General features: G+C 38.8%; 1 protein-coding gene and 1 long non-coding RNA gene across 2 annotated transcripts; both read right to left on the reverse strand.

Moving 5' to 3' along the window:
- Positions 1–20,676: 20,676 nt before the first annotated feature.
- LOC124058176 lies at positions 20,677–21,664 on the reverse strand. The gene is made up of 2 exons (XR_006843238.1): positions 21,580–21,664; positions 20,677–21,137 (listed from the first exon to the last, which is right to left on the reverse strand). It is a non-coding gene; the product is annotated as an uncharacterized LOC124058176 (long non-coding RNA).
- A 32,268-nt stretch (positions 21,665–53,932) lies between these two features.
- tox3 (TOX high mobility group box family member 3) lies at positions 53,933–93,440 on the reverse strand. Its single transcript, XM_046415747.1, has 7 exons — positions 92,145–93,440; positions 70,290–70,355; positions 63,156–63,407; positions 56,713–56,976; positions 56,383–56,613; positions 56,103–56,183; positions 53,933–55,891 (listed from the first exon to the last, which is right to left on the reverse strand). The coding sequence occupies exons 1-7, from the start codon at positions 92,244–92,246 to the stop codon at positions 55,061–55,063; spliced, it is 1,827 nt and encodes a 608-aa protein (XP_046271703.1). The 5' UTR covers positions 92,247–93,440; the 3' UTR covers positions 53,933–55,060.
- Between the last annotated feature and the right edge of the window lie 50,739 nt (positions 93,441–144,179).

Consider the following 144,179-nt stretch of genomic DNA (forward strand, 5'->3'; position numbering starts at 1 on the left):
GCATTCAAAATGTTAAAAAGGATCACAAATAGAAGTTGTAAGACATGCACCCAGTGTCACAGTCAATAACAATACTGGGTTTTGATGGTGTGAGACTTTCGCCTACTCTTACAATAAATTTGCACAGTTGGAAATATACAATATAAATTAACAGAAATTATAATTTTAAAGCTAAAAGAAGAAAAAAAATCCCATCTGCCTCTCTGGTTCTAAGATGAAGCTAGACAGAGTTTGAGGCACATAGAAGTTTAGGGAGAAGAAAAACAGGAAGGACAGTATGAGTGTCTTTTTGGATGCAAATGCTGTGCCAGCATGTTGAAGGATTAACAAATTCAACTGAGTTAACTCTAGGCCAAGAAATTCTCCTTTTCTGTGCGATTTGTTCCAATCCTAATAATCGATTTCTGCTCTGAAACAAGCAGACATGTAGGCTGGGCTCTATGACCAGTACCGAGGCAGATTTCAAAATAGGAGATTGTGAGGTCACCGCGTGAGGTACCCTTACAGAAATCCATGATCTTCATCTACGTCCATCAGTGTGGCTGACTGCAGAGAGAAATTGTCTGAAATTCCTGAAAAATGATCTCAACTTGCCAATTCAATTCAGCAAATCAATCGCTCTCCCACAGACAATCCATTTAGTTTGTATAATATCTACGGATAAGACAAACTGGACGGTGTCTAGTATATCAAAAATAAAATTAATACTAACAATTTAAGTTAGTATACAATATCCATCATCTGTAAATCACACCCTAACACTGCAGTACATCCCACCAATTACTGTAATGCCACCGGCACTACAGAGATGAGCTGCACAATCGTTAGCTTAAATTAGCCAACAGACATTGAGTGGAGGAACCCACAGGGGTAATATGAATCTTTACACATCTTGCAAGCAAAATGAAGACAATTATTTTTCTTGCACTAGGCTATATCTAACTATGTGCAGTCTGCTGTGTAGTGTGTGTCCCTGATCCTTCTAATGGATTACCACAGTGTCCACGGATTCAAGGGTCAGCTCTTGTAGCTCTGGGATATGACCTCAGTGTACTGTGCTTATCCTGCAGTGTTAAAACACTTCCACTTCACTGTGCTTGTTCACACAGAAGTATGTGGACATAGAGAGAGACCTCACCACAGCAGTTTGTCATGTTAACATAATCCAGAGTGATGTCTCGTTAATTTGTTTCCCTATTCTAATAACCTTGCATATAAATAGTTACTACCAGCATGTGTGCATTTCCACCTCTTGAGCCTCAGAGGAAATTAGCATTTGAATTTGTAATCATGTCCCTTTTAAGTTGCATCACATGCGGAGTCTGAAACGAGGAGACAATTAACCTGCACAGCTAAGTGGACAAGAGGATCTGACAAAAATAGCTCAGAGGAAAAATGGAGTCAAGTTACATATTTCATGTGCTGTTCTAATCAGGTTGGCCATGGGTAAAGACTTCATCATCCAATCACAGTGACACAGGTTGCAATATGATGTAACACATAGTTACAGCATATACGTATCTATATAATTGCTGTTTATGTGGCATATCGAATGATTCCCTCCTTCATTGTGTGAGAATAAATAACGCTGTCGTCAGGTAAAAATCTCTAATGTGTGAGTTTATCAGGAAACAGCCTTATTTTAGCTGGCTGACGATACAGTTTGCCATTATCCAAAGTGTTTTTGGATGACTGCATGAGGTTTTGAAAAATTGTCTCAGCCCCCAGAGGAGCGTGTAATCCTTCAGCTTATTTGAAAGCATGAAAATCATCAAAATAAAATGTATGTTTTAATGTTCCCTCCAGTGCTCAACACATGTAGTCAGTTCATGCAGAAAAAGAGCAAAACAATTTAAGTCTGGTTTCAAAATGTTTAATAGGCCATTTTTGAAGTATGCACTGTATACAGTGTGTAATGTATATGTTCGCAAACCATGTTTCTTTGATCATAATCAATATTCTGCCTAGTTTCACATTAAAAAACAGACTGGGCTTGTATAACTCTGTCCTGTTATACAAAGTAAAGCATCAAGAGTAGGGTCTCGGAGAGACAGAAAGACATAGTTATTATTAATAAGTGGAGGAGAAAGAACATTATGCTGGCAAGCTGGCTCATGAGCTAGCAAATTGAGCTTGCAAGTACTAAACCACCGCAGAGATAGGTCATTAAGATACCCAGAACGGAGCTAAGAAACACAGCTCTAACCAAAAGGATTCTGTGTAATTCTGAAAATATGTTTTCTCAGTTTGCACAACAGCAGAACCCTCCTGGTGCTATACAGAAGTATTTGGACAGGGTCTCTACACAGGCAGTGGCTCTATGCAGAAGCATTGCAGTGTTAAGCAATCTTCAGAAAATGTATAATGCTTCAAACCAAGGTCTTCAGCTGCTAACTCCCTCCAAAAGCAAATGTTTAAACCACTTCAACTCCAATCTGTGGGATTTATTTTTGTCTGTTGTCCGCCAGGTTCAGTGTGGAAGCACTAATGGTTTTCCAAATATCAGCAAAGGACCATTGAGAGGTTGAAGGGGCCATTGAAATGGTGAAATTTCTACTGCTAAATTGGTTTCCAGTAAAAGCCACAGCTTGTCAACTACTGCTTAAAATAGCACATGAAATCATTAATGACAGAGCAAAGGATACCATACAAATGATATTTCAAAGGTGAATGACATATTAACAGCACAAGGAAAGCATCTGTGACTTTATCCTTTCCAGATGATGGACATGGTTTCATTCCAAAGCACTTATAAAGATCAGAACTGAAAACTGACGACTGGAACATATTTTCTTGTCATATGTCTGCTGTTCAATTAAATTTTTAGGTGATTTTAATTTCTAAAATAGAGAAACAATCAGTGAACTGGTGTACTGACCCAGTGACCAAGAGGTCACTGACCTGAGTGGTCACCTCTTGTTTCCTGAGCCAAATAACAATGTGTGTGTTGCATTGGTTATTGCATTTTCTGCCATCACATCGTAGGTTTTTATTTTTACATTACCATGAAAATAATGCAAATGTGGATGCTCAAGGTTTAACATAAATGCAAATAACAAGCAGGTGGTTGGCACTGGGGAGTGAAAAGTAAATATGCAGCCTAATAATAGTTTGGATTTAATAAAGGATTACTGCCATTTGAAAGTGTAACTGTGAAAATGAAATGCATGTAACAGCCATGTGTGTATGTTTGAGTTTATATAAGCAGTGTTTTTATCTTTCATAAACCAAAGCATAATCTCCTCTGTTTATGACCCCACAGACATGACAAAAAAACCGTACAAACCATGCATGAATACAAAACAAGTTGTTGGGATTCACCAGTGTTACTTTATTAACACAGCAACACTACTGAAGTACTGTGCCATTAGGGTTGCAACAGAGATAAGAATGTGAAAAAAGCAATTTCCGAAAGCAAGATCTAACTAATCAACAACTCTCTTTTCCAGCCCATCTGATATACAAATTGTGCCTAATGAACCCTGCAAAATCAATTACCTAGGTAACACTTTGCATGCAAGAGAAACCAAACACTGAGTGCATGATGAATACGTAAACAGGCATTACTCACTGCAGATCATTTTGCTCCATTTACATTTGCATTAGCACCAGAGACAGTGCACTGACTGGTGCATATTCCTCAATCATGTTCATTTAATTACAATGCAAGTAGGCCAGATACATATTCCATATATCCACCTAAAGACTGGTTAGAACATTCACTGTAACTTGATTAATGGTACATCATGGAGTGGACAAGCAAATAACAACCCTGTGTGTTGGCAAAGCTAGGGCACAACATAATACAGCATTAAGTATTTAGGTGACTCCTGAATGATGGATGATGGTACTTCTTTCTGCTGATAAAGTTCTTTTTTACATGCCTGTTTAGCACTGACACTTTGGCTTGGAATACTGTATCATGCATGCTGAAGGTTATGTTCTTGATGTATTGTTTGACCATAATGTAGTTCATGTTCAGGGGAAGAACAGAGAGGGCTGCATTTTTGTGGTGCCTTGAGACTTTGATGAGGAGTATATCTAGAATTGATCAGGGTCCCTGTGGGAAACCATTTCCAAATAAATAGGCTTTTGTAAAGTGTCCTGAGGTATACACCTAACAATGAAAAGAGGGACTTACTCTGGATATCTTCCCTGAATGCTTCTTAGTTGCATTTACAGTAACCTGGTTTGTGATCAACAATAGCTTGTGCATGGTTAAAAGCTGTTGACCTGTGCATTAAACTTAAAAAAGCTATTCCACTGCTCTTCTGCAAAGTAAAATAGTGCAGAATTTTCAGTTTCTGGGCAGTAAGACACGAATCTAAATCTGGCATCATGAATTATTAAAGTCCCCTTTATGGAGCTTTCTTCAGAGGAGAATATCCAGCACAGTATAGTACAAGCTTGAGATCAAACAGAGCAGAGTAAAGGAGCCAAATGTAATGCTGAAAGTATTTCCACCAAAGTGTTCAGTGTTGTTCTGCACTTGAATGCAACAGCAACTTGAGTCAGATGAAACAGCTAAGATAAAAAGCTTAATGACTCTGTTACAATGTGACCATGTGATGAGAGACCCATTAGTGTTGGTGACCTCCATGGCAACCATCATATGAGTGCATACACAGAGGAGATAAGAAAAAATTGGCGTATCTTACCAGATGACAAGATGATGACAAGAGAGCAGATTTGCCTCTGCTGAATATCACTAGACAATAAAGAGCTTTGGTTTGGAGGTGAGTGTCAATTGTGGATGAATCACTCCTCTCTGTGTCATCCAGCTCTGCATGCCTTTGTAAAATAGCTTTCCGAGTCTGTGCTGCATTTACAAACATTTTATCTTATCTTAAAGTATTTCTAAACGGCATTTCAGTTGAGTTCCTGCAGGGAAACTCTAAACAAAAGTCTTTTATGGGTTTTCATTCATTTGATTTGGACTGTGGAGAGTTTGGGTCGCTCACTTGTTTCAAAGCGCACACTACGTCAAAGGGAGTCTTGAGTTTCTCACAGCATTTTGGTGGTTGTGTAGACTTAGGACATGGATCATAGCCTAAAACTAAAACTAAAACAGAAACTTATGAGATGGGTGGAATAGAATTCGATATGTTTTCGACCACATTTGCGAATACTCAGTACTTTGTCATACTTCCTTCCCATAAAATGTGCTGTGATTGCTTAGGCCTTTGTACTTCATATGGTATGAATATGAAGAGATCTAAAAGATGGTGGTCAGGATGTTTTTCTTTTAGGCTAAATGAGAGTAACTGGTGATTTATATAATTTTATAATTTATATAATATAATGTGTCATCAGAGATATATCAGATGTAAACTATTGAGACAGATGAAAGAGCCATACTGTCGCACGGGGTCACGTATTGCTTCATTACAGTTAACATGACAACTGTAGTTTATTCCTCTTGTCAAACCAGCAAAGCAGAGACAAAACACAAAGCTGTGTCACCGACAGCACTCAGTGACGTCTGTCAGCTCAAACTGATCGATGAATGTTGTAATGTGCCCTTATATGTGCATCAGTGTGATACAAGACTAAGTAATAATCAGACATCTCCCAATGCAACCAACAAAATATCAGTGTAGCAGAATAAATCTAACCAGACAATTCTGAATTAGTATATATTAATTACCAGTAAAACAGAAAAATAGTCAACATACTCAAAAACGCTTACCGACACTGCATTAAGAAGTAATTTGTTAGAATGCATACATATGTACAACTGAATCTCCACTGGTGAATTACCATCATCACATGCCTTTCGTCGTCTTTGTCCTCGCTCAGAGGTAAATCACCACCTGGTGGTCCGGTTGAATCTCCTGAATACCTGTATGAAGATGTTAAACTCTCCACTGAGCCAAGGAGTACTGCTGAGTCAGATGACAATTAGTCTCTAAAAGTAACCTAATGCTAATGCTAATGCTACCTGGCATGCAGTGTATTCCACAACAAAAGGTCCACCTTTGAAGCACTGTTTGCAGTAGTAGCTGAATTACCACTTAAGTGAAGTATGTTACTGCATTAATGTTATTTTGTCCCCTAATTCCAGAGGAACGCACAACCAAACAGGAATACTTAGCAACACATCAACAACACCTTTTAAAAATAAAATGAAAATACTCTGTACTAAAAAACTGAGAATAATTCCAGGTGCCAGTCACTCTGAAGTCATTCTACACTACTCAGAACTCACAGAATCAATGCCATTTCAAGGTGCTAATTAAACAACATCAGAGAAAACAAACAAAAAAAAAAACAGTATTGTATTCTAAATGTAGTCGCATTCTGTCCTCCTTTCCAAATTACATCATTAATCCTATGCAGTGAATTCAAGTTTTGTTAAATGTACTGTTACCCACATTGTGCACTATTCCACTGATTTTAACCCTTTTCTGTAAACACTGACAGTGTTAATGGGCACATAGTGCATTGTTATTTTAGGTGAATACTTTACTTAAATTTCCCAATGGCACTTATACTGTAAACAGAATATAAACCCTTAATAAATGGCTTATGACACACCGTAATAATGCAGTTGTGAGTGAATATAAGGACGTTGCTTAATGTATTTGTCAGCACTACACCAATGACCCATAATAACCAGTATATGTAATATATATAGCTGTTATCATACATAAGAAATCTCACACATATATAATGACCTTACACAACTGTAATTATCCATCCACCCATCCATCCATTTTCTATACCGCTATATCCGTAGTCAGGATCGGGGGGGTATTGAGCCTATCCCAGCTAACTACGGGCGAGAGGTGGGGTACACCCTGGACTGGTCAGCAGTCAATCACAGGGCTGACACACAAAGACAGACAACCATACACGCACACACTCCCACCTAGGGACAATGTAGAGTAGCCAATTAACCATAATGTGCATGTTTTTGGAGCTTTGACAGGAAGCCGGAGTATCCGGAGAAAATCCACGCAGGTACAGGGAGAACATGCAAACTCCACATAGAAGGGCCCAGACCGGGATTCGAACCTGGAACCTTCTTGCTAACCACTGCACCACCATGTCGATCTGACTCACTTTTGTATACTCACATTATACAGTGATTTGCCTTACCTATCAGAATGTATCAAATCAAATGAAAAAGAACAACAAGTCAGTTACTCATGAAATTTATTTTTTTACAGTACACAATATAATATACTATACTGTAATAATGTAACCTATAACTGAGACATGTATGTATTCAACCCACTACATACTGTACTGTATATACCTCAGTGCCCTTAACATGAGTGAATATCTGATGTCACTAAACTGGAACCGCGGCAAAATATTAGTGAGTGGCAATCTCTGCAACTCTAACTTGTAATAGGAATCAGAGAAGGTGACGCTCTCGCCTCTTCTGACAGATAAACTCAGCTCCCAGAGTTAACAGCTTTCTATGAGGAGAAAATAATTTACCAGTGTTTATAATGTTTAAAACCACTATAAATTAGAAAAAGAAAGAATAGCTGATGTAATTTTGTTTGAGCAGAATCTCTCCACTTGACTGAATGTGTCTATAAAATTCTCAGAGAAAAGTAGGTTGCTAAAATGGACTTAATTTGGCATGATAGATTGAGTCCATGCTTCAGTGACTGTAATTGAATCTGTGACCTATTTCTTCAGAAGAAAATTGTCTCTTGGGTTATTTGTCACCATACATTTTAATGGAATTCGATAGACTGACACTGAATTTATACATTTCTTCCAATTATTTGCATTCTCCTTCCAATCTGCAGGTTGTTTTAAATTTAGTCTCTTAATGTCTCAGCCTTAAGCAAAACAGGCTTTTGCTTGTCATGATGCAGATCTGTCTTTAGATGTCATGACATATATTTATCACTGCTCTCATTTTAAAGAGTGTTTTGGCACTGAATGACAGGACACTGTGCTGATCTGGACTGCTATTTTATTTGTGATATTTCTCACTTCAAATCCCACCAGAGATCAGCTGCTAAGATGGAAAGCACAACACAAGCCAACCATGTCCAGTTGTTCCTGGACTGAATGTCTCTATTAACAGAGATCATTGTTGGTTCCTCTGCCCTGCTATAAATAATATATATCTCAACTTACAGTAAGAACCGTAACTGAACTGGTTTGACATACAGTAAAGCATAAAGAGATTGCTGAAAAGATATGAAAAAGATCAATATTGCATCGTCCAACAATACACCTGTCAGTCAAATAGAGGTGGTACAGTAATTTAAAAACAGGTGTTATTCAAGGCACCATAGCCCTTATCATCAATCTTGCTTGCAATGCCCATCGACATAATATATGTGGCTTATTTCACAACATGAAATGCCAAAAAAGAACTGATGGCAACCTAAATAATGAAATCATTTAAGAATTTAGAGTTTCTTTCTTCAAGTGCCTCATTTCTATGTGACACCGTACATACTGTAACATCATCAGCTTCATCATCTCGTTTGTGGGCTGTTCATCCTCAGAGTAAGATCTGATATAATGATCACCGTTCTCTCAGATATCAAGGTTTGACCTGATGCATTACAGGAATGGCTGCTGCCTTTGACCAAAGATGCCAACCAGCTGAGACAGGTCTTGTCAAACATTCAAATAAGAAAAGTGGAGAGTGAAGTCTCGTTCCTCAGGAGCACCTCAGGCTACAGAAGGTACTCCTCCGCAGCCTCTCCAGGACCAAAACTTGACAGGTTATGTCACAGTCATCTGCAAAATAGGGTCTCACATCATACCAACAGACATTCAGTTTACATTCATTTACATTATGATAATCTGTAGGTATGTAAGTTCTGTTCTCAACTGTTCGACGGCAATGCAAGCAGTTAAATACTCAATATGTTTAAGATGAAAAAGCCATACTTATGCAAATGCACAAACAGAAGCTATACAAATGCATTAATGTATGGAGAGGATTCAGGGTCACAACCATCACCAACGGAGCTTTCATTATTTAGCTCCACTTACCTGCAGAGATTCATGAGTAGAATACAGGATGCACACACGGATGGCAATAATGATTATATATATATATATATATATATATAACCTTGTCTAAACAATTCTTTATATAATTTTTATATAAGTCAGCAGAAAGGAACTTCAGTCATAAAATGTAAATTTATAATTACATGACTTAGTGTAAGTGTGGCCTTCACCGATAAAGTGCCTCTTGTGGTAAGATGCAATTAGTGGGGACACCAATCAGTCTGGCACAGATAAATTTATGTGAAATATAAAGATCAAAAGTGAAAAGACCTAACTGATAAAACGCACTTTACTAATTATGAATTGTGTCAGTGTCCTCTCCTTGTTCAATGAAGTCAAATTTTAGTTTTCGAGTATTTCTTCTGTCATTGTAAACTGCTGTTTATCATTAAAGGTTCAACTGGATGACTCTCGGTGGAAATGTTATCCATATCACACTAATGAGTTCCTAGACATTTTTGTTCTAATTAATGCTTCTAATTCCTGTTAATTAATTGTTGCTGAGGCTTGCTCCATCTGCTGAGTGGAGGAAAGTAAAACTAGGTCATTTCAAAAAATAACTTGGTGATATTGACATATGGGTCTAGTTTTCCTCCCTAATTTGTTAAGCAAAATGCTTCAGCAGTCTGCTAAGTAGCAGATGAAAGCTAATGTTTGCACTGGCAACTATTTTGCATGAAAAAATCATTCTGTTAAGTGGTTTATCATATTCACACATGAGCAAAATGTAAAGCAGTGAAAAATGCCAGTGGCAGTCAAATACACTGCAGAGTATGATACTGCTCAAATGTAATGAGCTAACAAACATGTGACATGTAGAGAGAATTTGATGTGTTAAAAATGATTCAGCTTCATGCAAAGTGACCTACAGCGGAATAGCATTGTATGTGCACACTTCCATTAGCTCTACATTGTATAAGGGATCAGTTTGTGAACATTCATATATTTCTACTACATCTATTCCCATCGATGTCTATGGGAATATGTGTAAATGTTTGAGGCTGAAATTTGTTAGAAAAAAACATATAGCTTTGCCTTGTGTCTCAGCCATTTTGTGTTCTGTTGCTTTTCATGACTAACGAACTCAACACACAGTCACCAGAAACCCCTGTGTAATATAGTGCAAAACAGTGCAATATCCCTGCAATAAATACAACCAATGTGATGCAACAACTCAGTATAATACATTTACATTGTTTTTAAGAGTATGTGGAAAAATCTTAAGTTTATGTCATTTTCACATAGATGTTGGGAAAATAATATTGGCTGGTGTGTCTAGTAACATTCACTGAGAGAAAGATGTTCCCCCGTGACACCAGTCCAGCTTCTGCAAGATAGAAATAAAGCTCTGCACCTAGTGTGACATGGAAAGGATGTTCATTTTAAGATTTCACTGTGTTCTAAAGAAATTTGGAAATTTTGGATGCACAAGGTAGTGATACACAAATTTATTTGCACCCTGGTGGTGTTGTCCCCTCCAACACCCCACAAAATTTTGTGGAGTGCATCTTAATTGCATAGTTGTTGAGCTCTTCCTCAACCCTGGAGGCACACCACATGGTGTCACTTCATATGCAGCGACGCAGAATATTTCTAACACTAATATACTGATATTTATTTCTTATATTTCCCATCAAAATATAGACTGAATAAATGTGAAATGTGACGTGTTGTCTGTGTAGCCTTTTTGGAACTGTTCCTTTGCCAATCGAAAAACAGTTTACAAAAGTATGACGCACTCCGATTCACATGAGAACTTCAAAAATAGGGTTTGAGATTTTAAAGACCTAAAAATGGGGTCACTGACTAAATAAATACAGAGAAACTCTGATGCAGGCAGTTATTATGTCTTGAATACCATTGCAGTTGCTCAGAGAACAATTATCTGTGTTGCACCACTCAAAGATACAGTGTGATCAAAACTGCATTTTCCTGTCTGATGGTATTGTTTAACAAATGTCGGAGCTATTAAAACTGGCACTGTTCTGGAATATTAACTACAGTCCTCTGAGATGTTATTGAGCCAGTAGTCTGTCAATAACAGCAGCTACCAGCCAAAACCAACATAATGTTGTATCTTTCTCCTTCTTTCACTCTCTCTTTCAATTTAGAGGACTGGCCAAGTGGTTCTTCATGTGTGTATTAAGAATTTACAAAAAGTGCAATTTCTACAACCAAACACATACCACTGATGCGTGCCAACAAATAAAGTTAGCTTGTAAAAAAGACTATGAAGGAGTATAATTAACAGCATCTGTGGTATTTTATGTGCTGCTAAACATAGCAAGCATGTTTGCTGTTAAGCCTTTTTACTGGTGAAAGTGTACATGCCACTAACTTGAAAACCAACCTAGCAACAGGGAATGAGGAGCTCATTTTTATTTCTCTCTGCACACGAGCAGAGGCTGTGTATGTGTGTGTGTGTGTCACACTGCAGTATAAAGTCAAAGTGTGCCACAGTACACAGCTTAAAACCTTTGATAAAGTATACAGACATATTTCTTTACATTGCATTAGACATCCATAGCGAAGCTTTTCTGTGTGCTACCCTAAAGTTTTTGTTCCAGGAAACTGGCATGTTAACACTTATATGGAATTTAATATGAATTATGATAGACCCTTACTTTGCACATTTATCACATTGCAGTATTCATCCTGCATGAGGCCACATAGTCTTATGCATCATACCGAGTTTGAAGAACATGATCACTTAAATGCCAACATTATATAGTTTTGTGTCTGCTTCAAGGTCATTTCATACCATTTCCTGTATTACATCTGAGGGAGTTGTAGCAACCAATAATGGCTGAAAATGTAGTAAAATTTGCACTTAACCTCATCAAAAACGCAATAAAATCCAGTAATGTCATAACACTACCAATAATGTAATAAAACATTCTGCCCTGCCCTGATTTTTACAGATATGTAATACTTTTTGGGTGGGTCATAATGGATGTAATAGTTTTGATGAGTAATTTAATAATGTAAAAAAAAGTATGCTTGAAAAGTCTGCAAGAAAACAATATATATGATACTATTTTTCTATGTTTCATGTCAGCATTCTGAAAAACATTTGACACTGACATGATGTTTGGAAATGTAAACTCTAAGCTTTATTTAGATATAGTTTTATATTTGAACTGCACAGCAGATAGCAAGTGGCACATGGTTATCAGGCAAAGGTGCAGTGAAATCCTCATCAACGGGGAATGAACCAGCCCATACCCACGCTGATTAGTGATTGTGTAAGGATCGTACATTAGACCAGAATGGATTTTAGTTTAGACATCATCAATTATCATTACTGTATCGGTAAGGTCATTATTGGTTTTTTATTATTATTATTTTGATAATATGCCTGTTTTAGACATGAATCTGTACCACTGAACAGTTAATCTCTTATTTCTTTTATTGAAATGTTATTTGTATTCTAATGTGTTTTTGTCTCTGTTACAGTGAAGTTCCAAATTGACTCCTTATTCAGCTATGACTGGAGGAAAAGATGGAGCTGCAAGCTTCTTAGCATAGTGGCAGCACTGCCGGAGAACAGTGGTAAATTAGGTAAAAATGACAGTCGGGAAGAAAATGGTTGTCCGTTCTCTCACAGGTTGCCTTAGGCTGCATTTGAAAGAGTAACGTAGCACAAAAATAAAAAAGCGTATTCTCACTGATCCCTTCTGGTTGAAAAGTTTGAAATGGATTGCATGTCTCCCCACACTGGCACAGTGTGGCCACATGTGTGCCATGATGGAGCTATAATCACATCACACAGTGATGTCAGCCACTGCAGCACGATAAGAACTTCAGCAACATTAACACAATTTATCATCAAGGCTTGAATTTTTGGCCACCACTGAACACCATCAGTTTCATAAAAATGAACACTCTACTGTCTAAGCTCAAATAGCAAAAAATCAACTTAGTCCTCCACTTACTTTACAATGACTTTATGCCCCCCCTCTTGATACAAAGCCAAGAGCAATGATGCACCTTGTTGCCTCTATATTAAGAATGGCCTCATAATTACTCATCTCTTTCTGACACAATCCAATCCACAAGGAGTGTGGACTGTGCCCCAGTAAGGTGACCTCTGCATTACTGTGGCAGATCTTTTAAATCACATCCACGTCTAGACCTGCCACAGCACACAAAGACTGCCTTTGTCCAACAAAGCATTGCATCAACTGGAGTGCTGTGGTGTTTTAGAAAGTGTAAAAGTGAATAAAGCCCACACACACACACACAGAGTCATGTTTCCATCACTTTTGGGGACATTACACAGACTTGTATTCAGATTTAACCATAACATAACCATAACAATAAACATTACTTGCCGAATCCTAACCCTTACCTTAACCTAACCCTAACCTCAGCCTAACCTTAAAGCAAGTCTTCACCCTAATATTTAATGATTTATGTTGTGGGGGCTTGTGTTTTGTCCCCATAAGTAAAGCAGGTCCTCACAATGTGATTGTGTAAACTCACATGCCAGTGTAAACACCCACATATACACCCACGTGCGCACACACATACACACACACACTGCACATACAATGCAAGCCTACTATTGAGAGCTATGCAGGAGGCCACACAACAAGAGAGATTTGCACCACAAAACCTGTAGTTTGCTGTGGCTGTTCAGGCCCAAGATATTCATTTGTGTGAAAGCTTTGGGAAAGACAGAACTAATGGGCAGTCATATAATGCTTTTCTCTCAGGTGAACAGACAATGTGTGATTGCATGTTTCATAATCAAAAGAATAGAGGATCATTTTGTGCCTATAATCTCCACATTTGTTGCGGTATCAGCAGGCAATTTAAGGTTATGGAAATAGCTGTTGCTTCACAATAACCTCTGAATATTTCAAGGTGACAGAATAGTCTTCACTTGAGAAATTGATAAATACCTTTCATTTGTGAGATGTCAGTCATTATTATGGTGGACTGCAGACTCCTTATAGAACAAGTAAAAGATAATCAGGAAAATACTGTCACCAGATAGTCTATTCAGTTGATATTTATTGATCTGTGAAGAAAAATCCCTGAATGTTTATTAAAATTCAACTGTGAAAATGTCTGTATGGTTTTCTTAATTAAAAGTGCAAACCATCTATCATAATTGTGGAGCACACTATTGAATGAGATTTGAAACAACATTTGTGGGATTCTGGCAATAAAATTTATACTGGTTTGAATTTGAAGAGTCAGTTAGGACATACTGTACATAGTAATATTTGAAAATACACACACAGCTTATACAGTGAGCACTGTAGTTTAATTAATTCAGTCTGAATCTGCTTTGCTCCTAAATGTGAACATGAAACATCATTTCATTTGCATAGGTTAATTAAAAACAGTGTCTGACTTCTCTTTTTGGTGTTGATCGGAATACTAATTAAAAACCATGAGTAATGTACATGCAACTGATATGTCTACAGCTTTGTCATATGCCTTAGGGGGTAATTTCATTTTATTTTCAAACTAGGTGTCATTTGCAAGGTTGTTGATTGTATTTAATAAATAATAGGTTGTGTTTGTCAGTGTAGTTTGTAAAGAGAGCTGCCAAGACTGCCAAAGCCAAATTCAAGCATATTTATTATTTTTGACTATCTATTTGACAACAAAGATAGCCAGCTTAATCTAGTGATTGAGAGAATTTAAAATACTCATAATTCTCTAGGTTTGCTCACATTTAAGGAGTCACAAGACCCATTTAAAGTGTTTGTGGTGACAAGTATCAAAAACAGTGTTAATTTGTCTATATGGACTTTATTTCTTAGGGTGTGTCTCATGTTGCATGCAAAATGGCCTAAATGATCTTTTGGAAAAATGATACACTTCATCATCACTGCATAATCACTGGATGTTGTAGGAGTGTTTCAATTTGTAAGGATATGCATCATATTTTAGTTTTATTTCTCCAGTTACTCAGTGGCCATTTAAATGACATGTTAATGATTTTGTCAGCAAGTAATGATCAAAGCATGGTACAGTAGACATGATCTATTACAATGACTCACAAGTCCACATGTCTGGACAATAAAGACCTTACCTTCTATCTCAGCCCTCTGAAAGTGCATGCATAATGTTTAAGTCTTGTCTCTGCTGCTAATTAATTGGAGTAGCAATTATATACATGCAGCTGTTCGGCCAGATGCCAGTGAACTCTGCTCTGAAGCCTTGCTGGCAAATTAAACCTGACAAACATGAAGTGTGTAATCAAGAGTTTCCCTGATAACAAGAACTACATCTGGTCTCAGACACACCTGAGACTCCAAAGACTCCATTGAGAAGTAATAACCTGTGAACATATCTGAAATATTTGCTTATTCATCAAGTCTGATTAAAGCAGATAAATAGAGTACTAATATTAAGTGAGGGCAGAATATTAAAGAAGGTTACAGTTTAAGATACTGTTAGATTTCATATGATTTCATATGTAAATGTTGGTGCTAAAACAAACTGTGCATACATTATGGGCACACAGTATGCACAAACACATTTAGATTTTAGGCGAAAGATAAGGTTATATTATATAAATGTTTCTTTTTCTTAGCACTCTGATTTCAGTTTCCCTTTTTAGGATTTAGAATGACATGTTTATTATATGGACCAACACACTGTGCATTAGAAGCATTGCTACATGTAAGCTGGAAATCAAAGCCAGTTCAGAAAGGCTTCAGCAAAGTGTGATTTTGGATCTGTACAGTTAGAATGGTAAAGATTTTTTGCACACGGGCAAACAAAAGAAACACTCGCACATTGAATCAAGCTTGTAATGAATGCAGTACATCTTATTTAAAACACACACACACACAGTCTCAGTCTCCTGGTAATAGTTTCATCATCTCCAGTGAAAACTGCACAGCTCCTAAGTGACCAAACTGTGATGTGCTGCAATGCAGATGGATTTTTCATTGCCCTGCTTGGAGGAGGGCAAAGAGGTAACATTGCCTCCATTCTCACCAGGGTCTCTCCTGTCTCGGCAGCCTCCAGTCAAAACGCATGATCATCATTCCTTCTCTCTTTATCACCACAATGTACCACGTCCTCACTGCCTGACAATTTCATATACGCTGAAATTCATGACCTCATCACAATGTAGAAATTGATTTAGCATGCTGTGATTTCCTTTCGCTTCTGAAGTCTCCTCTGATTTTTATTTTTGATGGCAGTGAGAATATGATGTGCTGAATTTTTGCACTGTTCAATTACATTTGAAGTTGTAAAGTCAAATTTGATGGTGCTCAAAGAGGACAAGCAGCTGGTCCAATGTATGACAATAAACAATGGAATAAAAGAATATTATAGAGCCCACAAAGTGATTACAGATTTCTATTTCCATTCAGAATGTCACAATGAATGTATGTCATGTCTTTCCAAAGTTATAAAGGCACTACAAGGCTCCTCGTCTTTCTGTAAAGTCTCCAGTCCATAAAATTTACATTCATCTGGGAGGAGCCAGAAGATTATGCACTGCAGTGATTTGGAATAGGAATTGAATTAATAACTGGTTCGCTTAATAAAGCGTATGTTGTTGTCAAAGATGACAGGTTGAAAGGATGTATTTGATTGGTAGTGTTTGTAAATCCCACTGAAAGGCATCATTAATCTTCTCATCTGGATGCCGTGGGACATAAAATGAAGGAGTGGGAAATTACTTGTCATCCTCACAGCAGTGCACTGGAACATTTTAAATGGTGTAATTGTTTTCCTGATTAGTTCTGCGTGGGTATGTGTCTATTTATTTACATGTTCTGTTAACAAGGACGGTGTTTGTTGTGACCCACTGCCCACCCTCCTCCCCCAAACCCAATTGAGGATGAAAAATCCCTTTGAGCTCTCCTGCAGCCTCTGCTGGGGAAAGGAACATTATTGTTGTTTAAGTAGACAGTTCAAAGATAGATTTTCATTGGTGAAAAGAATGGATTCTTTTCATTATGAACAAACAGATGAGCACATGAGAAGTTAGTAAAACCCTTTAAGGAGCCTGCTGTGAGACTGCACTAAGGGTAATGCACGATAGCTGGGCTGAACACATAGGATTAGTGTTTTTACAGAGACGTGTATATTTTTCACTTGTTTTTATGAGATTATTTGTCTTGTACACAACTAGCTGCTGTATAAATTGGGTTGTTAGTGTACTGGCTGGATGTATGAAATACACTAGATCACAAAATACTGAAATTAAAGGTAAACAAAACTGAGAGTCTATAGCCACACTGTGAGGCTATAGGCATACTTAGTTAGATTAGCATCTCGAGGCAAATGCTAACGTCATCATGCTTGCAGTGACATTATTTACATGCAGATGTTTAGCAGGTACAGTATTAAGTTAATGGTGCTAACATCTTTACATTTGCTATTTTAACATGTTTGCTATTAGCATAAGATGGCACAGGTCATTTTCACTCCCAACATGTCAAATATGGCAGCCTGTTTAGTGGCCCTAAGTGTGGCCCATTTTTGGAGGCACCTCTCTAGTGCAGGAATACAGAGAGAGAGAAAAGGCTGAGTCAGGACATGGCTGGGGTGGTTGAATGGGTCAAGCACATGACTTAAAACCCAAAGTCTAACTGGATGCTGCATATTTATAATAGTTAACTTGACAACCTGCATGTTCCAAACTGACACAATCAGGGCAAGTGGAGCATCATAGTTTGAAGCTTATGACCACTGACGAAGATGGCGTATTTGATGAATTCGTAGTAAGGACATGTTGGAATGCATGTTGTAATAAACCAAAACCACAAATGTCAACTTCATGGTTGTGCTACAATAAAAATTACTGGATCACCAAAATCATTTCATCCACAGGGAAATTCCAGTCCATCTAGTAGATGTTGAGCTATTTAACTGAAAAGTGAAAACACCCACTGCGACACTGTATGACAACTGAAGGCATCACCAAAGTCCTTTACACTCGTTCTCTGGCCAACAAGAATACCTGTACCACATGATGACGAAATGAAGACAACCCATTGAATAGCTATGGACACATTACAGTACAACCTCCATTTTTTCTGGTTAATGAACACATGATCATTTTGTAATTATTTATTATATTGTTGTTAAGTCTTTGATAAATGAAAAATCTACCCTGCACTGAGCTATGCAAATTATTAGGAGTTGGGGGTGAATCAACATTGCAATATTTCTCTGAGCTCCAGTAACCCACCCACCCACATCCTCCTAGCTCCAACAGTGAGAAATAATACAATGCCACTGTCTTTTTAATGAGTATACAATGATACATTTAGAAGCAGAGAGGTCTGTCCTCTGCAGAAATCTCTCAGCTGTATGGGAAAAAGATATATAGCAAGTGGAAAAAGACGTGTGTTGGCTTTTGTGTATATTTAGTTGAAATTTCCTTTTCAAACCTGTAATTAAACTACCTGCCCTAGTTTTAAAGGTTCAGAAATAACTTCTGAATGAGCAGATGTTTGCATTTTAACAGCAGCTGTCATGGCTGGGTGCTGGCTGACTCATAACATGCATACTTGTTGTAATTGAGAGGTAGCTCTCCTTGTCAAGAGAAAACGTACATCTGTCATAACAAACTGCTGCTGCAACTGGCAGGATTTATTGATAAGGGTTGTAGAACCTGGAAATAATTTGAACTTTGTCACGGAGCCCTGAGCTGTACAGTGCCACTGGGCAGACTAGCCATCCTTCATAACACCGTATCTGAACTCTTCCTTCATGGCCGAGCTCAGGCTTCCATTGCGGATGGATGAAAAGGGGGACAGAAAGGTGGCGGAAAAAAAAAATACCTTGAGAAGAAATATGGATGATTCAATAAATATTTTTATTTTGATTTATTTATAGAGAAGTTACGTCCTTATTAAAATTAAGAAGTTTAAAGATAAAACAGCAGTATTTATGAATATGTAACATTATCATCCAGAGTGTTTGCTGGTATGAAACACCGTATAATATTTACATCATTCGCTGTCTGACAAAGTTGCTCTTTCATTTATTATAACTTTAAAAACATACTTACTGCACAGTAAACTTTGTAACAGTGTGAATGAAATCCAGTCATGTTTTTCTTGTACCCTGGAGCAATGTGTGTTCTGAAGTGTTGGTCACAGATAGACACACTTCAGTCCACGATGCAACTAGATCTGAACACAGAAAGCTGAACCTGATCATTCAGTTCTCCTGAGAATCTGCTGATGTGCCAAAAAGGCTCAAGTTCACAAGCAACAAAAACCCAAGGACGCAAGCCACCTGCTGCTTCTCAAACAAAACAACAGCCACCCACTGCAGGTCACACAGCTACTCCTCAGAAGCGCTGTTGACCAGCCAGCGCAACATTAGCATCGATCCAGACAAAGCCAGCCCCACACGCCATCAATAATTGATGGTGAGTCATAATCACAGGGCTTTTATTAAATGACTAGTTGGTCTTTTCAGGGGTAACCAGCTGTGTTGTAGGACAAAGTCAAGTCAAACCACGGCTTTGTTTGATCTGGTTTTAGGTATTTAGTAATTTGTATTCCAATATAAAAGCAAAAATTAAACATTAAATCAAGATTAGTAATGTTTAAAACATAAAATGTGTTGAAAATTATCTATTCTGTGTATCTACAAAACAAAATTGCAGCCAAACAACTGGGGATAATTTGTTTGGATTATTTCAAATTCATTGTAGCACTCAACTCTCGCAATAGCAGAGTGGGGTTTTGTCGACCAGAGCCCACATTAGTGGTGCTCTCTGCTGTTGCTATAACAGAGCTTTACATAATGTGTGCTATTTCAGTCTGCAGTGATGGGAAACATGATCCTAAATATCAATGCCCCATTCACTGTACAATACGCAGCTGCTCAGAACCCAGCATGATGAAGGTGCACAGGCTTGTATGTGTATGTATGACAGCTGCCATGTGTGAATGAGAAATTGTGGCCATTTTAGGGTGTCCCTGCACACTTAACATATACAGATATCACAGTGTCATACAAATAGCTAAATGGAGATTGACTATGGTGAGGCTTTGTGCAGTTATAACAACTAATTTTATGTTACCCCTGACAATCACACTGTGTTACCTTTATGTTTTGCTTTAATAGTCAGCCTGGCATTGGGTTCATATTAGCCTAATCTGTGTTTGAGCTACTGCAGCTTCAACCAGCTACTGAAGCATGGAAGTTACTATAACGTTGCATTTATTCACCACCATAAAAGAAATATCGACTTAAAACAACCTGAACAACTAAGTCAATTTCTTCCACACGTCACATTTTTTATGGCAGTTTTGCAATATGGCAAATGGGCAGGCTGGTCAACATGCGTGTCCTGAAAGTATTATAATGACATCCCCTTATAGGGTTAGAGTGAGTAATTTGCTCAAAACTTAATTATTTTTTGCTGCCATTTGGTGTGCTAATGTGAAAATTTGCAACATTACACTGCTGTATTCAGGACAGCTTTGTTTGCAAAATTAAGTTCTGTCTTGCTGCACAAACTGATGAAACGCAAGCTGGCACACCGTTGCTTGTATTAGAGCTCATATATTTGTAGTTGGCACAGTGTCAGTTTCACATAGAAGTGAATGAGAGAAGGAAGTTGCACCTGTCCCTTTGTTCTCTTCCCTGAGGGGGATCTTTGTGTTGTTCCCAAAGCACTGTGGAGTACAGTGACAAATTTCAGTCTATAAACCACACAGCCACTGACAATAACCGAAGAGTTCATTCCACATCTCATTCAGATACCATTCACAGTTACAGCTATACGTATGTTAAATGAACAGCAGGTTGAGCTACAGAGAGGCATTCTGACAAAACAATGTGGACTTCTGCTTTTCTCCGGCCTTCTTTTTACCTTTTTAAAAATAAACACACATGCACATACGAGCTTGCAGACACGAAAACAAAAGAGATAAATTAGGCACTCTGCCAAGCCCATTACCATTTTTTTTTCACAAAGCCATCTACTGATTTATAGAGACAAAACTAAAGAAAAAAAAATCAATTAAATTGAATTGGATACAGTATAACAAATAAAGCAGACATGTTGTTAAAATGCAAACAGCATCCCCAATATATATCTTCTCTTCAGCTGCTTTGGCCCCATTCTGAGAGATTGAAGCTGTAGAATAAAGAAGGCATCTGTACTCTTCCAGGTCAGTCATGCACTGTTTGGAAAGGTTGGAATTTGAGATCCAAGGATAAACATCAGCTCCCCAGAGAGGACGGTTACTCATGTTTGAATACTACACAGGGAAAATGAGTCTCTCCACAAGCAAAATAACCTTGAAGAACACTTTCACGGGTTCTTCTGGGAAAGTTAATTCTTAACCTGTGGCTTCAGGCTACGCAAGATTTGTGTTTTGTTCATCCTGAGCCAGTTGTTTAACACACATGAAAAATATATCGTTGTGGAGAAAATGAAGAGAAATGACAATGCAGATAAAAACAGAAAGTGTTGCATTTTCAAATGAAAACTACATTTTGTTTTGCTGACAGGAATCACCAGAGCGCAAGCGATTTCTCTGCAAACATCTAAAATACAATTTTGATGTGCTGCACGCAGCATTTTCTAATCCTGTGCATTTTCTATTCATTTTGATCACTCACCTCTTTTTCCTGGGGAGAGAATAATGTCTCCATTGGCAGAACCAAGAGTAAACAGCTGTGCCTTTGTGTTATGAGTGGTTACAGGTAATCAACAATGCATCCACTTACCCAATACTCTTCACAGAGGGGATTGTTTTCAGCTGCACTCAATGATTAGTGATGAATGACAAATGCTTGGTTTATAGACTTTCACTGTGACCATGAACCACATCGTGATCATCTCAAAAAATATACTGTTTTACTATTTACTTATCTTCCATACTTGATGTGGATTTGAAATTGCACACATACAGGAGGATGTTGTTTATATTATAATTTGGGCCAATACAGTCACAGGCGATGCAATGCAAATGAGAAATGTTTCTAGTGAAATCCGGGTGTGTGCTTGCTCTATCTGAAAAATAGAAACTATTTAGGCTCATGATGGGATTGATCTGGAGGTAAAATGTGGTGTTTATGCACAGTACAACTTTTTCTAGATCATTTTGCTTGAGAGAGATCTCAGTCTTTATCAATCCTCTCCCAACACACAGTAACACCTATTTTCAAAGTCAGTGTTATCAGACCAGAAGCCATCCAACCAGATCACACAGATAAAGCTCAGCTGTTGTGACTCATTGTAATATGGCATTAGATTGCCTGGCAGAGGCTTGAGGGCACTGCTTCTAAGCTTCATAGAAATATGTGGTTGTGTGGTTTTCTGGAGAAAAAAGAATTATGAACAGTGGAAAATAATCCTACATTTTACATATCACCAAATGTTATTTTTACTGCTAATGAGCAATTTGGCATGGAGACAGTGCTTTATTGTTACTGTTGGTCTACTGAGATGCTGCACAATGTTATGTCTGTGGCTCTGTGGTGAGTAGATCAAACAAAAGTGCAGTAAAAAATGAGTTTTAATGAGTGTTTTTTGCCCCTGAATACTAAAAAAATATTTTTTACCAAAAGTCAAGGTTGTCAATCAGATAGTGAATAATAGCAGATGAAGTTTGAGCAATGTTGCTGGTCATCTGCTCTCACGTTTCTCAGCAGTCCCAACTCTGCATATAGTGCAGCGTGTCAAGAACTGAAAAAATAATTGCTCATAAACACGTGTCCAAATGCACAAAGAATAAGCACTGAGTCTCTTGTTCAATCCATGCAGCTATAACATACAGTTATGTTTTATTTTTAGTTGAATTTTCACTAACCGTTGAATCCCTATTTTTGGATATATCACGACTTGACCCACATTCTGTGGACAATTAAAACAAGGGTCTTTGTCTATTTTTTTTAAAATTTATTTGTTTTTCATTTTGCTGTACTATGTTGCAATCTTGTGCGCTTACATGCACAGACACATAAAGAGTAAAAAAATAAATAAGTAAATAAAGAGCTCTGAATCACCACTGCCTATTTGTCTCCAGGGTATGGAGCTCAGTCTTGTAAGCAGCCTCGTCTTGTTTGGCTTCACTGTAAACTGCCATCAAGGCAGCAAAGAAAACAGATTGTGGCAGATAAACACTGACTGAATTCTAATTCCTTTATGGATGAACAATGTATGATGCCTGCTACATAGTTCCAAGGCAAAAAGATTATTGAAAAAAACAGCTATTTTGTCATTCTGCGTGTAAGTTTGGGACTAATTACTGCCTAATAAAGGCTACAAGCAACAGACATGTGCCAAAACAACTAATTTGATTGTAAACAAGTCTATTTAAACCTAATTGCCCAGCTTACCTTGCCTAAATTAAGGCACACAGAGTTTGCAGTGGGTGAACTGATCATGCATAGTTGGGTTTTAGTCAAGGCAAACATTTGTTAACTTAAATGACCTGATTGCTTTTTTTTGTAAAAAAAAAACATATTTATCAGGCTTTTGCTGTTCTGGAGCCAGAACCAGCTCATATAAATGTGTTTTTTTTCACTCCACACAGCACCTAATGGAATCTGTCTTCTGATGTTCTATCTCACACAGGCTCCACCCTCTAACAGATTCTATGCGTAATGCTCTTCCCCGTCACAATCATGAATTAAGCCACTGAAATTTGCATAAATAAAGCCAGACGAAAACGTGGGGACCCCACCACAGACAAGGTTATAAAAATGCTGTCAAGTGTACTTTCTCTCTTTGGAAAGTTTGCCCACTGGTTTAATTTTCTCCAGGGATGGAGTTGCCTTTCCAAGAACGACACTTATGTGCTTCATGCACCAGTCAGGACAGACCTGCAAGTCTACAGCTACTTCTCAACCGAGACCACGTGGAAAGTAGTGTCCAGTGATCACCAGCCTGTGTGGAGCACTGAACGCTGGCTCAGGTTCATTTCCAGCAGTAGCGGACCAACATGAGTCTGCACTGTGATAACACTGAACTGGAGCTTGAGATCAAATATGTTGAGACCCCTGCTGTTTCCACTGCCACTGCTCTTGGTCATTCCCATTGAGACAACGACTTGATGATATCTTCTCAGCTTCATGTGACAACAATATCTGTCCATAAACACTTCCCACTAGTGATAACCATTGAGCTCCTATATTTTGACAAGATATTTCAGCAGGGCAACAGTCTGCACTTTGGATGTTAGGTGTCTTAATAGCTTCCTCTCAGTCACAAGCCCCCCAAGCCATCTCAGGTGGACTTTCTGGACCACAGCTGTGGCTAGTCATGAATGCTAAGAGTGCTGATTGTTGACAGAAACACTTCGCCTTGCCATCATGCCTCAGATCAGCTTACACAATCTGCCTCCCTTGTTTACAGTGAGACGGCAGGCAGTTTTATCAACTCGTAGAGAAGAAATATAACTACCAACCAACTACTACTAACTAACCAATGCAACAACAACGCTCGCTGTGGTTCATTTGCCTTTGACAAGGAAGCTCCTTTATGTCTTTCTACTACTCCATTTCATTCTTTCTCTATTGAGGAGAGTGAAACTGGAGCAGTTATTGGCCATTGTGGTAAATCCAGACTGCAAGTCTGCACCGTGGTACCGTCTGTCCAAACCTAGTTCCTGCGAGGGACAGGTTGAAGTGGACTGGACTGTCCATCATGGTTGTACAGACCATCCAGGTGGTGAGATCAGGATCAGCCACTGCTTGCTACAGTTTGAAATGGTTAGGGTTTCATCAGTGATGTGGGGAAGGGGCAAAGGGTGTAGATCTCTTCTTTCTACATGCTGTTTCATGCATGTCTCATTTTACAGCCTTATATATGGTGGAGTCACCACATATTCAGGAAGGCCTTCCAAACTGGACGACTGATTTGTGTTTATAAGCCCAATTTAAGTCCAAAATGGATCCTTCTTTTAGGTCTGGTCTGCTCTCTGTCTAACTCTTTAGCTCCTTAACATTCCATTATGTTCACCAGCTAGTTATTAACTGCATCTGTTTGCCATCTGGTGCAGGGCAGGTAGAGCAGAATGGGTTTATCAGTGATTTTTTTTTATTTTTTTAACTAAACACAGCTGCCAGTATCTCTTATCTGGAAACAATGCTTATAAGAACCATGAGAGTGTACCAAAACAGTGACGCTGCAGGCCATAAAACCAAAACAATGAGCTGAAAGATGCGTAAAAGCTCTGTAACTAGAAGCTGAAGCTCTATGTTGAATGATAATTCTCTGTGCTTTGATCCCAGAAAATAACATTGCACACAGTCATTTGATCTATTGCTAATATAAAAATATTGTAGCAGTTTTAATATACCTTTTGTTATTTTAAAGAGTTCTTGAGATGGTACTAACTGCACTGATGATGAACAAAATAATAGGAACACAGTCATATTTCCATACGTGGTATTACACAGGTGGTTTAGTTGTGGGGTAAAATAACATAAATTGGCTTAGCTGTGACAGAAATAATAGCAGCATGCAAAATCCAAACAACAACATCATTCCCTTGACATAAACAAAACAACTAGAATCACCATTCAGCTTTTGTGACTCAGCAGGTGTGCCTCTCTTTCCCCCATCTCTCTCAGTAGTTTGTCTGACCAGTCAGCATTGGACAGCCTGCAGCAGTGTGTCCCAGAGCTGGCTCCAGTTGTGATGAGTTACGCTGGATTAGAATCAGAGATGACAGCCAGGACAAGTAGGAGGCAGATGGTTCATAACAAGGCATCAGTTACAGGTCTTACAGGGACAACCCTTCATCCTTTTGTTCGCCCTTTGCTTGGCACTCACAGAGATCACATCATTACAATTCCATTCTTCACAGATGGCATTAGTCAACCGCATTGTCAATGTGACTGTTGGTGTGTTTTGTGGTTGGATTTTTAACAGACCTTATCCTTATATTAGGGTCAAGTGGTTAACACTGGTGTTTTATTTTTTGAACATACTGTTTGTAAAACAAAACATCTGTTCCATCTATCTACCTATTTCTGTAAAAATCCATATCTTTTAGTGTTTTGCTAAACAAAGACTTGACTGAAACTATTCCATGTGCTTTAATTTTTAAGCTGTCAATCATGTTTTCAGAAACATGGATTACTGTTTCAAAGGCAGACTTACAATGATAAAGATGGAGTCCATAATGTTCAGTTTAAAAGGTAAAAATCACAGTTTGTTTTTAAAAGCAGAGAGACAACACACTGGGAAAACCTGTTTATTACTCTGAACTGAGCTGCTGGTTCACATGCAGCTGCCTAACCGCTGTTGAAAATACCCCAAGAGTGCAGCTGCAGCCTCAAGCTCAGACTGTTCCTGATCATCAGGGTAAGAATTACCTACGTCTGTTCATTCTGAACATGCTGAGAAACACATGTCAGTTCAACATTGTCATTTAAAGAGGAAATAACATTTCACACAAAGTAGCCATATTTTGCGGTGTGCAAGAGAGCCCAAGGCACTGCAATTTGAAAAATAACAGTCATGCAAATACATAAAGAACAAGTAAATTAAGAAAACATCTTCATCAATTTGACAGCACATGTTCACCATTTAGGAGACATGCTGCAAATATCACAAAACATCTTGAAACATGCTGCAAAATTCAAAAATGGGTTGAGTAGGTTAGGTTTAGTCAGGAGTAATGACTGTTTAGAATTAGAGTAAGCTAATGAGGCAGAGTAGGACAGACAGTTTATTCACCATCCAAGGAAAAAAAATACAATGCATGCAGCAGTCACTTTTCCTATATGTGCAGAGCAGAGCAGCAACAAGCATGACCAAACCATGTTCAGCACCAGTGTCCTCTGGAAACATTTCGATTGTAGTTTTCTGTATTTGCAACTTGTTTCTCTAATAGGTTGTGTTTTTGTATTTGCAGTGAATTTCTGTAATTGGATGTTTTGTGTGTACTGGCAAAATACTAGACAGTAGAATTACACCATTTACGTTATAAAGTAGAGAGTCCATTGTGTCAAGATTCCCAGTGTGCCTGTCAGTAAGTTGCACAGGTAGTTTATCTGTGATTCACTGCAAAATACTAATAGCCCAGCTAGTAGCAATGCAAACATATGTTGCTGTTTTTCATTTTTTATAACAAATGATTAAGACTCATTCATTTGCATGGACATAATAATCACAGAATGATGTGATGAGTTCCTTTTCCCAGTACTATTGTGTTTCCCGGTGAGGACAGTCTTGTCCATTCACAGCTGGCCTTTAAATGTTCTCAGCTGAAGTAGCATTGCTCTTATATTGCTGCCAGATAACCCCCGAGTAAGAATTGTTCAAATCCCACACTGCTGGTGTCAAGATATAAGTAATAAATTTATATGTGCCCTCAGTTGGATGGACATGAAACATGTTATTTCATAATTTTTTAACAACAAAAAAGCCAAAAAACTACAGGGACCCCATAGGGACCTCTAGACCTCTATACAGATTGAAGTTGTCTCAAATGGCCAATCAGCCTGACATTATCATTACAAGAAAATAATAATAATAATAATAAAAATCAGATGCTCAGAGAGTACAACTGGGCATTGCATCAGTGTTTTTACTGTAGTAAATGTAAATCTATTTTAAAAAAATAACAAAAATAAAACAGACACTCTTCTCTTCCAGTAGCCATGGAGGGTAGATGATGATCGAGCATTCTCCCCTGGGTTAAGCCGCCAAATCTCATAAAACGCTGCATGGAAAATTGAAACATATCTCTCAGAACCCTTAAGACTGAGAACCACAGCAGTGTTTTAGCCCCGTGGTCATATACAGTAGTCCTCAAACACGCATATATTCTCCTTGATGCCATCTGCTAACAGTACAGCATTTAGCTAACTCTTTGTGCTCATTTCAGTCAAAACATTATTTGTGAATCACATGTTGATTGGAGGAAGACGGCGTTTCAAAAATAGACAACGATAAAGTCGTACGAAATATATTTTGAATTGTTTGTCAGGCAAGCAACAATGTCACTATCAAAAAGCCTAAAGTGACAAGGTGATATTGGAAACTACAGGTTGAATGAGTGTGTACAGATAAGTACACTTTCAACATTCTTCTACTTTAAGTAAAGATCAACCTTTGTGCCTCATTTGCTGTGAAACAATCATTGTTGCAAAGAATACAATCTTAAGCAACAGCATTACTGAAGACATGCACCTTTTAAAGAGTCATGCCCTGAAAGGCTGATTATTAGCCAAACTTTAATTGAACAAGAGAGGGCAACAAGTGCAGCTATTCAGATTGTCTGGCTTAAAACCAAACACCACAAACCATTTACCAAGGTTTTTATGGAGTGCTTGGTCACTGTTTTGGAGGAACTTGCAACCAACAAATCTAAGGGCAGGATTATTGCTTTTATTAAGCAAGTGACTCGTGCTTAATGGGGTCAGTAAAGTTCAGCACATATCCCTGGCTACTGACAAGTCCGCTGACAACACCGACATTTGCCAGTTGTGTGTTTCTATCAGATATTTTGAAGGGAAAGATTTCAAAGAAAAACTGTTGGCTTTGATTCCACTCTAAGGCAATACCATTGGTGACATTATCTTTGGAAAACTGGAGGATCTATTTAAAAAGCATGGCTTAAGAAAAGTTAAGATAATTGTCACAGGTGGTACTCCTACCATGGCTGGCAAAAATGAGTCTGGTGTACAGAATTAAGACTGTCGCTTCCAAAATTGATACACCTCTCCGTCTCACTCAACGAAGCATGTTGTTCACCAAAGAAGCTGTGGACAAAACAATGCTGATAATTAACCTCAGAGGGAATTCAAATATGCACTAGATGTACTAGAATCTCAAGATACTCATGATGACTTCTTAAATCAAAAGGAGCAACTGAACTCCTGTACATCATGCAAGACAGTGAATACATGTGCAATGTTTCAGAAGTTTTGGTTGTTTTCATTGGTAAAGTTACAGTTATTGTGCATGTGAAATAAATTAGATCTACAAATAAACATACAGATGGCTACAGTTCAGTGCACAACCACCAGAGAAGTGAGCAGAGTTTTGTGAGTAGGGCAGGGTTGATGTTTGCTCTTGCCTCTTTTCCAACAATAAGCAGAAAGATGGATTTATATCATCTTTAGAACTAGTCAGTCAGTAAATCAGTTGATTAAACTATTTCATTCCTAATTGTTTCTGGGGTTGCTTCAGTATAGAAAGAACATTTTTTAAAACTCATTAATGCAACATATCCTGCTGCCAGATGTGACATATTGATGATGTCAGCAACTAGATCCCAAACTACATACCGAAATTTACTTCATTATTTCAAGTTTCAAGTTATTCATTTAGAACTACTGTATTTTCTTTTTCTTCAGCTACTGGCTACATAATATGTTATTCTCAGCCAGTATAATATTTTACAACTGCCATTGCAACTTTTATCAACACTAGTCATAATTGTTATATCAAATACCCACCCACCCATTTGCTTGCTAACTTATTAGCTTGCTAATAAACAGACAAGATCGTCAGCAACAGGATTGCCTTTTTCTAGATAGATCATTCTTAATGCCTGTCACTGGGTCTGATTGCTTGTGTAATCAGATGAAATGATTTGGGGCACATCGACTGGAAGAGACAGTGTTTACATTTTCCCAGGCAAAGTTTTGCAGTCAACAGCAGTCTGTTAACCAGTTAAAAGGAAGCAGGAGGAGAGCTATCTTTTCATTTTTGACATTGATGTTTTTGACATGTCTTACAGGAGCAGGAGATCTTACTGAAGAAGAAAAAAAGCTAAAAAGGACAATAGAAGAGCAACAGTGAATATATCACCTGCCCTCGAATGGTCATTGAACAGATGGAACTGCTGGAACTGCTATATTTTAAAGGATTCAAAAAGAATCCTGAATTCATCTTTCTCCCTGAGAGGTATGTAGTATGAAGAAATTGGATAACTTTAGTTTTCTAGCCTTGAGCTACCTAAATAGGTTAGCATTTGCAATTGTATAAGTTGATTGAATACTTGTTAAACTGCAAATACCACGTTTTAATGTGAAATTTTACAACATGTAAGAAAACATATGATAAACATTATATGGACCAAAGTATTGGAACACCTGACCATAACACCAACAGGGACTGACATTGCATCCTAAATACATAGACATTAATGTGGAGCCCCCTTTGCAGCTATAACAGTGTCCACTCCTTTAGGAAGGCTTTCCGCAACATTCACCCAATCACACTGTAGAGCATTTGTGAGGTCACACAGTTGGATGGGGTTGAGGTCAAGACTCTGTGTGGGCCAGTCAAGTTATTCCACACCAAACTCATCCAGCCTTGTCTTTATGGACTTTGCTTTGTGCACTGGGGCACAGTCATGCTGGAATAGCAAAGGGCCTTCCCCAAACTGTTGCCACAAAGGTGGAAGCATAGCATTGTCCAAAATGTCTTGGTATGCTGAAGCATTAAGATCTCCCTTCACTGGAAGGAAGGGGCCAAGCCCACCCTCTGAAAAACAGCCCCATACCACACCTGAATTCAGTAATAAAGAGGTCTGTCCCATTACTTTTGTCCATATTGTATATCATCACTGACATGTAAGACAGTGGAAAATTATTGAAAATAAGTGGCTTGAATTTAGCTGTTGGAACTACCTTCATCTGTAGGAGGTGGTTTTCATTTGTAGGCAAAACAGCAAAAGTACTCAATTTGATGTAAGATCAGCAATGTTGCTAGAAAGTTACATAATGAAATATCCAGCAGCGTGTTCAGAAAAATACATGGGCACAGGCATCACAGGTTAAATATAAAAAGAAATCATGATGAAATCAGTGGTCTTCTTATTAATTCAAAAGTTAATGCTTTATGTTGTTTCAGATTCTACAGTATTACTTGGTTGTTCTGTGCTTTTGTGAAATATTATGTAACAAAATCCTTCTATACACATTTACTCTGTGTGCTACAGCTCAGTTGAAATACAAAATATGGGTTCAAATGGTCTTAGACCCTCTTTTTCAGGCCACTGGTGTCAAACAATGACCATCAATGCTCCACCTCTCCAAATCTTGTGTAAATGGCTGTGGACTGAAAAAGATGTTGTCTGGTACCACCTTAAACAAGCCACATGGCAATATCATGAATGGAGCAGAGCAGACATTTGTCTAATTGGCATGCTGTTGTATAAGAAATAATTGGCTCATTTTAGTGAGTTGAGTGATGACTGTAAAATGTGCCCTTAAAGAGTACCCATTCTGTTCTTAGGGGACTAATCTGGGAAGCATTCATATTTATTGTCTGTGCTCAGATAGACATGGATTTCCTTGTCTCATGCGTCAAGGGTATGAAAGAAAGGGATGATTAATGATGCAAGTTTCTCTTTTAAGTGCCATTATGGGCCGTCATTCACCACTGCTATAACCTCAAGCACTGCAGATCTTTATTCCGTCCAAGCTGTCTCTGTTAAGAGGACAAAATTCAATCCCCTCAGTATTGAAGGAGACAGGCCGGAAACAACATAGCTGTGTTTGAAAGGTTTTAAAAGCATTAAGGAATGTAGAAATAGAATACTCTCTGGGTAGTTGCTCTATGGCTACAGAAGATTTATCAGTTCTACTATTTGGTATTGTTGCATTCAATTAGAATCTCTAATGGTAAGTTTTGTGAGTCTATTTGAATATATTTGAAACATGTCAAATTGGAGGTTCACTTTTGTTTCAAGGCTTTGTCTTGAACAGGTGCAAAAAATGGTCTGACTGAATGTACTGTAACACAAACATGCACTACAATATAATACTTTACGTGCATGTACACTACTTCTGCATAAGATAGAATTACTGGAGAGGGTTCAGTGGTTTTTGATTTACGTGCTCGAACATTGGCATGTTGTAGCTTCTGTATAGTCACTGTGCTTGGCATTAAATGTCAAATAATAGCATCTGTGGTTATACCTTTGAAGATGCAGATTAAGTACATTTCTGCACATTTTTTTGTGTCAACCTACTTGCATTTATTTTTCCTGAATCATTTTCTTTTTGTGTGCCCCTTGGGTTTGCTTGTCAGTAATGACATGCTGTTTTTAAGAAATGCATACCAGCGGAAAGAAGTGAACAGTGCTTGAATTGACAGTGTTACAACTATTGAAATATTTCAAGGCCCATGCACAGTTTGATGAGGTCGAGAAATGATCTGTTGATCCGATGGTCAAAGCAAGATATCATGGGATTACTGGCCAGGATATCAAATCAATATGGATATTCATGTCCTCCAGAGGATAATTATGAATCTTTTCTGTGACCACTGATCAGAATCGCTTTCAGGTCAAAATTTCCCATTCCCAACATTAACACTAAGAAAACTAAAGGCTTGATTTCCATGGTCAAGAGACTGAATCCTAATGATTTTAGTGATCTTTAGACTTTTCCTTTAGCACAACCATTAGGCTAAAGGTTCTACTTGTAAACATAACATATTTGAATCTAATAGGCAGATTGCTTTGACATTTAGTAAACTCATTTATTCCCCAGGGATTGAAACCTTTTCATTTTTCATTCACTGTAATTATTTACCAAGCTCTTGATCTTCCACTTAATAATGCTCAGGTTTAATGCTTGTAGAACATATATTATCTTAGATGATAATGATATGATATTGTCAGGAATCACTATGTAATTATTTTGAAGTTACTGTATTATTAATGTGCTATCGAATGGAGGGGTTGTTGTGGCTTTAAGCTTTTCTGACTTTTAAAGAGCATCAACTCTGGTCCTAAAATCTTGACAAACATGGCCTGTGTTGCCAGGCAACAGACCAAATGTATCAATGGATTTAAGCATACAAAAACACACTATTATAGATGGAGGGACTTGTTTGGCATGACATCAGCTCAGTCACAATGGTTCCCACTGATATATCCTTAACTTCTTTCCTTAAGCAGAGCAGAGCAGAACAAAATGTATTGCAAATAAGGAGTTATGTAGTGTGCTCATCTCACTGTTTACACCTCAGGCAACACAGCGTTTGCTTTTAGTGTGCGACTCCAGTAAACATGTTCACTCGTTCCACTTTTGCAATCCAATACACTTTAATAAATGTATAAGGTAACATAAGGTACTGAATGTGTTATGGTTGGATCTAGCAACTCATTGACCTATGTGGAAGAATGGTCAGAATGCTTTTGTCCTCTGAAGTTATGTGCTATGCTTTCATTAAGTGCTTCTGCTCCTTTCTTCATGTGTCCCAGTAAATCTAATTTGACCAACTGTGATTGTTGCAGAGACTCGTGAAAAAGTCAGAGGCAGGGTCAGGACCTAATGAAAATGATTTGTACTGGCATTTCTCACTCCAGACATTACACCCTGTTCAAAAATATAAGTTCAAGTTCAGTTCGCTTTTTTATGCAGTGGAGCCTTCAGCTGGATTTCCTATGCAAAGGTCTGACAAAGAGGCTTGAAACATTAAGCACACTATGCAGTTTAACAGAATTGCAGAAATCCAGTAAGGGCAGAGAGGCTGAATGAATGACTTACTTAGTTACTGGATCCAAAAAAAATGATAAGAATCTAACATTATGCTGTTCTATATTCCACTAAAGTCTTTTTCTGGTATAATTAATATATGCACATTCAATAAATTACCAACATAATAATACTGATACATTTTGGGCTTCTGTTGTCAGATTGGATCAAGTTATAATTTACCAGAATTTAATATAATTACAGAGGACCTGCAGCTTAAAATAACCCATCAGGAGAAACATCCTGTCTCACAGTGTAATTCACACACATACCTCCATGCAAAAGAGATCCGGGTAAAACCATGAGCTATAATCTACCCTGTATTTTACCATCAGATATAGTTGCTAAAGTATAGGAAGCTAAATAATTACTATGTGGATGAATTCAAGTAGAAGCTGAAACTCAAATTATTTATTACCTGGAACAGGTGTGATAGGCATTTGCAAAGCAATTCCTTGACCTAACAGCACAAGACATTATAGTATTTAGACTTGTATTTGAACGTAGCATTGCACAAAGTTCAAAATTTTTTTAGTTTCAATTTGGCTTGTAGTTAATATATAGTTATTTATATTTTTATTATTTTATTCTGAGTGTCCTTGTGCTGTTTGATGTGAGATTCATGTGTGACTTCCTGCTGTAACACTGCAGTCCAAAAATTGAAAAAAGGAAGAAATTTTCTTATATACCCTTAGCAAAAAGTAGTTTATTCAAGTGTACTACGAGTATACTTATTTTATACTTAAACTAAAGCAGTATACTTGAAGTTTACTTTTTATATACTATATTTTATATACTTAAGAATAGTATAGTGAAATATAATCATATAATATGAGTATATAGACTTATACTCGTAAGTATAAAGAAAAGTCTAAGACTAAGTACATTAACACTTACACTTACACTTAATCTTTAATAGTAAAGCTTATACTTGCACTGTAGTATGCTTTTTACTTCTTACTTCTTCTTCTTCTTCTATTTAGTATATCTTGATCCAAGTACAGAATAAGGTCAAGTCATTGACTCATGCTTACATTTAATTTAGCAGAATAAAAATGTAAATAGTATGTGTGCTCAATTGCATTATCTTTATGTACCTTAAAAACATACACAAAACCAGAGAAACATTTGACTTGACTTTACTGGTCAAGTTCTAGTCCCTTTCATAAGGGTTTGGCAATGGTGTCATGTACACAGCATCATCTGTTTCAACAAGAACACATTTTGTTTTAATCGTGTCAGGCCCAACAGCATTAACAGTTTCAGCATACTTAATAAAATGAACTTCAAGTATACTACTTCTGCTAGGGGTAGAGATAAAGGCATAATGTGTACAAATTTTACTAAAAAAAAATATTGCCCCACACAGAGCACAGAGGTAAACTGGACAGGATGAAGAGTGCACTTTGGCTGAATTTATACAAAATCCAGCAATATGGCATCTTCTTGCAGGTTTTTGCAGAGGTGTGAGCATATTTATTCATGTTTTATAAAGTAACCACTGGGAAAGAAAATAACATTTTATTTCTCTGATTTAGTCCTTTCCTAATGCCACTTCCTCCTTGTATTCACTGTCTAGCTTGCCCTCAGTCTAATTGAGCAGGGGAGGAGAGGCGAGCTTTGAATGATTTGTTTTCAAACAGCAACCACACATTAAGGCTTTAAGTGAAGTTGAAGCAGTGTACCGCTTCAACCCTGAGTGTGGAGCGTGCTGTGGTGATGGAGGGCTTGGTGTGATCTGGACAACAAAAGCACTTTGGTTAACATAAGAGAACGATTGAGATTTCAGTTACATGTTGATTGCGGTAACTTGTCCTGCATCTTGTTGACTCAGAATTTAACTGAGATCATGGTCTTTGGTCACTAACGTAAACCAAGTGGTTTAATTTAAATTAAATTTAAAAAAAAGTGGTTTGCATGGCTAAACATAACCATAAACCACACTTTAGATGGTACAAATGGCTGTCCTATTGTAAGAGACAACCTTTTAGATGACCCAACAACACACTTGGTCTGTAATTAATCTGTAGTTTTCAGAAACATTTCCCTATTGTGCTGTTTGAAAAGTAATCCAGACATGACCTTTCCCTAAAAATGTACCGTCTGTTGCATATTAGTCATATTGGGCTGCAATTTCTGGAAGACAGAGTGAAGCCAAATTGCCTCTCAGGATAATTGATCTGTCACTTTTAGACAGCAGTCTAAACATGTGATTTTAGACTCAGAGTTATGGTGAAATGAGGGCTACAGCTATACAGTAGATATGTAGTTTTATCTAACCATGAATGTGATGACAAAGACACAACAATCAGCCTTCTATTTAAAAAGCACACTGCAGTTACATTATTTTCTACAGTATGCATTCATCAGCTTTTATTCCTTTATTGTTTACAAAAAACATCTATTTATCTACAGTGCAGTGAAGAGAGAAGACAGGAGCAAGGAAGGCAATGGAAATAAGCTTTTCCATAAATACTGGTTACAGTTAGCTGTGAAGGGGCTTTGGAGGAAGGTATGAACATTGTGTTTGGAGGTGTACACCCTAAACCCAAAGTCCTACAAATACTATGCAATCTAGCCAGAAACATATGAGTTGTACAGCTGGGAGGAAAAAAAACTAATAAAGTAATGACATACTCACATCAGGTTTTTACTTGTTAGATGCAGAAGGACACTTTACCTGATGGAGTTTTCTCTTTCTCTTCCCCATCATTAACCCTTAAAAGTATGATTTTTTTTTCTGTGTAAAGTTCTCAGTGGATATCAAGGAATAATCAGCTAGTGTCCCACTGATGAAGATGAAAGTGACATATTTTGTCATTGGAGGGAACTCACTCCAACGAAATTTGTTCTCTGCATTTAACCCACCCAAGTGACGTGCACACACACACAGCAAACCCGGGGCAGTGGGCGACCGCGTGCAGCGCCCGGGGAGCAGTGGGGGTTAGGTACCTTGCTCAAGGGTACCTCAGCCATGGACACCGGTACGGGGAATCGAACCAGCGATCCACCGGTTACGGGTCCGACACCCTAACCGCTGATCCACGACTGCCCACAAAATTTGTTCTCTGCATTTAACCCACCCAAGTGACGTGCACACACACACAGCAAACCCGGGGCAGTGGGCGACCGCGTGCAGCGCCCGGGGAGCAGAGGGGGTTAGGTACCTTGCTCAAGGGTACCTCAGCCATGGACACCGGGACGGGGAATCGAACCAGCGATCCACCGGTTACGGGTCCGACACCCTAACCGCTGATCCACGACTGCCCCTGTTTCTCATCAGTTACCTGTCTTGTCTCCTAAATTCTGCCATTTCCCCCCAGCAGATGTACGGTGAGCCAACAGACAATCAGTGAAGCATGTAGAGACAGGTCTCATGATACAGTAGAACATGCAGCAGTGAAAAAGAGGAGCAGAGAGCGAACACACAGGGTTCAGGTTCAGCACTTGTTCTGTTATTCTCTGCTCCAGATGTGCAGTCTTGCTCTTTCAGCATTTTAAGTAAAGCCTCTGAGTTGGAACAACAAGGCTTCCATTTGTTCTCAACACAAAAAAACAGCTGCTTATCACCACAGTTCGGCTCATAATGGAAACTTTGCTCATGAGGCAATTATTCACTTATTTATTACTGCATTTGTGAGCATTTAAGTTTCCTTTTAGTTTGTTTTCCCTGTTGGGAAAAGCTTGTATTACATATTGTGCTGTGGTGTGTTTTTTACTGTGGAAAGCAGCCTTTGTGACCTTTAGCTTTTCCTCAAGTTTATTGCCAGCTTTTGCAAGTTACCGGATGTTGACCTGACAGCTCTGCAATTAGACAAAATCCCAAGCTTGAACATGCAAATATTATAGGGGTTTGCTTTGCAGGGCGATGAAGTAAGAGCAGATGAGATAGACTCATGTGAGATGCAGTATTATGAATGATATAAACTTAGATGAAATAGAATTTGAAGAAATTAATATCAGTAAAATGAGATTATGTGCCATAAAATGAGATTAAGCTGAATGGCCTGAGAGGTTTATCAAGTCTGTCCTTGTGGGCAATGTATATAGACCAAAGGTTACAATTTATAACCATTCTTTTCTTCAAGTGTTCAGGTTTGTATAGTTGTATTTTGGAGTAATAATCCATAAGATTTCAGTCCTGGTTGATGTGGTGACAGCCGCAGTTATTGGTGGTAAAGTTAAGAGGAAAATCAATTTTCCACATCAAAGTCTGTTTACAGGTCTTGGGGAGTAGTACTGCAGAAAAATAAGAGGCCCCTTGTGGCTTCAAAGTTAGCTGCACAAAGTCTGATAAATTGCCTCAGGTGATGTCATCTGAGTCATTTGTGTCTGAAGACTAAAAATTTGAAAGTGAAAAAAATCTGGGGGTATAGATTTTTGAACCTGCAGCTGACCCCATGGCACTGTTGGAGGTGCTGCAGGCAGAAATATCTAGCAGGTAGTAGCATCTGTCTGTACAGTTCAGTAACAGCCTTTGACAAGAAAGAATATGTGGAATTAAAAAAAGATATTGCTGGTTCTGCTGCATTGATTTTGATCCATTTATAAATCTGTCCATTGCGAGTTTGACAGTGAAATAGGAGTGCAGTGCCTAACTGACTCTGCTTTTCCTCTTACCTCAAAGAGCATTTTAATCACTTTTAGCTCATTGTTTTGGTATTGTGACCCCACATTTTTTTGTTTTGTCTCCAAAAACAAAAAAAAATTGCTGTTGCTGGCTGGCTGCCAAACAACAAACTGCATTTATCAGCTAAATAGCCACACATATCCATCGGGAGTTAGTGGAGATTTTTAGTTCGGTGGATGTTAATGTATTATAGCTGTCAGCTCTAACCTCTGTGAGAAATACATTGTGTTTTCCTGTGAATGTTTCACAATAAAATTCAGGTAACACAACTCTGATGCAACACTAGAAGACAGAAACATAAGCAACTGCATCATATAAGTGCTGATATCATTGAAATTAAGTATAAAAAAGTAACACTAGATCACATATGCATCTTTTCCTGTGATTCCACTGTGCATAGGTGGAAAATTCGAATCTAGCATATGAATGCCACAGCCTGACTCAAATAATGAAAACTACTCTATAATGAAGTCATTGCAGACTGTAAATACACTGACTGACGAGCATAAAAATGTGAATATTTTTAAGAAATTAGGTTTGATCATCATAAAAATCTTAAGAATTGTATATTTTAATTTAATCAAAAATCTAATGAAATTTTGTGGAACCTTCATCAGCATTTTCATGTGAGGATATGCTTGTAACAAAACAAATTGACAGGGATGATACATCACAAAAAAGGACCTTTTACCGACATGCCAGGATGTCATATAGTACTGTGCACATCAGAAATGGCATCTTGTTTGTCTTTGCTAATTGGACGTTTCTTTATAGGGCTGCAGAGCTTTGCTCAGCCTTTATCAAACTGGCCAGATCATAACAGAAATTTCTTGTAAAGGATCAAAAGAGTGTTGTACATGACAATAGAGATATTACCCACTCTTTTTCTTGCTGCCCTACTTTTGTCAAATGGTACTGAGGGAGACTAGAGGTAATGCTGCAGTAATTCAAGCTCTTATCCACATGTAAGGAGGGGAAAATGAAACACTTTGAACTCAGCAGGAACAGCAAACAGATGCTAATGAACATGATGTTTTAGTACTGGCCTCTGGCAACAGGATTAAAACAATTTAAAAAGAAGTAAGGAAGAGAAGATATACACATGAACAAGGGTGAACATTGAAAATATTGTACTGATGATGATTTATACATGGTCTGCTTAGTATTACCAAGAGAATGGGTTTCCTTATTAAATGTGTTCATGAACAGTCATTTTAATGTTACAGTGATCCAATTATAATGTTATTTTAAAAGACTTGTTTTTCCACAATTTGAATTTCAGTGAATAGAGCATAGCAAAGTGTTTTGTTGTTGGACTTCTGTGCTAGCCACAGTTTGTCCATAATGAACACCATGTTCATGCATGTCCATCAGTGCACATGGCACCAGGACACCCTAGGCCAGAGATCAATGATTGACTTTGTGGTTGTATCATCTGACCTTCGGCCATATGTCTTGGACACTCAGGTGAAGAGAGGGACTGAGCTGTCACCACCCGGTAGTGAGTTGAATCTGCTGAAAGAGAAGAAAGCTGGACAGACTTGGTGGACCCAAATGTACTGTGAGGATCTGCTGGGAATGTCTGGTGGAAGGTGTCTTCAACTCACACCTCCAGGAGAACTTCGATTAGATCTCGAGGGAGGCTGGGGACATTGAGTCCGAGTGGACCATGTTCTCCACCTCCATTGTGGAAGCTGCTTTTCGTAGCTCTGGTTGTAAGGTCTCTGGTGCTTGTCATGACGGCAACCCCCAAACCAATGGTGGACACCAGAAGTAAGGGATGCTGTCAAACTGAAGGAGTCCTACCAAGCCTGGCTGGCTTGTGGGACTCCTGAGGCAGCTGACAGGTATCAGAAGGCCAAACATGCTGCAGCCAGAGCAGTCGTGGAAGCAAAAACTCAGGTCTGGGAATAGTTTGGAGAGGCCATGGAGGAGGACTATTGGTTGGCCCTGAGGAAATTCTGGCAGTTTTCGCCCTGGTCATGGAACACCGGACCAGCTCTACTCTACCTTCCGCAGGGTGCTCCAAGGTTCATGGGAGTTTGCCCAACTGGTTGTGGGCTGTGGTAGGGGCTGTGTGGTCTCTGTACTCCCAGAGCAGGAGTCCGATTCACATTGCCAGCAGTAAGTCAGACCTGTTCCCAGTGCATGCTGGACTGTAGTATCATTTTCATGGACCGGATTTCTAGGTGCAGCCAGGAGCCGGAGGGTGTCCATTTTGGGAACCACAGCATTTCATCTCTGCTTTTTGCGGAAGATGTTGTCCTGTTGGCTTCTTCAAGCCAGGACCTTCAGCATTGGGGAGGTTTGCAGCTGAGTGTGAAGTGGCTGGGATAAGAATCAGCACCTCCAAATCCAAGGCTATGGTTCTCAACCGGAAAAAGGTGGTCTGCCCCCTCCAGGTCGGAGGAGAGCTCCTCCTCAAGTGGAGGAGTTCAACTATCTTGAGATGGGAGCGTGAGATTGACAGATGTATAGATGCAGCAACAGCAGTGATGCGGTTGATGTATCGGTTCGTTGTGGTGAAGAAGGAGCTGAGCTGAAAGGCAAGGATCTTGGGTTACCAGTCAGTCTACGTTCCTACCCTCACCCACGGTCATGACCGAAAGAACAAGATCTCGAATACAAGCAGCTGAAATGAGCTTCCTCCACAGGGTGGCGGCCATGGAGAGAGGGTGAGGAGCTCTGTTACCCGGAAGGAGCTCGGAGTAGAGCCGCTGTTCCTCCACATCAAGAGGAACCAGTTGATGTAGTTGGGGCATCTGTCTCAGATGCCTCCTGGGTGCCTCCCTGGGGAGGTGTTCCGAGCATGCCCCACTGGGAGGAGGCCCTGAGGAAGACACAGCACACGCTGGAGGGACTATGTCGTTCTGTTTGCCTGGGAACACCTTGGGGTTCCCCCGGAAGAGCCAGAGGAAGTGTCCGGGGAAAGGAAAGTCTGGGCATCCCTGCTCAAGCTGCTGCCCTGCCGACCCGGACTCGGATTAAGCGGAAGAAAATGGATGGATGCATAGATGGAGCATAGCAAGCAGTTATGCTTTTGAGGTCAATCAGTGAATAAGGACAAATTTAAAATTAAGATTTGTATTTCAGGATTCTCAGACTTTCAAGCACTCAGTCAGTGATCTTTTTTATTCAGTGAATTTCCCTCAGGGACAGAATCTCCTGGGTTTCCAATGATCACTACATGGTCTTTAATCTCTTTTATATAGCTTTGAGAAGCAGAAAATATTAATCTTAACATTACAAGGCCTTGGGGAGGTTAAAGGAATGTCTCTTAATCATGGTTGTTACAAGGAGACTTTTTCTTATTTATCATACTTGTTTTCCTGACATGATGTCAAGTGTCAGAGTTTTCTCCATTCTTATAGCAAAATGACCATCTATGTCTCCAACCTCAGTCCCTGTAACAGGAGAGCCAGGTGTAACTGGTTATTTGACCACTGTAGTTGATCTATGATGGACTGTCATGGATGCAACTGTGAAAGATGGGGCATAAAATTACATATACAGAGACAGCCAGCCAACTAGTCCTGGTACAAATGGTTAGAAAATGTCATAAGCTGCATATTGGTGCAGCAATAACAAGTAGTAGCATAGCACAAACACAACCATGAATAATGTATTTACATGTACACACACACACACATTCAGTATGTTGCACACATTCATGTGCACACAGAACAAATCACATCAAATAAATGCTTGATTATAATGTATGAAATGTTTCTGATCAGTCAGCTGAAAAACTAATTTCATTTTCTCATTAGAAGTCTCTGCCTGAGGCTCATTCTCATGTCAGTGTTTATTACTCTGAAAACAGAAAATTAAAATCATCAGCTTGGTCAGAATCAGAGCAGTGAATCACTATTTATGACTGAAGGAGAGAAAGAGAGGGAGGGAGAGAGAGAGAGAGGAGGAAAAAAAATATATTAAAGACTGGACAACCATTGAAGGAACCATCTCATTTTACAGAGGCAGAGGATTTATTACCCACATGACCTTTTCTTTTCCAGGGATTTGTTGCTATGCAGTCGTCCATCATGTTTCTAATTTGGCATAAGTTACAGTAGGTTAGTGAATAGTTTCCTTTAAGTTAGTAATATTTTGGCAAGTGACTGAATGGGTTTTAGTGCTTAATTGATAACAGAGTGTGACAATTTTTATGGCCAACAAAATATTTCAGTTTGTCTTCTTATATACTTTCAAATGCAATTTAATGTGTTTGTACATTAACATTAACAAATTGTCAGGAGAACAGACACAATTCAGAAAAAAAACTGTCATGAAAATAATCATTACAAAAGTTGAAAGTGATGTAATTAACACAATTTCACTGTATTGACAATACAATGCAAAAAATTTGAACTGCATTGTTGTTCACTCTGTTGATATTTCTTTTTGTGCCAGGTGGAGGCTGCAAGATTGACATTTATACAAAGATGAATCACACGAACATGAATAAATTGAGTTCTGTCTACAGTACTTAAAGGAATTGCTGTTGTCTCCACTGAGGGATGTGTCCTCAGAATACACTGTAGACTGCAATTTCTGACTAGTTACACACATTATTATTGTCTATTAGAATGTCAAGAAAATTATCAACAAATGACTTCTGTTGTAATATACACTAACTAGGAATGTGTTTTGCAAAGACTTTCTGTATTGTCTGTTGCCTCATAATATTTTTACTAAGGCATGTTACAGTCTTATTGAAGCAAAGCAGAAGTTGGACTCACATTAAGCTAATATCTGATCTTAGTTCTGCTTGATTTGTTGTCTATACTTCCAAGCTTCCAAGATGTTTTCCCCTGATCTCATCAACCAAACAGGTGAAATGTACACTGTACAGCTATAAACAAGTACAGGATCATAGCCTTTCCACCAACTTTGATGATTAGTAATCCAGTATTGTTGGTCATATATGATGAGATCAAAGCTTCAGATATTTTCAGCGTTGACTTGACAAGTCTGTGTTTTTCTCTGATCATGTATGTGCAAAAATTATTTCACTTAGACTGTTTAAATTTTGATTTGTTTGGGATTCTTTGTATTGGGGTGCAGTCAGCCAAACCTTTGCTATAAACAGACTTTATTCCACATCACAGGAACATGTGTCCTGACCTTTCCACCAAGACCTTTCATTTATTTTCTAATACAGTTTCCCTTGTGAGTTACTCTGTTCTCATAGTCATAGAAAAGGTCAAAGCAAGCACTCATGTCTGATGTCTGCCTGCTGAATTAGCTGTGTCTCCTTTAATTTCTCTGGAATCAGTCCTCACCACACCACTGGGTCTCATTTGATTGTACTGTGTGTTTGGTATTTATGCTGTATTAAATGTAGGGATTGTGCTGTTCATGTGATCATGAAGGTATGATGGTAAATAAACTAAAATATCTTAATTTAGTACTTACAGTTGAGTCTCCTGCCAACTTTAAACAGTTAAGTGATAAAAACCCACAATTATTACATAATTTGTATCCAGGGTACAAATTATGAGGGGCATCTCTCTTATGAATTAAATTTATCCAACACAAAGACAATTCTGTCCCCCCCCCCCACACACACACACACACACACACACACTCACAAAAAAAGAAGGGATGTGATTTTCCATTAATCAATAATGGCAGAACAAGCTCATTTGTATTGTTATGGGGTGAAATTATGAATTTAGGACATTGTGAGGAAGTGACCCCTTTATGCATGAGAACAGCGTCTGAAAGAGGAGGTGGGGGTGGGGCCTGTCAAAGCCATGTTGATTGATGATGCTCCCTCAGATTATGAACACAGAATTAGCACATTAGGACTTGTATGATAAATAGACCAAGCACCAGCCAGTCCCCAAATCACCTTAAAGAGCAGCTACTGAGTAACATGACTGCACTTGCAGCTCAAGTTGATTTCTGGCACTCAGCTTGTGTTTGCATACAGAACCTCTAGCTCAGCTCCTCGGGGTTACCCAGCTGTCCCCAGCATCAAGTCAAACAACACTGGAGCTTAAAGGTGAGGATTGACCTAAGTGCATACAATATTACCATAAAAAGCTGGTCACAAAGTAAAATCAAGCTGTTTCAAAACTGGGGAGGCCATAGCTGTAGCTGTGTCACACTTTCCATTTTTATTTAAACCTCTCTGCAAAAGAGGAATGGTTTACATACAATTATGTGACAGAAGCGAACTGGCAGCTAGCAAACATTTCTCAATTTTCTTGACGTTTTTTAAGCAATCTTCTCTCTTCAGTAAAACTCCTGTAATCCTTAATCCTTATTTGACCCTTATTCCTTATCCTCCTTATTTGGTTTGCTTTCATTTGATACATTTCAGGTTGTTAGCAATTCTGAAGAAAGATAGTTGATTGTTTGGTCTCATTACCAGGTTTTCAGATACTGACCTTTGGTTGGTGGCGATTTGACAACCTGGGAAGGGAGTGAGCAATAGTTCTATTATCTATTTATTGCTTTATGTCGCTGGGTGGTCCACAAATATAAATAAATCAGATCTCTTCTCAGATCTAGGTGTGCAGCCTGCTGAACTGGTTTGACTGGCATTTCCCCTACTCGTTCGTTAGTTTTATTGCACCTATTCAGGCAGGACAGGTTAAACTTTAATCATTGTTTTTTTCATAGTTTGGTGACCTCAGGTTATTTTTAGCTTTATTTTAAATGTATATTAATGTAAATGTATGTTATTATTATTATTTAAAACTCCAGTGGAGGATTAAGCAGTGTGGCTGCAGATTGCAAGCCACTCAACACTCCTCCTCTCACACTTCCCTATCGTGGCTGATAAAACATGCCAAATGCAAAAGGCCTTCTCTATAGTCAGTGTTTGGTTTGTCTGTTGTGGGCAACTGTGGAAACATGGCAGATGTTGTGGAAGAGGACCTGCACACTCTCTAGATATAAAAGGCTCCTTCTAAGGTAACAAAAACATGATTCTTTTGTTTCAGGTGATTATACATTAATAAAACACATTTTTTTACAGATATGATTTAACCCATAAATGTATTTTCCAAACATCTCTGATTAAACAATTCAACATGTATTTGTAGCTGTACTACACTAGTCTACTGTTAATTTCCTTCAGTTAATGAACCACAGCGATTCAAAGGTTGTCTGACACAACAAGAGGAACCTCAGGAGTCTGTCTGGTCTGTTGTCAATAAGCTTGCCCGAGACACAGAGCCCAAAGCAAACACTGAAAATGTTTTACGAGAGGAGATAGTATGACTTCAGTGTACAAAATGAAGATAATTGGCTGCACACTCACATCCGACACTGATAATATCTGAGATAAGGCTGCAAAGAGGAAACTTTTTAGACTGGCAGGAGCCATCTGTGACCTTCTTTGAGCAGTAAGAAACTAATTGATTTGGAGCTTCAAAACTTTTACTACTACTGTCAATTACAACAACAACCCACAGTATTCATCCAGATATAGAGCTCTAATTAATCTACTGACGGGGTGTAGATGAAACCTTTGTCTGTACCTGGTATAGTGGATTGACCACTGTGAGTGTGCTGGTGGCTTTTGCCCAACGTTGACAGGCTCATTGCCATTGGCTTCACGATTATCACCATGCTTGGAATTAAAAAGAATTGTATTGTTCAGAGGTGGATGGAAATGCACTTTCACGTTCACAGAGAGGCTGGATTCTACTGTGACACACAGGAGGTTAGACTGAAGAGACAGGCCTACTGCACGGATACACTAGAAATAGTCATTATGTACGTCAGAGAAAAATAAACATCAGGAGAACAAACCACCTCTATCCAGAAATATGGGACTTCATAATTGCTTTCTCTGCTGAACCTATCAGTGTTTCACAACACATTTCAAACATGGCAGTAAAATATTGAATCAAACCTTTGGAGTCACTTTTACTGTGAAACCTGGCTGCAGTAGGTTTGCATCTGCCTGATCTCTAAGCAAACAGACAAGGCTGCTTTGCAGGGCTGACCCTCCCTCTACCCTCTGCTGCTCTTCCATTTTAATGTCGTTACAGTTTGCTTATGAGCCGGATTCTAATATTCTTAGCCTGTTAATTTCTTGCTTTTTATATGAAGCTTTTACCTCAGCGAGACCAGTCCACTCTCGAACACTTAGTCTTTTAAGTATCCTCACAATAAGAAAAACAACACTTAGCTGACCTGCAAAACACTTGTACAGATAATAAACATTAGGTTGCATGGCCTTCTAGGACTAAAAGGGCTGTAGGTGAAAATGTGTTGAGGCTAAGTGCAGACCCCTGGCACCCGGCAAGACCCCGGCTTTGCTCCTTTCCATCCCTTTAGCCGGCCCCTTCTCTCTCTGCAGGCACTGGACAAAGAGAGGACTCAAACAATGGATTGCTCTGAGAGCTGAATGGCTTTGCGGGTCAAGCACTAACCCCCCTCCCTCTTTGACAGAAACACAACCCACACTTGTTCTACTGAAGAGAGGCTGACCCTTCCTGCAAGGAAATAATGAACGCAGCCTGGGCATTAAACAGATAAAACTACTGGGACTGGAATCAGTTTGGCAGACAAATCACCTCTAATAGCGTGAGGCTGGGGCCTGTCTTCTGTCCTGTCTCTCCCCTCTTCATTACAAATCTACTGTACACTGTCCAGGCATCCACACAGTCATGTTGAGCTGCTCAGCACAGTTCATAGCTCAGGACCTGACCTTAACTAGCAGCTGTCCTCTCTTTTTCTCTCTCCAAACATCACTCATTCTTACATTTATTTCATTTTCTCTTTGAGTTCAAGGTTGTACTAAATGGTGTCACAAACAAAGAGGCTATCGTGTGCATCCAAGTGAAAAAGTGTTGGAGAATTATTTGTTAGGCAAATTGACAGATCAACTGCCACAGAAGCCTTTGTTTACAAATTAAAGCTCGACCTATGAAATCTCTCACAGAATCAAGGTACAGCCCAGAGATTTGCATGTTTCATAGTCAAATGGGTTAAAAATACATTTGCAAATCATCTAGCTTTTATTACACTGCTCTTTCCCTGGAGATTCATGGCATACAGAAATGCAGGTAATGTCACTTATGTTATGAATCACATTACAGGAGCATGGAGGATACATTTTCCACTGTATCCCTGCGATTGTCTGAAGCTTCTTCTACAACTTATGTTGCCTTGTAGCTGCAACCATCTGTGAGGTTGGGGAATTATTTTAATGTTACGAATTATGCCGAAATGCAATTAGGTCCAGGTCTGTTCATAGTCAGCATAAGGTATGATGAGATAAACCTTAATTGTCCTCATGGGGACAGTGGCTCAGATCATTGTCATTTACTGATCTCTCCCTCCTCTTCTTCTTCCTCCACTTAAACTTTGTTCCTTCTCAGGATCCTGGTTTATCGCCTTATAGTACATTTCCTGTCAGCTCTGTATATGGCTGCCATGACACTTCTATGTGGTTCAAACGGTGGTTTTACAACTCACCGTCTGCATGGGCAGCTGAGGTCTGGAGGCATGCAAGCTGTTCGGTCTTTCACCTTCGCTCACAGCCCCTCCCCCAGGTCAGGGGCCATACATTAGATCAAGCTAGGCCTCAAAGAGTCAAGGAACTTGTGCCAATCACACCACAAACCAGCATAAAGCAGGGGTGGGTGGAAAACACAAGCCTTGCTGTAACAGTGGCACATGTATTTCTATCCTTCCAATCCATGTTAGTTTTTTTTACTGGCTGTTGTCAATTGTTATTGTTTTTGTTGTGGTTGTTGTTGTTTTTCCTAACACAGCATTTATCTGGAATTATTGTTATTCAAGTTTTCCTGCCGGTGAATAATTTTCTCAGATTTTCTATATGATCAGCTTTAATTTAATTACTATGTGCATTGAAAACCTGCTGTTAACAAGGTGAAAAAAAAGATTGCTACACTATTGCCATGCAGTTTTTCTTGAAAAACCAAGTCTAACCTAATTTGTATTTTTACACGTCTTTACAGTCTGAAGCACAAAAAGTAAAGCTGATCATTTATTAATCAATCATTAATAGATCAGTTATTTGATAGAAATCTAATTGGTTTCTTTGAGTCATTTTCCAAGTAAAAATGATAAAATCACCCAGTTACAGCTTTGCCAAAACTAAATACTTTGTTGCTAAAGCAACTACAAGGAGCTCTTGTTTTGTGTTGGTTATGGTGGCTGCTGTGGTAGTGTTTTCACTATCTCATCTTGTAAAGATCTTGGTCTGATTAGTGTGCTCTTTTGTTTTAGAAGTGAGTGAAAGAAAGACATAACTTATTTTTGATGCTATTTTTCCGTTTTTGAACACATCTTTCTGCAGGATGCGCAGCAATGAGGTACTTTATCCGTTTCTGGTAATGTAGGATTAATAAATGAAATATGATGATGATGAAACAAAGTCAACTTTTGTTTACCTACATTATGTGTCAACCTACAAAGAACAGATCTGGTTCATTGGTGGGCCTGATATTGATTCTGACATGAAAGCTAAAGTCGAGTTGTTCCTCATTACAGAGCTTTCATAGCTTTCCAGGAGGAAGAGGGCCAATTCAGGATCAGTTCTGACTTCTTTCAAATCCGTTAATTCTCTCCATCTGTTGAATAGCCTACCAAGGTTGATCTGTAGCAGCCATAACCACAATGTCTATAATAAAGTTTGTAAATAAAAACAAAAAAAAGAAAGAAAAAACTCCTTCTGCTTCTTTTTAACTGGTGAAAGTAATACCTACTGAGAACCTTTGTGTGCTGTAAAGTTTTTTATCCAGATTTGCAGGGAATTGCACCGGACAGACATTGAGATTATTTTGTTCAGAAATAGTCCTTCTTCTTGCTGACGGTCTAGTTTGCTTATGTCTTATGTCACTAACCCAATTAAAAACTGTAGTAGATTTAAGTACTGTGCTTCATTACAGATTTGTACTTACTTCACTTGAGTATTTCAATTTGATGTTCATTTATTTCTCTAATCTGAAAGGGGATTTTCTGCTAACATTTATATATTTTATATGTACTACATTAAGGTACTTTCTCTTCCACTGTAGGAAAATATTTTTTGGACAAAGCAAGCAATTAATAAAATTAACTGGACTCTCAGAAATTGTGATTTGTGCCATTTTATCATTATCTTCTTACTTTTTACAGTATTACTAGAGAAACTAATCAGAAGATTAATTGAAAATGAATTAATGGTTAACTGCAGCCTACAGTACCCCTCTTATGCCAGCCTGTTGTGTATGGCATAAAGAACAGCATGTATGCATGTATGCTGTTCTCGAACCGCTAATGTACATCTACACGTACGTGCATCTGCATACAGTTCACACCATGTGAGGAGACTCTGTCGCTCATTTGCCTCTGCTCTTGCACTCTGAATTGAATTGTTAAAGAATCATTCTCAGCTTGAATCTATTATCACCTGATCCTGTACTGTTTCAACCCAGCCAGGGCCCACAGATTAAACGCCTCACGTTTAACCCTTTCCTCATCACTCTGCTGGATGGCATCCCATGTCCCTGACTATTACCATGAGCAAATGTTTTCCTTCACCCTCTCCAATGAGTAATTTTTGGTGTCTAACTTGTCTCTAACCTTTTCTACCCTCTTTTGTTTGGCTTTTGTTTGGCAACAGCTGTTATCATGGATTTCTTTTTTTTTCTTTTTTCTTTTTTTTTTTCTTTTTTTTTTTTTTGGTCAGCTGTGATTGCTCCGGGCAAAACAGGAGCAGATGGTGTTTTGCTATGCATGAATGGAGCGTTAGAGGAGTTGGACTGAATAGGCCAAGTTTTGAATGGTGTCTACACAGCACCTGCCTCTTGTAGCAGCAGGGACATCCTAGTGGCATGATCTGTCTTGGCTTTGCTGCCATCATAAGGGATGAAAGAAAGAAACAGAGGGGGAACCTAGTTGGGTACCGTCCATATTTATTGATTTTCTTGCAAGTCGTGGCATAATGTAGAGTACAGTCAGTTTGAGTTAATTGGATGTGACACAGCGTGTATGTGTAATCTATCACTCTAGTCTCCTGGTACACTTTATCTGTTTTGTTGCCATAGAAACATGTTGGCTCTGTAATAGCCTATATTAACAGGCTAAGTAAGTTGCAATAAAAGCCAATTTCAGAGTTGGGATCCTCTGCTGAACACAAAGCCTATAAAACACTGATGAAATAAATCAGAAAGTGGCAGCGGGGGCAGAGCAAGCTGGATTTTACTTTTTAACCCAAAAAGACTGAATAAAAAAAGAGATTGCTATCATTTCCATGCAATGCAGGGACATCTGTCAACCTCTGGGGCATCATGATCTGTCAAAATAACGAAAGCTTTCGCAAATCATTGACAGCTTGTTGTGTTTTGTTTTTTTTTGTTTTGTTTTCTTTTTTTTAAAGAGCAACTGTATAACTCAACAGAATAAATGCTCCAGATGCATTTGGTACTCTGCTAAATACTGACAATACCCAATAACATAATGAGAGAACCATAATAACCTGAAACAAACCAGCCTTTCTTATGCTTACTGCTGTTATTGTTATGGTGACAACTGCTTCCAATAAACAGTTTTTCTTTAGGCTTTAGATGTTTATTCCATGACCTTTTATGATGTTGGCAGCTGAATACTGGTGGTTAGCTTATCTGTCCTCATGTTAGTTTGGGCTCAACTGCACAATACACTCTCAAATACACATAAAATGCATACACATTATCATGACAAGTCCTATTATTTGAGTATGAAATATTGAGGCATTTCAAAAGAATGCAGGGCAGGTTGTGCTAATCCCTGCCAATCATCTGATTAAATCTGTGCCAATCATCTGATTATGATTGCACACTGTTCATCATTTACAGGAAATAGGGTTATTTATAGTAATTAACAGCTGCACCACTTCCTCTGCCAATAATAAACATATCAATCCTTGCAGTATATGGCTGGTTTTCTGGTTGTGTCACTGTTGTGATAGTGTGGCGGTTCACAGACTGAGAGAGGTCAAAAGACTGGCAGATCAGGCTTACCATAACAGAATTCAACAAAGGAGGGGGATAAGCCTAATGGCTGAATCACTGCATCACCAAGGCAACATCATTCCTCAGGAACCAAAGGAAGGAAAAACTGGTGTGTCTGTCTGAGTTCGCATGTTGAGTGTGCGTGTATGTGACTTTTCTGAGGAATGGCAAATATTTATTGAATTTATTTTTCCCTGATAATTTTCTCTTTAATGTATTACTGTACTAAATCAACAAACCAAATCAATCATAAACAGAATTCTATTCAAACATTTAGCCAAGATCATCAGAAAGGTTGTGCAAGGGTATCATAATATTTATTCTAGCCCCCTGAATATACTATCAACTTTGCCCTGGGGCATAGACTAGTGCTCCTTTAGTCTGGCAGGTCAAAAGTTCTCTAAACAAATGATACCACTGGCTGAGGATGTCAACAGTCCTGCCAGCCAAGAGCCCCCAAAATAAAGGTCACTATTCATCTCAGAGGTCAATAGTTCTCCTCATGTAGCTCATCATTGCAAGGTCAAGAATTCCTTAAACGTGGTCAGCCATTTGACTGGAGGCCTAGATCCTTCTTGTAAACAAGGCTTGGCATTGGACTTGTAGGCTCAACTGTCTCTGTGCTTCCCTGGATCAGGAATCATCAGAAAATAGCCTGTTTTTCTTTTTTTTTTCTTAAGGAGACAAAGCTCAGTGCCAGAGCAGAGTGGCAGGTCCAGAATGTGACATGGCTGCAGCGTGGGTCTGATGGTCAGATGGTCAGTGTCAGCAGGGCTTTTGTTATGCTCACATTGTATATGTGCGATGAACGGGAAAACAACAAAAGAGCCAAATAAAAAATTAAAACACAGAATCCCATTGCTTCCACATCTGACTCCTTCGTCATCCTCGGCACAGCGCCGAGCCGCTGACCTCAGTTGGGAGGAGGAGGAGGAGGAGGACAATTAGGTCACCTCATGATTGCATTACTCAAATGACATATTAATGTCATAGTGCCCTTCATGCATTTCATCAGCGTTAGTTAATGATGAGAACAGAACTACAGGAGAGCATGGATGATATTGATTGCTTCATGCTTCTATGATTGCATCATATTGCACTCTGAAAAAAAAAAGATCTTGCAGGTACAACAAAGTCAACAACACAAAGCAGCTAAACATTATTCATTCATCTCTTCAAATTAAATCAATCCCCACTACAGGAGGAAAACTGCAGTGTATTACCCATGGAAATTATGCGTGTGTATATAGCAGTGTTTTGAAAATATCTGTAACCTTTTTATTGCAGAGTCCCACAACTCCAGCCCTGGCTGTGAGATATTTGTACACACAGTGACCGCAGTACTGAGGGGTTATGGAATAACAAGGAGCTCCATGCATTATTAATGGGCTCTGCTGTGAATCTGTTCAGAATAATAACGGCGATTTCCCAGGGCCTCATTACTGTGTGTTTTTAAAGCATGTGTTTGGTATCCATGGACACCCGCTTTCACATTCTCCTCTTCTCTCCGTGTGTTAAGATTCAGGTCATGCACGGCACTTGCTGTTTTTAATTTTCATTTCATCATAAGCACTTTAAGACTGTTGCCAACTCTTATTTGCAGTTTTGCTGCAGACCTCTCCACTCGGGCTTCTGACAGGACAGATGCTGCAATTAATCACGGCAGAGAAATGGGCATCGCTTCCATTCTGAACTGAAGAGCCGATCGCTGAAACAGCAGCAGCAGCAGCGGCGACGGCAGGGCCTTGGCCCAATTTACAAATGCTTCTCTAAAACTAACTAATTGAGAACGAACCGAAATTTGAAAATTCTATCAAGTTCCCATCACAGAAGCACAGGGCCAGGTTCTCTCTCCTAATTTGTAACAAATATTAACTCATGTTTAAAATGTCTCAGCTGCCTTTGAATAAAAAAAGCCCTTCTCTGGGCCAGTGGATTCACCGGCTATTGTGAAGATATGATAATTATTGTTTGCCTGCTTTCCCTCCCCCGCTCACCATATTATTCAAGGGAGCTCAGCAAACCCCTGGGGATGTCTTGGAAATGAAGCGATTTTGAAGGGAGTAAGAAAGAGGCAGAATCCAATGCACTGGTGTGTGAGAAGGGGACTGTTATTGAGACAAGTACCAGTTACATGCTGACCTTGTCCAGTATCAACACTGTTTTTACACACAGTTACAATGGGACTTCCATTCAATTCACTGAGAAACAGCACACACTATAATAACGTCAACATGAATGCTCATATAACCCCTGCAAAGTATTTCTTTCTCTAGAATCACTCGATAGAAAACATACAAATTTATTTTTCAATATCTCATTAAGAAGAGTGCTATGTATATTTGTCAGTGTATTTCATTTCAAAAGCTAACAAGGAGATGTGAAGAAATAACTCATAGAAGTTATGGCTAATATTACGTTTGAAATAAACCAATTCCTTCAAATAAATATTTGTGATTGATAGTTTAATTCTGAACAGAGACACAAAGAAATATATAATACTTCATACAAAATTATGGCTACTATCATATTAGTGATGGAATGTCTCTGGATTCGTCTTCATGGCCAAGCACAAAGTCAAACATTAAATTACTTTTCCTATCGTGAGCTGAAAACAACTTTTCAAGAACTCCATACCAATATGCATTTATTCTATGGACAGTTTTCAAAAGCAGTTGATTTGTAAGCAAAATACAAACAAAATTAATCGCTGCTATTGTAACTCATAAAAAAGTATAAAAGAGCAGAAATGCACTATGTGATATAGCAATCCACAGGTCGTTTAACAATGTTTTAATTAAAGCCTCACATATTAAAACTTTACAACAGGTGATATGAAAAATGTACAACATTTTCTTTTTTTCAGGGACTTTTGTACAGCTGGCAAAAATACCTCCGATGCCTTTTCAGTTGGCTTTGGCAGTGCAACAAACTGGCTCTGCTAGTTTTCTTGTTTTTTTTTTTACTTTTCTAAAACAATGACAGTACCAAGAAGCAGAGTAAAAATACATCAGTCCCCAAACCATCTACCTTGATCCAGAAATTTGTATTTACCATAAAATATCACCTTTGTTACATAAAATAAAAACATAATTTAATTGTTAAACATCTGACATAAGAGCAAATAGATTAAAGATGATGTTCTTGGGAGGTGCCAGTTACACACTTTTGGGCAAATCATCTGGAGGGTCGATCACTGGATAAAGGAGGTCTCATCTCTCCCCAATCTACAAAACATGTACAGCAGATTACAGCAACAGTTTGATGATGTGATGAAATAAATGATTAATGGCAGTTTCTGTCAAAGTCTGTTCAGTCATTAATCCAGAGCTCTGTGTCCAGAGACCTTTAATTTTTAGTTCCGCTTATTCTTCACGACACTGCCTACATTTGCGATGCAGTTTTAATGTTTTCAAATACCACTGGGTCTCAAACGCGTGATGATTTGATAAACCCTTTCGTCCGTACCAATGTTGAACAGTTACATCTGTGAGAATGATGGGTGAAAGAGAAAGGTTGGAGTAAAGACAGTCTTGCTATATACCGGCCAGTGTGGGAACAAAGACTGATGTGTGGGTTACTGGTTTCCAGCAAGAATCTTGTGAGTCATTCAGTCCAGGCAAGAGCTGATAGAAATCCTTTTGTTGAAACGCATTCAAAATATCCTTCTGATGCGCTGAACTGACAACTCAGGTCTCATAAATAAAGCTTTATCGTTAAATAAAACAGTGAAAGACAAACATCTTTCAACATATTGTGAGCCCAGTCAGTTTAAATTGACAGCTGAAAGACCTCACAAACAAACATATAAACAATCACTGGGCTCCTGCTCTAATAGGCTTCTGTCATAGCTAAGCCCGTGACAGAAAAAAACCCAGTTAACATGTTTACCTCCTGTACAAGTGTGTGCATATCCGTCTATAACAATGGACAAGTTCTTTGTATAACATTCTAAATCTTACACACTTCTTAAGTGCAACTTTGAAAAGCAACGTGGAATGATGCTTTTATTCTATTCCTGTTCTTTGAGATGGGATTTCCATTTGGCTCAGTAAATGCTGACTTGGGACAGGACCTGGGCATGGGCTTGGATTTGGGAGGGGTGTGGTTGCTGCTGCGGGGCTGGCTGGGGGCTGCCCAACGATGCAGAGCCTCCCACTGAATGGGGTGTGCCTGGAGAGTGCTGGGGTGGGGAACACTGGGACTGGTGCTGCTGCTGCTGTTGTTGTTGCTGCTGCTGCTGGAGATGTTGAATCTGCTGCTGATGCAGCTGATGCTGCAACTGCATGTGCTGCAGCTGCATCTGCTGCTGTTGTTGTTGTTGTTGCTGCTGCTGCTGCTGTTGTTGCTGCTGCTGCTGCTGCTGCATGTGGTGCTGCTGCAGCTGTTGCTGGAGGTGGTGTTGGAAATGCTGATGCTGCATCTGCTGCTGGATCTGCTGGTGATGCATCTGCTGCTGCTGCATCTGATGGTGCTGGAGGTGCTGCTGCATCTGCTGCTGCTGTTGGAGCTGTTGCATTGCATGCTGCTGCACCGGTTGCATGGGCGGGCTCATCTGAGACACTGCTGTGGACTGGGCACCCGCGACCATGGCCCCTCCAGCACCCATCTGGCCGAGCATCTGCGGTGGCATCCCAGAGGGCATGTTCTGATGGGAGACTGTAACCGAGGTCACGATCTGACTGCCCCCTAGTCTCATCTGCAGAGGTTTAGGAGCAATGGCCCGTGGTAAGGCTTGTTGGAGGGCCTGTGAAGCTGATGACATGGAGGGGTGCTGGTTGAGAGGTGACGGCAGCACCAGGCCTGGCGACAGACTAGTGGAGGCCAGGGTCTGCTGTACTGAGCGGATAGTCTGGGCCTCAGCCGATTCTGCTGCAGCCTGGATGGAGAAAAAGAAATTATAACAATTTACACCGCTGAGCACGTGATTTCTTCTGTCTGTATGTATACTGTACTACTCCATTTGTTTGGGTGAACCTTCAACTTTAAAATCACCGAGCACACTGACGCACAGAAATCTGATAAATTTATTTCAATTTTCAGTCAAACTTCACACATTTGTCAGGTGAAGAGAAGAAGCAGTTTCTCACCTTGGAAACCAGGCTAGCACGGTACGCAGCAAGGGCTTTTAAATATTCTTTCTTGGCAGCTTCTGTCTTGCTTTTGTAAACCTGTGATGACACAAAAGTATGTGTGAATGGACAAATAAAGCCTCTTTTAATTAGAGATAATTTCTTTGACCTAGCACACATATGTATACATATTTGTTTCCTGGATGAACCTGGATCTCTGATCATCTTTGTGAACTTGTTGTGTTAACTACTCTGGATGATATTTTTGACCAGTATGAATGACGAAATTTTGTAATACCTGCTTTTGTTCTTCTCCCAGGCCATCCCACATGGAGGCCACAATTTTGGACACCTCACCAAAGGTGGCATTAGGATTCTGACCCTTAATAGCGGCCTGGGTGTCTCTGAAGAACAGGGCATAAGCTGACACTGGCTTCTGAGGTTCGTTGGGATCCTTCTTCTTCTTCTTCTTTGGAGTCTTGGGCTTCTTTGTGGGATCCATTGGTGCAGGTCGTTTCTCCCCAATGACCTGCAATGAAATTTACAAGAATGTTTGTTACATTAGCAGGTCAATTCCTGACAGCTACCTTTTCATACAGTCATCCAAATGATTTCTGACTTTAATCACCCTGTTGCCTTCATCCTGGTCGTCTTCATTGATGGAGCTGGAAGGAGACGGTGTGGCCGATTTGCTGGCAGGCGGTGATGGAGAAGTATGGTTGATGTTTGGTCCTGCCATGTTTAGGCTCAGCTGCGCATTGAGTTGGGACTGGTTGATCGTAGTCAGCTGATTTCGTGATATCATCCCATTGGGGCTGTTCATGCTGATGATGGACTTCATCACCATGGCTGGGTTGGGTGGGTACTGACGCACATGTCCTGGTCCAACATTCTGTAAATGAATTGGTAAAAAAGCAAAATCATTCTCCTCATTTCATTCATCCTCATTTCTACAGCTCAAAGACATTCATGATGACACTCCACTGCCCAGTGTATGAAGCTCAACAAGTTGTATCTCTTTACAGGAAAGGAAATTGGGTCATTGGATTCTGTGGATTGTTATGTGGCCGATCACATGTCACAATGTCCTGGGTCTTAAATGTCTCTGTTCTCACAGACAATGATAAATTATCTTGACACCCAAGGAGCCAACTTTATAAACTAGTAATAGATGGCTACCCAGCTGAGTGGATTCATTTCAAAACTCTATTGTATGGAAATCTGTGACACAGCTTTTGACTGCCCAGTCCCTGGAAGGGAACAGTGGACTCAGATCCCTGCACTGTGGCACATAACTTCAAATGCCACAGTAAGACTATTTGAGTTGCAGTTTACATGCATGCAGGCACATGTCAGTTTAGCTTGAGGCTGCCACACGCCTATATGTTTTGGTGTAATCATACTTGAAGGTTATAACTCTGTGAAAGAGGTACCTTTCGTAGATCATGTTTGACTGCCAAATAATGGCAAGGAAAACGTCCATATAATCAGCTCCATAAATCTACGGACTAAAGGTGGGAGGTTTAAGAGATTCGGACAGGTCCCCTCCATTCGTACATTCTGGGTATAATGTAATAACATTTTCAAAATCTTTTTTCTTGATAAAACATTTGATTCTTCAAAGGGTCTCAGAGGCAACACGTTTGCATTGATTGTGTGAGGATGAAATTACAAGCACTGCCAGCTCCCCAGAGTGAAGACTGATCAGAGAGCCAGCAGAGCTGACATGGAACAGAGGAGGGGACGTGAACACAACAGAAAAGGTGATTTGTTCTCCCTGGGTACATCCATCTGGTATTCAGCAGCACAAACCCAATCTCTCCCAACATCAACACATCATAAACCCACACACCTGGCTTTATTGAAAGAACGTTATGAATGCCAGTCTTCAAAAACAATATTGTAACACCATTTCAGACAGAAACATATTGGATCTACAATCCATTTCTTTCTCATATGCCATGTCTACTGCTTATCATAAATACAATCTATGAGGTGAGAGTGGATTTATATTTACATGTGTGAGAATGATTCTACAAAGGTGGGGAAGAAATTGAGGACATATTGTTGTGATTCTTCAAATATGGGAGCTTTCAGTTTTCTCACAAATAAAAGCTGCAATAAACAAGCGTGTGACCAAGTGACTGCGATTTACATATCTGCAACCCGCCATGTTCCAAGTGCCATTGTCGTCTTCATTACTGAGAACACGATGGCTCGCAGTTTGCTCTCTGCTCACTGCGAACATCAAAGACGCACACACTGAGCTCATTAGTTGTGGCCATCTGTATAATAACACTTTTGCCCAATCCCTGTGATGCAGTTTTAACTTTGAGCAATGGCCCATTCTGCCATTTGTTTGGAATATGGTGATTTCATCTAAATGGCCTTTGGTTGTTGTGCATTTGAAAAAAAAAAAAAAAAAAAAAAATTATGCTCTGATGACCACAGTTAAACAGTTGATCATATCACATTCTGCAGTTTGCTAAATGTGTTATTTTATCACATAGTATAGAAATAACTGGAGTAGCAGCAATTTCACTTCTCACTCCATCTGATAAAAGAGCAATGACAGTTACATCAGTGAAATGCCAGCATTAGCACAAGTCTGATTTGAATGAAAAAATAACAGCTAATAACACACTAGTGAAAGAAATCATCTTAAGTAACAGTTGCTTTGATTGTGAATATGAATCTGGTGCCATGATGTTTATTTATGTCCCTCTGCCTTCGCATTTGCATTTTGATTGCAGTATTGTCAGTAGTCACAGGAGACATCTAACTAGGTATTTTGATAGTCATCGTAAATCTCCAAATAAGCCCTTATCTTGAGTACACAGTGGCCAGATGTGCCCTCCTTCGTCAGGTCTCTGTGTGTGTTTGTACGTCAAACACTAACAAGCTGAAATCTACTCCCAATTCAGTGAAGATTTTTTTTTTTATTCATCTAAATTCATTCTGTAATATTCCCCATTGTGTTGCTTTTAATGTGAAGACTGAAAAAGCTGGCAACCGCATAATGCTGTCAACAATATGCTGCAAAAAGAAGAAAAAAATTAGCTTGTTTTGCACATTGTTATTGGCCTCACCCACACTAAACACAGCAAACACTCTACACAGAGCCACGTAACACATTCAGAAAACTAGCAGATCAGAGAAAAAACACTTTTGACAATGTGTGAAACCCTTTCCACAATAAACATGGGCCAATAAACACAGCAGCTGGACTCCAAATGCAACATTATGCATTCACCAAGTGATAAAAATCTCAACACCGATGTCAATGAAAAGAGGCTCCAGTCTGTTCTTAAAGATATTGGAAATCAGAATTTGGAGAGAATGTATGAACAGTGGCACCATGTACTGAGCTGTAACAGGCTGAAAAGAATGTTAACAAGTTCAATTTCCATTCAATCAATGCCAAAGCTCTTGGAAATGTTCCATGGCAGGAGAGGGGTAAAATCATCTATATGGTAATTATAAGGATGAATCCCCCAGTAACTTTCGCCAGCATGAAAGGTCAGTCCTATTAAAGATAGTTTATCAGTGCTCTGCACATATTCCTTTACTCGGCTTCTAAACGGGTACATCATTTTATTTTTTTTCTCTCCATTTTCAGCAACCTGCTGAAGTCTGTGCTTAAGCCAAATGAGAAAAATGGAATTTTGAATGCCGGTAAAGGCTATAATAGCATGAAGATAAATAGTTTTTCTTTCCCCTGCCCTGTCTCAGTAAAACATACTTCTCTCTCTCTACCTCTCTGGTCTATCTCAGTCTGTCTATCACCCCAACCTCTCACCCCCACTTAAAAACAAATCTTTTCCCTCCCCTCCCTTCTCACCCAACCCCATCAGACTATGAGGCCAGTAGGTTCCCTCCCCTTAGTCCAGTACAGCCACTGACCCATACCCCTTTCCACCACTTCTCCTGGTGCATTATGGGTATTTAAAACTTGTCCAACATGACATCATTTCATTTTGAGAGCTGCCTGAGAAAAGTAAATTACAGAATCAATCATGCAGAAGGTCAAGCTGAGACTTCATTACAAGTATTGCATGCCTGCATGAATATCTTTCATTTCTGACTGACCCAATATGTCACAATAGCTGTCTGTCGAGGGAAAAAAGAAAAAAGAAACGGAGCGAAAAAAAAATCCACTCTCTTAAATTGATGTACAACTCATGTCAGTGCTTCTTGGCTCGGAAGGGAGATAAGAGGAAAGTGTAGAAAAACATGCTTTCTGCAACAGTGCTCACATTTTCCATTTAATTCAGGATATAGTGGTTTTTGTCCAGTCAAAACTGAGAGTATTATGCTCACTGACAATCTACACAATATCAAGGCATATCAAATCATATGAACATCAAACTACAAATGGCTTTTTCAGCCCCACTTTCACCTTGCATGATGCTTGTCCCAACACACTATTCCGTATTAGATATTAGCACATTTTTGCTGCTGTAAAGCTAATGGCATGTGAAACAGCTAGTTTGTATTGAAAAACATATGATGCATCGCCACATAGTGGTAAACGTAATAAGATGGCAGGGCTCATAGCTCCTCAATATTGATTTTAACATCTAATACAACTAGTTGACTCTTGTAGGTTTCAGATCTAATCTTGAAGGACATTTCAGTGCATTCTTACATGTGTCAAGAAAAACCTGAAATGTGATGAAGGCACCAGGTGTTTTTTGAAATAGAACCCAGAGACCCTTGCTGTGCAGCAGGGAGAAAATCGAGAAGAAATTGTGAATAAAGCAATACTGGCAGCTCTAACTCCAGTACTATTTGGCACTATTGAGATTCAATCACAAATCAGGAGGACACATGCTGGGAGACAAAAATGAGAGTCAGAAGCTTGTTAGGAGAGCAGATTAAATAAATAATGACTTCAGATTCAGGGCTTGCCAGGCACATTGCAGCTGAGAAAATGTATTTCTCTTTGTAGGAGCCCAGCATCTGTGGCCAATTTGCAAGACATACGCTAAACATTATGGGGAGAGGAATTAGCAGAACACTTGGCAATGCAATGACACGGAAGAAGCTTTTGAAAATATCCCAGGTATATTCACCAGTTGGTTTTCTCATTAAGTTCTGATAAGAGACAGTCTTTCACACGCACTAAATATTCTTCACCAGTAAGCTTGTATACAGAAAAGAAAACCAAGATGAGTGTTTGGGAAATATGAGCATGGTGGCTTGATGAAAAATGTAATTGCAATAGTGCACGGTTTATTTGTTTGCCCCTGCAGCCATAACAAATAACACAGAATGTAATCATGTATATAAGGTTGTCATTCCTTTATCAGCGCACTGACAAAATGACAAAACACCTCTCTTAGGGCCTTCGTAAATCACTGTCTCTGTACATAGAAAGCACTGCAAACAATTCTGTTCCTTATCTCATTTAAAACTTGCGTTCATCTAAAACGTAGATGAATAGAATTTCTATAAGCACAAGACTTTTGGGGATCAATCCCATTTACAGGAAAAATGAAGGGCCACCACGAGCCTTCCTGCGGTACAATGTGCGATGGCTGATAACGAGTGAGTAGTGTGCCGACGACAATGCCACGAGGCAAGGAGCAAAAACCCACATTCTCCCTTCAGTTTTTAATAGAGTCTCCGCACAATCAGAGACATGAGCCATGCAAATGGTGTTAAAGAGGAATAATGTTTGAGAATCAAATCTAATCCTCCAGCAAGTCGTGAGAACAGTCAGGAATGTAATTGTGTCAAGGTTTCGTTTCTTCCAGATGTAGAAAGCTTAACTGACCATGAAATGAAAATTCTTTAGGCAAAAGCCTTCTGGGGCTCACTTTACTGTATGTGGTGCAGATATTTTAAAAGCTGCAATTATTTTACACGGCAGAAGCATGGAAGCAGAAAAAAGAGCTCTAAAATTTTATAGCCCTGTTCTCATATGGAAAGTAAATAAATATCTATAATATCAGTGCGATTCAACAAATGTGTTGGAGAGAAGGGCGGTTGGGTGGTGGTTGTGGGGGTGTCCAAAACGCATTTATTCACACAGTTAAAGCAATCATGACACCTCTCCTCAGTGCAATGTGTTTTGTGGTTCACAAAGCAAAATTCAGCATCAACATCATCCTCTCTCCACTCATGCCTTTGTCCTTTCATTTCTTTTCTCCTAAATGAATCTTCCACTTTTGTGATAGGTCCGTAAGACAACTACTCAGCCAGTGACATTTCCATTTTTCCTCCTCAATGCTCCTATGATTGTGGCATTTGAAAATGCCTTTCCACCCAAAGACAACAATCTAACAATCCATAGTACATAACAGTATCAACATAAAATGAGCGATTATGCTGCTGGCCGTTCCACGTTGACCATTCATAATAAAGGAAAGGAGAACTACTCAAAATATATTTATTCAGTTCTTTCTTTGAGGGTAATTCTCTACAAACACCACACAAAGCATGTGTATTTTCTAAAGACCTCATGTGACACTGGACAGAAACATGCCTCAGCATTTACAGCACAAAAAAAGGCTTCTGGAGGCAAGATGAATTAAATATGAGCATAAGAAACTGTGGCACTTTTGGGTCCCATTTTCACTGTCCTTCTGGGGCTGAATACGCTTTGTACTCTAACACCTGTGATCTATTCACATCTCACCTTACAGGAGTGGGGGATCATCCACACTCTGAGTACTTTAAAAAATCCTCACAATAAGTAACATAATATCATGACATTTACTCAATGTGATCATATACCTCCTGTGTTGTAAACAAGGCCAGATGTTGTGCCAGATGCAATGACAACACGAAGCATACAAAAACTGTGAAGGTGACATTATGGGTCAGTAAAAGGGCTCATTTAAGAACTGTATGTGTTTAATATTGGGGGTCATCAGTACGACATGTTGATAAGTTGTGTCTGTTTAGTTTGAATAGACCATTAAAAATCACATCTGGACTCACAGAGTAGAGCGGTACTAGTGCAGGATTTGTGTGTATTGACAAATGAGGATAACATTTCTCTGGTTGCAGAAAGTAAATAGACATCTTCATTTACTAGTGTTGTACATGCACAGCAGTGCTCACCACAGGTTGGCCACTGTTGACAGACATCCCTTCCTGGTCCATCATGTTGCGTGAGATGGTAATAGATGGCAGATCCAGGCTCTGAGGGGGGAACTGAGGGATTAAAGGACCCCTATGTGAAACCGGGGGCTCTGGCATTGCTGGGAATGGTGAGTCCACTTCTGACAGACCCAGACCAGACTCTGTCTCAGGTGGAGGTGTAATGGGAGGAATCTCAAACTCCTCATCTCCCAGGCTGGGTGTATGAAAGGTCTGCAAAGGAAGAGGAAGGAAGAGGAAGGAAGAGATAAGTCATAAAAATCCAGCAACACAAAACAGCCAGCAAGCATTCGCTGAGGTGGGCCTTATCTAACATGCTGGAAGAAAACCTTCAGGGATTAAATCAGACAACTGTGTTTAAGAGAGGGAGTGTTTTAGTAGAGTGGTAATACACTTGTCTGTAAGTGCACTAAGATGTAACATTTCCTAAACCTATTAAAGTCCACTTTGAGGAAAGAGAAGGAAAAAGGCGAGTGCGGAAGAAGACGTCAAAAGCAAAAATATCAAGCTGCAATCACGGGAGAGAGAGAGGATACATGATAAAAGCCCTTAATCTTAAGGATGGAAGATGTTGGGTTGAAGTGCAGCGAAAATACACGTCACAGGGAGATGGGTTTAAGGAACATTTTCAAAGATTATTACGCTTGGCCAGAAGTGTTTCTTTTTGTTCCCCTTGCCTGCACCCTTAAATCTGCTCATCAAACAGCCTAATCCTTCTGCCTTTCGAATTAAAGCTTTTGGTCACACTTAATTTGCTTATGTGCCTTCTTGGAGATGGGACTGTTCACCTACTTGGGTCTTGTTTTCATCTGCACATTGCATTAAGCTACTCTTTGGAAAGCCAATATATTCATATCCTCACAATGACCACATACATACAGCTGAACACAGGGCCAAACAGCATGCTGTGTGAGGTGCTGGGTTTGGCTGCTGCTGCTAGATTACTGAAAACCTCTTTGAAGCATGGGTGTTCTGTGAAAAGTGACATGATTTTAACTGCTAGAACTTGTCATACTGCTTGAAAGCAAGACTCTACAACCAACATTACCAGTTGTGTAGAGCAGCAAGTGAAATCAAACAAAAAAAAGAAGGCAGCTTTGCTCTAAGAAGCTACTGTGAGTTATAAAAATTAACGGAATCAGGTTGATCTGAAACACTACTGTCTTGCCCTTGGGGTATTTTTTAAACACTGTTTGAATTGTGCCACGAGTGATCTAATCAAGAATTTGAAATTTCAGACACTTCTGAAAAATAACTGATTTGAGGCAGGAGTAAACAGTCATTAATACCTATTTGAACAGGCACCAGTGAGTCTCCTATAGACTCACATCATCGCATAGCCGTATGATCAAACTCCTACCCATACAGAGTTGAAGTTCTACTACCCTGTAAACCTGATGTTGACAGCAGCATGACCTCCCAGCAGAGCTACCTGTGGTAAACAAAAACAGCTAACCAGCTAAGTCTTTCCTAGCTTTGTCCTGGCTTTCTATCTACGGCATTTGGGATAGAATAACAGAAGGGAGACAACGGCGGGAGTATGCCAACACAGCCCTTGATTAGGGAGTATTAATGTTCCTCTTGCTTGCTTTAGCACACAGACACTTGAAACTAATTCATTGCCTACTCAGGGCAGCTGTCTTGACAAGCACTGATGAATTCCAGTGGCAGAGGCAGCTAATAAAGATTTCACCCCCCCCCCTTTCTTTCTATTTTCCTGCTCCATACCACTGCTTCACTTTTCCAGTGCTTGTTTCACAGCTAGAGAATCAGTTCTCCTTTCACAAGGAGCTGAGGTCATATTCATCACAGCTCTAGCCTCTGGCTCACAGAGTGCAGAATAAATCACAGGCACCTTCAGTAGAAACCTTTTACTCTGAGTCCTCTGCTGTCATATTACGCTTCAGTCCACTCAAAAACCTCTGGAACTTAGTTCACAATAATGCCTTTTCAGCAGCATGTCAAGTGTTTATATAATGAATAAATAAAACTGCCATGAGTCGTGGACAAAAAGTTCTGGTAGCACATGGAAAGGACCGGAAATGGTTCATCATCACCATCTTCATTCATCTTTTTCAACGTCTCCTGTGGAGCAGGGTCAAGCTCCACGCCAGCCTTGAGCTCCACAGCCCCAGACTCATCTGTATCATATCATGTAGCAATCTAAGAACAGTAGCACACTTATATTCTCTCTGACAGAAAGGTATAAGCACTTATGTGGTCTTAGCCTTGTCCAGTACAGTCAAATACACCAAACACACTGTGATACTCTGGCCACATTTATCCACATAAGCCTTAACAGGAATGCTTTTGAGGAACAAAAACATTTCACTTTTTTGTACTATTTGCCGATGTGATTAGGTATCCTGTGTATGGTAAATCAGGGCAGAACTATATAGGACACTGGATCCTATAGGTTGATGTATTGTGGCCTGAATTACAGAGCCAACCTAGAGATTTGACATGTCAAGGAAGAAGGTTGCATGTGGTGAGCTCCGCTTTTGTAGGAGAGCAGCCCGAGCATTACTGTGACCTTTAAACAAAATACAGACATGTACTTGGAGGAGAGGAATGCTGGTGTTTAGTGTCTGCTAAACAGAATGGAGTGTAGAGGATAGAAAGAGAAAAAAAATACTGTGGGGGAGGGAAGACAGTGCAAGATTAGTATAAGGCTTGTGTGCATTGCCTCTCTTTGTTAATGATGATACAAATTAACATCTGGACCAGGGGCACTGATAATGGAGACATGGTGTTTGTGTCTCATTTGGGGGGATATGGAAGATGTTGGCTGTCTATGAAGAAAAGGCCCTCTCCCCAGGGAAGAGGTGCCAGATTTTACTGAAGCCCACAGTGTGTTACAGTGTTGCATACTGTCTAGTGTCATTTCACACAAAGCCAGTCTAATTCTGCACCAGGAGCGGCTTAGGGGGCTCTGATCGGAGATTAAGAGATGCACAATCCACTTTCTTTGCATCACCAGCCTGATTATCCATTTAAATTGTTCTGAAAGGCTCAGCAGAGGCAAGTGCCAAGCCAGATGCTGGCTTGGTATGTGCAGGCATGTACATGTTTAAGGGTGGGCAAGGAAGAGCACAACGGACAGAGTGAGAGAGAGAGAGAGAGAGAGAGGGAGAAAGTATGTGTGTGTGTGTGTGTGTGTGTGTGTGTGTGTGTGTGTGTGTGTGTCCTTCCATTGGCAGCCACAGGGTCCAGTGGTAGGAGGGCAGAGCAGGGCTTGTAACAGAGAGGCCTGATGTACCCAGCACGAGCATGTGAGCAGGTGTGTGGGAAATCTCCCGTCCTTAGTGCCTAATGGAGGTAGTCAACCCAGATCAAAGTATATTGTAGTGCAAATAATTCAAATCATGTTATTATATTCTGCCTAAAAAAATGTAAAAAAGAGTGGGGTTTAATTAATGTGTAGTGACAATTAACACCTAAATAGTAAAGTACATTAATAAATGAATTATAGTAAATGCAAAGTAAAATGCTGTATTGTTATTAGAGCACACACAAAATGCTAAAAGTAAATTAGACAAAAAAATAAGACTCTTCAGTCACCCTAGTTGAAACCCTCTGTGAAACTATAGGCACAGCAGTGCTTTGACCTAAATGTTAACATCAGCCTGCTAACCTGCTCACAATGACAATAACATGCTGATGTTTAGCAAGTATAATGCTTACTCTGTTCAGCATTTTAGCATGGTAGCCTTCTACCACTTGATAATTAGCACTAAACACAAAGAACAGCAAATGATTATGGGAATTCCATTACTCCTGCGGGTATTAAGTTATAAACCAAAGTAATGGAGAAAAGACTGACTTAATGGTGTGGCTTGATGAAAAATCAGCAGGTCATGAAAGTTATTATTGTCATGACTGTCTAAATGAATATCTGTATAATCCATCCAATAGAAGAGAATTTCATGGTGGCAGCGGGGGAAATGAGGGAGGTGACCAAAGCCATGAGTGTTCCTTGTCTGGTATTCAGTATCTGTACCAAATTTAATGGCAAATGAAAAATGAAAAGTAAAAATGTCAGCCATCATGGCACTAGAGGAAAAGTCAGAGGATCAATCAAAAATTCAGTAGGTTTCATCCTACTGAATATGAAGGTCTGCACAAAATCTTGACATATTTCAATTTGGAAAAGTGATGGACTGATCAGCTGACCACTGGCATCACTGGAGCCATGCTACTTGTATGGCTAAAATTGTCTTTAGTGCAAAGGGTATCAAAAATATAGTGTTAAACATTACTGGTTTACATAACTTTGTTTGAACCATTTTAACAAATCAAACAATGTTTGCAACAATAGAATCATACACGGAGGCTACTAGGGGATGTAAGTGAATTTTCCCTTCCAGTGTTTTATTCTTGCGCTGCCATGGTGCTCCTTCAATATGAGGACAAAGAGCAAGAAAAAGCTTTTCAGGCAATATTCCCAGTCCTTCAATAAACGTAGTAATGTAATTCACAGATGCAATAACCAAGAGTTGTTAAAGGCAGCAGCATGCAATTACGGCATATAATAGGCCTCGGAATCAATAGAGGCAGGGCTGAGGATCCAGTTTCAAATATCTTGACAGGCAGAGTGCAGCTACTCAAATGACAACATCAACCATGGCACCCCTAATCAACATTATTTCAAATTTGGATCATTTGTAGTCCATTTCTACATATTTATAGTTCATTACATGTCTCTAATTTGATTGGGAAAGTAAAGTGATACATCTGAGTGGAACACAATCTCAGTGTACAGTATCATTTTCCCTGAGGGAAGCAGTCAAGCTTTACTTCTAGGATGTGTGCTTTACTAGGCACACCAAGGTCATCTTATCTCATCCTGTAAGTGCATAACGTAAATGATACATTGGACATCTAAACAGCAAACATAGACCTGCTGTTCTAATACAGAAGCAATCTACCTTATGCACAATACTGTATGCCTTTTTTAGCATACAATATGTGTTGTATGTTGATGTAGACCCTCAGTCACCCAGGTCATGACAGTTGAAGTGCTAGAAGCGAAGGGAACCTAAAAAAATACCCGGTTGCCTTCTCTTCTAGCACTTCAACTACAGCAGGTGTAGTGCAAATAGCAGACAGGTACACAGGTTCACATTTAGGTTTAAGGCACAAAAATGGTGAACAGTCATTGACTTTGACCCATGAGTCAAAGCCCTGACAACAAGAGGTAAAAAAAATTAATTAGAATTAAATAAAAAAACCTTTCTCTTATAAATAACAAATTTAATTCATGATGCGGATGCAAAATAATTATAGCCTTGTTAATCCTAATCTGAGACAATTTGAGAAAGGGGTGTAGCTACACAGAAAGTAAGAGTGAATCTTCATAAAATACATAAAAGGTGTATATTTTTATTATTTAAGTTGAAAAACAGATAACCAAATGTGGTAGCACAAATTTAGCCTGGCTGTCAAAGTTATCCGTTCATCACGGAACCATCATAATGGACACTTTGTTTCTCACTGTAGACTCAGCCTAGGCCAGACACATTAAGTAGATTAATATACCATTACAGTGGAGATACTGTGAAACCTCACTACTCAAAGTGGAAGTCACATTCATCTTACTTTAGCTCAGGTTGCAATAAAAAAATACTTTGGGCACTCCATTGCATTGCTGGAAAAGAAAGATCTATGCTCTCTCTCTCTCTCTCCCCCTCTTTCCTAAGCACAATACCATCTGTGCCCTAACACTGGAAACAGTTGTTCCTTTTGATAAAATGCAAATGAACTGGGCTGTTTTTTTTTCTAAGGAGCACCCCTCCCCCCGAACCCTCTTCCCTTGACTGCCACAGTGGGCCCTCACAGCTGGGGGCTGAACGCTCTCCAAGCAGCTTGTGTCAGCGTGGTCCCCTGCTGCAGAGGGCCTCAGCAGCCAGTGGATGCAGGGGATGTGTCCACTCAGCATAAATGTAGAGGAAAATTAAACTTCTTCCACAACACTGTGAAGTTATGAACATAAAGTCATACACTTAAAACATTTCAGTGTTGCATGAATGTTACAGTTGCATCCCAACTGCTCAGGTGACATGAATGAACAGTGAGGTTAACAAGTACATCTATCTCTGTATTTTGAAGCTGTTTAGTGTTGCTTTGTTGTGGGTTTTGGAGCCAGATCAGTCTCCCCCTGTTAAACTGGAGCAGATTGGCCCGTTTGAACCGCAGAGGATCACGGGTATTTTTGGTGCACTTGTCTCTAATGACAGGGCAGCGGAGTGGGTGGAGGGGGAACAGAATGGGTAAATTTAGCACACTGTTAGGGCTGCTATGGCTCAGAGTGGTGGTTATATACCTCCAGAGAAACAACTATTTCTTTCTTTCTTTTAATGCAACAGTATCATACACAGAGTTATTTCAGCATCTCCACACACTCAGATTGTAGGCGACATTTCACGTTTTGTAAAAGTCAGCAGATAGAGTGGCTCTAAGTGTGACTGAAGTACGATCTCTTTGGGCTCCTTCATTGTATCTTTGAAAGGGGGAAGAAAACAGGTGTTTATATCCTTAGCTTTCTGGAATATCACATAATGTTACAGAGTGTCAAGTCAAGACAGTCAGATCACATCAGCCTCAGCTCTATAAGGTCACTATAAGGCAATATAGGCTGAGCCTAGCTCATCTTTATGTAAGCTTATTGTCTTGTATGGGTGTCAGGATGGGCAGCATTTCAGGCAATAATATATTGTCTGTGACAAAGATGGGGAAATTCAACAGGAATTAACCTTTATGGATGTTTTAGAGGGCTTTACTGTGTGAAATACTGATCTTATGCTTTATGATGTTGGCTTTTACTGATGCCAACCATCCACATTCCCTTATATAATGAAAGAAATGATGTAAGAGATAAGATAAGAATATTAAAAAAGGGAGTCATTTATATACATGAATCCTATGAAACAGCCTAACTAAATGAAAAATATAGTTTGGTGTTACCAAGTAAGAACACAATGAAGACATTTACCCAACTGTACTTGGCTGCATTTGTATTGGAGAGTAATATTTGCCTTTGCTGACTTTCTCAGGGGAAAAGGGAAATGTTAATATGGAAAAACAGTGCATACTCACATCACCAGCAGTGAGCAGGACACCATTCGCCTCCGCCATGTTCATGTAGTTGTTGTTATTCTGGAACTGCAAATGAAAACAAAACGCACAATGAGCCTACTAGATAATATCCAGTGCAACTTGAACTCTATCCCCTTTCATAATGGACACCTGTCACTCAAACAGATCGTCACACTCGGCTCTGAATGTTTACACACTGAGTTAACCCCTTTCTCTACGTGCACGAGTGCTGTCTGCCACTCTGCCATTATTGTGACATGATGAGAGCCATGTGAGAGGCCCAGGCCAATTCAAACCAGGGTAATGAGAATCTGGTCTGGCTATTCAGCTCTTATGGGATGGCAATTAAGGATATGTTTGCATCACAAAGCCAAGTATCAAGATGCAGTGGCAGGTTATTAACTTCAAATAATCTATGGGAGAAGAGAGATACTGAGGGGAAATAAGGAGGGGGAGAGCGTTTTTAATATGAGAGGAGCACATTTTTGGTGAATGGGAGATGGTTTCATTCTCCTGAAGAACCTGATTTCAAACTATAAGTATTTTGGGTCCATCCTGTTTTGCACGTGAAAGTGTAGTCTACTCAAGCATTTAGCTGTTAACATCAGAGTTGATCTCGGAGGTAATAGCAGAGTAACCAGCTGTGATAAGTTTGTAAATGCCACACTGTAAAGACACATTAGTGCTGTGGACAGTTGATAAGCTATTAAAACCCTTTACTTTGGAAAGAAATAATATGTTTTCACCACATACTCTTCCTCCCCCAACCCACACATAGCCTGCTGGCAAAATGGCAGCCACTTCCTTTCTTTGGAGACACAGCCATGCTGACAGGTAGGAACAATGGGACACAGAATGAAGAATTATGGGCTAGCAGCTGGGCCCAGGAGCACAATGCACCTCTCTGTGAGTGAGGAGTGCAAAACCCAGCCTACACGGCACGGAGGAGAAAGAATCACAGCACGTTTGTGTCTTCATGAGGTTCCACTGAGATCACATTTTCAACAAAGCTCTGCAGTAATCTCTTTTGTGTGTTTATTACAAAGTCACTCTCTTAAAACATTATGAGACCAAGAACTCCAATAGAGGGAAAAAGACAGAGTAAAAGAGAGAAAGAGAAAATGTCTTCTTATCTAAGCAGAAGCCAAACAATAGTGGAAACAAATTAAGATCAGGTACATTAATATATTTTCTAGCTCTTTGTGGTTTTTTTCTCCTTCTCCTTTTCTTCTGAGTGGTTAGTATGCGAATGTAATTACCGAAAGAACTGCTGCTAATCAACTGCGAATGGTATCCATTAATTAGTCTATGCCCTGGAGAGAGAGTGGGGAATCGGCAGCAATGTTAACAGTGTTACGCACCAGTGAAAAGGAGAGCCACAAGCTCTGCTTGCACTTGCTGAAGCAGGTGGTTTGCCCTGTCTAGGCCTCCGGTGCCGTCTTACCTGGAGTTGCCCCACTAAACTATATCTGACTCGAGCACTGGGGGGTTACATGTTTACACAGATGCACACACAAATGTGTAAAGACATTCATACACACCTCCAGTGAGGAACATCTGTCAATAGCCGGCACCCCTTCATTTCCCAGCTGTGTGTAACTTTGAGACATGACATGGTTGGGTTACATCAGCCACTTGGCTGGTAATTAACCTTATTCTAGGCTTATCTTTTAAGTGTTACTCTGTCCCCCTTCTGCTTTAAGATAACAAATTGAAGTCTCAGAGATATCCTTCTCTATTCAAGCACTAGGAACATTGTTCTGATTGCAGAGGAGATAGGGCTTCGTGCAGTGCTGTCTGTTTTTTTCTGCCCCTGTGTCTCTCTGGATGTGATGAATGTTTTAAGGAGTAAGCAGATAATTGCACTTCATTGTAAATAGTTCACTGAGAATCCCAGAGGAATATAGACGGATTTCAAATGTTTAGGCTACTTTTAATATAGATACTTGTATACTTTCTTGCCTGCTGTATAGAATTAAATAAGCTGAGAAATGTTTCTGTAAGTGGCTTTGCTTCAGGTTCACTGCAAACTTCTTGGTGACATTAATAGTTGCACATTTGCACACACTCAGTCACTTGCGATGTTACACATCACTAGTTGATGTAGATGACAACTTCATGAGCATGTAAATGCCTATAAACCAGAAAGCGATCTTTCACTAAAACAGACACTACACTGACAGATCTGGCTGAATTACATACTGTAGGCATGGACATTAGTTTCATTAGTGAAAACAAAATCAAGTTACGTACAAATGCTAATTATAGCGGTGTGAATCCCGTTGGGTTCTGCCTCTGTGAGTCATGTTTTATTGTGTTTCCAGGGCCCTTTAAGAGCAGTTCCACATCTCCTATGAGAACTATGACTAACATCCCAAGAAATGTCCCCAGCCACCAGTATCAATCTTCACCATTAAAAGCTGTACCATTTGGCAGCGCAGCCCAGGTCGGAGGCCTCAGTGGACGACCAGAGCAGGGAGTGGAGATTATTATTGTTATTCCCAGGTCATTTCTTTTTCTTGGGGTGGGATGGGGTGGGGGGTCGACACTCATGTTCGCGGCAGTGCCGATTGAGTCAAATGCCAGATGAAATTAAGTGTGATTGGAGAGACCATGCAGCTGATGGTACGGGATCGCACTAAAATGGGTCAGCGCAGACAATGAAGGCTCTGTAATTAAAATGATGTGACGAGTTAGACGAGGGATGGGGTGGCCATGTGCACAGAGAAGCATTTTGGAATCCGGTATAGAAAATAAATGAAAAGCTGAGGAAATAGGAGGCATGGAATCACTCGGTTTTTGCTAAATAAATGCCCCTGAGACACAACAAACTGACCTTGAATACACCACTGAGCAAAGGCTCAGGCATTAATGTTACATGCATTCAAGAAACCAGCATCTCACTTCTTCACATTTCCGTAAAGCAGCCATGTACTTCCAGAAAGGACCCAAAGGGAAGCCATAGAAAAGAGTGATTTAAAATAGCTGTGGGTAGGAGGCTTTTATTAACAGAGTGGATTCATGGTTAAAGGTGCACGGTAATCTGAGTCGCTCTACGGGCCAGACATGGCTACATGGTAGAGCAAACACTGGGCACTCAGTGTTTTCACTTCTCCTTCTGCACCACCAGCACATTTCTTCAATAACTGTTTAACAGGAGAGAATTAAGAGCTTACATGGACCTTGATCCTGATGTGAAAAGACTCCACTGTCTGCATGATCGCAGGCAGACAGAAAACCAAGCAACCTAGTAGTGAATAGGATAAATATGAAATTCTAGGTATTTCTGTAAATGCACAGTACTACTTTTATTTGAGTTGTTGTGAAAGCTTCACTTACTCATTACAGACAAAACGGTTACAAAGAGATTTTAAACAACAATCATCAGCATGCATACCACACACTTTTTATTTTTCTGACTGAAGCCAGTGTAATTTTGATACTGGATGTTTTTCCCCACCTTTTAAATCCCAGTGCAGGAATATTTGTATGAAAGAATGTCCAGTGGGAAATAAGGTGTTTTACAGCTATTATAGCAAACAAAATTATTTCAACCTCAGGGCGAACACAATATTGCGCCAACATGACCCCATCTCAACCTCCATATGATGGAGTAACCACACAGATCCTATCAGTAAACATGAACCGGACCACCAAGATCCACAGAAAACATGCCTGAAGAGCCTCTGATAGCACAGCTGCCATCTCTGCATGCATACAAATAGAAAACAGACTTGCACCAGCCTATAACTTCTCACCTGAGCGCTGAATACTGCTTTGTCAAGGGTGATTAAGTAATAAAGAATGACCAGGAAAAATGCAATATGACATGGCATTTTACTATAAAAATGGAAATGGAAATAGAAAATGAGGTCTGTATTTTCAAATCACCTTCAGCAGACCATTCCTTGGTTTTATAGTACGATCAAAAAAAAAGTCACAATATCAGTGCTGCTTGTCAGCAGGTAACCAAATTGGACACATTCTTCCTCCCCACTGAAAACCACCAAGCTAATTCAATCAAGAGCCCAGGCTTTTCCTGAAACAGATCAACTGCTGACAAGCGATTTTACAGTTCAGCTTCAGCTCAGTAATCACAGCCTAGCATGTGTTCTCTGGAACATGACACTTGTGCTAATATGTTCTCCAGTGGTCTCCATAAATGACTGCAAAAACACCACAGTTAAAGCTCAACCTCCAATCCAGAGAGACTCGCTGTAATTTGCTGTGTATTATTTTATGCAATTTCCTTTCAAGTTCAGCCTACCACCAGGTTGGAGCCTCTCATTCAGTGAAGGCCACTGTAAACTCAAAAGAGCAGCACTGTTTCCTTCCCTGCAATCCCGGTCAGGTCCTATTCTAGCCTCTGGAAAAGTTAACTTCTGATTTTCTAGGTCCTCTTCACCAAATATATGCTCATTTACAACCCAATTCAGCATAAACACTCTGCAGCTGCCTCTCTGGTTATCACAAGGCCTATTCACACTCAGCAGGCCACCGCGCAAGCAGCACCGAGCTGACATATATAGATATATTTCCTCCTATGTGTCCAGCAGTCAATTTGTAAAGCGACTCCACAACACAGCATGTCCGCACAGCCAGCTTGCAACCTGTGTTCTGATCTGCAGGCTGAATCGATTGGTAATTCAGTTTAAAGCTAAAATCATTACTCCCCCAGCCCAGCACTGTCTTCCACCATTAGGACTGCTAGTCCTCAACTACATAAGGTAAAATTGAGGTGAAGTTCATTCCAAGCATCTCACTCTTCCTCTGCCTCTCAGTGTACCACCGCAGTAGTGCAGAGGATCTGGCATGAGAAAAAGTCTAGGTCTTAACTGAATCAAGCTGATGACAGCTTTGTTCAGGCTGTGTGCTGACTATCTCCCCTCTCACACCACACTGACCACTGTGGTCTGAACTAGTGTCATCACAGTTTGCTTTGCTTTAGTAAACACAGACATGGAAACCTGCCACATTTCCTACATTTCCTAACTACATCCCTTTAGCGATTGATCAGAGAATGTTAAACATGTATGAGATCCTGGTTGAAATCTGGACTTTTTGGGAGATGTCATCTCTTTAAGTTTCTAAAATATGACATTTTCAAATGGAGGTTGTCATGAGCAAAAGCAGAGCCTCTGTTCTTCAAATTCTGTCATGGCCCATAAAAATAAGTTTGCATATCCAACCAAAATGACAAGCTTAACTATCAAAATAAAGGAAAAACTTTAAGCGATTTCACAGCTCAGCAAATACGTATTATGTTCTTTCAAGCTTCCCCGTCATTATGGCAGTGTTGAAAGTCAGTAAAAGGCAAGCTATGGTTGGTGTGTTTAGCATATTCCTTGGGACTAAATTTATATTCAGCATAGATGCAGTGTTCAAGAGTGATAACATGGAGACACAAACAGACCAAGGTGAAACAGCATGTCATGTTTTTGCATTTCTTTTAAAGTATTTTAGGAATACTTTTCTCTATCGGTACATTTACAGATAGAAAAGCTGACAATCACAGAAAAGTAAACTTGGGATACACTGTATTGTCCAAATCTTCTATGTTTATAAAGTTTAATAATGTGCTATAAATTTTCTAAACATTCTTTCACCTATGTTTGGCCATAGTAGCATTATGTGATATGACTATCGCAATAAATAAATGAGGACAGAATGCCAAAGTCATTTTGGGTTCTTCAGCTATATGTTGTAATTTAACAGTAGACCTCCGAGTAGAGAAGGAAAATTACTGCCATGTTAGCAGCTCTGTGAGGCTGTAGGCAGAACAGTGCTTTGAGCTAAATGCTAATGTCAGTGGGCTAAAATACTCACCAGAGATATACATATTGATTTTAGCAGATAATAATCACCATACCAATTGCCACTTTCAACACCACTTTACACAATGGAACTAAAATACACCAAGGTGCACCATAGCTTTATTTACTCTATAACCTAACAATTGCAAATGCTGCCAAAACAAAGACGATCTCAACATTTGTCATAATGGACCTGTGGTCTGGGCCGTGAAGTCTCAATACTATGCAGGTCAACATCCAACATCTTTTTTTTTTCCCTAGCTGTTGAGAATGCTCTGTACTCTCAAGAGCAAATCCTAAAAGAAAGCACAAGCTAAATAGGGTTCCATCTTTGATCTGGCGGGGTGCAAAGCCATTGGCCCACAGCCACAAAGGAGCTTAGGCAATGGAGAGGGCCTCAGAAACATGGTGTAGCTTTCTCACAATGGCTGCTGTTGCATGGACACACAGCTCTTGAGGAAGCAACATGAGAAAGGCTCAGCTTGGTGGTGTTGTCTTGCTTTTACTGCTAAGCCATGTCTCAAGGCTGTTTACTCTCAGCAGCTTTGAAGCAACTCCAACTCGAGATGGTAACAGAGGTGTGGATTTTAACCTATTTCACTCTGCTATGTTTGCCGTTCTTCCTATACAGAGCAAAAGGTTGGAGTGAGGTTAAAGAAGCTAATAACAGAAAAGGACATGGTTTAATGTTATAGAGGAGAAAAACAGCTTTCTGTCACTGAAAATGGGTTTGTTTTTGGTGGCGCTAATGGTGATGCTTGTTTTACTTCTCTTTGCTATGAGAGCTAGAGCTAGGAACTCTGGTACTTGGACTCAGATAAAGCTCCATTGAAAGCTGCTGGGAGTCGAGTTCTCTCTTATTGCGCTAACAGCACTGATGCATTTTTCTATTCCCTGTGTGCCGTTACTGGCTAATACACTCATTATAACCAGCTTTGGGAATGTGCACAGTCAAGAGCTTTTAGGGATGGGCTCAACACAATTCTCTTTTCCTTATCTAGTAATGGCAGTAAGGGGAAATATTTTAGTTTTGCACTTGGACTAAAGTGGGGCAGATAATATATATTTAAATCAAAGTATTGAAACCAACGGCATCACAATATTCAAATCATGACAGGCTGTAATATATAATTTACAGGGATACACTGACCAATATATAAAATTACAATTTGGCTGAGAACTGATGCCAATACCAATGTCTTTTTGTTGTTTATTTTTGCTGATGCGAAGTATTCCCCTTTTGTACCAGGGGCACAAAGAAATCTTTATAAAACAACCTTTAATAACTAACTCTCTGACATGAAAAAGATTATTACGACTTCAGAAGCCTTTTTAGCCTACTATACAAATACCTGCTGAATGAGAAGAATTTTTCAGTACATACACAGCCTTACAAACTGATGGAAGGGATGTCATGAGCCAGTACCTCATGAACGATCCAGTGCAGAAGTGATGTAACAAAAGAGAACATAAACACTGGCTGCTGCTATCAAAACACTGCAAAATAACCCGTACAAGGAAAAGGGAATTAAGTTTGAATTTAATTTTGTTTGTTTGTCTCTTAGCTGCTTGTTGATCGAAAAATCTTGAGTCCAGTTAGATTTTAAAAAGTTCCTGTGTGTGTTTACTGTGACAACACTTTCATTGTTGGTGTGTAACCCGTGTCTTTTCTGTTATTCTTACCATAAGCCCACGGTAAGCACAAACCGAGCAGTTGTTCAATCTCTATAAATCTGAAAAACACAAACTGCTGAGCGGTGACTCATATATCAGTCTATTATATACTACAGGGCTGACTGTATTAAACAAATGGTTGGGCCTGCAGCTGGAAAAGGGAGGCAATATAGAGAGAGCAGAGGTTATTGTCTAATTTAAATCTTGGCTGCTTTCCCAGAGCTGTACCACATTCCAATTTGTGGCTGTGTTGCTTGGCGCTACTGACAGAGGTCCGGCTGCAAATACTTTCGGGCTCCTCTCCAGAAATGTGTCTCCAAACTGACAATCAACAAGTTGGCAGAGATTAACGGAATGACTGGGGCATATTAGGTGAAATAATGAAAACGCACACATATCCGTTGTGCTTTGTGCTGTTTCTGCATGTGCCACATTTTCCCCCGTGGTTACAATAATGTATCTATAATCATTATGACTTAATGTGCAACAACAAAGGTTCATAAAAAGCCTGTGCATTGCGTCTGCAACGTCTTTTAGCTCTATAATGAAACAGCAGCTAGAAAAGACATCTATGAGAACACAGTAGTTAAAGAATGGTTGAGCGGGCTCTTAGAAGCAATTAGCTATTTCGAGCATTTTCTCCTTGGCGTACTATTGTCCGTTCATCTGGTAGATTGACAGCACACCAGGACATCATTAGCAAACCTGACGGCTGCTGAGTTACAGACATTGTTTTTCTTGTGACAGCAGCCATCAGGGCAAGTGCTTCACTAATGTTTTTAACAGTATTTAAACTCAAAATGTCACTTTAACATTTCCTTCTTCAAAAGCATTAGATTAAGATACCAGCTTTGAATAATTACAAACACTATGCTTCAACTCTGATTCCATATCATTGCACTGACATTTCAAGAGATTCAGAACAAAGACACGCTACACATCTTTTAGTCATAATAAAAAAATTGTTCCTGCCTCAGTGTAAAATGACAGACTGGAGATCAAAGGCATATGGAAACCTGGAGGTCTGCTGCCTACTGAAGTGGTGCTTTTTAAAGAGAACAAGCTATGTTAGGTAAGTAAGTGTTTACACATGGAAAAAGGGAGCAAAAAGTTTCATGCAAAATTCTTTTCTGTTGATTGCATTTGTCGATATGTGATAAATCAAATGCAGCCATTTTCTAACTAACTGTATACATTGTATTTGTATGACTTCCTTTTACAGCTGTATTGATCTCCTTTGACCGCAGGTCCATCAGAACACTTATCCCATTTCTCCAGTGCAGGCAGCTTAAAAAAGGGGTTACTTCACATTTTCTGTATTTGAGTCTTGACCTCTATTTTAGGATATGCTTCGTTTCTCTGCTAAACTAAATGAGAGCAGGATACAGTCTGCTCTGCACTCACACCTTCCTGTGCCCATCCTCCCATCACTCTTCATTTGTCTTCTTCAGGCTCAAGTTTAACCTACTTCTCCAATTCTCTACCAGCCCAAATCTTCCATCCTGCTGTTTATATGCAGATATGAGGTACGAGTGCCAAATATCACCAATCCAGTGAATTAATATGCACTCAGCAAACATCTAAAAATATAAAAACATAAACGCTGTTTGATTTGATAGAATGAAAGCTGAAGAAAAGCTTTTTATTCACACAAAAGACTTTAAGCACAATTTTGTTTAAGTCCATGTTAGTGAGCACTCCTTCTTTACCAAGATAATCCATCCACCTGACAGGTGTGCCGTATCAAGATGCTGATTAAACACCATAATTATTGAACAGGTGTGCCTTGGACTGGTCACAATAAAAGGCCACTTTAAAATGTGCAGTTTTATCCCACAACACAATGCCACAGATGTTGCAAGTTTTTTAACTGGCAGGCTGACTCCAGGAACATCCACCAGAGCTGTTACCTGTGAACTGAATGCACTAAAGCATACACTGTTTCCAATGGCTTTTCAGAAAATTTGTCAGGACATCCAACAGGCCTCTCAACAGCAGACCATGTGTAACCACACCAGCCCAGGACCTCCACATCTGGCTTCTTCATGATGATGGTCTAAGACCAGCTCAGGGAAGCTCATCTGTGTGCTCGTCATCCTCACCCTGGTCTTAACCTCGCTCTCTTTTGTTCTTTGATCAAAATTACACATCTCTAACCCTAGTCACGCAAGGCCCACAGTCCTGTGCTTAATAAGTGATTTTTTTAAAGAGAAAACTGCTCATTTTACAGTGGCCTTTCACTGTGACCAGCCAAAGGCACACCTGTGCAATAATCATGCTGTTTAATCAGCATCTTGATACAACACACCTGTCAGGTGTCAGTTCAGTTTAAGCACAAATCTAAATAATCTGTGCTTACATTACATTCTACTGGCACGTTTCATTCTACTTTATTTTGCACAACATTGCACTGTATATTTGTTGTATATACACTTTTGTATATTGCCTTATATATATATTTTATATTGCTATTTTTAACATTTTGTACAGGTTATTGTGTGTGTTGCTGTTGCTGCACTGTAATTTCCCAGCATGGGATCAATAAAGTCTATCTATCTATCTATCTATCTTAAAATATGGAAGAAATAACTCTTTCATGTGCATAAAAAAGTCTTAAAACTTTTTATTCAACTTTAATGACAAAATCACATATTTCAATAGAAGGCGCTGTGCTGGAAATACTGACTGAGGGTTTAAGCCAAAGTGAAAAACAGAATTTCCACCGTAAACTTGTCATCGGCTAATTTACCTGAAACCAGAAGGGGAGATTGGCTGGACACAAAGTGAGAGTTAATCTCTTCATTCATCTTTGCTAAACAGATCGACCCAATTAGCTTTCCACACTGACTGACAGAGCTTGTGTTTGCTTTTCTCCTTCGACCTTCTTCGTCTTCTTAAGGCAGGAGTTTCGCAGTTCATGTTGACTCTAACTGAAAGCCTCTAAAATTATTCAAGAGTACTGTACAACAGTGAAATAATCATGATGTCTTTATTTAAATCTGTTGAGTCTGAAATATTCACCAGTGCAATTTGCTGTGACTGATTATCCAATGGAAGGGTTGCTTGGGGATAGCTCTCCAGAGGTCTGTAATTGAGCAGATTTGACTTGGGAGAGTATTTTTTTTTCTTCTGCTGATAACTACACACACTCCCCCCTTTTTAATGTACTTTTCTTTTTTTAGCCTCTCCTAAGAGCCAGCACACATCAGAATTATGATGCCAGCAGAAACAGCATTATGTAGACAGTTGACAGTTTTTATTCCAATATCTGTACTTAGAAAATTTGATTCCACATTTATATTTTATCCAATGATTTGCCAATGTATCTTTGGCTGTGGTCTGGAGACCAGTCACATTCAGGTGGCCTGGCCTGCAAAACTGTCAGATCTGAAAACTCAAAGGCCAGAGACAACAGTTACTAAGAGCACTACAAATGTGGTCTGGGCTAATATAATGATGTGAATGTTGAGGCAAACATCTGTGTGTTACTGTTTATTTTGTATTACGTTATTATTATTTATTAAGATCTGAAGGATTACAAAGGCTAAATATATTAGAGTATTCTGCCACATACACATGAATTCATCATTTGGCACCTTTTAGATGTCTTTGTAGGAATATGTTTGCATTTTGCAAACCATTATCTTAAAGCTCATTTATTTTGAACAATCCAAAAGTCTTATTTTAAAATGAGACTATGTATGACTGATACATTTAAGAACAGAAAAGCAATTCTAGAGCTAAACATTGCTGCCCAATGTTATGCAGTGCAGAAACAGCCTGCTGTGATATGACCAATAGCCTGTGGTGGCTAAGGCGAGCGAGTTTTAGATAGATATTACATTCACCATTGATTTTTAATTTTCACACGCTGCCACTGTTTAACAAAAGTTTCATAGAATCACTTTAAATAGTTGAAGTAACACTTCAATGAAATCTACTGTCTTCTTTTCACAAGTTGCAGACTTCTCAAGTATATATTGATAAGTGACTAGCTATGACATTTTGACAGAAAGTAAAATTTTACAGCTGGCACATACATATGGGGGATTGTACGGCTTAAAAGAAGGATAAACAGAGCACTGAAAAGGCTAAGCCTTCAAATAACATCTAATAATGAGCTATTTCATTATAATCCTGTATGGGTAATTAAGAGATTAATATGTCAGTGCTGGTTTTGGCAGGTTCTGTAGTCAGGAATGGCTATATTTACCACAGTCCTTATGCCACAATGCACTGAAAACAGCCTCCTTTCACATTAAATCTCATTTATATTGTACAGAAAAACGAGAGATGCTGTTATTCTTTTCCAAAACACACCACTAATGCTCTAGGGCATGATTTGTCATTGTTATTCAGTGCTCGCTCACCTACACTTAAAACATGATCCTTCTGGATTTTAATTAAGCACCAAGGTACGTCCCAGGGGGTTCTGGCTTGGCAAAGGAAACTACTTTGATTTATGTACTACTTTGTTGTTCCTGCTTGAAGCTTGCCTGTTATGAGAGAGCGTGGTGATAAATGAGAGAAGCGGGCAATTATTCTTATTTGTTAATTAGTTTCTGTTAGGAATGTATTGTTCTGAAAATATCAATAGCCACCAATAATGAAACAAAACATGAGCTGCCTCTTAAAAAAGTAATCTCTCCACCTCACAACTGTCAAACATAAACCGGTGGCCACATGTTAGGCCTGGGTAATCTTACTGTAACCTGGATACATGTTGACACGTTCCGCAAAATTACATGACAATTCACTATTAAAATTATCAAAAGGATAATCAATAGGATAACACATCTATTTGTGCATTTAAATGCAATATCCCTTACAGCAAATGACACACATCAAATTAAAATGACTAAAAATACAGCAATAATTCACAGAACACAATAAATCAGTAGCGATCATATCACAAAACTCAAAAACAATTTTCCTGGATGTTAACTGAATAAATTTCGGCAAAGACTGAGGAAGTTTAAGACAATTCCCAAAACAGAAGTGTACACATTTATCAATTATGCCTCTCAGTCTTTTGGACAAGATACTACCAAATCATTTTAAGCATAGTCATGGAATATATTCCAACAGTGATATACTTATCTGCCAAAGATAATATTTTTGCTACTCTTTCTAGACAGATATGATTTGTTCAGTAATTGTATAGTGTGGGCAGCAGCCAGGTTTCAATATGAAGCTTAAAGTAATGGGAAGAGAATAATCCAGACTACCCAGGTGTACAATATGCAGCTGTTTTTAATAACAGGTCATATGCCCTGCAATAACAGAAGACAAATACTCACAAATAATGTAACACTGCTCAGATAATCATTTTTTATGCAATCTAGTTTCAAAAGCACTAATAATGTTGATTGAGTTATGGTGTCAGAACTAAAGTTTCTTTCACTCTTTATTTATTTAAGTTTCTCTGGATTGGCATCAGCTGATTGTCTACAATGTAAAATGATGTGAAATTGCGCTTTTCTCTTGTCCTGCTGTGCCACATACACACACTGACCAATCAAAGCAGGAGCTGAAGACATATCTCATGACGGGAGTGAGAAAGTGAAACGGTTCAGCCACCTCCGACAGACATGTACAAGGTCTGTTCTCTTGCATATCAGAAGCCAATGTAGTCTCAAAACCACAGGGGTGCTGCGGGATCGCTACGGTCTGCTCGTGGAACTGGTGAAGGTCACCACTGCTGAGCTGAGCAGCCACAAGCCCTCATAAAACCATGCAGCGTATCATTATTTTCAAAGTGTTTCATTATGGATGGTTAACCTTGGCTAACTCCGACCTAACACTTTAATTAGCTGCTTGTAATGCCTTTGAAACAGCATAATCATTCAGCTTCTCTTCTTGTTTATCAGCAGCTGAGACACAAATGTAGAGAAGCAGGTATTTGAAAAGTTACACCGTGACTCAGAACCTCCAATGATGAGGAACTAGATCAGTTTCCTTGAAAGGAATGTCATTTGAAAGAATCGTTAGTCAATGGCAGTCCAGGGAGGGAAACCCGGCCAATGCTCAGCCCTTGCAGACATTGATCTTGTTTCTACTTTAGCCACACTATGAGCAATCAGAAACACGCACATCACAATAAACAAGGACATGCTGTGAATGAGCCTCCACTTCAACTCCTGAAAATATCAGAAGTCAGCTCAAGAAATTCATGGACCCCATTTATGATCCCAGTTGAGGTTTCAGGGACTGGACCCGTGTTACATGGCAGGAGCTTCAACTGGGGCCATGTCCATTGTTCCTTTTGATCATGTAAGTGAATAAAAACGAGACAGATTCACGAATACTGCATGGTTTTCATCTAACTGGAAATCTGACCTAAAGAATCCTCGAAGCAGCGATATTTCAATAACATAATGAGAGCTTTGTTCATTTAAATGAAGACACTGTTGGGTAATTACAGGCAAAAGAATGATGTAAGAGTGATGTAGTAAGTGAACAGTGTTTTCTAAAAATTGGGTTCTCTGCTGAATATCTTTGATTTGTCTTGCCTACAGTCCTGGCAGCTAAAGCATAAAACAAAACATTTTATGGTTAGTCTATGTCTGTAAAAATACAAAATGGTGAGAAATTGTAAAAAGGTTGTCAAAATTGTAAATATTAGAGTTCAATTAGTGACTGAGGAAGAAAGAGAAATTAATGAAGAGCGATTGTTGTTTAACTGCTGTGCACTTGTTCACTAAGATGGATACAAGTACATTTCTGAAAAACCAAGTGGAGAGAAGCCATAAAATGCAAACATATTTGCTTCATACAGCTGCTTCATTCATCACAGTACAGAGAGACAATACACCATCAGTGCTCTCTATTGAGATCTTGATATCAACTGAATATGAATAATGGGGAAAAAACAGAGTATTCATGGCAGAAAATATTCTTGTCAGTCTAATGCATCAACATAAAAGATCCAATCAAACTGTGGCAGAGTGCGATGGCAGTTTTCCAGTTGTAGGAGACCATTAAAGCTCATTTACAAGGTGAAGCAGGTTTATAGCCTGCATTATTATGACTACTACTATGGCAGTAACTACACAGATAGGCATTCACATTATCCAACTGCCACAAACAGACTTTATGTTTGATAATCACAGCTATCTAGAAGATATGTATCAACACAAACAGAGTTGTGCAAAAGGGGATAAAACAAGGAACAAGAATGGTTATAAATGGTTTTAAAGTGACACAGTGAGTTTTGCTGTTATATTCAAAATTAGTGAAGAACCCTGCATCAGTTTGCTCCAACATGCTTTCCATTTGACCATTCAAATAAAACTTTTATTTACCCACACTGTGTAAGCTCTTTGCCCAGCAGGTCGGAGGAATATTTGCACACCTGCTACTATTGTCAGGCTTTTTAGTGCAACCTGGTAACACGCTGCATTATGGGAATGTGTGATGTAAGTTGGTGGGGGGGAGCAGTGAAAAGGGTTGGATTAATCACACTGCATAACATGTAATACTACACACACCTGCAGCCCATATGCCTCTAATGAGAAAGAAATTCACTTTCAACCTGATACATAAACAATGTGGAACAGTGACTAATACTTCTATGAGTAGGCTGCTTTAGTTAGAATGGTCACAGCTAAACTATAGTATAGGAGTAAATCCTATGCGCAGACAATAATTCTTCTTTGGCTGACAAGATTAATTTATGTGTCACAAGAGTAATATCTAAATTTCGAAAATGTGATATTCTGTATTTACCAAATTGGAGGCTGACTTAAAAGTAAATACAGCTGGAAGAAATGAGTCTAATATAGGGATAGCAGCAATGAATTCAAACTAGTGCAGCCTAGAAAATACTACTCATGACCATGTGAGGTGGGGGACATTTGTCAGTGGCCTCTGCTCCTTGAAAAGAGTTTAGGAGAAGGGTTTAAGTCAAGCAAGTCAAGTTAAAAGGAAAGCTGAATGTTTTGATACGCCCTTTGAGCCCATTAAGAGAACTGGACATTAGATCTATGAAACATGGAATGGCTGCCTCACTGGAAAGCTTTAAAAATGAATGTGTCTTAACAGCGAGGCTAACCACTGAAGGGACACAACACTTATTGAATTAGCCAAGCAGAAGTGATTGACCAGTCCTTTTGAAAACTGCTTAATTCAAGCGGTTTTCTGGGGCACAGGGAGTTTTTCCTCTTCCTTTAATAAGTTAGCAAGGTTGAGGCTGTCAAAGAAGCCAAAAACAGATTAAAACGTTTTATCATGACAGAAAAACATCTCTTGTCAGGGCCCTACTTTGATGCAAAAGGGCACAGTAATCACAAAAATATGACTACTCCTACAAACAGACACAGGAGGTTAATTTTACTTTTGACCTAACATGAGAAACTAACTCAAACTTTAGATTTACTGTTGTCCATGGCAGGGGCATACAACTCTCGTAACTGCAATGCTTTTGGTACTCAACTGGTGTCTCCCCTTATTTTAAGATCATTAAATCATAAAACTAAAGCTCACCCCCCTCATGGACCTTGACAGTGTCACCAGTGTCTCTTCTTTTATAGGGAGCTGTTGATAAAGTTAACAACTTTCCCTTAGTACAGTCTATATGTGGATAGCTTTGGTAATTTTTAAATAGGATTAAAATATGTCACTCAATTTTGCAACTGAAGTAGATTTTCTTCTGTGCTGTGGACAGTTCAGTCACCATCAAAATAACTGAAATATCTGAACTGCCACTGTTTCATGCTTCATCTGTACTTAAATGACACATCAAATAATTACATATTTAAATATATATGTAGAAAATAAATAACAATGCAAGGAGTTACTGGGATGCATCTACTACTGTGTCCCTGGTGATCAGAAATTAGTTATAAAATAGTCACTAAAGCAATCAGAAAGAGAAGTGATGTCGCTTAAATAACCAGACAACACTTTAAGCACTGCAAGTAAAAAAACAACTCCTCTTTCATGACTTCGGATGTCAAAATAAACAATTTTTCCTCAGGCACTTCCATGGTTTGATGGATGGTGTAGTGATGTTGTGTGCATGATCAAAATCCAATAACAAATGTGTCTCTCTTGTGGATTCATCATCTCTGTATCGCTGAAAGAGATGTTTTTGAGACAACCATGTAGCTACAAATAGTCCAAAAAAGAAGGTTGCTGTGTTCACTGGAGACTACCAGTGTCAGGGTTAATCCTCAAAGAAGAATACAAAATGATACACACATCACAGGCCAAATGTGTAATGACTTGCAACACATAAGCATGTTTTTGACTGGTTTTACATTGGAATGCTAATCTTTCCCATGAGAACACTACCTAAAGCCAACTCACCACGGTGAGAGCCATGTCAGAAGAACCCCTGATACCTGGTGGGTCCACAACCCACCCACTGAGAAATAACTTAAAGAGTGTGAGGTCTGCCTAAATTAAGTAATGTACACAGAAATGTAATGATGCGGATTTATGAGCAGTGATGGCAGCATTACAGAAAGTCTTTACGAGTGCTGATCTGGGTAATGGTCTATGTCTGGCTAAGATTTCAGTACCTTGGCATATCCACCTCATAAACAAAGCACACAGCCTGGTCTTACATTTTCTACAAGTTCAGACTGCTGGTCAAGATCAGAAGATTATACTGCTAAAACAGAAACAAATTCAAAGAGACTTTGTTTGCATGTGCATACCTGCCACACATTGACATTTCAGCGTAATCAGTAAAATGAGGAGAGTGACAACTGTGATGTACTATAATATTAACTATAACTATAATGTTGGGCCAGAGGAATCAGACACTGTCAAACTCATAGGCAGTTACAGCTCTAGTTTGGCTCTCTTGTTCAGAGGCACTAACTGTAAACTCCTTAAAAACAGCTTTCATAAACATTTTCCAATTATATGTTTCTATTGCTACCACATCCATGTAGGATTATAGAAACTATCAACAGCTTCACTCAGCAGAAATAAGTGTTAAGACATCATGCAGGAAGTGTCAAGCTGTGCATTAACAAAATGTTAACATCTGCCCTGTGTAGACATGGTGTGGCCTGTTAGACAGAGCAGTCATTCTGAGAGGCAGGAGTTCCGAGTACAGTGTGTCTTCCAGCAGTCAGGATAAAAATAACACTCTCTAATCTCAGTGGGAAAATTAGGTGTTTAATAAATCTGTTGAAGTACATCTCCTGACAAGCTACAATTAAAAGACTCGGTAAAACACATCAGCTATTCGCTTCTTGGGCATTTAAACATCTAACACGCACCTTGAAGTCATATCCATCAACTGCTGAGTTTGACAAAGCAGACAGCCTCTGAGGTTACACCCCGCCCCCCCCCAACACACACACACATACATACACACACACACACACATTTAAAGCTGTGTTTGGATATGTTTAGAATGTGTGTGATGAAATGGCACCAGCTGTGTACACTGGAGAGATGCACAAGGGCCCCCGGTTGAGCAGAGTGTTAACTCTTTGCCTCCCGGTGAAGCAGAAAGGACGGCAAAGACAAAGGAGGGCTGACCCACTATGGCTGGACACAATAAGAGGTTTTTGACCAGGGGATTGCTGCTGTATAACTACAGTAATTCACAGTGGTCATCCTCTTGATTCTTTAAATCTTTGTTGTATTTATTTACCTTACATATGCATGGGTCAGGGGTGAGCAGACTTCTGTTATAACTACACTACATTTTACAGGCTCAATTAAATTCTCTGATAATTTCAGCTGAAGACAGGGGCGTAGCACATAATTCTGGACCCTGTACACAGACATTCTCTATGGGCCCCTCCCTAAGTCCACAGCTATTCATTCTAGTATCTTTGCGGGTCCATACTCAGTCCCTTTTTACACCCAGTCCAGCACCAATGGCTGCATCCCTATATCCTCATGTCAAGTCTAACAGTCTGAACAACTTCCTAATCATAGTTCATCTTTTATAGGTGAGTGGATGATAAAATGCAAAGCAAAATAAAGAAAATAAATAGACTCTCATGAGGACTTTATCTGCATTAAATAATCCTTAAAGTTAAGACCCGGTTGATCTGCTGGCAACTCGTTGTTACTGTGGTGACAGCAATTGTAGTTTAATTAGAAATACAACAGAAGAGCAACTGGTGTTATCTGTTTACAACACTCTTAAATGCAGTTTTAATAAAGAAGTCAGTCAATGATAATTACATCTGCGATGCTGAGCATGGCACAAATGGTATTCCAAGACAGCAGTTGGTTTTCTTGCTGAGGAGTTCTTAAGATAACTTGTTCTTGTCTGCTGAAATGCTTTACTGAGAACAAAAACTGAATGTCCCCTGACAGAGCTCAACACCAACAATAATGCAGTAGGTCACAATGCTTTTAGTGTTCACCTTTCCATCTACAATCAACTATTATGCTAATCTATATATTTCTCTTCCAGTACCATTAAAATACTATGATTTATGCTCAATGCCCGACAACAAAGAATTATGTTGTCTCACTGGTCCTGGTGTTAGTTTTGCAAATAAACCTCAACTGTTAGTAGCAGTGCAGGTGAAAGGTTTGCATTAACATCTGTTGGTAATTTAAGGCTCTTGCGCCTGGAGGTAATGAAAGCCAACACTAAATGGATACTGTATCTGAAACATTATTAAACACTAAGAAAAAATATACCAGATGGCCATAAATATGGGAGTAACACTGTGTGGCTTTCATGAAACTATTAAAGTCAATCACATTTGACTTTTACGAATACCGAAACCAGTCAAATCCAAACTACCTTCCTTGGACAAATGACCACTACATATATACAGATGTGGGTCTATATGTATGTGTGTAAATATGTATTTATGTATTTGTGTATATATAGGCTATACAGGTTTTCCAAACTTTTAAACCCCACTCTAATACATTTTATTGACCAGGTGTTTCCAGTAAAACCAAGATTCATTATCGCAGATAAATTGAAAATCATGCAACTTGAAGTAACAACCAATCAGTAAAAGCAGGGGCCCTGGCAGGTATGCCCAGTGCATAGCTGATCCGTGTTCAACCTTAAGTCAAGGTAGTTTAAGAGAAACGGACCCTGCTGTGACAGCCCAGTCACCCACCCACCTTAACATTTAATGTTCTAAAACCAGCAGAAATAAACCTTTTCATTTGCTTAAAAGAGAGCTTTGACAAAGGATCTGCAATTAATTCTGCCCGATTACATCAAGTGATTTTTCTTGCTAAATTTACTTTCTGAGTATTATTCAGCCGTGTGAAGTTGTGGCATGTTTCTCTTCAGCACAACCATTTCTCCTTCATCTCAGTGCCAAAAACACAGGCAGCTTCATTAGTCATGACTGCAGCACCTAATTACATTTGTGCCACTCGTTTGGATTTTTCTGTAAATTTAAAAGAATCTCTGATGTGTCAAAGTGCCTCTGGGCCATTCTGTCTCTGTTGTCATTAAAATTGAACATTTCCCGTGCCAGCGTTTTTGAGAGGGTATTGCCTGTTTTCAAATCAAAACTGTGAATCTAGTGAAAGTTTTGTTGTTTGCAAAAGGTGCTGTGACAGCTTATAAATAGATTAAAGAAGTGATGCCTCAGTTCTGTGTGACTTGTGAGCACACCACATCTTGTGGATGACAAAGCGCTCTGCATTGTGCTACCTTTCAGCAAGCTGATTCCAATAAATTGGAGGATTATTTGAAAGATGCATGCAAAAGAGCTTATTTGTTCACCATGGAAAGGCATTGTAATTAGCATGAAATGCATGCTTTGTACTCTCTGTCCCTCTCTCTCTCTCTAACATAACTGGTGGAGATAGTGGATAAGCACCCTCTCACCACCCTCCCTCCCGCTCTCTGCCTCCTTTTGCATTGTGGCCAATTACTGTTACAGATGGAAAATTTCACTTGACCTGGGGAATTTATGAGTAGGAATAAAATCACACTCAAACTCTTACACCAATTCAAAGCAATGTAGTTAAAATTTTTCAAGGCTGATGAAGACATGATGAAATTGGGCACATATGACAACTTGGCCACATGACAAAGAGCTGATGAAACAGTGAGACAAACCTGGTAACTGTTTTGAGCAGCATCGGATTGCAAGGGCAAACAGAGCGGCACTATAGAGATGAATAATAAGGGAGGGGGTGGTGTGTGTGTGTGTGTGTGTGTGTGTGTGTGTTTGCGTGTGTGTGAGGAGGGGTGGGGGATGTAGGGGCACCATAGTTTGAACTTTATAAAAACAGCATGTTGCAGTTGTGTCATTAGTCTGTCATAGTGATGTTCCCTTTTGCTGGGGTGCATGGGAGTCAAGCCTCTGATGGATAACGGGCTGAATAGTTCAAGTGTTACATCACTGACAAAATATCACAAACTATCATCTGTGTTTTACATAACCTCTGCCTCTCCCTTTGGGAGCTAATAAACTTGCCATACCTTAGCAATGCTCCTATTCCCTGCTAAGAAAGAGGGCTGCCTGTACACAGATGTAGAGAAGTGAATAAAAACAACTGGAGAGAGCAGATCAGATTGTTGTGCACCATGTGGGTTAAGATAGATGAACAACCCAGCCCAATGCTGACAATAAATGCACTCACACTGAACAGAGAAACTGTGCTGTCTGTTTCTCTTTCTGGGTCTGTGTGTTTCCAGGTGCGAAATTTAAAACTCAGAAATCAGAGAGGTCTGACTAATTTTTAGCACTATCTACAAAAGCTCCCAACAGCAAGTCTTCTGAAGCTAGTTAAATACTCTGCATAAAGTTGTGAGCACAAGTTGTACATCTTGATAAAAAAAAGAGTAGCTTTTCACACATATCTGCAGGTCTACATGCCGGCATGTCTCTACAACATGATATTCTGCTGCATCATGTGGTGACATGAAACAGGATCACAGTCCAGCAGTGCAGTTTATCTGACACTGGATACAGTGTATCTTACTATTATCACATTCCTGCGCGTACATGCATGTACTGTAATATAGCATACTGATGCAATGATCCACCACTGATGTTTATGAACATGTAACTGTATAGCCAACAGCGCCCATTGACTGTGGATCACATCACTCCGGTCAGAGTTTAGCAGTGCAGCATGGCTCATTTGAGCTGAACAAAAGTAACACTGCGACTGCACTTGTCTTGTGCTCCAATTTCCGTTACCAAAACACAATAACAAAGTTTGTGGCAGGAGAGAGACGTAATAATTAACACTTCAGAAAGAGTAGTTGCTTAAATCGTGGAGAAACAACTGGAGGCAACTAAAAACAAGAAGGGTTTTGGACTAATTAGTTTTAATTCAACTTCCTTTCGGGCAGATATTGAGTCATTAAGGCTCGATGAGCCCGGGGTTATACGGCGCACTCATGGCTTCAGCACCAGCGTGGTCACACAACACATAACTATTTAGACTACCTTACCTTATTGAAGTTGTAGTAGCCCAAACAGTGGGCAAAATCCAGGTTCGGTGGATCTCCTGGAATAGAATTCCCACCGGCAGACGGATAAAACCTTACATCCATGGTGTGTGAGGGAGCCGCGCAACTGTAGCTGTAGCCTACTCTGCACGGAGATCAATTTGTTTCTGCCGTTTACAATCCAAGCGCACAGAGAGAGAGAGACGGAGAAAGAGAGGCGGTGAAACTGACCCAAGCTTTGTTGGGCTAAACGAGATACTGCGGTGGGGTAAAAGGGTTCGGGTAAAGTTTTGATATTCCTCCTCTACACCTGGTTGAACCGCTTCATGTCTGAGAAAGCCCACATGAAGCTTGGACTGAGCAGAACAAGGTGTCCCTCAAGGAGCTGTAGACGCTGTGTGCCCATGCATTTACACACAGCTGCTGCTGTATACAAAGAAGCCACGAGACCGGCGGCTGAGCGTGAGTCCACCTCCTTTTCCACCCCCTCCGGATGCAGGGAAACGAAAAACTGTAACAAAGTGGTAATGATAACGACGAAGAAGGTCCGCTCGTCCGAACAGTACGCGTAGTTTGCTCAGAAATGTGTCCGTATCCTTCGCCGTGTCTCCTAGAAGTTTATTTCTCCAACTTAGAAAACTAGTTGGTGAAGCAGTTTGAGTGAGAAGTAGCCAGCTGGCCGCACACGCCTTCTGCTAAATATAGCGATTGGAGGGTTTGTAAAACAAGCTAAACAACAGTCCACAGATGGTGCAATTAATGAATGTGATGTAGTACACTTGGTATACGAGTCCAGCCTTCGGCTCTGCCTGTCGTAGTGATGAACAAGACAAAATGTGAGAACAAGCCAGCCACTCCCCAAACACGCTAAGCCACGCCCACGAAAACACTGCATATAAGTCCATGTGACATGTTGGGATATGATAAGTAATTACAGTTACAGTACATACACATAGACTATTTTGGCTACCGCAACACCGTTTTCTGGATTTTGATTGAGCGCTGAGTTAAAATGATGGGATACTCTTGTGTTCTTGTACAGCTTAGCATGCATTTCATTTCCACAATGGCAATGCTAACACCAGGAAGCTGCTGGCAGTGTTTTTATACCTAAGAATATGGAACAGCTACTGAATTTCATAGTGTTTGAATTTTTCTTCTGTGAATTTTCATCTGGCTTTATTCAAATTTGACCTCTGGAATATTTTTTGCAGTTTCTATTTATTCACCTGAACCAACTAATTGCACTACCAACTAGATGTTAGCTGTTACCAGTGATGCTGAGACTTAACTTAAGGCAAACTTGCAAATGTTCACATTTGCTCACATCTTTACACCACCTCTAAAATTCACTTGATGTTCTGGCTGAACTCATCCTTAGGTTCAGACCACCATCATAGATGACATTCTCAAAGTTAAGGCATGTGTAACTTTTTCTGCAGCTTATCTCAGTAAAGATGCACAACTGAAGCATTGCCCTGGTGAACTGCTTCAAAATCAAATTTGAGACTGTAGGAGAAAGAAACCGGGGTGAGATCTACAGCATTGTAGAGTCAGTTAGTCTTAGACTACTACAGAGAAAAAGAAAATAATAGCAGTTCTTTACCTGTTTCGTGAAGACTGCTTCTGGCTGTGCACGCGACACTGGCATCATAACTATCAATCGTCTGTGTTTTCATTAGCAAGCGAAGGTTGTTTGATAATCGCTTGACATTGTTATTTCATCATCTGGGTCCTGTCTGCACTTTCACCTGACCATCTAACTTCAATATCTGCAAAACTTGCAAATTCATTTACAGTATTTGTGCTTTTAGTAGTCCTCATGTACATATAGCCTTTTTAGTCATACTACAGTTCTATCTAGCAAACCGGCTACAGCCCTGTTTCAGATCTCACATAGAAATAATGGTCAGATGACCACTGACATGGTGTTGTGTTAAATTTGTTACTGCTTAATAAAGAGTTTTGAGAAACGTTACGTTTTTGTTTTGTTTTTTTTATGGAAAGCTAAAATAAAATGAAATAGTACACCTGTTTATATCGATACATGGATATGTGGAATATTAAAGTGAACATCAACCATATAGCATAGCTCTTTGACTGCAGACATGTTCATTTGGCATAGCAGGTAAAGCACAGGTGTAATTAATAACATAATGATGGTTGCATCACATCAAAGTATCCCAGGAAGCCACGTTAGTGAGACAGCATGCACAGCACCCATACCTTGGAATCTGCACACCAGAATGGAACACATCCATAATTAATGCTATTAATTACACCTGTGCTGTTCTTGCTACAACATGTCAAAATGTCAGTCATGAAAAAGGCCTGTTGTTATTATCACACTATGAACACAAACTGTCATACCAATTTAAAATGATCATAGACCAGAATTTCTCAAGTAAGGAGATGAAATGCTCACCATACTCCTGGCTGCGTATTAAGCACACAAAAAGAGTCTTTTCGCTCACCTGTCATATTCAGCTCTCCAGGGTGGAAAGAATAGGTCAGAATAAACATGAAAATCATTGCTATCAGTCATGAAAATGTCTGCAAATGTCAGATTTTTTTATTTACCATTAAATCTCTCCGTTGAAATACAACTGCATGTCAAAATGTGTTTTTTTCCAAACCCGACAGCAGTAAATTCTATTTAATTCCGACCATTTTCACGTTCAGTAATCTGTGACTGTGACTGTGATGTTACAGTCTCTGTGTCATCTCGTATTCATTTACAGTTACTGTAGGTGTACCAGGGCATATGGTATGAAATACGTTATTTTTGATTGGATATCGATGGAGATAATCACTCTCTGAAATTGTACCTGCTTCTTTAACATTTGTCTCTGATGCTAATTAATAACATTTCCTCACTGTGCTAATAGAAAACCTCATTGGCCAGCAGTCATGATTTCTTGGAGAGGGGTGTGTGCATTTATTAGACTGAAGTTATTGTGGCTGAATGTGTTTCTGACCAACCAGTTTACATGAGCATATATTACAGTGCATCTCAGGTACACCGTCTTTTTATGCTTATTAGCGCAGTTATCCAGGACTTTCCATTTTTTAGGCATATTTTAGGTCAGTTAACCTGCTATCACTATGTGAATTAAAAATTTGTTTGTAACACAATATGCTTTTAAAAATGATTATAAGTTGTATTAAAAATACAATGCACCTGAAGACTCAGCACGCTCACTGTCACTGTATTTGCACTACTGCCATTATTGTAGATAGGTTTGATTTTTCCCTTAGAGTGTTATTTATTTTTATACTGCTATATTTTTTTTTTTATCTTTTTCACTTTTTTTTATTTAATTGCATGGCATTAGTACTAAGGTGAGAGAGAAACAAAGAAAATATTTCAATTCTCCTGTATGTCCTGCACATATAGTGAATTGACGATAAAAATCTTTGAATCTTAAATCTTTGAAATGCATGACCTGCAGCTAAAGTATATGTTTAATGGAGAGTGCCTTTTCAGTCATTTTATACAAATGTATCTCAGATGCAACTTCTATTTCTTGTTCTTTCCTTTTTCAGTCATCTTTTAAGGTCAAATTACTCTTGCCCTTTAACTCCAGGAATAATTATTCAAAGTCTGTGGATATAAAATAGAGCATAGGTCACATGCGCTGCATAGATTTTTCTAAGATTTCTCTGAATCTTGCTATCCCAGATAGTTAGGAATTTTACACTTCACTCATAGGCTAATTAATTGTTGTTAGTAACACTATAAAAAGAAATATTACAGCAATAATATAAAGTATATACTATATTTCTTTACCTTTTCAGATGTATGCATGTGTGTCTTTTGTAGACGAGAGTGTATGTAAGCACTTGTTATGATACAGAAGGAAACACTATGCAAGTGGGATGTGTGTTGGCATGTAATATAGAAAGCTTAATCAATGACATACAGTGCTAAACTCTGCTGTGCTGTGCTGGAGGAGATAATCCTCATTTGAACGCTCTCCAGTGCTTGCTTAGAGATGGTCAACAATCCATGATATTCGCCAAGAAACCTACTTTGTGATTATGGACACATTGATGCATATGCAAACCATTTTCGTCATGTTCCTGTTTGATAGCAGCTCTTGCATGCATAAGGAAGCAATGCCTTCACATACTACACACACTGATACGCCCACCCAATCAAATCTCATTCATTCTTACACATACAGACACATAAAAAAAACCCCACAGTCTCCCACACACCGCATATCAGATAAGCAAGCTTCTCTGCATTCCCAATTCAGTCTGGTTATTGGATGTTTGGTTTTCAATACAACACGAGTGTGGTGTGTGTATGTCAGTCGCTGTTGTTATTTATTCCTGTTTTTAATGTTGTTAGGCTGTGCAGCTGGGGAGCGGAATTAATTTCTTTTCTGATGGTTGGGCATGAGTGTCTCAGCCAGATGAATTATGCTTTTCTACCATATGTCATTTCCTCTCAGCCTGGCAACACTGGAACCATTTGGTAACGTGAAAACAAATTATCTTCTGCTGGCTCCTGCTCAGATTCAATAAAAGCAGTGCAGAGTAATTATATGGAGGTACAAAAGAGTAATAAATGTAAAATAATTAATTGACTTTATAATCTTTATTTACTGTATGATCCCCTTCACAGTAAGTGTGTGATGCTGTCAGTGTGCAACACCTTTACTGCAGTCGAATGTTTGTCACTTAAGTTCCACCGAAGACACTTTAACAAACGTGTTGCAAGATCCTAATTTATCATCTCATTATTGTCATTTTAAATCATGCTGATGTGATGCTTAGGTACTTGTCATGCTCAGAGCAGTGAGTATGATGATTACTGTCTATCACCATCGCCCATGGAAAAAATGTGCATGCAACATTCAACAAATATAGAACATAAATATAGGAGGAGATCAGTCAATGAACAGTGGGTTATTGTATAATATTTTGTCTTAGCCATTGTATATAAGGCAAAAGTGAACTGAAACAGTTCAGAAGTACAGAAGGCTAAATGTAAGCATTCTTACAGCTAAAAAATGTTGTCATAACATTTAAATTAGTGGGAACACTGAAAGAAGCGGCACTGACAGTTGAAAGAGTGGTGGAAAATTTAAGTGCAAAAAGAAGATAAGGTATGAATTTAAGTGTAAGTGCAGTACCAGTTACAGTTCAAGCCTTAAAAGGGGGGGAAATTATGAAAAGTGTGATAATTTAGCTGCAAATGACAGCGTGTAATCACAATAATCGCTCAAAGCAGTAGATGTGTAACTGCTGAAAGTAGATGAACTGTCAGCTGAAGAGATATGAAAGCATTTGAAATTTAAATTGAAGAGCGATAGCCAAAGTACATGAGGCATGCAAGGCCAAGGCTGTGGCTGAGTTTCAGGGCCACAACACGTTAACCCCATCTAATTAGGACGCAAGAGGTCACAACATGTCAATGCATTATAGTTGTATTTCTGTGTCCTGAGACAATCACTGAAAACATTCACTTAATAAGTAAGTCCTATGTCTAACCCACCAATCTACCACCTTTCTCTCCAGATTGCTATTATTTATGCCTCTGTATATTTCACTCATGTCATGTATTTATAAATAACATATCTATTTTACCTGAAATCATGACATCTTACCTCAGTGTACCAGAGGCAATATGATGCAGCAGAACAACGTTTCAGGTAGTTTAAATTGTACATAAATATAAATTGATAGAATCAATGTGTATCCATGATCCTGCATGAAAATGTAATATAATATAACCTATGCTTCCAAAATCCTGCAGAACCAAACGCTTTGTAGCACATGCCACAAAGTTGGACTCTGTGCAGCGGGTAAAAATGCTTTGTGTCTGTGTCAGATGAACAGTACGATATTAAAGCTACTGAAATTGTAGCTCAGACGTAACCACTAAAAGCAGTTTAAATCAGCTGAACAGCACTATAACAAGTGTCAAGTGGTGTGTAAGCAGTATGGTTAGTTAAAATTGTGGTTGAACTGTTTAAGATTAAATAGTTGGCCAGTTGAGGCTGAAGGTAATTAAAATACTGCTGTTGGAAAGAAAGAGATTGAAGCAGTGCAAGCAGAATGTCTGCATTGTTAACAGTGAGAGCAGTTTAACCATTAATGGCTTAAAATGATTAAAATTGAAATAAAAAAAGAAAAAAAGAAAAAAGCTATTCGACAGTAACAGTGCATTTTAGTTTATTTTAGTTAACTCCATGGCCTAGAGGTTGGAGAAGTGGCTTGTGAGTGAAGGGTCATCAGTTCAATTCCCCCCGCCCCCTGACTGACAGGAAAAAATTTGGGTTTGGTGGAGTGATTAATCAATTCTCTACCCTCCATTAGCTGGCTGATGTGCCCTTGAGCAAGGCATGTACCCCCCCAATTTGCTCCCTGGGCACCTGAAATGGCAGCCTGTGTGTTTCACTGCATGTTGCATGTGTGTAACTACGTTTTGCTCTGTTGAAAAACATAGTTCCTAGTTCCTCATTGAAAAGGATATTAATAGTTAATATTTAATAAGCGCAGAATGACGACTTTTCTTTCATGGAGCATGAGGAAGAGGCAGAGGCAGAGAAAAATGTTACTGAAGTCAGAGCATGAAGTGCTCTCTTCTCAGACAAACATCATACATGCCATTAGGAGAGTAAGGTGGGCATAGTCACAAGACTGAGCAGTTGTTTCTGTGGAGTGTTAATGAACAGTCACTCCACTGAGACTTCACACACACACACACACACACTCATCACTGACAAATTTAAGCCTGACACTCTCTTAGAGATAGACAGTGGCCTGCAGCTAGACACTGAAAACATGAGGGGATAACACACTCCAAACCTCACAGCAAGCCATTACACAACTTGCTTACAACTTCCATCACTGAATACAATATATGTCCCATATAAAATATGATAATAATTATGCTCAGCAGTTACTACCCACATTTTATTAAAAATCTTGTAAGGCTGTAAGGCTGAAGGAAAAAAAAGCAATAAAAGCAATGGTGTTTCAGCAGTGATAATCTGTTTAGTAGAACAGAGAACATGTCTCTCTGTGGAGAATGTGTTTTAGGCCTTAAGTCATTACACATCATCTTTATCTTTCTGTTGCCCTTTTTGATAGATTCCTTAAGTAATGATTACAGCTATACGACCATGAAGAAGGTGTCTGCTATTTATAAAGAGAAGTTTTTTCTGAGATTAGGTCTCAGTTTAATACACTCTGTAACTGTGAGAAAGATTTTTTTATGGCTGAAGGCATTCACTTACAAAACTGTTACATTTTAGATGTTGGAAAGCTAAATGACATTCTTGATTAGTTCATAGGAATGAAACAAAGGCTGATCAATCAAATACTTCTGCAGGCTGAATCAACCCAGCAGTAATGGTTCACATATTGTATGAACCAGGATTTAGAGCTACACTGACTAATACTTTATAATGATAATGTATAGAATATCTAAGTGTAAAGTGAAAGGTGTTGCTGACAAACTCACAGAGATATGGTGTACCTGACATGCACTGCAAATAAATGTTAATGTTCCTTGTCTGCTGGCTTACTAAACAGGTACATTTTTCCTAATATATGTTCAACAAACAACTTTGCAAGGCAGAAATATGTCAATGTTCTATTTGCAGCTTCCCCACTTCATTCCCAAGTGACCAAAAATGTAAAAATTAAAAGACAAATATAACAAGCAATGTAGAAGCCATTAATGGACAGTCCAGTCACTGACTACTGTGCTGCTGCTGGGGCCACTGGGTGCTTAAGCAGGTTGCTGGTAGTCAGATAGAAATAAAGCAGTGGCCAAAATTTCATTGTCTTCTCTAAAACCAAGAAAATTTTAACTCTAACAGTGAAAAGCCTAGGCCAGAATTGTTGGGGTGGGCGGCACCAGACGGGCATAGGCTTCAGTATTGATTCCTGAAGCCAAACTGAGTCACTGCTGGATTTGACAGTCTGCTGCATGCTACGTACAGCAGCTAGCATCTTATAATATCTCATCCTGAATGGGCTTAGCTTGAACCTTCACTCTTATGCCCTCCCTTCAACCTGTGTGTTTCATGTTGAGTCCTTGGAGCCCCATTGCCCATATTTCAGTAATAATGAAGGAGATTATACATTAAAGGTAAACAAGCTTCTTTCCTTCTTTTCATTCTGACTACATTTGCAGTAACATTCACACCGGTTAATATCTGCGCCTCTTATATTCTGACATGAACATGTATAATATAGTTAATACCTCAAGCTCTCACTTGCTTTGAATTAATACATATTGTTGTATTCAGAGACTCCTGATAGGTGTGTGTACCACATGTTATCTACAAAACATTAGTGGCAGATTTCATGTGAGACATTCTTAACTGTAACTTCACCCTTCCTACTTAATATTCATATTTTGTGTTGTATTGAAACATACCAACAAGTGAAGACAATTAATCAGTAGTAAATAAAAATTGTTTACCCTTTTCAAAAGTTGCTCACAAAATTAAGTGATTTGCTTGTGTCCTAAATAAACTATAATTAATGACAACTGTACACTAAGAAAAGAATTGTTTCTGGACATACCGCTTTCTATTTTATTACAGGTCTTAGACTTGTGAGGACCAGTAAGAAACAAGGATTGCATGCTGACAAATCTGCAAGACACTTCATTATATTATTCTCAATTAAAACCTGTCTTCAGCAGCATTAGTGATCTTAGCACTCGTCATTCATCCTAATTAGCACTTGCCTTCCGTGGCGCATGCTGGAAGAGGATATTTCAATATCCCATTAAGTGATTCCAAGATATGTCCTTGATTGACATCTCCTTAAATCAGAGAAGTAATTACATTATATGCTTCAGTTTGCTTTAATTTTAGATTTCCTCAGGTTTTTAAAAGTTTATGTTTCACTTCTTTAAATTTGTCAATGTCAGTACTGTGTAAGAGGACGAAAAGAGCAACATCAAAACAAGAACTCATCCTGGCACACTGGCTCAATCAATGAGCAAAGCACAGAAGCCAAGTAAGAACGTAAATGAATAAATCTGAATCACACATCATGCGCTCTTTCATTACATTTAATGAATTACAGAAGCTGATTAGAGGACAGTCAGCAAAACCAGACAGTGACCATGCTTACATGAATAATCAAAATTTCATCATTAAATTTATTCTAAATAATAAAACAAACCAAAAACGCAGCTGCTCTTGGACCACAGCACAGACTTCACACAGGCACATCAGATGTGTGTGATACATTTGCACAGGATAAAACCTGAAAAGTTTCTGACTAGTTGATTTAATGCTGCATAATAAGAATAGAATAATTTGGTCCAAAGTAATGAGTTTTTTGGAATGAACACCCATTAAATCATTACTGAGAGTGCTGGGTTCTTATTGGTAAAATGCAATCAGTTTTTTCTATAACATGTAAGGGAAAACTTTGTTTTTGTTAGTCTTGTAGACTTTACAGAGAAGAAGCAGGTCTTTGTTTTGCTTCACATATAAATTACAGTTCTCACAGGGTAATTGTCACCTTATCATACAAAGATACACAGTCACACAGATTAGAACCTATGATCAGTTCTGTGTGAGTGTCAAAACACCATGAAGGTAGGGAGTGAACAAAACAAATGACAGGTACGTTAATACATTCAGTGATTTAATACACTGTCTCCATGATGTGAAAAGACAGCTGAGATCCTTAAACTGAATTTTGCTTGTCATGTTGTAGGATTTTTTTTCAAAGAATTGAAGGGTTTTTCCTTGTTTATCCCGGTCAATCAAGGCTCATGGTTGCAGGTTTGTGTGTCAATTACATTTTGTCCTGCCTTCAAAGCTGATTCGGATGCTATTTTAATTTCTTTATTTATTTTTATATAGTTGTGGTTCCATTTCTTTGACTAAAGTATAAAAAGTATTTTATACTGTGCTTCAGCAAAATGTTTTACAATGTTAGACAGAATTCCTTCATTGCAGGAGATTATTTTTGCTGAGTGAATCATTGTTTTGGCATTGACATTTTTGCCACTGACAAAGGATAGTAGAGGGGTGAAAGGAAGCAAGTTAGGAAAGAAAAAGTGGGCCATAAACAGTGTACACATATACACGAACCATCCTTGTTATAATTGGATAACTCTGTGAAATACATGAATATGTTAAATGACAAAACATAATTTTTTTTTACAACCAATGTAAGAGTTTGCAATTTTCACTCTCTACATCATCAGCAAAGGGCAATTAAGGTACAATCAAGGATTTCAGAGGATTGTGGTTACACTTAACAAAAAGACAAAAGCTAATTTCAAGTCTGTGATAAGACTGACTTTCCATTTTTCAGACATATTACACACCAGTGCATACCATTGCCTTCTGCCTTTCTGCATAGGCACAAGGGCAGACTACTTCATGGTGTTAAGTGTTGGTTCTGGCCATAACTCGAAGGTGTGCAATCTTCCAGTATGGAAGTAGAAGTGGCATGTGTGTAAAAGGCGATGCATACATTATATGGGACACACCTCTTTATTATTGAATTAAGGTGCGATATGGAGCTCACAAACAACAGCTGGAGGAAGGCCCCCCCTCCACTCCAGCATGACAACAAACATTTTTGGGATGAACTGGAACAGAGATTGCGAGCATCAGTGCTCACTATTGCTCTATGGCATGAACGGACAATCCCCCCCCAGAAACAAATACGTTTCATTTGGTTTCATACAGGACTCAAACCTCAGTCTAAGGTTTAAAGATGGCCAGCTACTGTATATAGAAAAAAGGGTGTTATGAGAATTGTGGCCTTAGTTTTCAGAGATACAAAATGCACTGAATTATCTTACAAAGGTTCAAGAACCCCAGTCAAATGATATTGACCCCAGATCATCATTGGTTTGTCCAGGTTTCCAGGGACAGCTTTAATCATCCCAGCTCATTTAAACTCTATCTTGCTTATGGCAATACTGATTCTGATGAAAGAACCACAGAGGGAGCAGTGTTTTAAATAGTCCTATTCTGTCTCTTATATGTCTTCTAATCACAGTAATAATGGTGATACTTCTGTGCATCAAAGACAGGTTATTCTATTTGATCCAATGTGACCATTCTCCAGTGTCTGTCTTATGTTTATATTATGGGTCTGGAGAAATCCTCATGAATATTTATGCGGTACTGCAACTGAATGCTCAGCATGAAATGAAATACTGTGATGCTTGAGGGTTGTTTGCCTTGAGACACAAATCTAAATCTACATATTGCCCATTGCATACAGATAGAACTGCTACAGGCTAATTTGGACACACCATGTTTCTGCTGTCAGATAAACTTCTGCAACATTTTTAGTGTTTTTCCATCGGTTTCTTTTGTTTTCCCATTTTCATTTCATTCCCAATTCTTGTGTTTAATTTCCAAATTAAGATTTGACTGTTTTAGCAAGAAAGAGTACGTGTATCTCAGTTCCTTCCAAACTGTTTTTTCACAGATGCATGTTTGTTGCCTAACTGTTACCTCATGCACTGAGCACCAAGATGGACACAGTGCAAGGGCACCATGAACACAGCATCATTTTCCAGCTACATTAAAATAACTTCATTTTCTCTTCCATGGTCCAATAACTGAAGAAAGGATCTTGATTTGTTTTCCCCCATGGCTGCAAATTTCATTTTTATAGCACAAGATATTATGTGCAAACCAATTCCAAATCCACTTTTCCATTATCACAATAAAATCGGGGCTCATTTTTATGATGGCTGAATGTTGAAATACATTAAAATGGGTCTGAGAATAGCCTTGCCCTCTTGGCCGTTGTCTTTTGAATTAAATGTCAACACAGGTGTAAAACAAAATGTAACCTCATATTCTGCTGAATATAAATGTGCCATTTACTGATATAGATGAGTCTGGAAGAGAAAGAGGCTCATCTCTGTGCTCATAAATTAACTAGGCGCTGTCCACAGTTGAGTGACACATCTTTGATTTGTAGCAAGCAGTTAATTTCAGTCCAAATCCTCCATGCTCAGTTCTCACAGCATCTTGCTTCCTCAACTGCCATGAAGAGTGAGAAAGGAATATACTGCCATGAAATGAATGACATGTCATGCAACCTTTCAAAGTAGGCCATTTGCTAATGTAAACTAAAACAAACATCATTTGACTTCAGATCTTCATTTGAATTTATGTGAGCAGTCAGCCGGTTAACTAGTCAAAAGTAATTGTTGATGGTGCCTGGTGACAAACAATTTAATGATTTCCACCACTGATATTTTTCCAGTATAATTGATTTCCACACTGTAATTATGTGAGGACAAATGCAGTGTTTTCAGAAGAGCGCCATATTAAGTTGTGTGAGACGAGGCTCAGGAGGGCAGCCAGTTTGAACAGGAGAGAAACAGAGGGTTGGCTGGATCCGAGCCATGACCCTTCCACTGTCTCTCTCCAAAACTGTCATTTCCATTAGTGTAGACTCACCAGGGCCCTGACAAACTCTCTCATCCCTTCCAACTCTATTCGATTGGACAAGCACTGGACTGTGTCGTTGAATTCTTCATAAATGGTTGTGTTTTCTGAAGCATGAATAGCTGCACAGTGCTGGTAAATGAAATCAATATACTGTATATGATGGAGAAGTTACTCATAATCCTGCACCTTTCAATGGAATGTGAATTAGGACTTAAAGAGAGTGGTTATGTACTACAACCTGGAGCTCACTCAGTATGTGTTGACTGGCGGAATTTGGATTTGCAATAATGATAGCTTGAAGATAATTTTCTAAATGGGGCATGTGAACCACAAGGCCTGCATATGTTGTCATTGACTGATTATGAAAGATCAGTTGGTTTAAGTGTGTTTGAATAACTCATTCCTGGCTATATATTTATGCTATTCTGCTTACTTCCATCCAGTTCAGACAGCAAGAGTGTGCACATGATGATGAACTCAAAGAAATATGCATATATGACGTGATTCATATAGGTTATACAGCCTTCTTCAATTAGGAAATGTAATTCTCAATGTGAAATAAAATGCATTATAAACGATGGAAAAAGTGATGTTGTGTGCAAGACAAAAGACTTGAGACAAGACAATAAACAGCAGAAGAAAATTGAAGAAAGAAGAGAAGAGAAGAGAAGAGAAAAGAAGAGGGATATAAAGGATGAAATGCTCTCTACAGACAATCCATTTACTCCCAAACACACCTTGGGTTATTGAGAACGATAACAATGTAGCAAGAGCCTTTTGTATTGCAGTGCACAGACACATGTTTCTCCTAGCCTGACATAATTGCCATTCTTCCTCTATTTTCTATCTTGGCAACATCAATCTCTGTTGCTGATCTGTCAAACCTGTCGGAGGCACAAAGCAAAGTCAGGCTTCCCATATCAGGGCTTTGTGAAGTGTTGGAGCTAAGCACAAGATGCATCTGAGGATGAGAGATCATACAACTGGCTCAGCCAAAAGACTCTGTCCTCCTCTTTACATCGTGTGTCACCAGATAGATTTAGTGTAAAACTCCGACTTCAGCACCAAAGCCCAGTATAGGTTGACAGTAACAAATTGATGCTTATTGTCTCTGTGATGTCTAATATCACATCAATAACACCTAAATGGAATGGCAAAAGCAGGGACCATGTGACAGTGAATATGGGGGCACATCGGAATTGATGGTGATCTACACACATTATATACATAAGTGTGTTAAGGGCTCAGATTTAGAAAGAGCATATTGAATTATTAAGAATCAGCTCGTGCAGTCAGCAAACGTATGAAAATCCAAAAGAATATCCTGTCCACTGTGAACGTAGACTAATCACTGTTTCAAACATTTTTTCACAACTTTGGGATGAAAAAGATTGTTTGAGGGGAGAAGCAATATTTCACTGGGTGAAATAGGTGCAGGCAATCTGCCTTTGGAGTGGAGAAGGCAGCAGTGTTTTATAATGGAAGAAATTCAATGTGACATGTCGAGAATGAATTGCTCAGTCAACCAGAAATATCCCTTGTTCTAATGGCTTGGGACATTCAGTGGTGTGTTCTCTCCTCCTCCTCCCCCTCCCCCCATATTTCTCTCTCTATCTCTCCTTCCCTCTATCTCCCTCTCTGTCTGTATAAACACAAAACACATCTGTAATGAATAAGGTTATAAATAGTCTGTGATTGCTGAAATATACCAAAATATGCAGCAACTAAATTTGAACACCAAGTTTTAATAGGTTTTATGGTAGCAGAACATAACTGATCTACTGTATGAAAGAAAACATAGCCTGGGATATCAGTACTAAGCTTGAAAGCGGATCATTATTTTTGTGTGAAATAAAGTTGTTTCTTACATCCGAAGGATATGAATGCTAAATAAATATATAATTTTGGTAGAATGATTTGAAGAAAATATCTAAATGTGATTTTCTGACAGGATTGTAAGTATTTGTAGGCTCTATATTCATCTCTAAAGACTTAACTACTGGCCTATACTGGTTTACATAATATTAAAGAAGATGTCCTTATATAAACCAAGAAAACTCAACTTCTCAGCAACAACACACCAGTTTAGCTCACATTTATTACAATATTATATACTTAACATTACTTTACATTTTCATCACATGATGCAATGATGTTCATTTAATAATAATGACATTCAAAATTATTTATTGATAACACATGTTGGACAGCTACAGAAACCACTGGTACATAATGTCTGACACAGCACTTTAAAAAACATCTATTCTGCCCTGGTAGATAATGTGTTGCTGCCTGATGTTCAGTGATGAATATATAAAAAGACATTAATGCTTATAGACCCTAATGGCAGTGTAATGTAGGTAATGTAGCTCCAGAAGCATACTGAAATGATTATGCTGGAGCTCTGTCTGTGAAGTGGGCTGAGCATAATGTGGTGAGGTGTGTGCACTGCAACAACAGAAATGTATTTTGCACAGGTCACTGCTGTGTTGTGATATGTGTACTCCTGCTGCTGATACTCAATATTTATTCCCTTCTCAGTGAAGATAGAGGATGTGCTGTCATGTATCTTTTTGCATTATTGGCTTTCGAGTGTATACACTCAGTGATTGGCACTTAAGATATTCACCCTGTCCACACAGCATGTCTTACCTTACATGGAATATGGTTTCTTGGGAAGTGTAATCATGGGTTGGAAGATTGCTTTCTATTATCCAGGAGTGAAAATGATAAATTGGTGCAGGGGGGAAAGATGTTTCAGATGTCAGTTTCATCAGGGCTATTTTCCTCACCGCTCAGTTTCATTGTGTTGAGTGTCTGATCGAAGTATTGTTGAAGATTGTGATGATTCTTCTCTCTCATGAATGGGTTTTTTGAGGGCCGACACAGCATATAATCTGTTCTCAGGATGAGTTAACCTGCAGTTAGCACTACACAATTCACCTTCTTATTCACAAAACTTAGCTGCTGTTTCCGTGCCTAAATGTAAACTGGAAACAACCCAAACTCGGAGGCTAAAAATATCATGGCATTCAGATATGTTATCTTGCTCCTGATAATAGGCTGCACAATACATTACATATTAACCAACAATCACACACTGATGTTTCAACACTTGTGTGCAGCACAAAATTACAGAGCAGCTATCACTATCAACATGACGGTGGGTCTGGTTTCAGAAAACACACTTCTGTGTTAGTTTTTGCTTAATGCAAAAGAAAACAGCACTTAGTGTGGGGAATCAGTAGTTTATTAGAACGAGTTTACATAAGTTGTAAGAATTTTTACCATTCTATATTAGGAGGTCAGTTATGCCTTATTGCGATTCAGGCTATTTGCAGTTCATTAAAGGAATCGTGATATTCAATATTTTTCTTATTGTCAACAAATCTCATAAAGCCAACAATCAACTGGTCCTGTTAACAAGTATTGTCTGTCTATATCTGAAGCCTGATAACTCCACACACTGTCCCAACACTGTTACAGTGGCTGACAAGTGTATTCAGTATGGTGAACATGGCCACTGTAGCTTGCTTTGAGTCAAAGCCAAGTACATCATAATATTAAACATCTAAATATAAGCTTGTGCACTAATCTGTGCCAGAAATATTTCCCAGTAAATACACTATCTACTCCTGTAAGCAATACCTGAATTGTCCAGATGTTTTAAATAGTTATTTTACCTGTTTTAAAATAAGAATATATATTTATGGCCCAGATTTATATCTTAAGTAGAAACCAACTGGCAGGCGAGATAACAAGGTCAGGAATGATTGAATGGTGGACTAATGCTCCTAGCACTAGTTTTGGTCTATTATACGGTATGAGTTGACACTAACAAAAATACAGAACAACACCAGCCCTATTTTTTTGAAGTTTTTCAGTTGCTCTTGTGCACGTGTTTGATGGAGCCATTTATGAGGAGAGGGTCTAGTGTATTGGAAGTAATGTGTTTTATATTTTATGCAAACATAGCAAAAGAAGTGGGTAGTTAGCATGAATAGAGATCTTTATCGAGGTATGACAATAAATGCAATGAGCACCAATTACAGAAATGCCATTATAATTAAAACCCACAAACTAAGAATTCACTGTACTCAAGACAATGTTTAATTGACAGTTGATTTCTGCACAAAGTAGTGTAAAACACCACAGGAGTGCTTGCTTTATATTAAGAAACAGCACTGAATTTTCCAAAAAAGCTGATTCTGCAAAACACTACTATACTAACATACTGAGTGTTGGCTGAAATGTTAACACCAGCAGTGTCAGTTATGCTGAACAGCAAGATACCCTATATAAATGGACTGTACAACAAAGTTCAAACAATATCTTCTATGGTGTATGCAGTACAGCATTACAGCAGTTTGTAGCAAAAATCCACAGCAATACACTGACTATGAGGTCCAAAAAGTGGGATGGACAATTTGTCATTAGATCATTAGCATTGGAAATCCTTTGCCTCTTAGAGCTAATGCTCTGCTGTCAACTCACGCGCACTCAACTCCTCCCAAGCTCTAGCTGTGCTAAACTAATACTCTTGGAGGCGTTAACATTAAGTGGGCTATAATGTCCGGTGGAGCTGTGGAAAAAGGGGTTCCCTGGGCAGCACTATCCAGCACACTGTTAAGAGTCAGCACACCATTAGTCGAACCTCCTCAGCCATAGAAAAAAAGAGGGGGGAGGGGAAAAATGAAAACAGAATATGCATGCATAAAATTCAACACATTTGTTCCCATGGCAACCATTCAGCATGTCATTCACTTGTCAAGCTGCATCAGGGCCGATGGGGTCCATTGTCTGTGTCCCAGTGAGCATAGCTCCCTGGAACAGACCCGGCCCCCTCTTCCTGCCTCTGACCGACATCCAGGTCATTCAGCACGGTGTTATTTCTCTTTAATTCACATTTGGTTCGTTTTTTCATCGCTAATCACACAACAAATGACCACCATGGTTAAAAAAAAAGAAGGGGATAATGCAGTTCAGTACTGAGGCATGGCTTTTATGATTCTTATAAATAGGAGGGGGCTATAGGATTAGGGGGAAATTTAGGGGGCCCCAACCCTCAGACGAACACCTCAAAGATTTTCCTGCTTCAGTTTATAGATTTGATGGCAGCTCTGATTCAATGTCTATGACTGGCTGTCAAGATCAGTTTAACAGTCACAATGGAAGAAAAGGCCATTTGACTTCTGTAATCTTTTCTAACATGCTCCAGAGTTGCTGCTGATTGGCAGTGCTCAAATGTTTCCCCTGTGAACAGCACTGTGCTGGATGTTAAGCTTGTGCAGAGGCTGTTGGATGATGTACATTGCTTTAAAACACTTGTTAAGCTCCATTGTTCTTATCTTTTACACAGAAGTATTGCTTGAAACACTGAGTGAAGGAGAGCAGCATTACAGAGCAGTTGGGAATCCAGCAAATTGGTTACATGCTCTGTTTGATGAAGGTCCATACAATACAAATGCCAACTTCCTCCTTTGGTTAATGATCAGCCTAACCTTTAACTTGTTAACATGAGGCTGTAAAAGTTGGCTTCGAGGTCCAACCACTCTGTTGTACTTGTTTACATGACAACTGCAGTTATAAAGCTGCACCGTGTTCTTAGCAGTGAAGCTTATTTTCATAATTCCTATCCTTAAAAAGAAAATACTTCTTTATAATGTTTTTCAGGTTTATGACAAAATATGACAACATGTTGCTAATTATTAAAACCTGTGCAGTGGAAGCTGCTGTCCGGGCTCTGTGTGTGTGTGTGAATAGCAGATAGTCAGTGTGTTTGTGAGCTGCAGAAGGTCCTCCTGAGGACGGCTGCGCAAACTGAGGCCAGCCATCTCTCAACACAACAACATGGCTGCTCCAACCAATCACCTGTCACAGCCCAATCAATATACATCAGTGGAGATAACATATGTTATAGAGCAGTGTATAAATCTGTGTTGTTGTCAGTTCAAGGTAGATTTTATTTGGTCTACTCTTCTGCTATGTTAACTTGATGGGAAGTGCATCCAAACCCACAATGCAATTTCCCAAAAATAACTGGGTAGCAGTTACATCCACAGTAATAATACAGAGACTTTTTGTTTTTATCACACTAGCAATTTTCCCCAGCATCATTATTCATTGTTGCACATGCTTGTACTCCTTTGACAAACACCAGTACAACCTTCATTCTTAAGTAGAAATTGGGCTGTACTAACTTGTAATACCATTAAATGAGACCTCTCATAGATCATCTAGAAAGTAAGAAAGTGATATTTAATTGACTGAGCTGTGTCTCTGAAGTAATAACCAACAGCAGAGGAGCATGACAGAATAAATGAGAACTCTGATGCACACAATCATAAAAACAAGACAATGTCCTTGGAAATGGAAGGGTAATGATAAAACACAGAAGAGCAAAATGCACAAGAAGGAAAAATTAATTAAAATTGACTTTTACAATTAAAAAGAGACACCTAAAGAGAATATGTTGCTCACTACTTCACAGTGGTGTGTGTGAGGTGCCAACCATTGAAAGCTCAAGAGTATCATTTAATGTGTAAAAATGTACTGGCTTAGATTTTTTTATTTTTTATTTATTGAGAAGCAGATTGTTTCAGGCAGATTTTTCCCCCTAATTTGTGCTCTTCTTTTAAAGTACAATAACATCATGTTGTTACAGAAAGTTGAAAGAAAATGGAAGTGATGGGACTGCTGGTTATACACCACAGTCCCTAAAAACAAAAAATCAGAAACAAAACTGAAGTATCTCTAAAACCCAATTTTCATCTAGACTGTTGTTGTTAGCTCAGCTTTCTTTTCAGCTTTATTTCAATGTACTCATAAGATAATCCTCTTGAAGTTTTAAATGGTTTCTTAACATTAGAAGTAGGTGAATCTTCTTAACCTACAAAGAAAACACTTCATGGTTTGTTTTATCTAAAAACAGGAAAACTCCCAAAGTGTGAGATACAAGGTTTTCACTGGGCATCGAAGTCCTGTCTTGTCATACGTGTGTGTATATACAAGTGAAAAACAGCAGAAAAAAAAAAATCACACAATAAAACCAAAACCAGCGACCCCTATGGGTATTTTCATTTGAGAAACAATTAGGTACAATAGAAATGTTCCTATTCAGTGGAGTTTACGCAATATTTTTTGCATGTTAGTGGAATAATACACAAAGTTAAACCTAAGAATTACTGGTCACATAAGAGTCAGATTTATTTTTTTTATGAAGGCTGACGTGATTGAAAGCAGTATAGAATTGTTAGACAATCACATGAAGAGATTTGGGATAAGCCTCAACAAATAAAAAGACCTAGAGGTGCACTCTGGCCTTGCTACAAAGTGGAGGGTGTGAGAAAAGTGGAGTTAAACAGTACCCAGGTTCAGGGCTTTTTAATAATTTGTCCTCCATGGTGAAAGTTTGCGTGGGAGTTGTGCCTAAATAGACGTGAGACGTGCTCACCGCCCATGCTCACAGCCAGTATCAGGTCTAATGAGGCATTAATCGGAGGTGTGGGATGTTGCTCTTTAGAAAAGCACAGGGTCAGCAAAGCACAATGAAGATGACAACAAAGACTGGGGAGGCAGTGGCCCAAATGAGCGTTTCTCTGAACTGTATGCTCAGCAATCACTTCAAAAGCACAGTGACAGAATATTCACCAAATTTCAATGGAAAACATATGAAAGGGCCTTTGAATGCCTTTGTTTGTAGGTTTTCCTTTTTTCACAAGGGTGATTAACCCCCCTTTACTACCCTACCCCCCACACACGTGCACACACACAAACACACACACACACGCACACATTGAAGCCTGTGATTTGTGGAAACAAGCATGTGATCATGCTGTTGAGTTTCGTGACTGTTATTTAGTATTAAGCAATTTTTAATTAAACACAAAGGGTCTCTGTTTTGATGGCCTTGTTTCGCAATAATTCATGAGCATTTACATGACTGACTTGACATAGGCAGAAATCAGCTGCAGGTTGACCCTGCTCTTAAGTTCAGTGTGTATTGAGCAGCTTCTCCATAATCACTAGAAGCATGAAAAAAGGTTCATTGTTTTCAGTTGTTCCTTCTAAACAGAAGATTGTTTGATATTCATGCTAATCCACCACTGTTTGGATTGCCTCTTGTGCTGTTTTTCAGACTCCAATTCAGACTTCAATTTGTTTTCATTGTTCTTGGCATTGAGAAATAAAACAAGATGGTTATTAAATCTGTTTTTTTAGGAGAATATTCAGAGTTGCCTCTGCAGTATAACTAAAAAATGCTTAACTATAACACTGTGCTATTTTTTGCACAATGCCCAAGTGCGAGAAAGCACATTAAAAACCCGTGAGTGCCTCTTGTACCAACTGTACAAAAATAACATATCTCCAAAGGTACTGTGTACTGTTTTCTTTTTTTTTCTTTTTCTTTTTTTCTTTTTTTAGGTTGATGCAGCCACAGATGGCTGTAAGACCCAGCCATCTGGATGTGAATGTCCAGCCCAGAATGTGTATGTCCCAGAAGAAAAAGACTATCCCCAGCTACACTGAAGGGTCTCAGTTTGACCTGCCTTCACTGATATCTTGCCTTTCACGAACATAAAGTATTTTTTTGTGGGTCTTCTCATTTCATTTGTAGTAATTAAAGCAAATGATTTGACCTTTAACTGTAATTAACTAATTTAAGTGTATTCCAATGGAAACATTCACACAAAATATGCACTGTAATTTCACGTTAACATTTACACACATTTCACTAAGTGGATAGAAATTTTGATCAATAAGTAATATGCAACAAAATATTCACTCGTTCTCCACTACTCTCTGCGGGCTCTGGCACTTCAGTTGCAAAATAAAGTTCACCAGCTATACAGCATATGCTGTAGAACAGTGCAGTGGGCTTTTAGAGCTTTTTCTCTAAAAACAGCTTCCTGCTGCAACCAAAAATGATGCTATGAATGCAGTGAGAGTGAAAGAAACAAACCGAAATAATGAGCTGAAAGTGGCAGTAGTTGAGTAACAGGAAATTGCAGTCAGATGATATAATTCCTATTGTAAGCAACACTGTTTTTCATTAATTATATATGATTGTAAAATCACTGATTAGCGCTGCTTAATATTTTAAAAGTATACGTTTTTGAACATTAACAGCAGCAAGCATATCTAGTAGCAGTAAATGCCATATATTTCACACTTAATCTTGTGCCTATGATTTCCTTGTTGTCCATCAGTCCCTGATATTTGCCTCTGTTCTTTATTTGCTTTTATTTGCTTCTTTCTAATGCTTAATGACAGCATATCCACAAATCAAATACAGATTTCTGGGCTAATTACCACTGCAGTTGTCATCAGAACTGACTGGTTGGGTGCTGTGCTGAAATACCAGCTGCAGATGGGACTCCCCAAAGTGGCGTGAAAATATCTTTAAAAAAGGATGAAAACCACATAATTTCTTAGCATAGACAAATGCAAAGTCATTACATTGCAATACTTTGTTGTGTATATACGGTATACGAACAGTTAAGCAAACCTTTAAACTCATATAGATTTTTAATAACCATAAATTATATGGTATTTATTTAAATATTACAATATTACTTATATTACTTTCTCTTTTGGGGGGGGTTATAGGAGAGAATCTGGATCAGATTAGCAGTAGGGGGGCACCCTGTGAATGATTACTATCTTCAAATGCAGATTTAAAAGAGCCACAACAGAAATTGAGTCAATAAATAAAATGTGCAACAATCAACAGGTTTTACTTGATCTGAAGCTGTGGTTGTGCAGGAACCTTAATAAGAGTTGGCCAAGATCCAGTATGTTATTAAAAAAAAAAAAAAAAAAAAAAAAGACAATACTTTTATCAGTAAGTGAACCAATTACAATAAAAGAAGAAAGTAAACATTTTACTGTACTGGTGAAAGCAGAGGATTTGGTGCCTTAACATAGAGTATAATGGCTAGTATTGATTTGAGCTGCCTTCCAGACACTGCCTCATCATGACAACGACAATAGACTGTGATTGAAAACGCCTTTAAAGTTAACTGCTAGAAAAGTTAATTTATTGGGCAGCTACTTAATTTATTCCCCCTCTGTTGCTCATTCATCAGAGGGATCAATAATCAAATGATTTCACTGATTATCTGAAGTGAAGTGTACTGAATTAGCTCACGTAGCAATCATCGACAGCGCTTCATATTACAATGGAAATATGGGATGTATTACATGGTTGCAATAGTTTTATGGAGCAAATCAGATGAATTTCAAGAGGTGTCTGCCACTTACTCTTCCTCTCCTGTTAAATGCAAATGAGGGCACTCAGCAGCATCCCTTTGAAAAGGGAAACAAATGGCTACGAGGAAGACACAGGATGGTCAGGAAGGCACGAGATAGAGCGATTAAGCAGGCAGCATTGTTAATGCTCACAGATTTCCTCAAGCTTTTTTAAATCCGTTTACTCTCGGTTTCAAGTGAATTTTAACTGGTGACCTTGTGCGAGCTCAGGGATCAAAGCAACAGACCCTTCAACTCTGACGGAGATATCGAACACTTGTTTTTGACAAGGAAATGTCAAATGCTGTTGCCTTGGCAACACAGATATAATGCCAAGTACGGCCTCACTCACTGTTGGCTACACTAAATTAAAAATACATTTCACTGTACAATTCTGTATTGTATCATTAAGAGCTTTATCTGTCTGCACCGTAGTACACTTTCTGTTCACCTTAACAAGCTCTCTCTGCTATTCACTTCCACTTTTACACATAATGGTACGACTGAAATATAGGCTTTGGAAATGATTTGCATACCTTTTCTTTGCAAAACCATTTTTTGTGCCCCCCGTTTATTTCGTCACATTACAAAGATGAATTATGAACTATCTCTCTGTGGCAAGAACAAAGTTTACCAAAATATAATGATATTCACATTACATGACATGTCTGAGCTGTCTTAAAAGTAGATTCAGCATCATGCGAATGTTGACTTGCATAGTTCAGCAGTTAGATGTCAGACTTCTTTGAGAAAATTGCATGTTAACAAATATGCTGCAACAGCTTGAAGCTTTGAACTTACTCTGTCTGTCCCCGGCCCTGCTTTGATCGGCTTTGTTGCATACCCACAATAATTTAGGAGGCTGTTAAAAAAAAAAGATTTAGGTCCTAATTTTCAGTTGATAGCTACAGGCCTTGGGCATCAAGCATACCACAGAGATAGGAAAACTTGCCTAGAGATAGAAACTGATGAGTTAACAGTGGGTCTTCAAAGTTGCATTGACAATAGACAGCTGGGGACAACATGTCTCATCAGCACATCAATCATTTGATAATGATAATTCAAGTGGTATATGTGATGGAAGTGTTCAGCAATTACAAGATAATGTGTCACATGAATAAACTAAAGACATTTAGATTCACATAATATTTGAAAGAGATCGTGGCCACACATGCCAGTAAGATTAAACCAGAAGCAAAACTGGAAAAGTGCAGGAATCACTTGAAGTTGTTAATTTATTTATTAGAAAACTGTTTACTGAACAGCTTCAGAATTGAGCTTCAAATCAATGTTTTTGAGCACAAGAGTAAGGATCTATTTGCAGAACATTTCACAGTCTTGCTGTCCTCGTGCACCTCACTCTAGACTTTGTGTCAGTTGTAATTGTTGAAATGCACCCCTTAGTTTGACATAAATATCTTGCCTTATACATTACTGAATAACACAAAGCTGATGCTAGCTCATTAGCTGCATTTGGTACAGTACATTTCAGAACTAGAAAATGTGAAAACATACAGTAGGCTGACAATGAAATTGTTCCAAAATGCATTCGAATGGTGAGGCACAGTCTGTAATGTTCTTTCATAATATGGAATCCTTTATTAGCATTAGAAACTACAAATAAAGTCTGAGAGTCTGCTGCTCATTAACTCAGTTGCAGTCACCAAGAATTAGCTGTTGCACTGGCTCACACTTTAAAATAGCTAAAAAAAATAACATGGTTTCTTTGCACACAGCAGTGAAAGCTGGCAAGGTTGGGTGAGCTGGCTATAAATACTCAAGAGAACAAAAGAGCAATTGACTGCTTCAGTGTAGGTGTTACACCATCTGTTAAGACAACAGAGATCCTACCTTCTAGATTCTGTATATTCATGTGAGATATTCAGCATGAACTCCTAAACTGCATAGTACTTTCGCATGTTTTATAAACCAAGACACAAACTATGACCTTTGATTCCGAGAACACAGACAGAAGTAAAAATATGTGTGTGAGAGATTTAGTTTGCAAACAAAATGTGCATAAAATAAACAAAATCTCTGCTAAATGTTTCCTCATGTGAGACTGAAAAGTTGAATATAAGCTCCCATATGGTTTAAAAGCATAGTTATGATCAAATTTATATAACCAGAATGAGAGCAAGCTGTGACCGTCCTCTAGTTCTGTGTACTCTACAATTTGTGACAGTAGAGCTACTTGATCCTGGCAAGGACTCACTATTGCAATGCTTATCAGAATTTCTTTAATGGCCAAGCGCTCTATACACAACACAGTGTGTAGGTGACATTGCTGTAGAGACATACTGACAACTTGATTAACACTGTATATGATACAGCAATATATTGTAGAACAGCAGGACCTCAAATGCAGTGCAAAGGGTCAAAGACACGGAGTATGACTGACAGCTGGTGTAATACCAATACGCTGGAACTTCACTCTTCAGCTTATATGTTAATGTCTTCTGTGAGGTCTCAACCAACACAGTCTAATTAATGTCTAGAGCTTATTAACGAAATATGAGATATTTGTTGACGACATTTATTGTATTTCATTCAAAGTAAGCTCAGTCTTGATCGGTATAATTATGCACCATACTGCATATTTGCCCCAAAGCACTGCCTATGTGTTTTTAACTCAATGGTTTTTACTGGTTGACCTTTCCAGTGCACCTGCATTCCATAAAGCAATAATTAGGAGTCTCAGTAAGATACTACAGCTTGCCAATTGTTGGTGCATTGGTACAAAGATTTCAGCCTTTGTAAGCTTCTATTACTCTAAAAGGTAATGACTACCTTAGAGAGAAATATCCAAAGTATTTGAAGTATGATTCAACACTGTGGTTTAAAGAGCCTGGAAGATCAAATGGTAAAAAGATCTGGCAGACCAAATGTAAAAACTCAGTCTTCTACAGGTGTCTAATTAGAGTGATCTAGGCCATTTCCAATTAGATCCGGGTCATCTGCACTACTTCACGGTTTTACTTGTATCTAGCAGTTTTACTCACTGTTCTCTTTTAAAAAAAAAAAAATTCAAACTGCATTAATTATGTTTTTTCTTTTGCCATTTAGGGGTGGGCTGCAACAAGCTAGAAAAAGCATCACTCACACAAGCTATTATCATGGCGGCAAACATGTTTGAGACATTTATGAAGCAACTGAAAAAAACAACCAAATAAAAACCCAACATGACCATAGGGTTTATTCCACATTCTCGATCTTTACAACATTTTTTTCTCTCTGCATTCTTGCAGCTTGATAACTAGTCATAAGATTAATATGGACTGAGTTAGCACTGGCAAGCACAAAATGCATTGTTATAACACAAAATGACTTAAGATATCATACACAATGGTGTTTTGGTGTTTTGGACAGAAAACTTGTAGGTCCAAAACGTATAACGTCCTTATATCATGCTGTTCTTTGTACTATATGTTCAGCAATAAAGTGAAAGATGTGTTCAATAAAATAAAAATCCAATTCATATTAAATTTAGAAAGCCTGTTGCGGAGCTACAGTGTTCTTATGGAGTTTAGTATTTAACAACATAAGAAGAAAATAAATTCTGCTATCATTTACTGCTTTTGATGTCTCGTTGTTAGAGTAATGAACACGGTTATCATCCCTTCTGTTGCATTTGATAGTGCTGGACATTTTGTGAAAACATGTTTCCATTATGCGATGTTTCTTTATGTAATGCTTTGGTAATGAATATATCCCTCTGTTCTCTGAATTGGCACCCTCTTTAGGATGAAGTGAGGTCCAGAGAAAGGCGTGTATTTCATTAGCTTTTAAGTTTAGACTTGGTAATTGAAATCCATTAGGACGGTATAAAATGGATCTGATGATTATATTTACAAAGTGAAATTTTGTGGAAACCGGGACGAGATCTTCTAGCAAATGTAAATACGTATATACCCGACTGAGTATATGTGTGTGTGCATGTGCATAATCCGTGCATGCTTGCACAGCAAGAGAAAATAGGAGGAGAAGGTAAAAGGTGGAGAGGGAAAGAAATAGTGAGTAAGAGAGAGGGAGGGTGGACTGAGTGCAGTAATATCCATTAGATTTATTGTGGTGCAATTCCCAGTCCCTGCAGTTCTGCCTGAGGGGGACTATATTACATTTCATCACAGTTTCATTTTCTCCTGCAGATGAGAAATGGGAGTTCTGTTGCAGTAATGTAGCATGTATGTGTTAAATCTCATCTCTAATAAAATCAAAAACATCACAACTCCTGGCACTTTTGCTTCAGGTCCATGACAAAATAAAACACCATCTGTTATCATATCAAGAGCGGCTTATTAGAACATAAAAATCAAAAACACCCAAGGAATGAGAATGAGGAAAATGAACATAGGAGGTAATAGTAAGTGAGAGGATGATTGGCCTTAAAGGTGGAAAACGGGTCCTTCTAGATCAGAGTCACTTTATTCCCTAAGCGCAGTTAGTGGATTAAAGACAGTGGCGTCACATGTTGACATTGTACCAGACACAGCACTGGAACAGCAGGACCTCAAACTGTTTAGCCAATTCAAAACTATTCCATCAGAAAAGAATTACAGCAGGTCAGTCTGTGCATTGTTGCATTTGTGCACTGAAATGAAAGACTGTTGGGGTGAACAGTTTCCTGATGAGAATACAAGTATCTGAAAACAGTTTAAGAACCTGAATAAAATCGTGTTAGTATGAATGTGGAAATGGACAATGTCACGCTTATGAATGTTAATACATGTTCATTCAAATGCTTACAAATTGTTCAAAAATTACAATTTGGTCTTTGGTTTATGGGATTATGTGGGACTAATAATGAAGTGTAACATGTTAATCATGGTTACCCTGATTTTAAATGCTTAATACTATTATTTTATACTCATAACATATCGAGAATAACAGTAGTAGGAGTAAAAGTATGACAAGCACTTAACAGTTGTGTTAGCAGAACTAGAATTTAAAGTGCACTATATGTAATTGTATATGATAGCGTTCGTAGCAGGAGCTAGTTTGTGCATGTGAAAATAATGGTAATGTAGGTTGGGTAGTTCTGTGCTGAGACAGTTAAGACAGTTAACTGATAGAGACAGAAAGATAATAAATAATAATCTTTACACTCTATTTGTTGGTAAAGTAGCTGAGGTGTTCGGTGGTTCCAGCTGCTCAAATGATAACGATTGTCCAATCATAGCTTAACGACCAACATCTTTAACCTCACTCTTACAGCATTATTTCATGTGTGTAGCCCTCAAATACAAGATTCCTTTTACAGATTTCAGTACTGTAACCACTCTCACTCCTCTTGCTTGAATTTAACCAATCCAACTACTGAAGGGAACAAATCAGAAGCAGAGCAGTGTATCTCTTGCCAAGAAAAGCAGTAAGATAATAACATTCCAGCATCACTTATTTCAATCGGCTAGAAAAGGGAAGTCTATTTAGTCTACCTTAAATAACCATTAGTTTACAAAAATACTAAATATATCAAGTAATAAATCATTATCATTGTTAACTGCATATGTGCTGTGGGACAGCAGAAAAGGTAACTAATAACAATAACTAATGCAGATGGAGGTGAATACAGGATTTGTTATTTATAATATATATGTCTTTTAAATTGAATATTTTTACACAAGGGATCTCAAAACGTTTGATGGAACATTTCTATATTTTGTGACATTAAATTAAGAAGCATTTCAAAAATTGACCATTTTAATTAACTGGCAATCAAAATAAGTGGTAGCAAGAGCAATATGCAAATGTATGATAGTATTCATACTCACAGCTTCAGTAGTAGTAGACAAATTTGAAGGAACAGTAGCAGTGTTGGTAGCTTTTCTGCAGCAGTGTTGAGAGTGTTAGGAGGCCATGTGGCTTGCTGGCAGTTGCTTCACAAAGCCACTCATTAGCCAGCACATCGACAGGGTCAGTTGCTTTAGCTTGATATTGTGTGTCAGTATCAAATAGCTGACAACAGGTGGGGGATTATAATCACGATTGCACAACTGACAATACTAACTGCTTAGCATATCAGTTTCCACATAGACAATGGACAATCACTGCTAAAGGGGGAAGCAAGCACAGTGACAGCAATGTTATCAACACTGACTTTACTGTGTTTGTTTAAACTGGAACAAATCCAGTCAAAGGCATTTGATCTACAGTGAGGGAGCATTGGGAAATAGGCCTAAGAAAACAAAAGAGCAGTGGCAAAGAAGGAAAAGGCACGGGTGAAAATGATTTTCTCTGCTCTGCTTTGTCAATTTCAGAGTGCCATCTCCCAGTAGTCATTAAATAAGTTGTGTTGTTGTTTTAATTATCGATAGTAAAGCAATCTGTTCATAATTACAAACATTTGCTTGTGGCAATTACAAACAGTGGCTGGTAGCAGTTTAATTTGCCCGCTCTAATCTTGTCTGTAATTAGAGCACACACAAGCAGAGCACCGGAGTTGTTCAGCTCCAAGGCAAACAAGACAAGACTGAAATTCCCATTATAACAAACTGCTGACTGCCTGCAGCACATAGGCTCGCCTGCATTCACTGTAAACATTTTGTACATTCTAATCCATTTGCTTAGCTTTACAATGCACTTGCACTGATGTGGCAGGTTCTCATTTCACCCTCTGTGAAAAGAAAGTAAGAGGAAATTGAAAATATATTTCATAATACTGCACCACAGTCCAAACAGGGACTATATGTTATGTTTATTCATGCTGAAAAAAGGCTCATCTTACATCGTAATACCTATGTCAATATGAGCTGCAAAATGCACATCAAGCAGACATAAACAGGGATATCATTATGACACTAAATAAATCAAATCCATCCTGCTTACGCTGAATTTAAAAGCTGCATGTCGATGGGTGAGATCATTTGTGTGACCACAAATTAAGTATCTTGTAGCTTTTAAGTGCGTGGATTTTTTACTATCCATTAACAATCAGAATATGATGGACTGCCCATGTTTAATCTAATGGGATTAGATTCAAATCAGAGGCTCATTATTACTGACACTGCCATACTCAGACTAAAGCAACTCCTGGTTAGGGTAATAATGTATTCATATACAAAAACATTTATTTCAGCATACATGAACACTGTCCACAGGTTTTCAGAATCAGAATCAGAATTCCTTTATTTATCCCCGAAGGGAATTTTTTTTTTTTTTTATGGCAGAATTGTAACTGTAATAATAACAAACTCTGATTCAAGGTATTGAACTGTAAGACCTATTTTTGTGCTGTGCTGTTTTCAACAAGAAATAGATCTAATAGGATGTGAGTGCTGCTGCAAACTGTCCGACGTGACCGGAACTTTTTGTCTCTGTGCCCCTGCTGCTGCTGCCTGCTTTCATTCGCTTTCCAGACAAGACGTAGTTTATATTGAACAAGCCCATTAGCTTGCAAGAAATTAACCTGCAATATTATTTTTGAATATGAATTTTGAATGTTACATTTATGGCATGACTCTATGTTTGTGGCCAACTCTCTCACAAGCTAAATACCACCGCAAGCTAACTTAAACACACCCCACGGCTTCGACCCCCCCACACACATACATGTTGGCGTTTGTCAAATTCATGTTTGGGATTCTCCAGTTTTAAACCTCATGCTTTGCCACAGCTTGCAAGTAAAGTTATGTTTGTTAGGTACCTGGTTTATCACCAACTACAGCCAGATCTTACCTCCCTCATCCTCATCTGTCCTGCCTCTGCTTCCTCCAAAGAACTTCCTTATGTCCATCTTCAAAAGTCATTCAATAATTCTTTAGTTAGTATGGGATCCTGGTTCTATTTAAAAACTTACTTCTGTCGTGTTGTGTTATGATACTGCACTCACTTTTGCTTGCTGACACATGTATAGCTGCATGCACATTATAGTTTACCAGCTGCTGCGCATGCTCACTGACATGCACAGCACACATAGAACATAGAACACTGAACGTGAGTGCACATGTTGGAACAGAAAAACACAACTCTTTCCCCAATGTTATGAATCAAAATTAATGCACTGCCATTTTTTTTTTTTGAAAATTGAACCTGAGGTTTTACCGGGGCACAGCACATCAACACCAGTGGATGAATCCTGGTTAAAGCGGCCTGGTGATGCGTGTGCCTCGATCACAGCACAGATGGGGGCAGGGAGCGAATTGATAGACAAGGCAGGATATGTGCGTATATCATATATCTACTTGGAGTCATCTTTGACATGCTAAATGCATGTCAAGAAATTGCTCTCTGTGGTCAGCTTGGTTTTGTATCAAACTGGACTGGGAACTAAAGAGGCACTGAAAAAAAGATGGCACTGAAAAAAAAAAAACGTGTGTGTTTGGTTAGGGTTTATGTGTGGAACAGTCACAAAAGTTCAAAGTTATTTTATACAGTGTATCCTCTGAACATTTGGCATCAATCAGGAGTTAGTTGAGGAAAGATATTTGTCTTTTGAGCTCTAATATATGCACTTGAGTTATCTATATGAAATCATGCACAAGCAAGGAAGCTATAAAGCTTGTGCATGTCTCTGTCCACACATGTTTTCTCTCTCTTACGCAGTAATAACAATAACTCCAGGGGAACATCTTTCACTGTCACTACAACCCCCATTTCAGTCTGTCTGAGGCCCCTTTTTCCTCTCAGATGATAGCTATTAATTCCCTTCAGAGGCTGCTTGATGGAAGGCTAACAACGTTTTATATTGTTGATACACTTCTGACTCAAGCTACATGCTCTCAATTACAGATGAAAGATAGCTGGTAACCTGGTTACAAATAGGCTTCGCTGTTTAGATGATGTCAGGCACCTTTATCAAGCTGGGATGAAAATAGAAAGGGGACAGTGTATGGACCCCTTCAGCTTCTTCCAGTGCTGATGTTATCCTCCTGTAAAGAGATGGTTAACTGCACATCCAGGTTGGCTCGGTGCCATTCCAATCTGCTCTAAGTGATTATCATTCATGCCGTCTCTCTATGGAGATACTGGCACCAGCTATCTGAAAAATTCTCCCCAGCCCAGTCAATTAAAGGGCCAATCCGTAATTGTGGTAACCATAGAGCCCCCTCTTTTGAGTTTGTTTGCACTGAGGATATTCTTAAAACAATCATCTGAATTTTTGTTACAAATGTATGATGGAACATGAGAGCTTTATGTATTTTGATTTTGTTAAAGACTTGTTTACATGGGTAATATGTGAGCATACAATGGCAAGATAAATCTACTATTTTGAAACATCATAAGTAAATTTTTTTTTAAAAAAAATGTGTTTACTGAAAACTGACATGAGTAAACATGAGACTGTGTTTACTGACATACTTTCATTTGGGTTTTTCTTTTTCTAGTTTCAAATGTGATAGCCCGTCTGTTTGGACATACTCTGCAGAATCTAAGGTTAGTGCTTCTGAAAGAAGCTTACCAGCACTCAAAAGATTGAAAAAACTATTTACCAAGAGCTTTCCTTTTCTTAACCAGCCATACTGATTTCCATTTTAAATTAATTTAATGGTGAAAAAAAGTCTGCCCACCAGTGGAGCACAAAAAAATGTATCCGGCTCATTGTCAAAGCAAATATTTGATGGTACATTTGAACAAAGGGATCTCATTATTGATATAGGCTAATACATTTCTGAAGCTCATTTTCTTTGTTTCCCGTCTTTGTTAAGCAACATGTAATAAAGACTTTCTCACTTTGGCCTATTTCTTTTATTATAGCTTGTCATTAGATTAGAGCAAGAGAAAAGAAGAGAGCAGTAGAAGTAAAAATAAATTGATGTTTTTTATGAGTTGCTCTCTGAGTGTTCCTGCACCCTGGGTCTGTGGCCTGAATACAAATGCAAACTGTTACATAATGAATGAGTGCTTTACTCAGGGAATAAAGATTAGCAGCTGACCCCTTTTACATCATCATCTTATTTCAGGAACCAGAACCTCTTGGGCATGGCAATTTCTCCGCTGGATTTCTCCTTCAGCCTCCACTTTCAGAATACTCAGTGTGAAGGGAAAGAAAAACCTTTTTTTATTGCACTCACCATCAAATTAAATACATGCATACAAAATGATGAGTGGTGTACTGCGAGATGTCTGGAGCACACACACATTAAGAAACTCCACGATGGATCAGGCATGTTTAAGTGTCATTTTAGCTTACTACTGAGGATCAACAAACAATCACATGTTTCTGATTTGTGAACTTAATGAATAAATCATTGAACATGACCCCTCCCCAACTTCAACCAACACATACACACACACACATACACACACACATCAATCCACTGCCCATGACAACAGAAGCTACACACCCTCCTCTTCTCTTTCTCTCTCTCTACACTTGGACCTCTGCACATCTGCTACCAGTATGTACCTTGGCCCATATTCACATTGCTGTTCATTATATTGTGTCACGGTGTGCTCTGGGTCTCTGCCAGCAGAAATTAAACTCTTCAGAAAAGATAAACATCATATTACTTCATTACCCTTTTAAAACACATGCAAATTAGAGCCATTAACCCCCCACCCCACCTACCCCAAACACACACACACACACACACACACACACACTCTTTTTCTCCCCTCCTCCTCCAACACACACACACACACACATTTTCCTGAGTGATGTGATGAAGTTTGTCTGGCCGGTGTTCAGTCATTTCCTTTGTCACAAACTGACCATGAATGGGCCGAACCATGCGGCTCTACCCTGCTCATTTTCCACCTCTGAATTAAACATTAAGGCTGCTTGACAGCAATAAATAACATTTATCACGATGGGGATCTAATAATGATTTGGCTGAGCTTGAGCTGCTCATCAGAGCCCATCAACTAACGAATATGGCAGCATGATTATGCCTGCAGATGTCAGTGACAACTGTATCTAAATCACTCTGAACGTGTTCACTTCTCTTTGATCTCCTGAATGTGCATCCTTATGGCGGAGTTGCCTTTCCATTCATCTCTGCTCTTTTTTCACAACCTAATTACCGTCCCAGTCACAGATATCATTATGGTGTCATTAAAGCCATTCTGGTGCTTACTCATTAGTTGTCATAGGTCTTTATAGCAATCAACTAAAAACACAGCACTGCGCAGTTCATTGTGTTAAATGTCATTTGTCCCTTCACTCTGTCTTTTGGTGTGTGGCCTTTGGCAGCCATGTTTGATTAAATCCTGCTTATGTATTCAGCTGACTTTTCTTGCCCCTGGTGAAGACTGTAAAACATTTGGTTTTATGATGAAAGTAATTTCATTTACCATTCACAAAGTATAGCAGATTTTTTTTTCCTATGCAAGTTAAATGGTTCCTGTGTTTAGTTTTGGCTTTTAAAGAGAGAGAGAGATCATTGGCCAACCAGATGGAAAAATAACCATGAAATGCATTAAAGCTGTCTTCAGAATTCAGGCCAGTGTGTGTTTTTGAAAGCTCATGTGTGCGTGTTTATGCATATGTGCGCATGCATTCGAACATATATACATAATGTGTTAGGCCCAGTATTAAAAAGTCACAGCCTGTGATTTCACAGTACAGAGAGAGATTAAAGTCAAACAGAACATCATGATGAGAGTGTTCATCAGCTCTGCTTTGGATCTTTCTGTCTCGTATGACAGAAAGACACTATAGTTAGACAAGTTTCTTTCTTGATCTCAAAAGGCATAATAAAAGTCTTAGCTATGTGCCTTTAAGATAAGATAGCCATCAGACCTTGTGAAGATGAAAAATATCAAAGATAATTAGAGTGAGGGTGAAAAAAGATAATTAAATTGTATGCTGAGAATGTTAACGGCATGGGGCTTCATTTAATAAGCAGATTCATTAACTACAGTGCTGTATCAGTATTCCATTTGTGTTTGATTAATAATGAGCAGGACCCATTTAATAAGAATAAAACATTCATCATAAATACACATAAATCAACTAATGATATTTCTTTGGCAAATAGTACAATTGGATCTCATTAAACTCCTTCCATTCACTGGTATCCTGCATGTTAATTGAAATGCCTTGGAACCTTTCAAAATGTGTTCAAGTTAATCATTTGGTTTGATTCACAATTAGTCTAATCTCTGTCAGTGGGAAATGGAAAGCCCGGCCAGAGAGTGTATCAATTCCGCCTGACGACTGGGTCTGAGTCACCTTTTATGCTTGTGATTGGTTGCTAAGTTCTATTGCAGAGGGGATATCAGGAGGCCACACAAAGCACTAGCTCATTAATCTTCCACAAAACTGCGAGGAAATTGAGTTTAGAATCAGGACTGAAATGCCTAAAATGGCAATAGCTTGGCTACAAATTCTCATGGCAAGCAGCAGCTGAACAAAGCAAGGCAGAGATGTTGTTACATGGAGCTCATAGTCATTCTGCTTGATTTAAAGATTGATAATTATCTGATTTTTGAGGTCACAACATTTCTGTTCCTCTTTGCTTCTGACACAGCGGTTCCAAGAACTGCATGTCGGCACACTCAGACATGTAACCTCACTTAATGCTTCAGAGGAATTGTTTTTAGTGGCAGCTCAGTCATTTCAGGTGAGAGGAGAGACACTGCAGCTGTCATTAGTCAGTCAGTCATTTAAGAATTACATTGAATATATATATTATTATTATATAATATATATGTATATATATATTAAAAGCTACATTGTTTTAATATTTTTATTTTAATTTTTTAAGCTCATGTTTGAGTGAACATGTTAGCATACATTTGCTTATTTAAAGATAAAACTGATCCTGGAGTAACAGTAGCATTCATCTGGAGCCAAATTTCTGCTCCTCTAAAATAAGTTGACTATTTTCTCTGCTATCTCCTCAACTTTGTCCCTACTGACTCCTGAGACAAATATCTGGCTCTTTAGCTGCTAAATCCTCAACACCAGGCAGTCAATGTGTTGGTAGTTTGGGTTTTGGCACAGTCAGTTTGTTATGACTTTTTCAGTGAAAACAACTTTCTACTGCAGTTAGAATCCAGGTTCATGAAGCGGTGAGAACAAACCAAAACATTAAATGTAAAGGACACAAAACAAAGACGACTTGTGGATTTGTCAGTAAAAGGGAACAGTTTCATAGTTCACTTACCTATTTGAACCTTTGCGAATATAAACATACTGAGTACAGCAGCTTTTGAGTACAGCAAGTTTTTGTTGTCACTATGTTAAAAACAACATTGACTATAAATATGTCATTGAAGCAGTGCATCCTGCCACATGAATGGGTTACAGCTTCCATTACAAAAATATATTGAAGAGACATTGCTTTGAAAAGGGATGGTCAAGGGTTCGGACTTTGGTTAATACAAGAATAGAAAAACAACATTTGTAAAAGGTTTGAGTTCAGTCTGAGCTGCATGTAATGAATATGATTATAAGTACCACTGTAAAAGGGTTATTCGAAGCCCACTCGAAAAGCATCCAGGCAGATGTTTTCACTCGTATATCTCACTGCACTTCACTGGACTCTTCAAAGCACTTCTTAAATGAAGAAAGATACAGAAAAGCCTGTGGCAAGAAGAGAGCATCTTTGACTGCATACAAACTAGCCAGTAACAGTACACTGTATCTGATGATTGGTGCCAGCTTCCGTTCAGAATGCGCTTCCATAGAGACGTGGCAAGGAGCCTCACTCTAGTTGTGTGGAATATAATCTATTTTCCACTGACTCACTTACACTATGAAAATGAGTTAACAGCTGGTGTAAAGTGTCTGTTCAAACACACACAGGTGAGACCCCCCCCCCCCCCCATAAACCCAATAAATCCACAAAGACTCATTTTACAGAGACACAACAGCAGCAATAATAATAATCACCATCATCATCATCTCTATTGAAACAGCACCTGTCTTAGCAAGGTTACAAAGTGCTTGCACAAGAAGAATAAAATACAGCACAAATACAGATTTTATGGTCATGGAGCAGTCACAGTTTATAATTATTTAGAAATTCAATAATGTATTATTGAATTTATTACTAAATTCAGTAACACGCAAAACAGGATGGTCAAACTCATCATGGTTGATGATACCAATCTATTCATCACAAGGTCACACAGTGGAAGCAACACATTTCACACTGTCTGTATTTTAATGTGTTAGCATCAAACATCATTGTAGCAGTATCAGACTTTGTTAGCCACTGCATTCTCTACAGTGATTCTTTATGAGGCTATGTGACCCACATGACTACTTATATGTGAAAGGGGTGGTGATGAACCTACAGCAAATTATTACTAAACTCTATAGTGACCAAGCTGAGGTTTCTGGATGTTTTCAGTCTCATCTGTAACTTTGCTTATATTAGATTAGATTAGATTCTTTATTGTCATTGTCATAAGAAACAAAGAAAAACAGTTTGTAATTTGAGTTATGTTATAACTTAACTTCTTGACTTTTCCTAAACTTAACCAAGTAGAACAAAATGTAGGTCACATGACTAAGACAACAAAAGTCTTATGACATCTAAAAGTCATAAAATACTGAAAGCACAAGCAAAATGTGAACCAGAACTGTGGCCGTGTTTCAGGTGCCATGCTTTGTGATTGGTCGTACACATGGTATATTGAATTTCCTTAAAGGTAGGTGAGCTACTTATTAAGCTGCAACAGGTTTTGGATGCATTTCATTGCATCAGACAAAATTTACAGTTGGTTTTTGAACAATACAGCCATTTTTCTTGTAAACGTTTCACCACTTTTCACAACGGCACCAATGTGCAAAGAGCCGCTGATTACAATTAAAATGCATACATGTTATAAATAAATTTAAAAAAAGCAAATATAGAAACATTAGCCCTAAACATTAAACCCGCGTCTAAGGTCAGTAGATTTGAGGCTCCTGATTTCTACAGGTTTGCTGATGCCTCGGGTTGTCTATTTCTACATGCATATCCATAGACACTGTCATCCACACTGATGCGGACAAATATATATTCACACGCACACATGGACAGACATATTCACCCAACAGTCCTAAAGAACAGTGAAATGTAACTGTATGATGTAATACCAATTATATAAACAGGGAAGCTTATGAAAACTACACTGCTGACATCAATCACTGGAGTGGATCAAAAACACGCCAAGTGTTTTCAATTTCGGGCACATCTGTTTACATATTGTGTGATGTTTGGATTATATTGCAGACAAATCCCCACGGAAAACCATTGCAAACTGTTTTCATAAATGTCTGTTTGCTGTTGCATCAGTAATATATAGTCATTTTGCTGCTTAGTTTCCATTGTGAGAAATTAGCAAAGTGTTATAAGGCCTCTGTGCCATCTAGATTTATTTTCCTCCCTTTCCTCCATTCTCTCAGAATAGTCTCCTTATGGTCCAAACATACAAACCTTTACAAGCTTCCTGGTATTTGGACCAACTCCTGATGGAGAAGTAATATCATCTTTTCCATGTCCACACCATTTCTTACACAGCAGGGATTTGTTTCATTTATGTAACAATGAAAGCAGCTGGCAGAGTGCCCATATGTTGCTAAATGGAACACAGATGCCAAGAAGTAAGGTGCTTTTTAAACAGAGATGGAGAGACACCAGAGAGTGCTTGTAAGGAACAATGAAAGAGCTGGATGGCAGAATAGAAAGCAATCAATGTTGCTTTGTGCTGTGCACAACTTTTACCAAATAGCTCTTCCGTTCTAGGAGCATTTGTGTAGAAAATACATGAATCAAGTTTAACTATAGTGACGCACATTTACAAAATGCAGTAGCAGTCAGGGCTTCAGTGAAAGACAATCGATCAACCTAAAACATAAGTGCTTTGCTCAACGCCAAAGCTTGCAGCTGCCTGAAACTGAACATACCTTGGCCTTCATACAAAACAAACTCCACACCCACACATGGATGTCTCTCTAATTTAAACTTATATGTTTCAGCAACATCTGCACTACACTTATATATCCAGGTGCATTAGGATGGACCATGACGGTTATTTGTTCTCTGCAGATGGGTGAAAATTCAGCGCATACTCTGTACTTGTAAGTGTTGGAAAGCATTGGACTCTGCAAAACTTTTGTTGGACTAAGTTAAAGGTGTACTCCTTGTTTGGTGTCCAGAAAGGGAAGAATATCGTAAAGCTGCATTGGTAATGTATTTCAATGAAAAACAACATGTGTTGCTGTACAATCACACTAACTGCAAATGAGAGCAATGAAGAAACAGCAGGACTCAATATCAACTCTAGTCTTTTTGCCTTTCTTAACCTTCTCTTTTTCTGAGTCCCTTGACATAAATCAACACGAGGCTGGCTGTTTTAGTAAACATTTGCTTTTACTGACATCTTGGTATATTTCTCCCTACTCAGTATAAACAATGGTCACTGGCATTTAAGATTGCCAGTGTGCAAAGCTGCAGGAAAGGACTTTGAATATTTAAATGTCAAAAAGGTTTATGAAAGAAGATGTAGCACTGAATAAATAAAATATTCAGTAACACAGTAACACAGCATCACTGGAGGATATGTGAGGCTAGTCTTTCAGGACAGCACGTTTAGAAACACAGGTATTCAAGATTTTGAAAATATTTGGTTGATTTTAAGTATGAATAAATTCTTATGAGTATTTTTTGCTCATAAAAAACACATATAGTACCTCTTATGCATCCCCCTTCTGCTCAGCTCAGATCACAACTGTGTTATTTTTCCTAACTTTATGTTTATGCTAGAGGACTGCAGGGCAACATATTTTCTTCTACCAAGTAAATAAAGATGAGGTTATGTTATCAATCTTTTGGGGGTTTGAAATCATAATATTGAACACAACTGTCAGCCATTCCATTAGCATGATTCATTTCTGCCGTTTTACATTTACAATTTTCCTACAAGAACAACATTGATTCCTTGTGTGTGTGTGTGTGTGTATGTGTGTGTGTGTAGATTCATCCATTTGTTTGCCTTTGAGTGTGAGTGTGTTCCCGAGTGTATTGTACATGTTTGCGTCTGACACAATTTCCTCCCTATTTTCTTCCATAATTTGAATCAGAGAAAATATATTAATTTTGCAGGGGTGAGAGGAGCCTACCCAGAGCCAGTAAATAAATCTCTCCTATTATTACCTACAATGCCCTGTCAGGTCCATACATCATCTCAGCACATCATAATTAATTGCACACTAAACTATTCTGTTCAATTAACCATGAGGGAATGGATGGAGAGGGAGAATGGAAAATAGAGAGAGAAAATGGATGGCCAGGGTTGCACAGTGTTCAAACCTTCATCTTGAGTGAAACACAGGTAGGGTGATCATACAGTAATTTAGCATATTTGCTTCATTTTATTTATTTTTCCATGTTTGTGTTTTTCTATATTTTCCAGAAGTAGTTGTATTGTATGCGGACAGGAAATGTGTTCAAATTCTACATGCCCTTCAGTGCTGTTCTAATGGGAAATGTGCTTATGCAAGGCAATCTCACCCTGGAGGCTTCACATTTTCCACTGAGGCTCTGTCAGGTCAACAGTCTCATAAAAAGGTGGAATAACATTATGAAGACAGTAACAGTGAAGTGAGTTTGTTGCTAACACATTTCCCATGTTCCTCCAGGAAGTTCTGAAGACAAAAATACTTAAATGCAACTTATTTAAATCTCAAACACTTCATGGCTGGGTTGCATCAACTGTCCTCCTGCAGTGAAACACTAAGATGGTGAAATGTTTGGCATAGCTGGGGAGTCGCATTGTTTGTCAGTTGATTTGGCCCCAGGTGTCTGTGAGGAGATAATACCTTAAATGCATCAAAAAGATAAACACAGTGAGTCAAATAAACAGCATTTCCTGTCTCCTCAGAAACAGACATATTTTTGTCTGTCAGGAGGCATGCTAAATGTACTGTTACCCCTCCCACAATGGTACAAATCTGATGCAGGGATGTAGGTCAACTTGCTCCTTCTGACTCACCAGCCTGAAAGTATAGTCTTAGTTTAGACAGGATTTACTTTGGAACGCAGAGATGTTATAAACACTGAAACTAAGGAAAAGGGAAGGGCAAATGTTGGAGAAAGGGTTACATTTATGGTAATGTAAGGACAGGTTTAAGCTTTACAGGCTACAACAGAACTGGGTCAGGACAGAGACCGTTTCATCAATGAAACATGAGTGTCAAATCTGCCAGAGTCTCAGTTTAACTTTGGAAAAAATGTTAACAGAGCAGTAAAAGTAATATATAATTTATTTATTTTTTGGGGGTATTTAAGTACAGATATTCAAAGCATTCATGGATTATAAAAGATTAAGAAAATTTGATTCTTTATTTTTTTATTAAGTCTATGGTTGACTGTTGAACAAGAAGGGTCTTTTTACTATAAACTCAACTGAGTGGCATTTTCTGTTGATATATGACCTTTTAGTGATGCCATCTTTAATGCCTTTTTTCTTGATCTTGTTTCATGTTAAGAGCGAAAGCATCCTATTTAAAAATACTCACAAGTATGTAACTTGTTTGTGAGAATGAATCAAAAGTCTGTTTGACTGGCAAAAACAAAATCATAATATTTTCCTCTGTAAATACTGTATGTTCTCACTTTGTGTCCTTTCATGGTCACATGATTTACATCATGTGACTTTTTGTTTGGAATATTAATTTTTGCTCCAAAGAAAATATTCATTTTATGCAGATTAGCCACAACATTATAGACTGACAGGTGAAGTAAATAAAATTAATCATATCTTTACAATACACTGTCCTTGAGTTCTGGCAATGCTGTGGATGTTCTTTGACACACACCTCACACCTAAATGATGCAGACCAAATAAACCCCCCTTATAGCAATGGCTCTTCCCGTCAGAAGCAGCCTCCCACCAGCTGGACAATGCACTCTGCCACATTTTGAAAACAGCTCAGGAATGTCTCGAGGACCACAACAAGGACCTTCACAGGCCCCAGATCCCAACCTGATTGAGAATCTGTGGGATGCACAAGCCAAATCCACCCTACCACCAGCTTGAGCCTCCCACCTCAATTCACAGGACCCAAATGACTCAATGTTCCAATGCCGGTGACCACAAAATACCCCCAGAGATCCTGTGGCCCTAAGAGGGACCTACAAGATATCAAGCAGGTGGTTTTAACATTGCGGCTGATTGATGTAGATACTCCCTGGTTAAAATTGATATGGTTTTAAAAAGCATTTGTAATAAAATCATGTGACAGGCTTCTACATCCAGTCATTTTAACAATAAAAGTGAGGGAACTTGTTTCCTATATACGTTCACAACTAAATTTTCACTTTTTTGCCTAATGTATGCAGTTTTATCTTTAGTTTTTGAGCGCAATGAAATGTACGTAGGCACTAAGTTCATATTTAAGACTTTCTTTATTTTCTTATTTTAAAATAAGCCAGCTGGAAACATTAAAAATTAGTTGTAGATGGTGTATTCAACCAATTCATGAGCTACCATTGGCTTAATTAACCAGCCAGCTATAGCTGATAAAAAATAAATCTGCCAGTTGTGATTTCAGCCTTCAAAATCAATGGTCATGCTCTCAGTAGCCTGCTTTTCAGTCTGAAATCAAAGACCTTTTCAAATATTAACAAGAATTATGGGTGGTAAATCTGGCACAATTATAATTGTAAATTACATAATGGAAAAATGGAAGAACTGAAAATTTGATAGATGTAGCAATATAGTATGTAAGGGGCTTAGCAATCACTCAGTTATGATAACACAAAGAACTGGCAATGACTCCAGAGTAGTTTAGTTTCTACTGCTGTAACTACACAATTTAAACATGAACCAGAACGTAACTGCTTTGTTTTATTTAGAAAGTAAGTCTCATTCATATAGACTAATTTGCTTTGTGTGAAGAGAGTGTGAGACATATTCCTGAAACATAAAAGTAAAGTTTCAAGATTCAATATATAGTTTAAGAGTTTTGTTGCCATTCTCCTGAGCCGTTATTTTATCATCATCACAAGCACTTTCCATGAGCTGAGCTACCCACCTCACAGCTGAAACTTTAATATTATGATTTGTAATAAAGAATGCATTGTTATGTATCTTTGCACTGTCAGCCCACCTTTTCACTTAGCAGGATAAACACTTGTTTCATGTAGAAACCATTTCTGGCAAAAGATGAAAGTCCCAAAGGAAATTTCATATCTGATGTACCATTTGTCACTGCTGCATGTAAGTCAGAATTTATGGTACCTATTACCAGATCAGTAAATCCAATGTTCTGTAGCCGAAAGCTCTTTTGTTGCTTGATTTAGTCTATCTGAAAATATATCCAACAATAAAGTATGAATATGTTGGTAGAGGCAATTTATATCACAAAAGAATCAAAATAAAATTACTGAGTGCATCCATGGGAGGTAGTTGAATTATGTGTTGTATATATAATAACTTCCGCAGATAATACCATTCCTCTGCCTAAATTAAGTCTGTGGAATACTGTTACTGCTGGGAAAAAAAATATCACTCCTGGTTTGAAACACTTATAATGAATTCTGTGTGGAGATACAGGTCATCCGCAGTTTTAATGTTTTTGCCATAAGCATGTAACAGTTGAGTGCAAAGTGCTGTGATACCAAAGCGCCTTCACTGCCACTTTTAGGATATTTTGTGACTTGTATGCAGATAGCAACAGCAAAACTGGAGTCTCACACTTTCCTATGAGTCCACATCCAGTCTGAAGGATCTGTGATTTTAATTATGTCATAAATAAGCTATTATACCCGTGACCTTGTACCTTGTCCTTTGAATGGAAGGACAAACAGTGTTCATACATGAAATAGCCACTTGTTCCAAGGGCGAAATCTTCATTATAACATATTCTAATTATTTTCTTCAATTTCAAATTATGTGGTTATATTGTTTACATGGCAGTTTGTTGAATATCATTTTTAATTATTGCTGTAACTGATTTTTTCCTGTTGGTACTATCACCTGAGTGTTTTATCTCACCTCAAATCTTCATTCATGGTTCTGATTATGTGGCTTGTAACATAGCGGTTAACAAACTGCCTCGTACGTGGAAACCTCAGTGATAACCAGCTTCACTGATGTCCAGGATCACACATTAGTTTAAGCAAAGTGAGTAGCCCAGAGAGGAAAGGAAGGAAAGGAAAGTGACATATCTTGTCATTGGAGGGAACTCACTCCAATGAAATTTGTTCTCTGCATTTAACCCACCCAAGTGACGTGCACACACACAGCAAACCCGGGGCAGTGGGCGACCGCGTGCAGCGCCCGGGGAGCAGTGGGGGTTAGGTACGTTGCTCAAGGGTACCTCAGTCATGGACACCGGGACGGGGAATCGAACCAGCGATCTAGCGGTTACGGGTCCGACACCCTAACCGCTGATCCACGGCTAGTGATATGGAGGCTGACTGCTAACCAAGTTCTACAAACTTTTTTTTCTCATCCTAGATATGAAATATATGAACTTAACAACTAATCTGATATGATTAGCATAATTTATGCCTTCAGTCACACTGCCTGTCTATACATTAAAGTCAAAATCAACACAGTAACTCATATCTTCCTCCTTTCACCAGCCTTTGAGCTCTCTAGTATTGTACACATCCACTTTTTAAAGCAAACCCTTTACAGAGGTTTTAAAAAACTGATGTAAAATTGAAGGGAAGTGTGTGTGTGTGTGTGTGTGTGTGTGTTTGTGCTCATGTACAAAAGATCAAATGAAACCTTGCTACAGTTGTGAGCTCAGAGGGCAGAAAGAAAGACTGAGGGTTATGCAAATGTCTTGAGGAATAGTGAAATTCCCCTTCAGTACTCTTCCAGATAATATTCAGCATAAAAAATGTTCACCACAAGCAGCTCGGAAATGAAATAATGAAATGGAATTACTTATATGATATGATTGGACTCTAAAGGGCAAGGGGGTTAGTGTGTAAGTCAAGGATGGTGTCATCACAGATCTCGATTCTTCCATTCAAATTGATTTCTCTATTTAAATTCAATACTTCAGCTCCAATTTTCCACATTAGGTATAAAAGCCTTTATTACATGTGGATGAGTGACATGCAGTACTCCATCTGATGGTTCACATACAAATCCAGGGATGGAAACTCTCTCTCCACTTAAAGATACAACACAAAGTCATCGCCTCCACGCATCAGTCTTGAGCAGGAGGAGAAAAAAACCAGATTATTATGTGCACAAGATGATGGATCACACGTATATTCCTCTTATCTTGCCAACAGCAGTATGTACTGCATATCACTTACCAATGACAGAGATGCAATGGCTTATAGAAGTCAAATGGCAATTTAACTTTGATCATACCACATTTCTGATTTACATTTGAATCGCTCTTTGATTGCATCAGCTGACATTGTGACAAAAAAAAACAAGGTCAGAATACATTTCAGCTTAACTTTAAAGTTCTCCCTCTCTTAGCCTGACATGCACTTCAATTTACCATCTCATTATTCAAAGTGAAAATGAAAATTGGAGCCTGAAGCATTTGTATTTGAACAAAGAGAGGGAAGCAGATTATGAATGTTCAAAATGTAATTTCTATTACACATCCATTATTCTTCTGTTAATCACAGATTCATTCTCTCTGTGCTCTTCAAGTGAAACATGCTTATACAGTATTCATGTGCATACAGGGGCAAAAAAGAAATTGGCAAGGCTATTTCAAATGTTTAATTTATGGAGGATACATCCTTCTGCTGAAAAAATGTGTTAGAGAAACTTAATGTTTTAATCACAATTTATGAATTCACTTCAATTTGACAAACACTGTAAGTAAAGCAGCAGCAGCAGTAAAAAGCCTTTGTATAACAATAATCCTTTTCCCTTTTATTTTTAAATCACAATATTTGTGAACATGGACTGGCATCTTTTTTTGATCTCCCTGTCTTCAACAGAGGGCTAATATTCACAGAGAGAGATGAGATTTAATGCATACTGATTACTCTAGAGACCCACTATCCAACTCTGGGAGAAAGCGTCAATTAAAGAGTTTTAAGCCTCCATAAACTGCACCTTAAACAGCTGATCAGCACCATGCAGGCCTGCATCCTGGATTTGAGTATAGTTTTGTTTAAATGAAGCAAATTCATCTCTGGAGAGAAACCTTGTAATCCCCTTTTAAATCTCCAAGCAGTTGAATAAGTATTCTATTCATACACAATGATTTTTTTTTTTTACTCACAAACAGAGAGCAGTACTGCACCCCAGAACAGTGGCACTGCAAATACAAATCACATACAATCACTGTGGCGGTTAAGGAATGAACGCATACCACTGAAACATGTCAGCTTGTGTACAAATACAAAGAGTGCATGTTAAAAGAAATGCTATCAACAGCACACAAACACCCTCTGGGGATATATCTGTATAGATTCATTTGGCTTATTATTGTGTGTATTCATAAGCACTGAGGCATAAATGCATGGAGATATTTTCATTTGTGTGCAATGAGGCTTCGACATTGACCTTGCTATTAAAACGCACCACAGTGGATGTACAATGAACAATAGCATTTGGCTGGGGTTCAACACTAAACCCACTAGTTTATTGGTACTGGAACAAGCAGCTCTGCACAAAACTGTTGTCATTATAGGTAGGTCATTAGTTTGATTAAGAGGGTAGTAACCCCTCTGGGCTAAACCTTGGCCTGCCCCAAAAGCAGAATTCTTCTGCTGATTTTGAACTCTGTTGTGGTACGACAAGTGAAGAACACAAAACCACATTCAGCAAGCCTCCGAGCACTGTGCAACAATAACACAGCAGGACTATTTTGCGGTGCTCATTTTTGATCAGGAACAAATGAAGTGAAGGGGGGAAAAAAATGAAGCTTTTGGTATCCAGCAGGAGAACGAGATGTTTAAGACATTGATTCACCTTGGGTTCAGAACCACAGTATCTAATTATAGCCATGGGAATCCAGTCAAGGCCATGGTATTTCAGGGCTGTAGAGAGACAACATTCTGCTATAACTATGCTTGCTCTACATGAATCATATTCCCTGTGTGGTTTGGCAGCCATTAAAACAGAAAGAATGCCCTTTCTCAGTCAGAAGTCATGGACTAACGTACCTCTACTGTACCAGAAAGGTTAACATTTGTTTAGACAGTGTGTGCATGATCAACACAGACTACAACAACATAAAAGCACATATAATCAGGTAGACTAAAACAGGAACAGCTCAGAGGCGATTTCACCAGTAATTATATTAGGCTGGTTTTGAGCCATTAGGTTTCATGCTACTTCTATTTCAGGTGGAAATAAGTCATCACAGCATCAGATATAGATAGGGCACCAAGATTCTAACCTACTAATACTTGACACCCCACGAAAGTGTTGCTTATGCATATATCAGCTCCATCAAAGAGGAGGGGAGGATGGGGGATGGTGTCTTTGTGAGAGAGAAGGGGGGAGGGCTGCTCTCTGAAGCACACAACCTCATTATTCAGTCGATAGAACAGCACATCCACTTCATTGTTCTTCAAATCAGCCCAAACTCACTGGGCTCATCCGAAGCCCTCAGAATAGAACAGAGCTACTTTGTGGTTTAAAAGGAGCTGCAGATGAGATCTCCAGAATGATCAGTCAAGAGCACAGTTATTGCCTTTTTTTAATGCTCTTCATTGTCAAGTACGATGATATGATTTCTCGTCAGAACATCATTTGTGATTAGCAATTCAAAATGATACATGGATGACACAAACATGAGGGAGAGATGTCTCACTGAGATGTTTTGAGCAGTGTGATCTCCAGAGCTGAGAGGTTACTTGGAGATGACGCAAGATAGTGAAGGATACACTGGGAGTAGTGCCCAGAAGGCCCGGGCGACATGGTGGATCATTCCCAGATATGTATTCTGATTTCATCACATAGGAAACTGTTAGAGGTGGTCTGCTGTGTTGTAGCATGCCTGCTTGGCAAATGCTCTGCCGTGGAGTGTGCAGGACAAATAACGGCAACACAAAACAGCCTGTTCACATTGGTTCTCCCGCTGGTGTTTCATGTAAATATGCTCTAACTATTCTCCTGCAGCAGCATCAATCATGGCCAATATGACAAGGCCCCTTTGTTCCCAACAAAGAGAGTAAACACAGCTGGAGCATGCTGGAGGAACCTTTCCCTCCCCTATCTTGCCACTACACCTGTCGGACACACTGCATCAAAACCTCATTTAGAGCGCTGATTATCCTAATGACACCAATGTCTTCTCCCACACTAGCCATTATCCGGTAGATCCATCCTCCCCTAATTAAAGACACACAGTGAAAACATGGTCAATGATGAAAATGATCCTCCTTCCCCACACAAAAGGGAATCCATCGCTCTGCGATTTATCTTTCTGTTTATTTTGTCATTATTTATTTAAAAAGGATTTCTCTCAAGTGTCTTAAAATTACTTTACATCAAAGTACACTGGTATTAGGACTGCATATTTTATGCTGTTGAATTGAGCCACAATTTGGATATTGATAAGATCTGCATAAATGATGTGAACATAGAATTGCAAAAAATGTGGTTATATGTATCATTGTGTGGTAAAGATAAATGTTTTTTCTGTCCAACATGTCTGGTTACAAACATTTTTGCCTAGGAGTATAATTTTGTGTTAATAAGATTAATCATATCCCTTTGACAAGCTTTGAAATCCAGCCTTGAACTGTAATGTCATTATCAAGTCTTTTTAAAATAAATCCATAATGATAAATACTTAGGTTCCAGTCCCCTCATGACCCTGACAGATAGGCGGTATAGAAAATGAATGAATGAATGAATGATAAATCCAACACTGAATGTCTTCTGTGATTATTTATCCATTTGTCACTGCTGAAAATAGAGTTCTTGTTGTTTGTATGAGCTATTCCCTGAAAGTCCCATTTAGTCTCGAGTCTGTTGACCAATCAGAGGTGGTCTTTCTCACTAAACACCTATATTAGGCCATACAGTATCGCCCCCATTGGACTTGAAATGAACAGCAATAAACTTGAGCTTCTATGCTTTGATTAGTCAAAGTGAAACATAAGCCTCTTGTAGTTAGAGCTGCTTATTAGTTGCAAATGGGTTCAGTTCACTGTGCATGAAAAAAAAAGCACTTCAAATGTTCTCTCTTTTTAGTTTATGTACCGAAGTACAAACAACTGGAGAGTGGCAATAAAGAGTTTAGTGGATGTCCTCTTTTTCACAATAAACTGAGAATGATGAGGTTTATTTGAGTATTTGTTGCAAACTGCACTTAAACTGACTGCACAGCATCAAGACTGTATGTTGTTTTGAGATGGCATCAAATGCTACATTCTTTTTAAGAGCTTGTGTGGCATTTCAGCAGCACAGGAATCAAATCATTCCTATGATTCACAGTCATGCTCTTATCTTCATTCACTGTAGTCTCCTATTAAAACTGAAATGTCTTAATCATACATTAAAAATTGAGGAACGGCCAAATTTTAAAGTAATATTTGTTTCAAAGGATGCAATCACCAAATGCACAGTTACAATGACATCAGAATTTCACTGCCACTAAATACACCACTTTTTCCTTCTCCAACCACTTAGGCAGATAACATCCTTTCAAAAAACATGTCGGACTAGGAATCTACTGCCGCTGCAGCTATGTGATGCTGTACGGATACTGCCCCACAATGGTTTGAGCCAAATGGTAATGTCAGGATGCTAACATGCTAACAGGGACAATTCTAATTTGCTGATATTTAGCAAATGTAATACACAGTTGAGACTGAAGGCAACAAAATTCATTTTGCACAAATAATTGCTTTACAATTCATCCACTATATTCTAGTCCAATTTGAATTTATTTCCATCCCTAGAGCCATTTGCCTGATATCAAACTGAATTGTTAACTCGTCAGTTGGCTTGGTGGAGTGGGTGGATTTGAAAGTCTGGACTTGGGCAATAGAGCCATGCTAGCAGAGTGACTCTGACATGTCTAAAAAAGCAGTTTAAACAAAAAATAAAATTAGCTTGTGAAAGGCTGATATTTTGAAAGCAAAATTGTTCCACCCAGACACTCACATTTACACATTAAATGTAATTCAAAATGTAATTCTAGACATCATATCATTAATTGGTACCATATCAGTGTAACGTCTCTTTACCCAGATGAAAAGAATCTGGTCAATAGCAACACACTCTACTCAAGCTAAAGCAGATTGTCGATTATGGTTGCAAAGATGCTTGCACTTTTTTGTTTCTGAAACCAATCGGGCTTTAAATTTAGTTTAGCAAAACTGTGTATTCAGCTTAATATCTGGCAAATGGAATGGAAAAAGCAATGGACAAGCACAGCTCCCACTAACAAGAGTTTAATAGCATTTAGTGTTTAACAGTCACTGCAATCGCCTATTCAGTACTACTAAAATAAAGGTATTGTGAAGTAAACTGTTGTAAGCTTAAGCTACATGACCCAACTGACCTTGCAGGGATAATGCATCATTGCTGATATGGAGAGTATGAGAGTGGAGAAAATTCAATTTTGATTCAGCAGAGTAGTTTCAAGTGTTTTGGCCTAATGGAACCGGAGAGTTGTTGCATACAGAGGTCACCCTGGACTGGATATATTTCTTGTGTTGGCTGCAATCATGATCTCCTGGAAGGGATTTGTTCTGTACTTTCAAACTACTGGTAGATACAAAGCCAGTATTTCCCTGCTGTTTAATTGCCATGATGTGATCTTAACTCACAAAAATGCTGCATTGTCAGCATTCCCAATTTCTCAGGTTGCATAATTGCATGAAGACATTATAAGAAAATATAATGTTTAAAGTGCACTTAAAGTAATTCAGGTGGTAATCACATAATTACTCAAGTATTTTCACAACTTTAAATAAAAAGTCTGAATCCCATATGATTAAAATGAGAATACATTCATTAACATTTAACAAGATATTCAGCCAATCAGGCCACAGTCCAGTCTACCAGTCCACAAGGTTTACCTGATTGTACTGTAATAAAGACATTTCATATACGGATAAATTCAAACAAGACTGATTATTCTAAATGCTAACATTATTGTAATCACAATGCTAACATCACAGGCATGTTTATCATAACTTAAAGGATCCCCATATTTATTACATCCCACCTGGGGGAACCAAATTTTGTGGGAATCCATCCAATTGTGGGGACCGACTGATTCCTTTAGCCATGCCAGTAGCATAGCTAAATAGTTAATATTACATGTGTTGTTGTGGTTATACAATGTACTATGATATGATATGATTATAGAAAAAATACATTCACATTGATAAATAAAGACTAAATAATTATATTTAAAAAGCCAAGAACTTTATGAATGGAGAACACCACAGCTTCTGATTCTAAAAAACAAGAATCAAGTTTGAAAAGTGAAGACAAAATTGAAACTCAGTTTATATCATAACTGACTGAAACCTATCAATCTTGAGCCAAGGTCTCAACAAACCACTTGCCATTTCCACCCTGTGAGAGGGGAAAAAAGTCACTGCTGTGCTGCTTCCATGTTCTCATTCTCTTCCATTTTACCTCAAGGCCTCTGGACGTACCTCAACAAGACCTCATCAAACTCTGCAGCCCAGTTTACAAATTCTGTTAGGAGACAGAAAGAAAAATCCAATTCTCCACAGAGGTGTGGTACACTTTTTTCTTTTTTCATATATTATTTGAGACATGGCAGGAACAAAAATACAGAGAGAGTCAGACAGAGCAAAACTCCCAGCAATGTATACCTGGCTATGCTTTCTGAATTATTTATCTTCAGCAGCCCCTTTGAAGAAGGCTGAGTGTGTACTGAATGTCCCTTAACATGACAGCTGTATAGCAATACTCCAAGGTTGGTTTTCACAGCTCTTCTTTAATGCTCTGCTGGTTTGCCCTTTAATTTCACCTCTAGTGTTACTCTGCCTCAGTACCCATAAGAAATACAACTTGACCTGCAACAACTTTGTCAGATGAACCAATGACATGTTTTCAAAGGCAAGGTTTGTTGACAAAGGGTGGATTTGTTCAAGCTGAAATGTTTACGTTGTCTGTCTCAGATGTGCACCAGTGTGCTGGCAGAAAGACAATTCAACATGTGTTTTGTTTTAGAGACTTTTAAATTTATGAAAGTAATGTAAGTCTGAACTTCCTGGGGGAAACAACAAAAGTAGAATTGTCTCTAAGAGAAGTGTGCTATTTTGCATTGTACCAAATAACAAGATTAAAGGTCTGTTTAGACAGAAAGTGAAGCAAAATGTTTCCATGTATCATTTGTGCAAAACTGTGCTGTTGATGTTAATTCTCCCAAAATACCCAATGTACAACTATAGAAGTTAGCTGCAAGCTAGCTAGAAATGGTTGCTAAAACCGTGTGTATGGGAGTGTTTCTCTGTGTATGCCTGTTAAGCTCAGCTTCTGACAGATCTCTGAAGTCACTGGAAACTTCATTGTTTCTCTCCAGTCTCATTACCTTTTACTTTCATCTTTT

Source organism: Scatophagus argus, chromosome 1, assembly GCF_020382885.2.
Source record: "Scatophagus argus isolate fScaArg1 chromosome 1, fScaArg1.pri, whole genome shotgun sequence".
NCBI lineage: Eukaryota > Metazoa > Chordata > Actinopteri > Scatophagidae > Scatophagus > Scatophagus argus.

What these genes read in the sequence shown, in the direction of transcription:
- tox3 (XM_046415747.1), bottom strand. Translation starts at nt 92,246, where the DNA reads ATGGATGTAAGGTTTTATCCGTCTGCCGGTGGGAATTCTATTCCAGGA. An exon ending in GCTACTACAACTTCAATAAG is followed by an intron (nt 70,356 to 92,144) that starts GTAAGGTAGTCT and finishes TTTCATTTGCAG; the next exon opens with TTCCAGAATAACAACAACTA. An exon ending in TCCTGCTCACTGCTGGTGAT is followed by an intron (nt 63,408 to 70,289) that starts GTGAGTATGCAC and finishes CTTCCTTTGCAG; the next exon opens with ACCTTTCATACACCCAGCCT.